This window comes from Salmo salar, chromosome ssa10, assembly GCF_905237065.1.
Source record: "Salmo salar chromosome ssa10, Ssal_v3.1, whole genome shotgun sequence".
NCBI lineage: Eukaryota > Metazoa > Chordata > Actinopteri > Salmoniformes > Salmonidae > Salmo > Salmo salar.
Genome location: NC_059451.1, coordinates 58,514,504 through 58,658,682, shown reverse-complemented (window position 1 = coordinate 58,658,682; position 144,179 = coordinate 58,514,504). Strand labels below are relative to the sequence as shown.

General features: G+C 43.9%; 2 protein-coding genes, 1 long non-coding RNA gene and 1 other non-coding gene across 6 annotated transcripts in view; 3 read left to right on the top strand and 1 right to left on the bottom strand.

The window, feature by feature from the left end:
* Positions 1-36,191: 36,191 nt before the first annotated feature.
* On the bottom strand, positions 36,192-87,392 carry LOC106560620 (sodium/potassium-transporting ATPase subunit beta-233). Its single transcript, XM_014123673.2, has 6 exons — positions 87,088-87,392; positions 78,960-79,088; positions 68,820-68,975; positions 55,694-55,884; positions 38,953-39,036; positions 36,192-38,662 (listed from the first exon to the last, which is right to left on the bottom strand). Exons 1-6 carry the CDS (start codon positions 87,179-87,181, stop codon positions 38,402-38,404), a joined length of 915 nt encoding a protein of 304 aa, XP_013979148.1. The 5' UTR covers positions 87,182-87,392; the 3' UTR covers positions 36,192-38,401.
* trnaa-cgc (transfer RNA alanine (anticodon CGC)) lies at positions 53,133-53,215 on the top strand. The gene has a single exon. It is a non-coding gene; the product is annotated as a tRNA-Ala (tRNA).
* LOC106560621 (uncharacterized) lies at positions 85,692-97,378 on the top strand. 2 transcript variants are annotated; one of them, XR_006756980.1, is made up of 4 exons: positions 85,692-86,072; positions 90,010-90,359; positions 95,575-95,617; positions 96,205-97,378. It is a non-coding gene; the product is annotated as an uncharacterized lncRNA (long non-coding RNA). The 2 variants fall into 2 exon arrangements; XR_001318635.2 differs by having other exon boundaries at positions 85,692-86,264.
* Positions 97,379-136,344: 38,966 nt separating this feature from the next.
* Positions 136,345-144,179, top strand: part of LOC106560622 (zinc finger and BTB domain-containing protein 11) — a 16,399-nt gene continuing 8,564 nt past the window's right edge. For both annotated transcript variants that reach the window (XM_045687989.1, XM_045687988.1), the window contains exons 1-4: positions 136,345-136,872; positions 137,454-137,719; positions 138,780-139,011; positions 141,268-142,364. In XM_045687989.1, coding sequence (XP_045543945.1) covers positions 136,563-136,872; positions 137,454-137,719; positions 138,780-139,011; positions 141,268-142,364 — 1,905 coding nt within the window. In that variant the 5' untranslated portion in view covers positions 136,345-136,562. The remainder of the gene's footprint in view (positions 136,873-137,453; positions 137,720-138,779; positions 139,012-141,267; positions 142,365-144,179) is intronic.

Below are 144,179 nucleotides of genomic sequence, written 5' to 3'. Positions count from 1 at the left end.
TAGACCTGTCTAACTGTTATAGTCCTGCCTAACTCCCTCTGTTATAGACTTGTCTAACTGTTATAGACCTGTCTAACTCCCTCTGTTATAGACCTGTCTAATTCCCTCTGTTATAGACCTGTCTAACTGTTATAGACCTGTCTAACGCCCTCTGTTATAGACCTGTCTAACTGTTATAGACCTGTCTAACTCCCTCTGTTATAAACCTGTCTAACTCCCTCTGTTATAGACCTGTCAAACTGTTATAGTCCTGTCTAACTCCCTCTGTTATAGAGCTGTCTAACTGTTATAGACCTGTCTAACTCTCTCTGTTATAGACCTGTCTAACTCTCTCTGTTATAGACCTGTCTAACTCCCTCTGTTATAGACCTGTCTAACTGTTATAGACCTGTCTAACTATTATAGACCTGTCTACCTCCCTCTGTTATAGACCTGTCTAACTCCCTCCCTCTGTTATAGACCTGTCTGACTCCCTCTGTTATAGACCTGTCTAACTCCCTCTGTTATAGACCTGTCTAACTCTTATAGACCTGTCTAACTCCCTCTGTTATAGACCTGTCTAACTGTTATAGACCTGTCTAACTCCCTCTGTTATAGACCTGTCTAACTCCCTCTGTTATAGACCTGTCTAACTCCCTCTGTTATAGACCTGTCTAACTCCCTGTTTTAGACCTGTCTAACTGTTATAGACCTGTCTAACTCCCTCTGTTATAGACCTGTCTAACTCCGTTATAGACCTGTCTAACTCCCTCTGTTATAGACCTGTCTAACTTCTGTTATAGACCTGTCTAACTCCCTCTGTTATAGACCTGTCTAACTCCCTCTGTTATAGACCTGTCTAACTGTTATAGACCTGTCTAACTCCCTCTGTTATAGACCTGTCTAACTGTTATAGACCTGTCTAACTCCCTCTGTTATAGACCTGTCTAACTCCCTCTGTTATAGACCTGTCTAACTCCCTCTGTTATAGACCTGTCTAACTTCTGTTATAGACCTGTCTAACTCCCTCTGTTATAGACCTGTCTAACTCCCTCTGTTATAGACCTGTCTAACTGTTATAGACCTGTCTAACTCCCTCTGTTATAGACCTGTCTAACTGTTATAGACCTGTCTAACTGTTATAGACCTGTCTGACTCCCTCTGTTATAGACCTGTCTAACTCCCTCTGTTATAGACCTGTCTAACTCCCTCTGTTATAGACCTGTCTAACTCCCTCTGTTATAGACCTGTCTAACTCCCTGTTATAGACCTGTCTAACTCCCTCTGTTATAGACCTGTCTAACTGTTTTAGACCTGTCTAACTCCCTCTGTTATAGTCCTGTCTAACTCCCTCTGTTATAGACCTGTCAAACTGTTATAGTCCTGTCTAACTCCCTCTGTTATAGACCTGTCTAACTGTTATAGACCTGTCTAACTCTCTCGTTATAGACCTGTCTAACTCCTCTGTTATAGACCTGTCTAACTCCCTCTGTTATAGACCTGTCTAACTGTTATAGACCTGTCTAACTCCCTCTGTTATAGACCTGTCTAACTCGTTATAGACCTGTCTAACTGTTATAGACCTGTCTACCTCCCTCTGTTATAGACCTGTCTAACTCCCTCCCTCTGTTATAGACCTGTCTAACTCCCTCTGTTATAGACCTGTCTAACTCCCTCTGTTATAGACCTGTCTAACTCTTATAGACCTGTCTAACTCCCTCTGTTATAGACCTGTCTAACTGTTATAGACCTGTCTAACTCCCTCTGTTATAGACCTGTCTAACTCCCTCTGTTATAGACCTGTCTAACTGTTATAGACCTGTCTAACTCCCTCCTCTGTTATAGACCTGTCTAACTCCCTCTGTTATAGACCTGTCTAACTCCCTCTGTTATAGACCTGTCTAACTCCTCTGTTATAGACCTGTCTAACTCCCTCTGTTATAGACCTGTCTAACTGTTATAGACCTGTCTAACTCCCTCTGTTATAGACCTGTCTAACTCCCTGTTATAGACCTGTCTAACTGTTATAGACCTGTCTACCTCCCTCTGTTATAGACCTGTCTAACTCCCTCCCCTGTTATAGACCTGTCTAACTCCCCTCTGTTATAGACCTGTCTAACTCCCTCTGTTATAGACCTGTCTAACTCTTATAGACCTGTCTAACTCCCTCTGTTATAGACCTGTCTAACTGTTATAGACCTGTCTAACTCCCTCTGTTATAGACCTGTCTAACTCCCTCTGTTATAGACCTGTCTAACTGTTATAGACCTGTCTAACTCTCTCTGTTATAGACCTGTCTAACTGTTATAGACCTGTCTAACTCTCTCTGTTATAGACCTGTCTAACTCCCTCTGTTATAGACCTGTCTAACTCCCTCTGTTATAGACCTGTCTAACTGTTATAGACCTGTCTAACTCTCTCTGTTATAGACCTGTCTAACTCCCTCTGTTATAGACCTATCTAACTGTTTTAGACCCGTCTAACTGTTATAGTCCTGCCTAACTCCCTCTGTTATAGACCTGTCTAACTCTCTGTTATAGACCTGTCTAACTCCCTCTGTTATAGACCTGTCTAACTCTTATAGACCTGTCTAACTCCCTCTGTTATAGACCTGTCTAACTGTTATAGACCTGTCTAACTCCCTCTGTTATAGACCTGTCTAACTCCCTCTGTTATAGACCTGTCTAACTGTTATAGACCTGTCTAACTCCCTCTGTTATAGACCTGTCTAACTGTTATAGACCTGTCTAACTCTCTCTGTTATAGACCCTGTCTAACTCCCTCTGTTATAGACCTGTCTAACTCCCTCTGTTATAGACCTGTCTAACTGTTATAGACCTGTCTAACTCCCTCTGTTATAGACCTGTCTAACTGTTATAGACCTGTCTAACTCTCCTCTGTTATAGACCTGTCTAACTCCCTCTGTTATAGACCTGTCTAACTCCCTCTGTTATAGACCTGTCTAACTCCCGTTATAGACCTGTCTAACTCCCTCTGTTATAGACCTGTCTAACTCCCTCTGTTATAGACCTGTCTAACTCCCTCTGTTATAGACCTGTCTAACTGTTATAGACCTGTCTAACTCCCTCTGTTATAGACCTGTCTAACTCCCTCTGTTATAGACCTGTCTAACTCCGTTATAGACCTGTCTAACTCCCTCTGTTATAGACCTGTCTAACTCCCCTGTTATAGACCTGTCTAACCTTGTTATAGACCTGTCTAACTCCCTCTGTTATAGACCTGTCTAACTCCCTCTGTTATAGACCTGTCTAACTCCCTCTGTTATAGACCTGTCTAACTCCCTCTGTTATAGACCTGTCTAACTGTTATAGACCTGTCTAACTCCCTCTGTTATAGACCTGTCTAACTCCCTCTGTTATAGACCTGTCTAACTCCCTCTGTTATAGACCTGTCTAACTGTTATAGACCTGTCTAACTCTCTCTGTTATAGACCTGTCTAACTGTTATAGACCTGTCTAACTCTCTCTGTTATAGACCTGTCTAACTCCCTCTGTTATAGACCTGTCTAACTCCCTCTGTTATAGACCTGTCTAACTGTTATAGACCTGTCTAACTCTCTCTGTTATAGACCTGTCTAACTCCCTCTGTTATAGACCTATCTAACTGTTTTAGACCTGTCTAACTGTTATAGTCCTGCCTAACTCCCTCTGTTATAGACTTGTCTAACTGTTATAGACCTGTCTAACTCCCTCTGTTATAGACCTGTCTAACTGTTATAGACCTGTCTAACTCCCTCTGTTATAGACCTGTCTAACTGTTATAGACCTGTCTAACGCCCTCTGTTATAGACCTGTCTAACTGTTATAGACCTGTCTAACTCCCTCTGTTATAAACCTGTCTAACTCCCTCTGTTATAGACCTGTCAAACTGTTATAGTCCTGTCTAACTCCCTCTGTTATAGAGCTGTCTAACTGTTATAGACCTGTCTAACTCTCTCTGTATAGACCTGTCTAACTCTCTCTGTTATAGACCTGTCTAACTCCCTCTGTTATAGACCTGTCTAACTGTTATAGACCTGTCTAACTCCCTCTGTTATAGACCTGTCTAACTGTTATAGACCTGTCTAACTGTTATAGACCTGTCTACCTCCCTCTGTTATAGACCTGTCTAACTCCCTCCCTCTGTTATAGACCTGTCTGACTCCCTCTGTTATAGACCTGTCTAACTCCCTCTGTTATAGACCTGTCTAACTCTTATAGACCTGTCTAACTCCCTCTGTTATAGACCTGTCTAACTGTTATAGACCTGTCTAACTCCCTCTGTTATAGACCTGTCTAACTCCCTCTGTTATAGACCTGTCTAACTCCTTCTGTTATAGACCTATCTAACTCGTTTTAGACCTGTCTAACTGTTATAGTCCTGTCTAACTCCCTCTGTTATAGACCTGTCTAACTGTTATAGACCTGTCTAACTCCCTCTGTTATAGACCTGTCTAACTGTTATAGACCTGTCTAACTCCCTCTGTTATAGACCTGTCTAACTCCCTCTGTTATAGACCTGTCTAACTGTTATAGACCTGTCTAACTCCCTCTGTTATAGACCTGTCTAACTCCCTCTGTTATAGACCTGTCTAACTGTTATAGACCTGTCTAACTCCCTCTGTTATAGACCTGTCTAACTGTTATAGACCTGTCTAACTGTTATAGACCTGTCTGACTCCCTCTGTTATAGACCTGCCTAACTCCCTCTGTTATAGACCTGTCTAACTCCCTCTGTTATAGACCTGTCTAACTGTTATAGACCTGTCTAACTCTCTCTGTTATAGACCTGTCTAACTCCCTCTGTTATAGACCTGTCTAACTCCGTTATAGACCTGTCTAACTCCCTCTGTTATAGACCTGTCTAACTGTTATAGACCTGTCTAACTCGTTATAGACCTGTCTAACTCCCTCTGTTATAGACCTGTCTAACTCCCTCTGTTATAGACCTGTCTAACTCTCGTTATAGACCTGTCTAACTCCCTCTGTTATAGACCTGTCTAACTCGTTATAGACCTGTCTAACTGTTATAGACCTGTCTAACTCCCTCTGTTATAGACCTGTCTAACTCCCTCTGTTATAGACCTGTCTAACTCCCTCTGTTATAGACCTGTCTAACTCCCTCTGTTATAGACCTGTCTAACTCCCTCTGTTATAGACCTGTCTAACGCCCTCTGTTATAGACCTGTCTAACTGTTTTAGACCTGTCTAACTCCCTCTGTTATAGACCTGTCTAATTCCCTCTGTTATAGACCTGTCAAACTGTTATAGTCCTGTCTAACTCCCTCTGTTATAGAGCTGTCTAACTGTTATAGACCTGTCTAACTCTCTCTGTATAGACCTGTCTAACTCTCTCTGTTATAGACCTGTCTAACTCCCTCTGTTATAGACCTGTCTAACTCTTATAGACCTGTCTAACTCCCTCTGTTATAGACCTGTCTAACTGTTATAGACCTGTCTAACTATTATAGACCTGTCTACCTCCCTCTGTTATAGACCTGTCTAACTCCCTCCCTCTGTTATAGACCTGTCTGACTCCCTCTGTTATAGACCTGTCTAACTCCCTCTGTTATAGACCTGTCTAACTCTTATAGACCTGTCTAACTCCCTCTGTTATAGACCTGTCTAACTGTTATAGACCTGTCTAACTCCCTCTGTTATAGACCTGTCTAACTCCCTCTGTTATAGACCTGTCTAACTGTTATAGACCTGTCTAACTCCCTCCCTCTGTTATAGACCTGTCTAACTCCCTCTGTTATAGACCTGTCTAACTCCCTCTGTTATAGACCTGTCTAACTCTGTTATAGACCTGTCTAACTCCCTCTGTTATAGACCTGTCTAACCGTTATAGACCTGTCTAACTCCCTCTGTTATAGACCTGTCTAACTCCTGTTATAGACCTGTCTAACTCTGTTATAGACCTGTCTAACTCCCTCTGTTATAGACCTGTCTAACTCCCTCTGTTATAGACCTGTCTAACTCCCTCTGTTATAGACCTGTCTAACTCCCTCTGTTATAGACCTGTCTAACTCCCTCGTTATAGACCTGTCTAACTCCCTCTGTTATAGACCTGTCTAACTCCCTCTGTTATAGACCTGTCTAACTCCCTCTGTTATAGACCTGTCTAACTCCCTCTGTTATAGACCTGTCTAACTGTTATAGACCTGTCTAACTCCCTCTGTTATAGACCTGTCTAACTGTTATAGACCTGTCTAACTCCCTCTGTTATAGACCTGTCTAACTCCCTCTGTTATAGACCTGTCTAACTCCTCTGTTATAGACCTGTCTAACTCCCTCCTCTGTTATAGACCTGTCTAACTCCCTCTGTTATAGACCTGTCTAACTCCCTCTGTTATAGACCTGTCTAACTCTCTCGTTATAGACCTGTCTAACTCCCTCTGTTATAGACCTGTCTAACTGTTATAGACCTGTCTAACTCCCTCTGTTATAGACCTGTCTAACTGTTATAGACCTGTCTAACTATTATAGACCTGTCTACCTCCCTCTGTTATAGACCTGTCTAACTCCCTCCCTCTGTTATAGACCTGTCTAACTCCCTCTGTTATAGACCTGTCTAACTCCCTCTGTTATAGACCTGTCTAACTCTTATAGACCTGTCTAACTCCCTCTGTTATAGACCTGTCTAACTGTTATAGACCTGTCTAACTCCCTCTGTTATAGACCTGTCTAACTCCCTCTGTTATAGACCTGTCTAACTGTTATAGACCTGTCTAACTCTCTCTGTTATAGACCTGTCTAACTGTTATAGACCTGTCTAACTCTCTCTGTTATAGACCTGTCTAACTCCCTCTGTTATAGACCTGTCTAACTCCCTCTGTTATAGACCTGTCTAACTGTTATAGACCTGTCTAACTCTCTCTGTTATAGACCTGTCTAACTCCCTCTGTTATAGACCTATCTAACTGTTTTAGACCTGTCTAACTGTTATAGTCCTGCCTAACTCCCTCTGTTATAGACTTGTCTAACTGTTATAGACCTGTCTAACTCCCTCTGTTATAGACCTGTCTAACTCCCTCTGTTATAGACCTGTCTAACTGTTATAGACCTGTCTAACGCCCTCTGTTATAGACCTGTCTAACTGTTATAGACCTGTCTAACTCCCTCTGTTATAAACCTGTCTAACTCCCTCTGTTATAGACCTGTCAAACTGTTATAGTCCTGTCTAACTCCCTCTGTTATAGAGCTGTCTAACTGTTATAGACCTGTCTAACTCTCTCTGTATAGACCTGTCTAACTCTCTCTGTTATAGACCTGTCTAACTCCCTCTGTTATAGACCTGTCTAACTGTTATAGACCTGTCTAACTCCCTCTGTTATAGACCTGTCTAACTGTTATAGACCTGTCTACTGCCCACCTCCCTCTGTTATAGACCTGTCTAACTCCCTCCCTCTGTTATAGACCTGTCTAACTCCCTCTGTTATAGACCTGTCTAACTCCCTCTGTTATAGACCTGTCTAACTCTTATAGACCTGTCTAACTCCCTCTGTTATAGACCTGTCTAACTGTTATAGACCTGTCTAACTCCCTCTGTTATAGACCTGTCTAACTCCCTCTGTTATAGACCTGTCTAACTGTTATAGACCTGTCTAACTCTCTCTGTTATAGACCTGTCTAACTGTTATAGACCTGTCTAACTCTCTCTGTTATAGACCCGTCTAACTCCCTCTGTTATAGACCTGTCTAACTCCCTCTTTTATAGACCTGTCTAACTGTTATAGACCTGTCTAACTCTCTCTGTTATAGACCTGTCTAACTCCCTCTGTTATAGACCTATCTAACTGTTTTAGACCTGTCTAACTGTTATAGTCCTGCCTAACTCCCTCTGTTATAGACCTGTCTAACTGTTATAGACCTGTCTAACTCCCTCTGTTATAGACCTGTCTAACTCCCCTCTGTTATAGACCTGTCTAACTGTTATAGACCTGTCTAACGCCCTCTGTTATAGACCTGTCTAACTGTTATAGACCTGTCTAACTCCCTCTGTTATAAACCTGTCTAACTCCCTCTGTTATAGACCGTCAAACTGTTATAGTCCTGTCTAACTCCCTCTGTTATAGAGCTGTCTAACTGTTATAGACCTGTCTAACTCTCTCTGTATAGACCTGTCTAACTCTCTCTGTTATAGACCTGTCTAACTCCCTCTGTTATAGACCTGTCTAACTGTTATAGACCTGTCTAACTCCCTCTGTTATAGACCTGTCTAACTGTTATAGACCTGTCTAACTATTATAGACCTGTCTACCTCCCTCTGTTATAGACCTGTCTAACTCCCTCCCTCTGTTATAGACCTGTCTGACTCCCTCTGTTATAGACCTGTCTAACTCCCTCTGTTATAGACCTGTCTAACTCTTATAGACCTGTCTAACTCCCTCTGTTATAGACCTGTCTAACTGTTATAGACCTGTCTAACTCCCTCTGTTATAGACCTGTCTAACTCCCTCTGTTATAGACCTGTCTAACTGTTATAGACCTGTCTAACTCTCTCTGTTATAGACCTGTCTAACTGTTATAGACCTGTCTAACTCTCTCTGTTATAGACCCTGTCTAACTCCCTCTGTTATAGACCTGTCTAACTCCCTCTGTTATAGACCTGTCTAACTGTTATAGACCTGTCTAACTCTCTCTGTTATAGACCCGTCTAACTCCCTCTGTTATAGACCTATCTAACTGTTTTAGACCCTGTCTAACTGTTATAGTCCTGCCTAACTCCCTCTGTTATAGACTTGTCTAACTCGTTATAGACCTGTCTAACTCCCTCTGTTATAGACCTGTCTAACTCCCTCTGTTATAGACCTGTCTAACTGTTATAGACCTGTCTAACGCCCTCTGTTATAGACCTGTCTAACTGTTATAGACCTGTCTAACTCCCTCTGTTATAAACCTGTCTAACTCCCTCTGTTATAGACCTGTCAAACTGTTATAGTCCTGTCTAACTCCCTCTGTTATAGAGCTGTCTAACTGTTATAGACCTGTCTAACTCTCTCTGTTATAGACCTGTCTAACTCCCTCTGTTATAGACCTGTCTAACTCCTGTTATAGACCTGTCTAACTCCCTCTGTTATAGACCTGTCTAACTGTTATAGACCTGTCTAACTCCCTCTGTTATAGACCTGTCTAACTCCCCTCTGTTATAGACCTGTCTAACTCCCTCTGTTATAGACCTGTCTAACTCCCTCTGTTATAGACCTGTCTAACTCCCTCTGTTATAGACCTGTCTAACTCCTCGTTATAGACCTGTCTAACTCCCTCTGTTATAGACCTGTCTAACTCCCCTGTTATAGACCTGTCTAACTCCGTTATAGACCTGTCTAACTCCCTCTGTTATAGACCTGTCTAACTCCCCGTTATAGACCTGTCTAACTCCCTCTGTTATAGACCTGTCTAACTCCCCTGTTATAGACCTGTCTAACTCCCTCTGTTATAGACCCTGTCTAACTCCCTCTGTTATAGACCTGTCTAACTCCCTCTGTTATAGACCTGTCTAACTCCCTCTGTTATAGACCCTGTCTAACTCCCTCTGTTATAGACCTGTCTAACTGTTATAGACCTGTCTAACTCCCTCTGTTATAGACCTGTCTAACTCCCTCTGTTATAGACCTGTCTAACTCCCTCTGTTATAGACCTGTCTAACTCCCTCTGTTATAGACCTGTCTAACTCCCTCTGTTATAGACCTGTCTAACTCCCTCTGTTATAGACCTGTCTAACTCCTCTGTTATAGACCTGTCTAACTCCCTCTGTTATAGACCTGTCTAACTGTTATAGACCTGTCTAACTCCCTCTGTTATAGACCTGTCTAACTCCCTCTGTTATAGACCTGTCTAACTCTCTGTTATAGACCTGTCTAACTCCCTCTGTTATAGACCTGTCTAACTCCCTCTGTTATAGACCTGTCTAACTCCCTCTGTTATAGACCTGTCTAACTCCCTCTGTTATAGACCTGTCTAACTCCCTCTGTTATAGACCTGTCTAACTGTTATAGACCTGTCTAACTCCCTCTGTTATAGACCTGTCTAACTCCCTCTGTTATAGACCTGTCCAACTGTTATAGACCTGTCTAACTCCCTCTGTTATAGACCTGTCTAACTCCCTCGTTATAGACCTGTCTAACTCCCTCTGTTATAGACCTGTCTAACTCCCTCTGTTATAGACCTGTCTAACTCCCTCGTTATAGACCTGTCTAACTCCCTCTGTTATAGACCTGTCTAACTGTTATAGACCTGTCTAACTCCCTCTGTTATAGACCCTGTCTAACTCCCTCTGTTATAGACCTGTCTAACTCCCTCTGTTATAGACCTGTCTAACTCCCTCTGTTATAGACCTGTCTAACTGTTATAGACCTGTCTAACTCCCTCTGTTATAGACCTGTCTAACTCCCTCTGTTATAGACCTGTCTAACTCCCTCTGTTATAGACCTGTCTAACTGTTATAGACCTGTCTAACTCCCTCTGTTATAGACCTGTCTAACTCCCTCTGTTATAGACCTGTCTAACTCTTTTAGACCCGTCTAACTCCGTTATAGACCTGTCTAACTCCCTCTGTTATAGACCTGTCTAACTCCTCTGTTATAGACCTGTCTAACTCCCTCTGTTATAGACCTGTCTAACTCCCTCTGTTATAGACCTGTCTAACTGTTATAGACCTGTCTAACTCCCTCTGTTATAGACCTGTCTAACTCGTTATAGACCTGTCTAACTGTTATAGACCTGTCTAACTCCCTCTGTTATAGACCTGTCTAACTCCCTCTGTTATAGACCTGTCTAACTCCCTCTGTTATAGACCTGTCTAACTCCCTCTGTTATAGACCTGTCTAACTCTTATAGACCCTGTCTAACTCCCTCTGTTATAGACCTGTCTAACTGTTATAGACCTGTCTAACTCCCTCTGTTATAGTCCTGTCTAACTCCCTCTGTTATAGACCTGTCTAACTGTTATAGACCTGTCTAACTCTCTCTGTTATAGACCTGTCTAACTGTTATAGACCCTGTCTAACTCTCTCTGTTATAGACCCTGTCTAACTCCCTCTGTTATAGACCCTGTCTAACTCCCTCTGTTATAGACCTGTCTAACTGTTATAGACCTGTCTAACTCTCTCTGTTATAGACCTGTCTAACTCCCTCTGTTATAGACCTATCTAACTGTTTTAGACCTGTCTAACTGTTATAGTCCTGCCTAACTCCCTCTGTTATAGACTTGTCTAACTGTTATAGACCTGTCTAACTCCCTCTGTTATAGACCCTGTCTAACTCCCTCTGTTATAGACCTGTCTAACTGTTATAGACCTGTCTAACGCCCTCTGTTATAGACCTGTCTAACTGTTATAGACCTGTCTAACTCCCTCTGTTATAAACCCGTCTAACTCCCTCTGTTATAGACCTGTCAAACTGTTATAGTCCTGTCTAACTCCCTCTGTTATAGAGCTGTCTAACTGTTATAGACCTGTCTAACTCTCTCTGTATAGACCTGTCTAACTCTCTCTGTTATAGACCTGTCTAACTCCCTCTGTTATAGACCTGTCTAACTGTTATAGACCTGTCTAACTCCCTCTGTTATAGACCTGTCTAACTGTTATAGACCTGTCTAACTATTATAGACCTGTCTACCTCCCTCTGTTATAGACCTGTCTAACTCCCTCCCTCTGTTATAGACCTGTCTGACTCCCTCTGTTATAGACCTGTCTAACTCCCTCTGTTATAGACCTGTCTAACTCTTATAGACCTGTCTAACTCCCTCTGTTATAGACCTGTCTAACTGTTATAGACCTGTCTAACTCCCTCTGTTATAGACCTGTCTAACTCCCTCTGTTATAGACCTGTCTAACTCGTTATAGACCTGTCTAACTCTCTCTGTTATAGACCTGTCTAACTGTTATAGACCTGTCTAACTCCCTCTGTTATAGACCTGTCTAACTCCCTCTGTTATAGACCTGTCTAACTCCCTCTGTTATAGACCTGTCTAACTGTTATAGACCTGTCTAACTCCCTCTGTTATAGACCTGTCTAACTCCCTCTGTTATAGACCTGTCTAACTCGTTATAGACCTGTCTAACTCCCTCTGTTATAGACCTGTCTCAACTCCCTCTGTTATAGACCTGTCTAACTCCCTCTGTTATAGACCTGTCTAACTCCTCTGTTATAGACCTGTCTAACTCCCTCTGTTATAGACCTGTCTAACTGTTATAGACCTGTCTAACTCCCTCTGTTATAGACCTGTCTAACTCCCTCTGTTATAGACCTGTCTAACTCCCTCGTTATAGACCTGTCTAACTCCCTCTGTTATAGACCTGTCTAACTCCTCTGTTATAGACCTGTCTAACTCTCTCTGTTATAGACCTGTCTAACTCCCTCTGTTATAGACCTGTCTAACTCCCTCTGTTATAGACCTGTCTAACTCGTTATAGACCTGTCTAACTCCCTCTGTTATAGACCTGTCTAACTCCCTCTGTTATAGACCTGTCTAACTCCCTCTGTTATAGACCTGTCTAACTCCTGTTATAGACCTGTCTAACTCCCTCTGTTATAGACCTGTCTAACTCCCTCTGTTATAGACCTGTCTAACTCCCTCTGTTATAGACCTGTCTAACTCCCTCTGTTATAGACCTGTCTCAACTCCCTCTGTTATAGACCTGTCTAACTCCTGTTATAGACCTGTCTAACTCCCTCTGTTATAGACCTGTCTAACTCGTTATAGACCTGTCTAACTCCCTCTGTTATAGACCTGTCTAACTCCCTCTGTTATAGACCTGTCTAACTCCTCTGTTATAGACCTGTCTAACTCCCTCTGTTATAGACCTGTCTAACTCGTTATAGACCTGTCTAACTCTCTCTGTTATAGACCTGTCTCAACTCCCTCTGTTATAGACCTGTCTAACTCCCTCGTTATAGACCTGTCTAACTCCCTCTGTTATAGACCTGTCTAACTGTTATAGACCTGTCTAACTCCCTCTGTTATAGACCTGTCTAACTCCCTCTGTTATAGACCTGTCTAACTCCCCGTTATAGACCTGTCTAACTCCCTCTGTTATAGACCTGTCTAACTCCCTCTGTTATAGACCTGTCTAACTCCCTCTGTTATAGACCTGTCTAACTCCCTCTGTTATAGACCTGTCTAACTGTTATAGACCTGTCTAACTCCCTCTGTTATAGACCTGTCTAACTCCCTCTGTTATAGACCCGTCTAACTCCCTCTGTTATAGACCTGTCTAACTCCCTCTGTTATAGACCTGTCTAACTGTTATAGACCTGTCTAACTCCCTCTGTTATAGACCTGTCTAACTCCCTCTGTTATAGTCCTGTCTAACTCCCTCTGTTATAGTCCTGTCTAACTCCCTCTGTTATAGACCTGTCTAACTCTTATAGACCCTGTCTAACTCCCTCTGTTATAGACCTGTCTAACTCCCTCTGTTATAGACCTGTCTAACTGTTATAGACCTGTCTAACTCCCTCTGTTATAGACCTGTCTAACCTCTGTTATAGACCTGTCTAACTCGTTATAGACCTGTCTAACTCCCTCTGTTATAGACCTGTCTAACTCCCTCTGTTATAGACCTGTCTAACTCTGTTATAGACCTGTCTAACTCCCTCTGTTATAGACCTGTCTAACTCTCTGTTATAGACCTGTCTAACTCTCTGTTATAGACCTGTCTCAACTCCCTCTGTTATAGACCTGTCTAACTCTCTGTTATAGACCTGTCTCAACTCCCTCTGTTATAGACCTGTCTAACTCCCTCTGTTATAGACCCGTCTAACTCCTTCTGTTATAGACCTGTCTAACTCCCTCTGTTATAGACCTGTCTAACTGTTATAGACCTGTCTAACTCCCTCTGTTATAGACCTGTCTAACTCCCTCTGTTATAGACCTGTCTAACTCTGTTATAGACCTGTCTAACTCCCTCTGTTATAGACCTGTCTAACTGTTATAGACCTGTCTAACTCCTCTGTTATAGACCTGTCTAACTCCCTCTGTTATAGACCTGTCTAACTCCCTCTGTTATAGACCTGTCTAACTGTTATAGACCTGTCTAACTCCCTCTGTTATAGACCTGTCTCAACTCCCTCTGTTATAGACCTGTCTAACTGTTATAGACCTGTCTAACTCCCTCTGTTATAGACCTGTCTAACTCGTTATAGACCCGTCTCAACTCCCTCTGTTATAGACCTGTCTAACTCCCTCTGTTATAGACCTGTCTAACTCCCTCTGTTATAGACCTGTCTAACTCCTCTGTTATAGACCTGTCTAACTCCTCTGTTATAGACCTGTCTAACTCCCTCTGTTATAGACCTGTCTAACTCCCTCTGTTATAGACCTGTCTAACTGTTATAGACCTGTCTAACTCCCTCTGTTATAGACCTGTCTAACTCCCTCTGTTATAGACCTGTCTAACTTGTTATAGACCTGTCTAACTCCCTCTGTTATAGACCCTGTCTAACTGTTATAGACCCTGTCTAACTCCCTCTGTTATAGACCTGTCTAACTCCCTCTGTTATAGACCTGTCTAACTCCGTTATAGACCTGTCTAACTCCCTCTGTTATAGACCTGTCTAACTCCGTTATAGACCTGTCTAACTCCCTCTGTTATAGACCTGTCTAACTCCCTCTGTTATAGACCTGTCTAACTGTTATAGACCTGTCTAACTCCCTCTGTTATAGACCTGTCTAACTCCCCTGTTATAGACCTGTCTAACTCCCTCTGTTATAGACCTGTCTAACTCCCTCTGTTATAGACCTGTCTAACTCCCTCTGTTATAGACCTGTCTAACTCCCTCTGTTATAGACCTGTCTAACTCCCTCTGTTATAGACCTGTCTAACTCCCTCTGTTATAGACCTGTCTAACTCTGTTATAGACCTGTCTAACTCCCTCTGTTATAGACCTGTCTAACTGTTATAGACCTGTCTAACTCCCTCTGTTATAGACCTGTCTAACTCCCTCTGTTATAGACCTGTCTAACTCCCTCTGTTATAGACCTGTCTAACTCCCTCTGTTATAGACCTGTCTAACTCCCTCTGTTATAGACCTGTCTAACTCCTGTTATAGACCTGTCTAACTCCCTCTGTTATAGACCTGTCTAACTCCCTCTGTTATAGACCTGTCTAACTCTCTGTTATAGACCTGTCTAACTCCCTCTGTTATAGACCTGTCTAACTCCCCTGTTATAGACCCTGTCTAACTCCCTCTGTTATAGACCTGTCTAACTCGTTATAGACCTGTCTAACTCCCTCTGTTATAGACCTGTCTAACTCCCTCTGTTATAGACCTGTCTAACTCGTTATAGACCTGTCTAACTCCCTCTGTTATAGACCTGTCTAACTCCCGTTATAGACCTGTCTAACTCCTCTGTTATAGACCTGTCTAACTCCCTCTGTTATAGACCTGTCTAACTCCCTCGTTATAGACCTGTCTAACTCTGTTATAGACCTGTCTAACTCCCTCTGTTATAGACCTGTCTAACTGTTATAGACCTGTCTAACTGTTATAGACCTGTCTAACTCCCTCTGTTATAGACTTGTCTAACTCCCTGTTATAGACCTGTCTAACTCCCTCTGTTATAGACCTGTCTAACTCCCTCTGTTATAGACCTGTCTAACTCCGTTATAGACCTGTCTAACGCCCTCTGTTATAGACCTGTCTAACTGTTATAGACCTGTCTAACTCCCTCTGTTATAGACCTGTCTAACTCCCTCTGTTATAGACCTGTCTAACTGTTATAGTCCTGTCTAACTCCCTCTGTTATAGAGCTGTCTAACTGTTATAGACCTGTCTAACTCTCTCTGTTATAGACCTGTCTAACTCTCTCTGTTATAGACCTGTCTAACTCCCTCTGTTATAGACCTGTCTAACTGTTATAGACCTGTCTAACTCCCTCTGTTATAGACCTGTCTAACTGTTATAGACCTGTCTAACTATTATAGACCTGTCTACCTCCCTCTGTTTTAGACCTGTCTAACTCCCTCCCTCTGTTATAGACCTGTCTAACTCCCTCTGTTATAGACCTGTCTAACTCCCTCTGTTATAGACCTGTCTAACTCTTATAGACCTGTCTAACTCCCTCTGTTATAGACCTGTCTAACTGTTATAGACCTGTCTAACTCCCTCTGTTATAGACCTGTCTAACTCCCTCTGTTATAGACCTGTCTAACTCGTTATAGACCTGTCTAACTCTCTCTGTTATAGACCTGTCTAACTGTTATAGACCTGTCTAACTCTCTCTGTTATAGACCTGTCTAACTCCCTCTGTTATAGACCTGTCTAACTCCCTCTGTTATAGACCTGTCTAACTGTTATAGACCTGTCTAACTCCCTCTGTTATAGTCCTGTCTAACTCCCTCTGTTATAGACCTGTCTAACTCCCGTTATAGACCCTGTCTAACTCCCTCTGTTATAGACCTGTCTAACTCGTTATAGACCTGTCTAACTCCCTCTGTTATAGACCTGTCTAACTCCCTCTGTTATAGACCTGTCTAACTGTTATAGACCTGTCTAACTCCCTCTGTTATAGACCTGTCTAACTGTTATAGACCTGTCTAACTCCCTCTGTTATAGACCTGTCTAACTCCCTCTGTTATAGACCTGTCTAACTCTGTTATAGACCTGTCTAACTCCCTCTGTTATAGACCTGTCTAACTCCCTGTTATAGACCTGTCTAACTCCCTCTGTTATAGACCTGTCTAACTCCCTCTGTTATAGACCTGTCTAACTCGTTATAGACCTGTCTAACTCCTCTGTTATAGACCTGTCTAACTCCCTCTGTTATAGACCTGTCTAACTCCCTGTTATAGACCTGTCTAACTCTGTTATAGACCTGTCTAACTCCCTCTGTTATAGACCTGTCTAACTCCTGTTATAGACCTGTCTAACTCCCTCTGTTATAGACCTGTCTAACTCCCTCTGTTATAGACCTGTCTAACTCTTATAGACCTGTCTAACTCCCTCTGTTATAGACCTGTCTAACTGTTATAGACCTGTCTAACTCCCTCTGTTATAGACCTGTCTAACTCCCTCTGTTATAGACCTGTCTAACTCCTTGTTATAGACCCGTCTAACTCCCTCTGTTATAGACCTGTCTAACTGTTATAGACCTGTCTAACTCCCTCTGTTATAGACCTGTCTAACTCCCTCTGTTATAGACCTGTCTAACTCCCTCGTTATAGACCTGTCTAACTCCCCGTTATAGACCTGTCTAACTCCCTCTGTTATAGACCTGTCTAACTCCCTCTGTTATAGACCTGTCTAACTCCCGTTATAGACCTGTCTAACTCCTGTTATAGACCTGTCTAACTCCCTCTGTTATAGACCTGTCTAACTGTTATAGACCTGTCTAACTCCCTCTGTTATAGACCTGTCTAACTCCCTCTGTTATAGACCTGTCTAACTCCCTCTGTTATAGACCTGTCTAACTCCCTCTGTTATAGACCTGTCTAACTCCCTCTGTTATAGACCTGTCTAACTCCCTCTGTTATAGACCTGTCTAACTGTTATAGACCTGTCTAACTCCCTCTGTTATAGACCTGTCTAACTCCCTCTGTTATAGACCTGTCTAACTTGTTATAGACCTGTCTAACTCCCTCTGTTATAGACCTGTCTAACTCGTTATAGACCTGTCTAACTCCCTCTGTTATAGACCTGTCTAACTCCCTCTGTTATAGACCTGTCTAACTCCTCGTTATAGACCTGTCTAACTCCCTCTGTTATAGACCTGTCTAACTGTTATAGACCCTGTCTAACTCCTCTGTTATAGACCTGTCTAACTCCCTCTGTTATAGACCTGTCTAACTCCCTCGTTATAGACCTGTCTAACTCCCTCTGTTATAGACCTGTCTAACTCCCTCTGTTATAGACCTGTCTAACTCGTTATAGACCTGTCTAACTCCCTCTGTTATAGACCTGTCTAACTCCCTCTGTTATAGACCTGTCTAACTCCCTCTGTTATAGACCTGTCTAACTCCTCTGTTATAGACCTGTCTAACTCCCTCTGTTATAGACCTGTCTAACTGTTATAGACCTGTCTAACTCCCTCTGTTATAGACCTGTCTAACTCCCTCTGTTATAGACCTGTCTAACTGTTATAGACCTGTCTAACTCCCTCTGTTATAGACCTGTCTAACTCCCTCTGTTATAGACCCGTCCAACTCCCTCTGTTATAGACCTGTCTAACTCCCTCTGTTATAGACCTGTCTAACTCCCTCTGTTATAGACCTGTCTCAACTGTTATAGACCTGTCTAACTCCCTCTGTTATAGACCTGTCTAACTCCCTCTGTTATAGACCTGTCTAACTCCTGTTTTAGACCTGTCTAACTCCTCTGTTATAGACCTGCCTAACTCCCTCTGTTATAGACCTGTCTAACTGTTATAGACCTGTCTAACTCCCTCTGTTATAGACCTGTCTAACTCCCTCTGTTATAGACCTGTCTCAACTGTTATAGACCTGTCTAACTCCCCTCTGTTATAGACCTGTCTAACTGTTATAGACCTGTCTAACTCTCTCTGTTATAGACCTGTCTAACTCCCTCTGTTATAGACCTGTCTAACTCCCTCTGTTATAGACCTGTCTAACTCCTGTTATAGACCTGTCTAACTCTCTGTTATAGACCTGTCTAACTCCCTCTGTTATAGACCTGTCTAACTCCTCTGTTATAGACCTGTCTAACTCCCTCTGTTATAGACCTGTCTAACTGTTATAGACCTGTCTAACTCCCTCTGTTATAGACCTGTCTAACTCCCTCTGTTATAGACCTGTCTAACTGTTATAGACCTGTCTAACTCTCCTCTGTTATAGACCTGTCTAACTCCCTCTGTTATAGACCTGTCTAACTCCCTCTGTTATAGACCTGTCTAACTCCCTCTGTTATAGACCTGTCTAACTCGTTATAGACCTGTCTAACTCCCTCTGTTATAGACCTGTCTAACTGTTATAGACCTGTCTAACTCCCTCTGTTATAGACCTGTCTAACTCCCCTGTTATAGACCTGTCTAACTCCCTCGTTATAGACCTGTCTAACTGTTATAGACCTGTCTAACTCCCTCTGTTATAGACCTGTCTAACTCCCTCTGTTATAGACCTGTCTAACTCTGTTATAGACCTGTCTAACTCTCCTCTGTTATAGACCTGTCTAACTCCCTCTGTTATAGACCTGTCTCTGTTATAGACCTGTCTAACTCCCTCTGTTATAGACCTGTCTAACTCCCTCTGTTATAGACCTGTCTAACTGTTATAGACCTGTCTAACTCCCCTCTGTTATAGACCTGTCTAACTGTTATAGACCTGTCCCTAACTCCCTCTGTTATAGACCTGTCTAACTCCCTCTGTTATAGACCTGTCTAACTCCCTCTGTTATAGACCTGTCTAACTCCCTCTGTTATAGACCTGTCTAACTCTCGTTATAGACCTGTCTAACTCCCTCTGTTATAGACCTGTCTAACTGTTATAGACCTGTCTAACTCCCTCTGTTATAGACCTGTCTAACTCCCTCTGTTATAGACCTGTCTAACTCCCTCTGTTATAGACCTGTCTAACTCCCTCTGTTATAGACCTGTCTAACTCCTGTTATAGACCTGTCTAACTCCCTCTGTTATAGACCTGTCTAACTGTTATAGACCTGTCTAACTCCCTCTGTTATAGACCTGTCTAACTCCCTCTGTTATAGACCTGTCTAACTCCCTCTGTTATAGACCTGTCTAACTCCCTCTGTTATAGACCTGTCTAACTGTTATAGACCTGTCTAACTCCCTCTGTTATAGACCTGTCTAACTCCCTCTGTTATAGACCTGTCTAACTCCCTCGTTATAGACCGTCTAACTCCCTCTGTTATAGACCTGTCTAACTCCCTCTGTTATAGACCTGTCTAACTCCCTCTGTTATAGACCTGTCTAACTCCGTTATAGACCTGTCTAACTCCCTCTGTTATAGACCTGTCTAACTCCGTTATAGACCTGTCTAACTCCCTCTGTTATAGACCTGTCTAACTCCCTCTGTTATAGACCTGTCTAACTGTTATAGACCTGTCTAACTCCCTCTGTTATAGACCTGTCTAACTGTTATAGACCTGTCTAACTCTCTCTGTTATAGACCTGTCTAACTCCTCTGTTATAGACCTGTCTAACTCCCTCTGTTATAGACCTGTCTAACTCCCTCTGTTATAGACCTGTCTAACTGTTATAGACCTGTCTAACTCTCTCTGTTATAGACCTGTCTAACTCCCTCTGTTATAGACCTATCTAACTGTTTTAGACCTGTCTAACTCGTTATAGTCCTGCCTAACTCCCTCTGTTATAGACCTGTCTAACTGTTATAGACCTGTCTAACTCCCTCTGTTATAGACCTGTCTAACTCCCTCTGTTATAGACCTGTCTAACTGTTATAGACCTGTCTAACTCCCTCTGTTATAGACCTGTCTAACTGTTATAGACCTGTCTAACTCCCTCTGTTATAGACCTGTCTAACTCCCTCTGTTATAGACCTGTCAAACTCCCTCTGTTATAGACCTGTCTAACTCCCTCTGTTATAGAGCTGTCTAACTGTTATAGACCTGTCTAACTCTCTCTGTTATAGACCTGTCTAACTCTCTCTGTTATAGACCTGTCTAACTCCCTCTGTTATAGACCTGTCTAACTCTTATAGACCCTGTTATAGACCTGTCTAACTGTTATAGACCTGTCTACATCCCTCTGTTATAGACCTGTCTAACTCCCTCTCCGTTATAGACCTGTCTAACTCCCTCTGTTATAGACCTGTCTAACTCCCTCTGTTATAGACCTGTCTAACTCTTATAGACCTGTCTAACTCCCTCTGTTATAGACCTGTCTAACTGTTATAGACCTGTCTAACTCCCTCTGTTATAGACCTGTCTAACTCCCTCTGTTATAGACCTGTCTAACTCCCTCTGTTATAGACCACTGTCTAACTCTCGTTATAGACCTGTCTAACTCCCTCTGTTATAGACCTGTCTAACTGTTATAGACCTGTCTAACTCCCTCTGTTATAGACCTGTCTAACTGTTATAGACCTGTCTAACTCCCTCTGTTATAGACCTGTCTAACTCCCTCTGTTATAGACCTGTCTAACTGTTATAGACCTGTCTAACTCCCTCTGTTATAGACCTGTCTAACTCCCTCTGTTATAGACCTGTCTAACTGTTATAGACCTGTCTAACTCCCTCTGTTATAGACCTGTCTAACTGTTATAGACCTGTCCAACTCCCTCTGTTATAGACCTGTCTAACTCCCTCTGTTATAGACCTGTCTAACTCCCTCTGTTATAGACCTGTCTAACTCGTTATAGACCTGTCTAACTCCCTCTGTTATAGACCTGTCTAACTCCCTCTGTTATAGACCTGTCTAACTCCTCTGTTATAGACCTGTCTAACTCCTGTTATAGACCTGTCTAACTCCCTGTTATAGACCTGTCTACCTGTTATAGACCTGTCTAACTCCCTCTGTTATAGACCTGTCTAACTCCCTCTGTTATAGACCTGTCTAACTGTTATAGACCTGTCTAACTCCTCTGTTATAGACCTGTCTAACCCTGTTATAGACCTGTCTAACTGTTATAGACCTGTCTAACTCTCTCTGTTATAGACCTGTCTAACTCCCTCTGTTATAGACCTGTCTAACTCCCTCTGTTATAGACCTGTCTAACTCCTCGTTATAGACCTGTCTAACTCTCTCTGTTATAGACCTGTCTAACTCCCTCTGTTATAGACCTATCTAACTGTTTTAGACCCTGTCTAACTGTTATAGACCTGCCTAACTCCCTCTGTTATAGACCTGTCTAACTGTTATAGACCTGTCTAACTCCCTCTGTTATAGACCTGTCTAACTCCCTCTGTTATAGACCTGTCCAACTGTTATAGACCTGTCTAACGCCCTCTGTTATAGACCTGTCTAACTGTTATAGACCTGTCTAACTCCCTCTGTTATAGACCTGTCTAACTCCCCTCTGTTATAGACCTGTCAAACTGTTATAGTCCTGTCTAACTCCCTCTGTTATAGAGCTGTCTAACTGTTATAGACCTGTCTAACTCTCTCTGTATAGACCTGTCTAACTCTCTCTGTTATAGACCTGTCTAACTCCCTCTGTTATAGACCTGTCTAACTCTGTTATAGACCTGTCTAACTCCCTCTGTTATAGACCTGTCTAACTGTTATAGACCTGTCTAACTATTATAGACCTGTCTACCTTCCTCTGTTATAGACCTGTCTAACTCCCTCCCTCTGTTATAGACCTGTCTGACTCCCTCTGTTATAGACCTGTCTAACTCCCTCTGTTATAGACCTGTCTAACTCTTATAGACCTGTCTAACTCCCTCTGTTATAGACCTGTCTAACTGTTATAGACCTGTCTAACTCCCTCTGTTATAGACCTGTCTAACTCCCTCTGTTATAGACCTGTCTAACTCCCTCTGTTATAGACCTGTCTAACTCCCTCTGTTATAGACCTGTCTAACTCTGTTATAGACCTGTCTAACTCCCTCTGTTATAGACCTGTCTAACTCCTGTTATAGACCTGTCTAACTCCCTCTGTTATAGACCTGTCTAACTCCTCGTTATAGACCTGTCTAACTCCCTCTGTTATAGACCTGTCTAACTCCCTCTGTTATAGACCTATCTAACTCCCGTTTTAGACCTGTCTAACTCCCTGTTATAGACCTGTCTAACTCCCTCTGTTATAGACCTGTCTAACTGTTATAGACCTGTCTAACTCCCTCTGTTATAGACCTGTCTAACTCCTGTTATAGACCTGTCTAACTCCCTCTGTTATAGACCTGTCTAACTCCCTCTGTTATAGACCTGTCTAACTCGTTATAGACCTGTCTAACTCTCTCTGTTATAGACCTGTCTAACTCCCTCTGTTATAGACCTGTCTAACTCCCTCTGTTATAGACCTGTCTAACTGTTATAGACCTGTCTAACTCTCTCTGTTATAGACCTGTCTACCTCCCTCTGTTATAGACCTATCTAACTGTTTTAGACCTGTCTAACTCGTTATAGTCCTGCCTAACTCCCTCTGTTATAGACCTGTCTAACTGTTATAGACCTGTCTAACTCCCTCTGTTATAGACCTGTCTAACTCCCTCTGTTATAGACCTGTCTAACTGTTATAGACCTGTCTAACTCCCTCTGTTATAGACCTGTCTAACTGTTATAGACCTGTCTAACTCCCTCTGTTATAGACCTGTCTAACTCCCTCTGTTATAGACCTGTCAAACTGTTATAGTCCTGTCTAACTCCCTCTGTTATAGAGCTGTCTAACTGTTATAGACCTGTCTAACTCTCTCTGTTATAGACCTGTCTAACTCTCTCTGTTATAGACCTGTCTAACTCCCTCTGTTATAGACCTGTCTAACTCCCTTGTTATAGACCTGTCTAACTCCCTCTGTTATAGACCTGTCTAACTGTTATAGACCTGTCTAACTGTTATAGACCTGTCTACCTCCCTCTGTTATAGACCTGTCTAACTTCCTCCCTCTGTTATAGACCTGTCTGACTCCCTCTGTTATAGACCTGTCTAACTCCCTCTGTTATAGACCTGTCTAACTCTTATAGACCTGTCTAACTCCCTCTGTTATAGACCTGTCTAACTGTTATAGACCTGTCTAACTCCCTCTGTTATAGACCTGTCTAACTCCCTCTGTTATAGACCTGTCTAACTCCTTCTGTTATAGACCTATCTAACAGTTTTAGACCTGTCTAACTGTTATAGTCCTGTCTAACTCCTTCTGTTATAGACCTGTCTAACTGTTATAGACCTGTCTAACTCCCTCTGTTATAGACCTGTCTAACTGTTATAGACCTGTCTAACTCCCTCTGTTATAGACCTGTCTAACTCCCTCTGTTATAGACCTGTCTAACTCTGTTATAGACCTGTCTAACTCCCTCTGTTATAGACCTGTCTAACTCCCTCTGTTATAGACCTGTCTAACTGTTATAGACCTGTCTAACTCCCTCTGTTATAGACCTGTCTAACTGTTATAGACCTGTCTAACTGTTATAGACCTGTCTGACTCCCCTCTGTTATAGACCTGCCTAACTCCCTCTGTTATAGACCTGTCTAACTCCCTTGTTATAGACCTGTCTAACTCCTCTGTTATAGACCTGTCTAACTCCCTCTGTTATAGACCTGTCTAACTCCCTCTGTTATAGACCTGTCTAACTGTTTAGACCCTGTCTACTGTTATAGACCTGTCTAACTCCCTCTGTTATAGACCTGTCTAACTCCGTTATAGACCTGTCTAACTCCCTCTGTTATAGACCTGTCTAACTCCTTGTTATAGACCTGTCTAACTCCCTCTGTTATAGACCTGTCTAACTCCCTCTGTTATAGACCTGTCTAACTCGTTATAGACCTGTCTAACTCCCTCTGTTATAGACCTGTCTAACTCCCTCTGTTATAGACCTGTCTAACTTGTTATAGACCTGTCTGACTCCCTCTGTTATAGACCTGTCTAACTCCCTCTGTTATAGACCTGTCTAACTCCCTCTGTTATAGACCTGTCTAACTCCCTCTGTTATAGACCTGTCTAACTCCCTCTGTTATAGACCTGTCTAACTCCCTCTGTTATAGACCTATCTAACTCGTTATAGACCTGTCTAACTGTTATAGTCCTGTCTATCTCCCTCTGTTATAGACCTGTCTAACTGTTATAGACCTGTCTAACTCCCTCTGTTATAGACCTGTCTAACTCCCTCTGTTATAGACCTGTCTAACTCCTCGTTATAGACCTGTCTAACTATTATAGACCTGTCTACCTCCCTCTGTTATATACCTGTCTAACTCCCTCTGTTATAGACCTGTCTAACTCCCTCTGTTATAGACCTATCTAACTCCCCTCTGTTATAGACCTGTCTAACTGTTATAGACCTGTCTAACTGTTATAGACCTGTCTACCTCTCTCTGTTATAGACCTGTCTAACTCCCTCTGTTATAGACCTGTCTAACTCCCTCTGTTATAGACTTGTCTGACTCCCTCTGTTATAGACCTGTCTAACTTGTTATAGACCTGTCTAACTCCCTCTGTTATAGACCTGTCTAAATCCCTCTGTTATAGACCTGTCTAACTGTTATAGACCTGTCTAACTCTCTCTGTTATAGACCTGCCTAACTCCCTCCCTCTGTTAAATACCTGTCGAACTCCCTCTGTTATAGACCTGTCTAACTCCCTCTGTTATAGACCTGTCTAACTGTTATAGACCTGTCTACCTCCCTCTGTTATAGACCTGTCTACCTCCCTCTGTTATAGACCTGTCTGACTCCCTCTGTTATAGACCTGTCTAACTCCCTCTGTTATAGACCTGTCTAACTGTTATAGACCTGTCTAACTCTCTCTGTTATAGACCTGCCTAACTCCCTCCCTCTGTTATAGACCTGTCTGACTCCCTCTGTTATAGACCTGTCTAACTCCCTCTGTTATAGACCTGTCTAACTCTTATAGACCTGTCTAACTCCCTCTGTTATAGACCTGTCTAACTCCCTCTGTTATAGACCTGTCTAACTCCCTCTGTTATAGACCTGTCTAACTCCCTCTGTTATAGACCTGTCTAACTGTTATAGACCTGTCTAACTCTCTCTGTTATAGACCTGTCTAACTGTTATAGACCTGTCTAACTCTCTCTGTTATAGACCTGTCTAACTCCCTCTGTTATAGACCTGTCTAACTCCCTCTGTTATAGACCTGTCTAACTGTTATAGACCTGTCTAACTCTCTCTGTTATAGACCTGTCTAACTCCCTCTGTTATAGACCTATCTAACTGTTTTAGACCTGTCTAACTGTTATAGTCCTGCCTACCTCCCTCTGTTATAGACTTGTCTAACTGTTATAGACCTGTCTAACTCCCTCTGTTATAGACCTGTCTAACTCCCTCTGTTATAGACCTGTCTAACTGTTATAGACCTGTCTAACGCCCTCTGTTATAGACCTGTCTAACTCCGTTATAGACCTGTCTAACTCCCTCTGTTATAGACCTGTCTAACTCCCTCTGTTATAGACCTGTCTAACTGTTATAGACCTGTCTAACTCCCTCTGTTATAGAGCTGTCTAACTGTTATAGACCTGTCTAACTCTCTCTGTATAGACCTGTCTAACTCTCTCTGTTATAGACCTGTCTAACTCCCCTCTGTTATAGACCTGTCTAACTGTTATAGACCTGTCTAACTCCCTCTGTTATAGACCTGTCTAACTGTTATAGACCTGTCTAACTATTATAGACCTGTCTACCTCCCTCTGTTATAGACCTGTCTAACTCCCTCCCTCTGTTATAGACCTGTCTGACTCCCTCTGTTATAGACCTGTCTAACTCCCTCTGTTATAGACCTGTCTAACTCCGTTATAGACCTGTCTAACTCTTATAGACCTGTCTAACTCCCTCTGTTATAGACCTGTCTAACTCCTGTTATAGACCTGTCTAACTCCCTCTGTTATAGACCTGTCTAACTCCCTCTGTTATAGACCTGTCTAACTGTTATAGACCTGTCTAACTCCCTCTGTTATAGACCTGTCTAACTCCTCCCTCTGTTATAGACCTGTCTAACTCTCTCTGTTATAGACCTGTCTAACTGATACCGCTCTCCTGTTATAGACCTGTCTAACTCCCTCTGTTATAGACCTGTCTAACTGTTATAGACCTGTCTAACTCCCTCTGTTATAGACCTGTCTAACTCCCTCTGTTATAGACCTGTCTAACTGTTTTAGACCTGTCTAACTCGTTATAGACCTGTCTAACTGTTATAGACCTGCCTAACTCCCTCTGTTATAGACCTGTCTAACTCCCTCTGTTATAGACCTGTCTAACTCCTGTTATAGACCTGTCTAACTCCCTCTGTTATAGACCTGTCTAACTCCTGTTATAGACCTGTCTAACTCCCTCTGTTATAAACCTGTCTAACTCCCTCTGTTATAGACCTGTCAAACTGTTATAGACCTGTCTAACTCCCTCTGTTATAGAGCTGTCTAACTGTTATAGACCTGTCTAACTCTCTCTGTATAGACCTGTCTAACTCTCTCTGTTATAGACCTGTCTAACTCCCTCTGTTATAGACCTGTCTAACTGTTATAGACCTGTCTAACTCCCTCTGTTATAGACCTGTCTAACTGTTATAGACCTGTCTAACTATTATAGACCTGTCTACCTCCCTCTGTTATAGACCTGTCTAACTCACTCCCTCTGTTATAGACCTGTCTGACTCCCTCTGTTATAGACCTGTCTAACTCCCTCTGTTATAGACCTGTCTAACTCTTATAGACCTGTCTAACTCCCTCTGTTATAGACCTGTCTAACTGTTATAGACCTGTCTAACTCCCTCTGTTATAGACCTGTCTAACTCCCTCTGTTATAGACCTGTCTAACTCGTTATAGACCTGTCTAACTCTCTCTGTTATAGACCTGTCTAACTGTTATAGACCTGTCTAACTCTCTCTGTTATAGACCTGTCTAACTCCCTCTGTTATAGACCTGTCTAACTCCCTCTGTTATAGACCTGTCTAACTGTTATAGACCTGTCTAACTCTCTCTGTTATAGACCTGTCTAACTCCCTCTGTTATAGACCTATCTAACTGTTTTAGACCTGTCTAACTGTTATAGTCCTGCCTAACTCCCTCTGTTATAGACCTGTCTAACTTTATAGACCTGTCTAACTCCCTCTGTTATAGACCTGTCTAACTCCTCTGTTATAGACCTGTCTAACTCCTGTTATAGACCTGTCTAACTGTTATAGACCTGTCTAACTCCCTCTGTTATAGACCTGTCTAACTCCCTGTTATAGACCTTTCTAACTCCCTCTGTTATAGACCTGTCTAACTCCCTCTGTTATAGACCTGTCAAACTGTTATAGACCTGTCTAACTCCCTCTGTTATAGACCTGTCTAACTGTTATAGACCTGTCTAACTCTCTCTGTTATAGACCTGTCTAACTCTCTCTGTTATAGACCTGTCTAACTCCCTCTGTTATAGACCTGTCTAACTGTTATAGACCTGTCTAACTCCCTCTGTTATAGACCTGTCTAACTCGTTATAGACCTGTCTAACTATTATAGACCTGTCTACCTTCCTCTGTTATAGACCTGTCTAACTCCCTCTGTTATAGACGCTCTGTTATAGACCTGTCTAACTCCCTCTGTTATAGACCTGTCTAACTCCCTCTGTTATAGACCTGTCTAACTGTTATAGACCTGTCTACTGTTATAGACCTGTCTAACTCCCTCTGTTATAGACCTGTCTAACTCTGTTATAGACCTGTCTAACTCCCTCTGTTATAGACCTGTCTAACTCCCTCTGTTATAGACCTGTCTAACTCCCTCTGTTATAGACCTGTCTAACTGTTTTAGACCTGTCTAACTGTTATAGACCTGTCTAACTCCCTCTGTTATAGACCTGTCTAACTGTTATAGACCTGTCTAACTCCCTCTGTTATAGACCTGTCTAACTGTTATAGACCTGTCTAACTCCCTCTGTTATAGACCTGTCTAACTCCCTCTGTTATAGACCTGTCTAACTCGTCTTATAGACCTGTCTAACTCCCTCTGTTATAGACCTGTCTAACTCCCTCTGTTATAGACCTGTCTAACTGTTATAGACCTGTCTAACTCCCTCTGTTATAGACCTGTCTAACTGTTATAGACCTGTCTAACTCCCTCTGTTATAGACCTGTCTAACTCCCTCTTGTTATAGACCTGTCTAACTCCCTCTGTTATAGACCTGTCTAACTCCTCTGTTATAGACCTGTCTAACTCTCTGTTATAGACCTGTCTAACTCCCCTCTGTTATAGACCTGTCTAACTCGTTATAGACCTGTCTAACTCCGTTATAGACCTGTCTAACTTTAAGACCTCTGTTATAGACCTGTCTGACTCCCTCTGTTATAGACCTGTCTAACTCCCTCTGTTATAGACCTGTCTAACTGGTTATAGACCTGTCTAACTCCCTCTGTTATAGACCTGTCTAACTGTTATAGACCTGTCTAACTGTTATAGACCTGTCTGACTCCCTCTGTTATAGACCTGTCTAACTCCCTCTGTTATAGACCTGTCTAACTCCCTCTGTTATAGACCTGTCTAACTCCCTCTGTTATAGACCTGTCTAACTCCCTCTGTTATAGACCTGTCTGACTCCCTCTGTTATAGACCTATCTAACTGTTTTAGACCTGTCTAACTGTTATAGTCCTGTCTATTTCCCTTTGTTATAGACCTGTCTAACTGTTATAGACCTGTCTAACTCCCTCTGTTATAGACCTGTCTAACTCCCTCTGTTATAGACCTATCTAACTGTTTTAGACCTGTCTAACTATTATAGACCTGTCTACCTCCCTCTGTTATATACCTGTCTAACTCCCTCTGTTATAGACCTGTCTAACTCCCTCTGTTATAGACCTATCTAACTCCCTCTGTTATAGACCTGTCTAACTGTTATAGACCTGTCTAACTGTTATAGACCTGTCTACCTCTATCTGTTATAGACCTGTCTAACTCCCTCTGTTATAGACCTGTCTAACTCCCTCTGTTATAGACTTGTCTGACTCCCTCTGTTATAGACCTGTCTAACTGTTATAGACCTGTCTAACTCCCTCTGTTATAGACCTGTCTAAATCCCTCTGTTATAGACCTGTCTAACTCTTATAGACCTGTCTGACTCTCTCTGTTATAGACCTGCCTAACTCCCTCCCTCTGTTATAGACCTGTCGAACTCCCTCTGTTATAGACCTGTCTAACTCCCTCTGTTATAGACCTGTCTAACTGTTATAGACCTGTCTACCTCCCTCTGTTATAGACCTGTCTACCTCCCTCTGTTATAGACCTGTCTGACTCCCTCTGTTATAGACCTGTCTAACTCCCTCTGTTATAGACCTGTCTAACTGTTATAGACCTGTCTAACTCTCTCTGTTATAGACCTGCCTAACTTCCTCCCTCTGTTATAGACGTGTCTAACTCCCTCTGTTATAGACCTGTCTAACTGTTATAGACCTGTCTAACTGTTATAGACCTGTCTAACTCCCTCTGTTATAGACCTGTCTAACTCCCTCTGTAATATACCTGTCTAACTCCCTCTGTTATAGACCTGTCTAACTGTTATAGACCTGTCTAACTGTTATAGACCTGTCTATCTGTTATAGACCTGTCTACCTCTATCTGTTATAGACCTGTCTAACTCCCTCTGTTATAGACCTGTCTAACTCCCTCTGTTATAGACCTGTCTGACTCCCTCTGTTATAGACCTGTTTATCTCCCTCTGTTATAGACCTGTCTAACTCCCTCTGTTATAGACCTGTCTAACTCCCTCTGTTATAGACCTGTCTAACTGTTATAGACCTGTCTAACTATTATAGACCTGTCTACCTCCCTCTGTTATATACCTGTCTAACTCCCTCTGTTATAGACCTGTCTAACTCCCTCTGTTATAGACCTATCTAACTCCCTCTGTTATAGACCTGTCTAACTGTTATAGACCTGTCTAACTGTTATAGACCTGTCTAACTCTATCTGTTATAGACCTGTCTAACTCCCTCTGTTATAGACCTGTCTAACTCCCTCTGTTATAGACTTGTCTGACTCCCTCTGTTATAGACCTGTCTAACTGTTATAGACCTGTCTAACTCCCTCTGTTATAGACCTGTCTAAATCCCTCTGTTATAGACCTGTCTAACTGTTATAGACCTGTCTAACTCTCTCTGTTATCGACCTGCCTAACTCCCTCCCTCTGTTATAGACCTGTCGAACTCCCTCTGTTATAGACCTGTCTAACTCCCTCTGTTATAGACCTGTCTAACTGTTATAGACCTGTCTACCTCCCTCTGTTATAGACCTGTCTACCTCCCTCTGTTATAGACCTGTCTGACTCCCTCTGTTATAGACCTGTCTAACTCCCTATGTTATAGACCTGTCTAACTGTTATAGACCTGTCTAACTCTCTCTGTTATAGACCTGCCTAACTTCCTCCCTCTGTTATAGACGTGTCTAACTCCCTCTGTTATAGACCTGTCTAACTGTTATAGACCTGTCTAACTGTTATAGACCTGTCTAACTCCCTCTGTTATAGACCTGTCTAACTCCCTCTGTAATATACCTGTCTAACTCCCTCTGTTATAGACCTGCCTAACTTCCTCCCTCTGTTATAGACGTGTCTAACTCCCTCTGTTATAGACCTGTCTAACTGTTATAGACCTGTCTAACTGTTATAGACCTGTCTAACTCCCTCTGTTATAGACCTGTCTAACTCCCTCTGTAATATACCTGTCTAACTCCCTCTGTTATAGACCTGCCTAACTTCCTCCCTCTGTTATAGACCTGTCTAACTCCCTCTGTAATATACCTGTCTAACTCTCTCTGTTATAGACCTGCCTAACTTCCTCCCTCTGTTATAGACCTGTCTAACTCCCTCTGTTATAGACCTGTCTAACTGTTATAGACCTGTCTAACTGTTATAGACCTGTCTAACTCCCTCTGTTATAGACCTGTCTAACTCCCTCTGTAATATACCTGTCTAACTACCTCTGTTATAGACCTGTCTAACTGTTATAGACCTGTCTAACTGTTATAGACCTGTCTATCTGTTATAGACCTGTCTACCTCTATCTGTTATAGACCTGTCTAACTCCCTCTGTTATAGACCTGTCTAACTCCCTCTGTTATAGACCTGTCTAACTCCCTCTGTTATAGACCTGTCTAACTCCCTCTGTTATAGACCTGTCTAACTGTTATAGACCTGTCTAACTCTCTCTGTTATAGACCTGTCTAACTCCCTCTGTTATAGACCTATCTAACTGTTTTAGACCTGTCTAACTGTTATAGTCCTGCCTAACTCCCTCTGTTATAGACTTGTCTAACTGTTATAGACCTGTCTAACTCCCTCTGTTATAGACCTGTCTAACTCCCTCTGTTATAGACCTGTCTAACTGTTATAGACCTGTCTAACGCCCTCTGTTATAGACCTGTCTAACTGTTATAGACCTGTCTAACTCCCTCTGTTATAAACCTGTCTAACTCCCTCTGTTATAGACCTGTCAAACTGTTATAGTCCTGTCTAACTCCCTCTGTTATAGAGCTGTCTAACTGTTATAGACCTGTCTAACTCTCTCTGTATAGACCTGTCTAACTCTCTCTGTTATAGACCTGTCTAACTCCCTCTGTTATAGGAATGTCTAACTGTTATAGACCTGTCTAACTCACTCTGTTATAGACCTGTCTAACTGTTATAGACCTGTCTAACTATTATAGACCTGTCTACCTTCCTCTGTTATAGACCTGTCTAACTCCCTCCCTCTGTTATAGACCTGTCTGACTCCCTCTGTTATAGACCTGTCTAACTCCCTCTGTTATAGACCTGTCTAACTCTTATAGACCTGTCTAACTCCCTCTGTTATAGACCTGTCTAACTGTTATAGACCTGTCTAACTCCCTCTGTTATAGAACTGTCTAACTCCCTCTGTTATAGACCTGTCTAACTGTTATAGACCTGTCTAACTCTCTCTGTTATAGACCTGTCTAACTGTTATAGACCTGTCTAACTCTCTCTGTTATAGACCTGTCTAACTCCCTCTGTTATAGACCTGTCTAACTCCCTCTGTTATAGACCTGTCTAACTGTTATAGACCTGTCTAACTCTCTCTGTTATAGACCTGTCTAACTCCCTCTGTTATAGACCTATCTAACTGTTTTAGACCTGTCTAACTGTTATAGTCCTGCCTAACTCCCTCTGTTATAGACTTGTCTAACTGTTATAGACCTGTCTAACTCCCTCTGTTATAGACCTGTCTAACTCCCTCTGTTATAGACCTGTCTAACTGTTATAGACCTGTCTAACGCCCTCTGTTATAGACCTGTCTAACTGTTATAGACCTGTCTAACTCCCTCTGTTATAAACCTGTCTAACTCCCTCTGTTATAGACCTGTCAAACTGTTATAGTCCTGTCTAACTCCCTCTGTTATAGAGGTGTCTAACTGTTATAGACCTGTCTAACTCTCTCTGTATAGACCTGTCTAACTCTCTCTGTTATAGACCTGTCTAACTCCCTCTGTTATAGACCTGTCTAACTGTTATAGACCTGTCTAACTATTATAGACCTGTCTACCTCCCTCTGTTATAGACCTGACTAACTCCCTCCCTGTTATAGACCTGTCTGACTCCCTCTGTTATAGACCTGTCTAACTCCCTCTGTTATAGACCTGTCTAACTCTTATAGACCTGTCTAACTCCCTCTGTTATAGACCTGTCTAACTGTTATAGACCTGTCTAACTCCCTCTGTTATAGACCTGTCTAACTCCCTCTGTTATAGACCTGTCTAACTGTTATAGACCTGTCTAACTCTCTCTGTTATAGACCTGTCTAACTGTTATAGACCTGTCTAACTCTCTCTGTTATAGTCCTGTCTAACTCCCTCTGTTATAGACCTGTCTAACTCCCTCTGTTATAGACCTGTCTAACTGTTATAGACCTGTCTAACTCTGTCTGTTATAGACCTGTCTAACTCCCTCTGTTATAGACCTATCTAACTGTTTTAGACCTGTCTAACTGTTATAGTCCTGCCTAACTCCCTCTGTTATAGACCTGTATAATTCCCTCTGTTATAGACCTGTCTAACTGTTATAGACCTGTCTAACGCCCTCTGTTATAGACCTGTCTAACTGTTATAGACCAGTCTAACTCCCTCTGTTATAAACCTGTCTAACTCCCTCTGTTATAGACCTGTCAAACTGTTATAGTCCTGTCTAACTCCCTCTGTTATAGAGCTGTCTAACTGTTATAGACCTGTCTAACTCTCTCTGTATAGACCTGTCTAACTCTCGCTGTTATAGACCTGTCTAACTCCCTCTGTTATAGACCTGTCTAACTGTTATAGACCTGTCTAACTCCCTCTGTTATAGACCTGTCTAACTGTTATAGACCTGTCTAACTATTATAGACCTGTCTACCTCCCTCTGTTATAGACCTGTCTAACTCCCTCCCTCTGTTATAGACCTGTCTGACTCCCTCTGTTATAGACGTGTCTAACTCCCTCTGTTATAGACCTGTCTAACTCTTATAGACCTGTCTAACTCCCTCTGTTATAGACCTGTCTAACTGTTATAGACCTGTCTAACTCCCTCTGTTATAGACCTGTCTAACTCCCTCTGTTATAGACCTGTCTAACTGTTATAGACCTGTCTAACTCTCTCTGTTATAGACCTGTCTAACTGTTATAGACCTGTCTAACTCTCTCTGTTATAGACCTGTCTAACTCCCTCTGTTATAGACCTGTCTAACTCCCTCTGTTATAGACCTGTCTAACTGTTATAGACCTGTCTAACTCTCTCTGTTATAGACCTGTCTAACTCCCTCTGTTATAGACCTATCTAACTGTTTTAGACCTGTCTAACTGTTATAGTCCTGCCTAACTCCCTCTGTTATAGACTTGTCTAACTGTTATAGACCTGTCTAACTCCCTCTGTTATAGACCTGTCTAACTCCCTCTGTTATAGACCTGTCTAACTGTTATAGTCCTGCCTAACTCCCTCTGTTATAGACCTGTCTAACTGTTATAGACCTGTCTAACTCCCTCTGTTATAAACCTGTCTAACTCCCTCTGTTATAGACCTGTCTAACTGTTATAGACCTGTCTAACTGTTATAGACCTGTCTAACTCCCTCTGTTATAAACCTGTCTAACTCCCTCTGTTATAGACCTGTCAAACTGTTATAGTCCTGTCTAACTCCCTCTGTTATAGAGCTGTCTAACTGTTATAGACCTGTCTAACTCTCTCTGTATAGACCTGTCTAACTCTCTCTGTTATAGACCTGTCTAACTCCCTCTGTTATAGACCTGTCTAACTGTTATAGACCTGTCTAACTATTATAGACCTGTCTACCTCCCTCTGTTATAGACCTGTCTAACTGTTATAGACCTGTCTAACTCCCTCTGTTATAGACCTGTCTAACTCCCTTTGTTATAGACCTGTCTAACTGTTATAGACCTGTCTAACTGTTATAGACCTGTCTGACTCCCTCTGTTATAGACCTGCCTAACTCCCTCTGTTATAGACCTGTCTAACTCCCTCTGTTATAGACCTGTCTAACTGTTATAGACCTGTCTAACTCTCTCTGTTATAGACCTGTCTAACTCCCTCTGTTATAGACCTGTCTAACTGTTATAGACCTGTCTAACTCCCTCTGTTATAGACCTGTCTAACTGTTATAGACCTGTCTAACTGTTATAGACCTGTCTGACTCCCTCTGTTATAGACCTGTCTAACTCCCTCTTTTATAGACCTGTCTAACTGTTATAGACCTGTCTAACTCCCTCTGTTATAGACCTGTCTAACTGTTATAGACCTGTCTAACTGTTATAGACCTGTCTGACTCCCTCTGTTATAGACCTGTCTAACTCCCTCTGTTATAGACCTGTCTAACTCCCTCTGTTATAGACCTGTCTAACTCCCTCTGTTATAGACCTGTCTAACTGTTATAGACCTGTCTAACTGTTATAGACCTGTCTGACTCCCTCTGTTATAGACCTGTCTAACTCCCTCTGTTATAGACCTGTCTAACTCCCTCTGTTATAGACCTGTCTAACTCCCTCTGTTATAGACCTATCTAACTCCCTCTGTTATAGACCTGTCTAACTGTTATAGACCTGTCTACCTCTATCTGTTATAGACCTGTCTAACTCCCTCTGTTATAGACCTGTCTAACTCCCTCTGTTATAGACCTGTCTGACTCCCTCTGTTATAGACCTGTTTAACTCCCTCTGTTATAGACCTGTCTAACTGTTATAGACCTGTCTAACTGTTAAAGACTTGTCTAACTGTTATAGACCTGTCTAACTCCCTCTGTTATAGACCTGTCTGACTCCCTCTGTTATAGACCTGTCTGACTCCCTCTGTTATAGACCTGTCTAACTCTCTCTGTTATAGAGCTGTCTCTCTGTTATAGACCTGTCTAACTCTCTATGTTATAGACCTGTCTAACTCTCTCTGTTATAGACCTGTCTAACTCCTATTTATCTATCAATGTAATATTTTAGCTACATTAAATATAAACTAGAATTTCAGAAGCATTTTTCATAGATTGTTAATAGTTAATTCTATGTTCATTTTACCTTTCAAAACGTCCAATATTTCTTCCAGATTTTGGATGGATAAACAATTTTTTTGTTTGTTTTACACCACAAATACAAATATGCACATTCCATTTCTATGAGTATGTATTTAAATAAAAGACACTTGACTGCAGGATACATTTCTCAATTTATTTGTCTGGTCTTACCCAGATTCAATTAAATGACAAGACCAGATGGACTCCTGACGAGTGTCCGGATGTTCAACATTAATCACTTTTACACCAACAAAACATCCTATTACACAGGGTACTGCATTGTTTCTGATATTCTAACTTTTTGACCAGCGACTTTGGTATCGGATTCATACATTTAGACTTTTTCCTGCAAAAAAAAAAAAATAAGTACAACCGCATAAATATATAATTCTTCCACCATGAAAATGGTTAAAACATTAATTAGAAAGTTACACCACGTCATGTGATGTCTCCGGTTTGTTTTAAAAGCACTGAGTTGCTGTCAGTGTTTCCATGAAGGAGGAAGGAAGCTAGTCTTCCTTGCTGGACACGCATAACACAGCTAGTTGTAGACTACAGAGAGAAGAGGAGGAAGAGGAGGTGGTGGTGAAAGGAGAAGCATCAAACAGAGAGAAGAAGAGGTGGTGGTGAAAGGAGAAGCATCAAACAGAGAGAAGAAGAGGTGGTGGTGAATGGAGAAGCATCAAACAGAAATTATTCTCCCAATCAACTGAAAAATAAATGAAGGGAAAGCATTCCAGGGTGTGCAGCTATTTACTGACAGACCTAGAGAGAGCTCACACAGACCTAGCTAGAGATCACACAGACCTAGAGAGAGATCACACAGACTTAGAGATCACTCAGACCTAGAGAGAGATCACTCAGACCTAGAGAGAGATCACACAGACCTAGAGAGAGATCACACAGACCTAGAGAGAGATCACACAGACCTAGAGAGAGATCACACAGACCTAGAGAGAGATCACTCAGACCTAGAGAGAGATCACACAGACCTAGAGAGAGATCACACAGACCTAGAGAGATCACACAGACCTAGAGAGAGATCACACAGACCTAGAGAGATCACACAGACCTAGAGAGAGATCACACAGACCTAGAGAGAGATCACACAGACCTAGAGAGATCACACAGACCTAGAGAGATCACACAGACCTAGAGAGAGATCACACAGACCTAGAGAGAGATCACACAGACCTAGAGAGAGATCACACAGACCTAGAGAGATCACACAGACCTAGAGAGATCACACAGACCTAGAGAGATCAGTCACACACAGACCTAGAGAGAGATCACACAGACCTAGAGAGAGATCACACAGACCTAGAGAGATCACACAGACCTAGAGAGAGATCACACAGACCTAGAGAGAGATCACTCAGACCTAGAGAGAGATCACTCAAACCTAGAGAGAGATCACACAGACCTAGAGAGATCAGAGCGTACCATGCCAGTAATTTCATTTAGTAAGAGTACATTAACACACATCCACACACTCACATTAAAAAAACTAACACACTTAACACATAAACACAAACACTTAAGACACACACACCTTGGACCACTAAAGCTTACTGACAATAGACAAGAGAAATTACAACATGGCTTGGAAATGACCACTGTATGCCACTACTGTACTGGATACTCCAAACATATATAGAAAGCACATTAGGCAGAATACTTAGGGGACAGACAGAAACACTGCTCGCTACATATCAGTAGTGGAATTGTTATTTACAGTAAAAGATGAATGTCCCATGGCTCAAGGACTTCTCATTTACAGTAGAATAAATATGTTGCTATTGTTACTCTTCCTGTAATTTACATTCCAACTATAGACATTATGCAGAAAAGCCGGTGTAATGTACATTCTAACCCTAGACATTACGCAGAAAAGCCGGTGTAATGTACATTCTAACCCTAGACATTACGCAGAAAAGCCGGTGTAATGTACATTCTAACCCTAGACATTATGCAGAAAAGCCGGTGTAATGTACATTCTAACCCTAGACATTATGCAGAAAAGCCGGTGTAATGTACATTCTAACCTTAGACATTATGCAGAAAAGCCGGTGTAATGTACATTCTAACCCTAGACATTATGCAGAAAAGCCGGTGTAATGTACATTCTAACCTTAGACATTATGCAGAAAAGCCGGTGTAATGTACATTCTAACCCTAGACATTATGCAGAAAAGCCAGTTTAAAGCACACAGATTAACTGTAGGTCCCGTATATTATGAAAGTTTGTTCCAAGACTAGTCGTGTTTAAATTGAACTATTTTTCTTTATTGCTCTAAATCAATTTGTTTTGAAATAGGGGCAGAGAAAAGTGCTATTTTCATAGCTGAGGTCATGAATTGGCGATAGTGAACTTAACGTCAAAGCGTCCTTGGTAACGATCTTTCTCGCTGTAGTTAATGTTCGCTCCATACACTTTGCACTCAAGACGCAGCTCCTCGTTGAAGGTGAGGTTGGTAAACTGGATGGCCACCAGAGGTTGCAGGTAGTTGGGATGCAGCAGCTTTCCGTAGTAAGGGTAGTACTGGAGGGGGAACCCCATACCCATGCCATAGTACTTGATCTCACCAATCTTGTTGGCATCCTCCTCTCTCTGTAGAGAATGACAGGAAGGGCATCACAGTTAGTGGGCTTTCCCCAAGGTAAAAAAAAAAACACATACAGAGACCTAGCATAGTATTTATCCCTGACAGCTTGCCAGATAACTACAGCTTCATGGAATGGTTGCATCAGAAATGGCGCCCTATATAGTGCACTACTTTTCACCAGAGCCCTATTGACCCTGGTCAAAAGTAATGTACTCTATAGGGAATAGGGTGCAATTTTGGATGCAAATTACTTTTTATGTTCATGATATGCTTCACAGTGCCATGTGTGGCGTACCTTCTTCTGACAGTGGATGGGCATGACGTTGGTCTGGACTCTGATGTGGCCGGCTTCAGGGACGGAGGCATTGTTGGTTGGAGGCTGAAACAAAACCCAGACAAATCAGCATTACCATATTAACCTAACCCAGACAGACCAATCAGCATAACCATATTAACCTAACCCAGACAGATCAATAAGCATTATCTTGTTGTTGTCATTATCACTTTTTCGTCCCGAAACTGTTTCTGTGAAGTGGTAACATCTATCGCCACACTCAAAACTACAGGTAGAATCCCAGAGAAACGGCTCCTTCACTGTAATATATTCACACTACCTCTCAGGTCTGGAGGGCGGTGAATACAGGCTATGTTTCAGGTCTGGAGGGCGGTGAATACAGGCTATGTTTCAGGTCTGGAGGGCGGTGAATACAGGCTATGTTTCAGGTCTGGAGGGCGGTGAATACAGGCTATGTTTCAGGTCTGGAGGGCGGTGAATACAGGCTATGTTTCAGGTCTGGAGGGCGGTGAATACAGGCTATGTTTCAGGTCTGGAGGGCGGTGAATACAGGCTATGTTTCAGGTCTGAAGGGAGGTGAATACAGGCTATGTTTCAGGTCTGGAGGGCGGTGAATACAGGCTATGTTTCAGGTCTGGAGGGCGGTGAATACAGGCTATGTTTCAGGTCTGGAGGGCAGTGGCGAAACGTAGGTATGGGCGACATGGGCCGCCTAACTTTGTACAGTACTAATGCAATTAGTAAAATCAGTCACACTACGAAATGCTACCAAATGAACCACAATTCATTCATAATACTGTGAATATATACAGTTGAAGTCAGAAAGTTATATATACCTTACCCAATTACATTTGAACTCCGTTTTTCACAATTCTTGACATTTAATCCTTGTAAAAAAACCTGTCTTAGGTCAGTTAGGATCACCACTTTATTTTAAGAATGTGAAATGTCAGCATAATAGTAGAGAGAATTACTGATTTCAGCTTTTATTTATTTTATCACATTCCCAGTGGGTTAGAAGTTTACATACACTCAATTAGTATTTGGTGGCATTGCCTTTAAATTGTTTAACTTGGGTCAAACGTTTCGGGTAGCCTTCCACAAGCTTCCCACAATAAGTTGGGTGAATTTTGTCCCATTCCTCCTGACAGAGCTGGTGTAACTGAGTCAGGTTTGTAGGCCTCCTTGCTCGCACACACTTTTTCAGTTCTGCCCACAAATTTTCTATAGGATTGAGGTCAGGGCTTTGTGATGGCCACTCCAATACCTTGACTTTGTTGTCCGTAAGCCATTTTGCCACAACTTTGGAAGTATGCTTTGGGTCATTGTCCATTTGGAAGACCCATTTGCGACCAAGCTTTAACTTCCTGACTGATGTCTTGAGATGTTGCTTCAAAATATCCACATCATTTTCTTACCTCATGATGCCATCTATTTTGTGAAGTGCACCAGTCCCTCCTGCAGCAAAGTACCCCTACAACATGATGCTGCCACCCCTGTGCTTCACGGTTGGGATGGTGTTCTTCGGCTTGTAAGCCTCCCCCTTTTCCTCCAAACATAACGATGGTCATTATGGCCAAACAGTTCTATTTTTGTTTCAACAGACCAGAGGACATTTCTCCAAAACGTACAATCTTTGTCCACATGTGCAGTTGCAAACCGTAGTCTGGCTTTTTACTGGCGGTTTTGGAACAGTGGCTTCTTCCTTGCTGAGCGGCCTTTCAGGTTGTGTCGAAATATGACTCATTTTACTGTGGATATAAATACTTTTGTACCTGTTTCCTCCAGCATCTTCACAAGGTCCTTTGCTGTTGTTCTGGGATTGATTTGCACTTTTCACACCAAAGTACATTCATCTCTAGGAGACAGAACGCGTCTCCTTCCTGAGCGGTATGACGGCTACGTGGTCCCATGGTGTTTATACATGCGTACTATTGTTTGTACAGATGAATGTGGCATTCAGGCATTTTGAAATTGCTCCCAAGGATGAACCAGACTTGTGGAGGTCTACAATTCTTTTTCTGAGGTCTTGGCTGATTTATTTTGATTTTCCCATGATGTCAAGCAAAGAGGCACTGAGTTTGAAGGTAGGCCTTGAAATACATCCACAGATACAGCTCCAATTGACTCAAATGATGTCAATTAGCCTATCAGAAGCTTCTAAAGCCATTACATCATTTTCTGTAATTTTCCAAGCTGTTTAAAGGCACAGTCAACTTAGTGTATGTAAACATCTGACCCACTGGAATTGTGTTAAAGTGAATTATAAGTGAAATAATCTGTCTGTAAACAATTGTTGGAAAAATGACTTGTGTCATGCTCAAAGTAGATGTCCTAACCGACTTGCCAAAACTATAGTTTGTTAACAAGAAATGTGTGGAGTGGTTGAAAAACTAGTTGTAATGACTCCAACCTAAGTGTATGTAAACTTCCGACTTCAACTGTATTTTCGCAGCCATATTGTTGAATTTTTTTCTGGTTTGTTTGAAATCGTTCAGAATAATATAAAACCAGTCTGTACACCACCAAGGTGAACTGGTTTAGTCTTGACTCTTGGTTGACAGTGTTGGGGGATGGGTAATGTATTGATGCTTGAGTGCCAAATCAACACAAATGGATAAGAAAAGGTCTAAGCCATCAGGTGCCCAGTTTAGGAAGAAGAGGAACGAAGAAGAGGAGAAACGGGTAAAAGATAAAAGTATGCAGCTATGTCATCTCTTTATGAGTATAATATTATGCATGTAATGAAATAGGCTCGTATAACACTTATGTTTGTTAGCCTATGTTGCTTGCTATGCTATTACACATAGGGCGACAATATGCCGTTTTCTGTCCAACTAGCTTACATAACATTGGATATAATTTCACACTGTTTCCATCATGATAATGTGTGTAGCCTGCAGCAAAACAATTACAACCTAACTAGCACATTATTGATTTGGTTAACATCATAAAGGTTTTCTGTGATTGTATTGACTAGTTCCTGAGCTCAGGAAGGGGAATTTCCAATGCTGTAGGCTAACTTAAAAGAAATCTATATTATGCTGATATTTTGTATCTTTTGTGATACATTGAGTGTTTTGGGGTGTTTTATGCCTAGAATTAGCCAAGGAGGTTGTATGGTTCATTTGGTTCCTATTCTGACAGTTTAATACATTATCCATAATGACATGTATATTTAATTGTACAACAAATATATTTACATTTACATTACATTTTAGTCATTTAGCAGACGCTCTTATCCAGAGCGACTTACAGTAGTGAATGCATACATTTCATTTCATTTCATGCATCATATACTGCATCCTATACTGTATTTCAATGCACATTCAGGGGCAGTAATGAAATATTATGGAGCACCCTCTGGCACTGGCCAGGATGAGGAGCCCTCTACCCCCTCAGCCACACTGGCCAGGATGAGGAGCCCTCTACCCCCTCAGCCACACTGGCCAGGATGAGGAGCCCTCTACCCCCTCAGCCACACTGGCCAGGATGAGGAGCCCTTTACCTCCTCAGCCCCACTGGCCAGGATGAGGAGCCCTCTACCTCCTCAGCCCCACTGGCCCCTCAGCCACACTGGCCAGGATGAGGAGCCCTCTACCTCCTCAGCCCCACTGGCCAGGATGAGGAGCCCTCTACCTCCTGAGACACTGGCCAGGATGAGGAGCCTACCTCCTCAGCCCCACTGGCCAGGATGAGGAGCCCTCTACCTCCCTCAGACACTGACCAGGATGAGGAGCCCTCTACCTCCTCAGCCCCACTGGCCAGGATGAGGAGCCCTCTACCCCCTCAGCCACACTGGCCAGGATGAGGAGCCCTCTACCTCCTCAGCCCCACTGGCCAGGATGAGGAGCCCTCTACCCCCTCAGCCCCACTGGCCAGGATGAGGAGCCCTCTACCCACCACTGGCCAGGATGAGGAGCCCTCTACCCCCTCAGACACACTGGCCAGGATGAGGAGCCCTCTACCTCCTCAGACACTGGCCAGGATGAGGAGCCCTCTACCCCCTGAGACACTGGCCAGGATGAGGAGCCCTCTACCTCCTCAGACACTGGCCAGGATGAGGAGCCCTCTACTCCCTCAGACACTGGCCAGGATGAGGAGCCCTCTACCCCACTGACCAGGATGAGGAGCCCTCTACCCCCACTGGCCAGGATGAGGAGCCCTCTACCCCCTCAGACACTGGCCAGGATGAGGAGCCCTCTACCTCCTCAGACACTGGCCAGGATGAGGAGCCCTCTACCCCCTCAGACACTGACCAGGATGAGGAGCCCTCTACCCCCTCAGACACTGGCCAGGATGAGGAGCCCTCTACCCCCACTGGCCAGGATGAGGAGCCCTCTACCCCCTCTGGCACTGGCCAGGATGAGGAGCCCTCTACCCCCTCAGACACTGGCCAGGATGAGGAGCCCTCTACCCTCCTCAGACACTGGCCAGGATGAGGAGCCCTCTACCTCCTCAGACACTGGCCAGGATGAGGAGCTCTCTACCTCCTCAGACACCGGCCAGGATGAGGAGCCCTCTACCCTCCTCAGACACTGGTCAGGATGAGGAGCCCTCTACCCCCACTGGCCAGGATGAGGAGCCCTCTACCCTCCTCAGACACTTGTCAGGATGAGGAGCCCTCTACCCCCTCAGACACTGGCCAGGATGAGGAGCCCTCTACCTCCTCAGACACTGGCCAGGATGAGGAGCCCTCTACCTCCTCAGACACCGGCCAGGATGAGGAGCCCTCTACCCTCCTCAGACACTGGTCAGGATGAGGAGCCCTCTACCCCCACTGGCCAGGATGAGGAGCCCTCTACCCTCCTCAGACACTGGTCAGGATGAGGAGCCCTCTACCCCCTCAGACACTGGCCAGGATGAGGAGCCCTCTACCCCCTCAGACACTGGCCAGGATGAGGAGCTCTCTACCCCCTCAGACACTGGCCAGGATGAGGAGCCCTCTACCTCCTCAGACACTGGCCAGGATGAGGAGCCCTCTAACCTCCTCAGACACTGGCCAGGATGAGGAGCACTCTACCTTCTCAGCCACTGGCCAGGATGAGGAGCCCTCTAACCTCCTCAGACACTGGCCAGGATGAGGAGCCCTCTACCTCCTCAGCCACTGGCCAGGATGAGGAGCCCTCTAACCTCCTCAGACACTGGCCAGGATGAGGAGCCCTCTAACCTCCTCAGACACTGGCCAGGATGAGGAGCCCTCTACCCCCTCAGCCAGACTTGCCAGGATGAGGAGCCCTCAACCCCCACTGGCCAGGATGAGGAGCCCTCTACCCCCACTGGCCAGGATGAGGAGCCCTCTACCCCCTCAGACACTGGCCAGGATGAGGAGCCCTCTACCCCCTCAGACACTGGCCAGGATGAGGAGCCCTCTACCCCTTCAGACACTGGCCAGGATGAGGAGCCCTCTACCCCCTCAGACACTGGCCAGGATGAGGAGCCCTCTACCCCCTCAGACACTGGCCAGGATGAGGAGCCCTCTACCCCCTCAGACACTGGACAGGATGAGGAGCCCTCTACCCCCTCAGACACTGGCCAGGATGAGGAGCCCTCTAACCTCCTCAGACACTGGCCAGGATGAGGAGCCCTCTAACCTCCTCAGACACTGGCCAGGATGAGGAGCCCTCTACCCCCTCAGCCAGACTTGCCAGGATGAGGAGCCCTCAACCCCCACTGGCCAGGATGAGGAGCCCTCTACCCCCACTGGCCAGGATGAGGAGCCCTCTACCCTCCTCAGACAATGGTCAGGATGAGGAGCCCTCTACCCCCTCAGACACTGGCCAGGATGAGGAGCCCTCTACCCCCTCAGACACTGGCCAGGATGAGGAGCCCTCTACCCCCTCAGACACTGGCCAGGATGAGGAGCCCTCTACCTCCTAAGACACTGGCCAGGATGAGGAGCCCTCTACCCCCTCAGCCACACTGGCCAGGATGAGGAGCCCTCTACCCCCACTGGCCAGGATGAGGAGCCCTCTACCCCCACTGGCCAGGATGAGGAGCCCTCTACCCCCTCAGACACTGACCAGGATGAGGAGCCCTCTACCCCCTCAGACACTGGCCAGGATGAGGAGCCCTCTACCCCCACTGGCCAGGATGGGGAGCCCTCTACCCCCTCACACACTGGCCAGGATGAGGAGCCCTCTACCTCCTCAGACACTGGTCAGGATGAGGAGCCCTCAACCCCCACTGGCCAGGATGAGGAGCCCTCTACCCCCACTGGCCAGGATGAGGAGCCCTCTACCCTCCTCAGACACTGGCCAGGATGAGGAGCCCACTACCCCCTCAGACACTGGCCAGGATGAGGAGCCCTCTACCCCCTCAGACACTGGCCAGGATGAGGAGCCCTCTACCCCCTCAGACACTGGCCAGGATGAGGAGCCCTCTACCCCCTAAGACACTGGCCAGGATGAGGAGCCCTCTACCTCCTCAGACACTGGCCAGGATGAGGAGCCCTCTACCCCCTCAGCCACACTGGCCAGGATGAGGAGCCCTCTACCCCCACTGGCCAGGATGAGGAGCCCTCTACCCCCTCAGACACTGACCAGGATGAGGAGCCCTCTACCCCCTCAGACACTGGCCAGGATGAGGAGCCCTCTACCCCCTCAGACACTGGCCAGGATGAGGAGCCCTCTACCCCTAAGACACTGGCCAGGATGAGGAGCCCTCTACCTCCTCAGACACTGGCCAGGATGAGGAGCCCTCTACCCCTCAGACACTGGCCAGGATGAGGAGCCCTCTAACCTCCTCACACTGGCCAGGATGAGGAGCCCTCTACCCCCTCAGACACTGGCCAGGATGAGGAGCCCTCTACCCCTTCAGACACTGGCCAGGATGAGGAGCCCTCTACCCCCTCAGACACTGGCCAGGATGAGGAGCCCTCTACCCCTACTGGCCACACAGGTGTCTTCACAAATGTTGTCTGAGGATGAAGACCCATTTGCTTCCACTTCTCCTCAGCAGGATTCTTCAGGTGTGTATATGCGCACGCGCATATGTTTATGTGTGTGTGTGTGTGGGTACACGCGCATGTGTTTATGTGTGTGTGTGTGTGTGTGTGGGTACACGCACATGTGTTTATGTGTGTGTGTGTTATGTGTGTCTGTGTGGGGACACGCGCATGTGTTTATGTGTGTGTGTGTGTGTGGGTACACGCACATGTGTTTATGTGTGTGTGTGTGTGTGGGTACACGCGCATGTGTTTATGTGTGTGTGTGTGGGTACACGCACATGTGTTTATGTGTGTGTGTGGGTACACGCACATATGTTTATGTGTGTCTGTGTGGGTACACGCGCATGTGTTTATGTGTGTGTGGGTACACGCACATGTGTTTATGTGTGTGTGTGTGTGTGGGTACACGCGCATGTGTTTATGTGTGTGTGTGTGGGTACACACGCATGTGTTTATGTGTGTGTGTGTCGGTACACGCGCATGTATTTATGTGTGCATCCCTGCATAACATAAACAAAATAAATCATTTCCCTTTTGCAAAGTTTTAAGTTTGCATATTGTCGGTAACAATGATGATTGTATTATTACTGTGTATGTATGTGGGATGTTCCACCACTATAAATGCTGTGAATAACGTGTGTAAACAAAGGCCCATGTGCTCTCCATTAGAAACACCTGTAGCCGCATCCCCACCAAATCCTGCTGCTGAGGAGCCCTCTACCTCCTCAGACACTGGCCAGGATGAGGAGCCCTCTACCCCCTCAGACACTGACCAGGATGAGGAGCCCTCTACCACCTCAGACACTGGCCAGGATGAGGAGCCCTCTACCCTCCTCAGACACTGGTCAGGATGAGGAGCCCTCTACCCCCTCAGACACTGGCCAGGATGAGGAGCCCTCTACCCCCTCAGACACTGGCCAGGATGAGGAGCCCTCTACCCCCTCAGACACTGGCCAGGATGAGGAGCCCTCTACCCCCTCAGACACTGGCCAGGATGAGGAGCCCTCTACCTCCTCAGACACTGGCCAGGATGAGGAGCCCTCTACCCCCTCAGCCACACTGGCCAGGATGAGGAGCCCTCTACCCCCACTGGCCAAGATGAGGAGCCCTCTACCCCCTCAGACACTGACCAGGATGAGGAGCCCTCTACCCCCTCAGACACTGGCCAGGATGAGGAGCCCTCTACCCCCTCAGACACTGACCAGGGTGAGGAGCCCTCTACCCCCTCAGACACTGGCCAGGATGAGGAGCCCTCTACCCCCTCAGACACTGGCCAGGATGAGGAGCCCTCTACCCCCACTGGCCACACAGGTGTCTTCACAAATGTTGTCTGAGGATGAAGACCCATTTGCTTCCACTTCTCCTCAGCAGGATTCTTCAGGTGTGTATATGCGCACGCGCATGTGTTTATGTGTGTGTGTGGGTACACGCACATATGTTTATGTGTGTGTGTGTGTGGGTACACGCGCATGTGTTTATGTGTGTGTGTGTGTGTGTGTGTGTGGGTACACGCACATGTGTTTATGTGTGTGTGTGTGTGTGTGTGTGGGTACACGCACATGTGTTTATGTGTGTGTGTGTGGGTACACGCGCATGTGTTTATGTGTGCATCCCTGCATAACATAAACAAAATAAATAATTTCCCTTTTGCAAAGTTTTACGTTTGCATATTGTCGGTAACAATGATGATTGTATTATTACTGTGTATGTATGTGGGATGTTCCACCACTATAAATGCTGTGAATAACGTGTGTAAACTAAGGCCCATGTGCTCTCCATTAGAAATACCTGTAGCCGCATCCCCACCAAATCCTGCTGCTGAGGAGCCCTCTACCTCCTCAGACACTGGCCAGGATGAGGAGCCCTCTACCCCCTCAGACACTGACCAGGATGAGGAGCCCTCTACCCCCTCAGACACTGACCAGGATGAGGAGCCCTCTACCCCCACTGGCCAGGATGAGGAGCCCTCTACCCCCACTGGCCAGGATGAGGAGCCCTCTACCCCCTCAGACACTGGCCAGGATGAGGAGCCCTCTACCCCTTCAGACACTGGCCAGGATGAGGAGCCCTCTACCCCCTCAGACACTGACCAGGATGAGGAGCCCTCTACCCCCTCAGACACTGGCCAGGATGAGGAGCCCTCTACCCCCTCAGACACTGGACAGGATGAGGAGCCCTCTACCTCCTCAGACACTGGCCAGGATGAGGAGCCCTCTACCTCCTCAGACACTGGCCAGGATGAGGAGCCCTCTACCCCTTCAGACACTGGCCAGGATGAGGAGCCCTCTACCCCCTCAGACACTGACCAGGATGAGGAGCCCTCTACCCCCTCAGACACTGGCCAGGATGAGGAGCCCTCTACCCCCTCAGACACTGGACAGGATGAGGAGCCCTCTACCCCCTCAGACACTGGCCAGGATGAGGAGCCCTCTACCCCCTCAGACACTGGCCAGGATGAGGAGCCCTCTACCCCCTCAGACACTGACCAGGATGAGGAGCCCTCTACCCCCTCAGACACTGACCAGGATGAGGAGCCCTCTACCCCCACTGGCCAGGATGAGGAGCCCTCTACCCTCCTCAGACACTGGTCAGGATGAGGAGCCCTCTACCCCCTCAGACACTGGCCAGGATGAGGAGCCCTCTACCCCCTCAGACACTGGCCAGGATGAGGAGCCCTCTACCCCCTCAGACACTGGCCAGGATGAGGAGCCCTCTACCCCCTCAGACACTGACCAGGATGAGGAGCCCTCTACCCCCTCAGACACTGGCCAGGATGAGGAGCCCTCTACCTCCTCAGACACTGGCCAGGATGAGGAGCCCTCTAACCTCCTCAGACACTGGCCAGGATGAGGAGCCCTCTACCCCCTCAGCCACACTGGCCAGGATGAGGAGCCTTCTACCTCCTCAGACACTGGCCAGGATGAGGAGCCCTCTACCCCCACTGGCCAGGATGAGGAGCCCTCTACCCCCTCAGACACTGACCAGGATGAGGAGCCCTCTACCCCCTCAGACACTGACCAGGATGAGGAGCCCTCTACCCTCTCAGACACTGGCCAGGATGAGGAGCCCTCTACCCCCACAGGTGTCTTCACAAATGTGTCTGAGGATTCTTGCTTCCACTTCTCCTCAGCAGGATTCTTCAGGTGTGTTTATGCGCACGCGCATGTGTTTATGTGTGTGTGTGTGTGTCTGTGTGTGTGGGTACACGCACATGTGTTTATGTGTGTGTGTGTGTGTGTGTGGGTACACGCGCATGTGTTTATGTGTGTGTGTGTGTGTCTGTGTGTGTGGGTACACGCACATGTGTTTATGTGTGTGTGTGTGTGTGTGGGTACACGCGCATGTGTTTATGTGTGTGTGTGTGAGTACACGCACATGTGTTTATGTGTGTGTGTGTGTGTGTGGGGGTACACGCACATGTGTTTATGTGTGTGTGTTTGTGTGTGTGTGGGTACACGCACATGTGTTTATGTGTGTGTGTGTGGGTACACGCGCATGTGTTTATGTGTGTGTGTGTGTGGGTACACGCACATGTGTTTATGTGTGTGTGTGTGTGTGTGGGTACACGCGCATGTGTTTATGTGTGCATCCCTGCATAACATAAACAAAATAAATAATTTCCCTTTTGCAAAGTTTTAAGTTTGCATATTGTCGGTAACAATGATGATTGTATTATTACTGTGTATGTATGTGGGATGTTCCACCACTATAAATGCTGTGAATAACGTGTGTAAACTAAGGCCCATGTGCTCTCCATTAGAAATACCTGTAGCCGCATCCCCACCAAATCCTGCTGCTGAGGAGCCCTCTACCTCCTCAGACACTGGCCAGGATGAGGAGCCCTCTACCCCCTCAGACACTGGCCAGGATGAGGAGCCCTCTACCCCCTCAGACACTGACCAGGATGAGGAGCCCTCTACCCCCTCAGACACTGACCAGGATGAGGAGCCCTCTACCCCCACTGGCCAGGATGAGGAGCCCTCTACCCTCCTCAGACACTGGTCAGGATGAGGAGCCCTCTACCCCCTCAGACACTGGCCAGGATGAGGAGCCCTCTACCCCCTCAGACACTGGCCAGGATGAGGAGCCCTCTACCCCCTCAGACACTGGCCAGGATGAGGAGCCCTCTACCCCCTCAGACACTGACCAGGATGAGGAGCCCTCTACCCCTCAGACACTGGCCAGGATGAGGAGCCCTCTACCTCCTCAGACACTGGCCAGGATGAGGAGCCCTCTAACCTCCTCAGACACTGGCCAGGATGAGGAGCCCTCTACCCCCTCAGCCACACTGGCCCGGATGAGGAGCCTTCTACCTCCTCAGACACTGGCCAGGATGAGGAGCCCTCTACCCCCACTGGCCAGGATGAGGAGCCCTCTACCCCTCAGACACTGACCAGGATGAGGAGCCCTCTACCCCCTCAGACACTGACCAGGATGAGGAGCCCTCTACCCTCTCAGACACTGGCCAGGATGAGGAGCCCTCTACCCCCACAGGTGTCTTCACAAATGTGTCTGAGGATTCTTGCTTCCACTTCTCCTCAGCAGGATTCTTCAGGTGTGTTTATGCGCACGCGCATGTGTTTATGTGTGTGTGTGTGTGTCTGTGTGTGTGGGTACACGCACATGTGTTTATGTGTGTGTGTGTGTGTGTGTGGGTACACGCGCATGTGTTTATGTGTGTGTGTGTGTGTCTGTGTGTGTGGGTACACGCACATGTGTTTATGTGTGTGTGTGTGTGTGTGGGTACACGCGCATGTGTTTATGTGTGTGTGTGTGAGTACACGCACATGTGTTTATGTGTGTGTGTGTGTGTGTGGGGGTACACGCACATGTGTTTATGTGTGTGTGTTTGTGTGTGTGTGGGTACACACACATGTGTTTATGTGTGTGTGTGTGGGTACACGCGCATGTGTTTATGTGTGTGTGTGTGTGGGTACACGCACATGTGTTTATGTGTGTGTGTGTGTGTGTGGGTACACGCGCATGTGTTTATGTGTGCATCCCTGCATAACATAAACAAAATAAATAATTTCCCTTTTGCAAAGTTTTAAGTTTGCATATTGTCGGTAACAATGATGATTGTATTATTACTGTGTATGTATGTGGGATGTTCCACCACTATAAATGCTGTGAATAACGTGTGTAAACTAAGGCCCATGTGCTCTCCATTAGAAATACCTGTAGCCGCATCCCCACCAAATCCTGCTGCTGAGGATGAACCACTGTCTACAGACCCTGTCTACAGACCCTGTCTACAGACCCTGTCTACAGACCCTGTCTACAGACCCTGTCTACAGACCCTGTCTACAGACCCTGTCTACAGATCCTGTCTACAGATCCTGTCTACAGACCCTGCTGACTGGCCTTCAGTTCTGACTGACAGAATTCGGACACAACTAGTTTTGCAGAGGACCAAGTGAGGTACCACCTGACTTTGTTTTCCCCAAGGAATGAGAGTGATGAAAGAAGATGTCACCGCCAGTATTTCAGGAAGAACTTGGTGTGTGGTGAAAATAATCCCTGGAGGTGTATTCTGAAAGAAACACCAGCCTCTTCTGCTTCTACTGCAAACTCTTTTCTAAGAAGAAATCAAATTTAGCAAACATCAAGACTGACAGACTTGTAAACATGCAAGTTCTTTGCTGACTTCACACAACAGCAGTCCAGAACACCAGAACTACATGAAAACATGGAAAGAACTGGCAATGAGGATAAAAAAAGGGGAAACAATTGATAAGCATGAGATTGCACTTATGGAGGCTGAGAGGACAAGATGGAGAGAGGTGTTGATACTGTACGTCTGGCTGCTATTGTGTAGTCTCTGGCTATTAGAAATCTGGCACTAAGGGGACACACGGGAACACTGTCCTCTCCATCAAATGGACATTTCCTCTGAGAGGTTGAAACTGATGGCACAATTTGATCCAGTCATGAAAGAGCACCTTAACCGTGTCCAAAAAAGGGACCTCGAGTCAAACCATCAGCTAACTTGGCCACCAAATACAGAATGAACTCATTGATTTGTTGAGCAGCAAGGTCCTTTCAATAACGGTGAGTGACATCGAGCTGGTAAAATTCTTCTCTATCGTTCTAGATTGCACCTCAGATGTCAGCCACACTGAACAGTTGTCAGTTGTGAAACAGAATTGTTTCACTGAAGGAGGAGCCGTACATAAAGGAATATTTTATGGGGTTTTTGGAGGCAGAGGAGTCCACGGGCAAACATTTGGCATCCCTGATTCTCAAAAGATTAGAGGAGCTAGAAATTCCTTTTGAGGACTGCAGAGGACAGTGTTATGATAATGGGGCCAACATGAGAGGGAAAAACAAAGATGTCCAAGCCAGACTCCTGGAAATGAATCCAAGAGCTCTATTGGTGCCATGTTGGGATCACACATTGAACCTGGTTGTGGCTGATGCTGCTAAAAGTTCTGTCGACGCCACAGGTTACTTTGGCATCTTACAACAAACTGTACACCTTGTTCTCAGCCTCCACACAGCGATGGGACATCCTGAAAAAAAAACATGTGGACATCACTTTGAAGATGTGGACTGAGACAAGGTGGGAGAGTAAAGTTAAGAGTGTTGAGACACTGAGGTATCAGGCAGCAGCGGTGAGAGAGGCACTGATTGAGGTGAGGGATCAAACCAAAGACCCTGTGATATAGACTGAGGCCCAGTCCTTGTCAGAGGAGGTGGGATCATACCGCTTCAGCATCTGTACAGTGGTGTGGAATGACATCTGGAGCCAGATCCAACATGTGAGCAAGCTGATGCCGTCTCCCAGTATGCATGTAGATGTTGCAGTCAGTCTTTTCAGAAAGACAGAGAGAGGTCTCAGCAACTACAGGGCAACAGGCTTTATGACTGCACAAACGTCAGCCAAGGATATTTGCGAGGGTATGAATGTAGAGGCTGTTCTATAACAAAAAAGGCTGAGGTCCATAAAGCGGCACTTTTCATACAAATCATTTTTATGAGCCTTTGAGTGATGCCCTGAAGAAGCTGGAGGTGAACATTTGTCAATGTTGTTGTTGACGCTGCAACCTCAGCCCTTCAGGAAAGATTTTCCACATTGGAAAAGGCGGGAGAGAAGTTTGGAGTGCTGTCAACCTTCCAAAGTCTCTCAAATGAGGAGCTGACAGAACAATGTGAGGCCCTTACTATGATACTGCACTATAAAGAACACTCAGACTTGGATGGCAGAGAGCTTGCACAGGAACTGAAGAACTCCCGTGTGGCTCAGTTGGTAGAGCATGGTGTTCGCAACGCCAGGGTTGTGGGTTCGATTCCCACGGGGGACCAGTACGGAAGAAAAAAAATGTATGAAATGTATGCATTCACTACTGTAAGTCGCTCTGGATAAGAGCGTCTGCTAAATGACTAAAATGTAAATGTAAACTTCCCTGACTTGCCATCGAGGACCATGACCCTGCTGATATTAAGACATGAAAGGGAGCTCTCAGAAATGTATCCAAATTTGTAGACTGCCCACAGAATTTGTGTTACTCTTCCAGTGACCTGTAGCTAAAGCAGAGAGGAACTTATCAAATCCTACCTGAGGTCCACCATGTCACAGGAACACCTTAGTGGCCTTGCTGTCATTAGTATTAACCATGCAATTGCTGGGCAGATTTCTTATGAAGATGTAATTGATGACTAGGCATCAAGGAAGGTAAGAAAGGTCAGGGTTTAGATGGCAGTTGTGTCATTTAGTTTGTGTGTTTCTTATTTGAAAGTGCAATAGTGTAATAATCAGGTTTTCTTCTTTATAAGTGTGTTATTCTATTTGTGTATTTGTGTGATTTAGGATTTGTGCAATTTTGTTTTATTTGTGTGTTTTTTGTTATAATAGTGTAATAATTATATTCACTTTTTTATTTGTATTTATATACTACAATTTGTTTCTATTTGTCTTTGTTACTTCTTTTTGATATTTATGAGTCTTATTTTTGTATATATTTTTATATTTGCCCTACTGGTCAAAAGTTTTAGAACATCTACACATTCAAGGGTTTTTCTTAATTTTTTTTCTATTTTCTAAATTGTAGAATAATAGTGAAGACATCCAAACTATGAAATAACACACATGGAATCATGTTGTAACCAAAAAAGTCTTAAACAAATCAAAATATATTTTATATTCGAGATCCTTCAAATAGCCACCCTTTGCCTTGATGACACCTTCTCTCAACTAGCTTCACCTGGAATACTTTTCCAACAGTCTTGAAGGAGTTCCCACATATGCTGAGCCCTTGTTGGCTGCTTTTCCTTCACTCTGCGGTCTGACTCATCCCAAACCATCTCAATTTGGTTGAGGTTGGGGGATTGTGGAGGCCAGGTCATCTGATGCAGCACTCCATCACTCTCCTTCTTGGTAAAATATCCCTTACACAGCCTGGAGGTGTGTTGGGTCATTGTCCTATGGAAAACAAATGATAGTCCCACTAAGCCCAAACCAGATGGGATGGCATATCGCTGCAGAATGCTGTGGTAGCCATGCTGGTTAAGTGTGCCTTGAATTCTTAATAAATCACAGACAGTGTCACCAGCAAAGCACCCCCACACAATAACACCTCCTCCTCCATGCTTTACGGTGGGAACTACACATGCGGAGATCATCCGTTCACCCACACCGTGTCTCACAAAGACACGGCGGTTGGAACCAAAAATCGCTAATTTGGACTCAACAGACCAAAGGACAAATTTCCACTGGTTTAATGTCCATTTCTCGTGTTTCTTGGCCCAAGCAAGTCTCTTCTTCTTATTGGTGTCCTTTAGTAGTGGTTTCTTTGCAGCAATTCGACCATGAAGGCCTGATTCACGCAGTCTCCTCTGAACAGTTGATGTTGAGATGTGTCTGTTACTTGAACTCTGTGAAGCATTTATTTGGGCTGGTAACTCTGGTAACTCTAATGAACTTATCCTCTGCAGCAGAGGGAACTCTGGGTGTTCCTTTCCTGTGGCGGCCCTCATGAGAGCCAGTTTCATCATAGCGCTTGATAGTAATTGCGACTGCACTTGAAGAAACTGATGGACTGTCGTTTCTCTTTGCTTATTTGAGCTGTTCTTGCCATAATATGGACTTGGTCTTTTACCAAATAGGGCTATCTTCTGTATACCACCCCTACCTTGTCACAACACAACTGATTGGCTCAAACGCATTAAGAAGGAAATAAATTCCACAAATGAACTTTTAACAAGGCATACCTGTTAATTGAAATGCATTCCAGGTGACTACCTTATAAAGCTGGTTGAGAGAATACCAAGAGTGTGCAAAGCAGTCATCAAGGCAAAGGGTGGCTACTTTGAAGAATCTCAAATATAAAATATATTTTGATTCGTCTAACACCTTTTTGATTACTAAATGATTCCATATGTGTTATTTCGTAGTTGTAATGTCTTCATTATTATTCTACAATGTAGAAAATAGTAAAAAAAATATAAGAAAAACCCTGGAATGAGTAGTTGTTCTAAAACGGTTGACCGGTAGTGTATCTAGTTTTAAATGTTATGATTATTTATTTGTGTTGTTCCAAATGTCTGAATATAAATGACAGTTAGTGCAGAATAGTGCTTTTCTTTTTTTTGTCAGGGAGCCGTACAAGCTAGAACCCCCACTGCTGAACGGTCTTGAAAACAGACTATGTTCTGGCACATAAGACACCTTAAGATCACAGGATAGTTGGGTATACATTGCAACAAAAACCTGAATTGTAGTTTAAGAAACCTAAAATAAATAAATCAATTTAGAGAGTTAGCTAATCAATGCTATAAAACTAGATGACATACCCTTGGTCTGAAGTTGATGATCCTGTTGAGCTTGGCGATCAGGCAGGGTTTCCCATCCTTGAAGCCGAAGTTTTCATCATGACCATCCAGACCAGAACAGGGTCCCAGCCAGGTACGCTTGAACCTGCAGGCCTTCCTCGCTCCAGCGTCACTCTCCAGCTCACCACGGTCCTTGTACGATGCAGGTAATTCTACAAGCACAAAGAGACACCTATTAGAGCAGACAATATAGACCAGACACAGCATAACTAAACCCTAACAGGGTACATTAATACATAACTAAACCCTAACAGGGTACATTAATACATAACTAAACTCTAACAGGGTACATTAATACATAACTAATCCCTAACAGGGTATATTAATACACCACACACAGCATAACTAAACCCTAACAGGGTACATTAATACACCACACACAGCATAACTAAACCCTAACAGGGTACCTAAAAATGTTTAAGCCAGCGTGTGTGTTCTGTAAAAGCCTACAGAAGTAGTTTGTGTCTTCATAAAGTAACCTACACGACAACAACACCAGTTTAAAATAACCCCACGTCAATGTACCAGACGTTAAACAATCATGTTTAACAATATTAAACACCCAACATAAATTCAATCAATCAGCCAATGATCAATCTGACATTATATTGCATATTGATTAAGCCATGCATATTCATTCACTACTATTCCAGACCTGCATCCCAGATGGGAACCTATTCCCTATTTAGTGCCCTGGTCAAAAAGGCTCTAGAGTGGCTCAGCAATCTAAGTCACCGCATCTCAGTGCTAGATGTGTCACTACAGACCCTGGTTCGATCCCGTGCTGTATCACTGCCGGCCGTGATCGGGAGTCCCATAGGGCGGTGCATAATTGGCCCAGCGCCGTCCGGGTTAGGGGACGGTTTGGCCGGGGTAGGCCGTCATAGTAAAACAATAATTTGTTCTTAACTGACTTGCTTAGTTAAATAAAGGTTACATAAATAAAAGTAGTGCACTATAAAGGGAATATAGTGCCATTTGGGACTAGATATGGATAGTGTCTACTAGTCTGTACTAGTGTCTACTATTTTCTATTAGTCTGTACTATTTTCTACTAGTCTGTACTAGTGTCTACAGGTCTGTACTAGTGTATACTAGTGTCTACTAGTCTGTACTAGTGTCTACAGGTCTGTACTAGTGTCTACTAGTCTGTACTAGTGTCTACTAGTTTTTACTGGTCTGTACTAGTGTCTACTAGTCTGTATTAGAGTCTACTAGTGTCTACTAGTCTGTACTAGTGTCTACTAGTCTGTACTAGTGTCCACTAGTGTCTACTAGTCTGTACTAGTGTCTACTAGTCTGTACTAGTGTCAAAAGGTCTGTACTAGTGTCTACTAGTCTGTACTAGTGTCTACAGGTCTGTACTAGTGTCTACTAGTCTGTACCAGTGTCTACTAGTGCCTACTAGTCTGTAATAGTGTCTACTAGTCTGTACTAGTGTCTACTAGTGTCTACAGGTCTGTACTAGTGTCTACTAGTCTGTACTAGTGTCTACTAGTATCTACTAGTCTGTACTAGTGTCTACTAGTCTGTACTAGTGTCTACTAGTGTCTACAGGTCTGTACTAGTGTCTACTAGGCTGTACTAGTGTCTACTAGTCTGTACCAGTGTATACTAGTGACTACTAGTCTGTACTAGTGTCTACTAGTGTCTACTAGTCTGTACTAGTGACTACTAGTCTGTACAGGTCTGTACTAGTGTCTACTAGTGTCTACTAGTCTGTTCCAGTGTCTACTAGTGTCTACTAGTCTGTACTAGTGTCTACTAGTGTCTACTAGTCTGTACTAGTGTCTACTAGTGTCGACTAGTCTGTACTAGTGTCAACTGGTGTCTACTAGCCTGTACTAGTGTCTACTAGTGTCTACTAGTGTTCTACTAGTCTGTACCAGTGTCTACTAGTGTCTACTAGTCTGTACCAGTGTCTATTAGTGTCTACAGGTCTGTACTAGTGTCTACTAGTCTGTACTAGTGTCTACTAGTGTCTACAGGTCTGTACTAGTGTCTACTAGTCTGTACCAGTGTCTACTAGTGCCTACTAGTCTGTAATAGTGTCTACTAGTCTGTACTAGTGTCTACTAGTGTCTACTAATGTCTACAGGTCTGTACTAGTGTCTACTAGTCTGTACTAGTGTCTACTAGTATCTACTAGTCTGTACTAGTGTCTACTAGTCTGTACTAGTGTCTACAGGTCTGTACTAGTGTCTACTAGGCTGTATTAGTGTCTACCAGTCTGTACCAGTGTCTACTAGTGACTACTAGTCTGTACTAGTGTCTACTAGTCTGTACTAGTGTCTACTAATCTGTACTAGTGTCTACAGGTCTGTACTAGTGTCTACTAGTCTGTACTAGTGTCTACTAGTGTCTACTAGTGTTCTACTAGTCTGTACCAGCGTCTACTAGTGTCTACTAGTCTGAACCAGTGTCTACTAGTGTCTACAGGTCTGTACTAGTGTCTACTAGTCTGTACTAGTGTCTACTAGTCTGTACTAGTGTCTACTAGTCTGTACTAGTGTCTACTAGTCTGTACTAGTTTCGACTAGTCTGTACTAGTGTCTAATAGTGTCTACTAGTCTGTACTAGTGTCTACTAGTCTGTACTAGTGTCTACAGGTCTGTACTAGTGTCTACATGTCTGTACTAGTGTCTACAGGTCTGTACTAGTGTCTACAGGTCTGTACTAGTGTCTACAGGTCTGTACTAGTGTCTACTAGTCTGTACTAGTTTCTACTAGTCTGTACTAGTGTCTACTAGTGTCTACTAGTCTGTACTAGTGTCTACTAGTCTGTACCAGTGTCTACTAGTGACTACTAGTCTGTACTAGTGTCTACTAGTGTCTACTAGTCTGTACTAGTGACTACTAGTCTGTACAGGTCTGTACTAGTGTCTACCTAGTGTCTACTGTGTCTACTAGCCTGTACTAGTGTCTACTAGTGTCTACTAGTGTTCTACTAGTCTGTACCAGTGTCTACTAGTGTCTACTAGTCTGTACCAGTGTCTATTAGTGTCTACTAGTCTGTACTAGTGTCTACTAGTGTCTACAGGTCTGTACTAGTGTCTACTAGTCTGTACCAGTGTCTACTAGTGCCTACTAGTCTGTAATAGTGTCTACTAGTCTGTACTAGTGTCTACTAGTGTCTACTAGTGTCTACAGGTCTGTACTAGTGTCTACTAGTCTGTACTAGTGTCTACTAATATCTACTAGTCTGTAATAGTGTCTACTAGTCTGCACTAGTGTCTACTAGTGTCTACAGGTCTGTACTAGTGTCTACTAGGCTGTACTAGTGTCTACTAGTCTGTACCAGTGTCTACTAGTGACTACTAGTCTGTACTAGTGTCTACTAGTGTCTACAAGTCTGTACTAGTGACTACTAGTCTGTACAGGTCTGTACTAGTGTCTACTAGTGTCTACTAGTCTGTTCCAGTGTCTACTAGTCTGTACTAGTGTCTACTAGTGTCGACTAGTCTGTACTAGTGTCAACTAGTGTCTACTAGCCTGTACTAGTGTCTACTAGTGTCTACTAGTGTTCTACTAGTCTGTACCAGTGTCTACTAGTGTCTACTAGTCTGTACCAGTGTCTATTAGTGTCTACAGGTCTGTACTAGTGTCTACTAGTCTGTACTAGTGTCTACTGGTCTGTACTAGTGTCTACAGGTCTGTACTAGTGTCTACAGGTCTGTACTAGTGTCTACTATTCTGTACTAGTGTCTACTAGTCTGTACAGTGTCTACTAGTGTCTACTAGTCTGTACCAGTGTCTATTAGTGTCTACAGGTCTGTACTAGTGTCTACTAGTCTGTACTAGTGTCTACTGGTCTGTACTAGTGTCTACAGGTCTGTACTAGTGTCTACAGGTCTGTACTAGTGTCTACAGGTCTGTACTAGTGTCTACTAGTCTGTACTAGTGTCTACTAGTCTGTACTAGTGTCTACTAGTCTGTACTAGTGCAGGTCTGTACTAGTGTCTACTAGTCTGTACTAGTGTCTACATCTGTCTAGTGTCTACTAGTCTGTACTAGTGTCTACTAGTGCCTACTAGTCTGTACTAGTGTCTACTAGTCTGTACTAGTGTCTACTAGTGTCTACTAGTGTCTACAGGTCTGTACTAGTGTCTACTAGTCTGTACTAGTGTCTACTAGTATCTACTAGTCTGTACTAGTGTCTACTAGTCTGTACTAGTGTCTACTAGTGTCTACAGGTCTGTACTAGTGTCTACTAGGCTGTACTAGTGTCTACTAGTCTGTACCAGTGTCTATTAGTGTCTACAGGTCTGTACTAGTGTCTACTAGTCTGTACTAGTGTCTACTAGTGTCTACAGGTCTGTACTAGTGTCTACTAGTCTGTACCAGTGTCTACTAGTGCCTACTAGTCTGTAATAGTGTCTACTAGTCTGTACTAGTGTCTACTAGTGTCTACAGGTCTGTACTAGTGTCTACTAGTCTGTACTAGTGTCTACTAATATCTACTAGTCTGTAATAGTGTCTACTAGTCTGCACTAGTGTCTACAGGTCTGTACTAGTGTCTACTAGGCTGTACTAGTGTCTACTAGTCTGTACCAGTGTCTACTAGTGACTACTAGTCTGTACTAGTGTCTACTAGTGTCTACAAGTCTGTACTAGTGACTACTAGTCTGTACAGGTCTGTACTAGTGTCTACTAGTGTCTACTAGTCTGTTCCAGTGTCTACTAGTCTGTACTAGTGTCTACTAGTGTCGACTAGTCTGTACTAGTGTCAACTAGTGTCTACTAGCCTGTACTAGTGTCTACTAGTGTCTACTAGTGTTCTACTAGTCTGTACCAGTGTCTACTAGTGTCTACTAGTCTGTACCAGTGTCTATTAGTGTCTACAGGTCTGTACTAGTGTCTACTAGTCTGTACTAGTGTCTACTGGTCTGTACTAGTGTCTACAGGTCTGTACTAGTGTCTACAGGTCTGTACTAGTGTCTACTATTCTGTACTAGTGTCTACTAGTCTGTACAGTGTCTACTAGTGTCTACTAGTCTGTACCAGTGTCTATTAGTGTCTACAGGTCTGTACTAGTGTCTACTAGTCTGTACTAGTGTCTACTGGTCTGTACTAGTGTCTACAGGTCTGTACTAGTGTCTACAGGTCTGTACTAGTGTCTACTAGTCTGTACTAGTGTCTACTAGTCTGTACTAGTGTCAACAGGTCTGTACTAGTGTCTACTAGTCTGTACTAGTGTCTACAGGTCTGTACTAGTGTCTACTAGTCTGTACCAGTGTCTACTAGTGCCTACTAGTCTGTAATAGTGTCTACTAGTCTGTACTAGTGTCTACTAGTGTCTACTAGTGTCTACAGGTCTGTACTAGTGTCTACTAGTCTGTACTAGTGTCTACTAGTATCTACTAGTCTGTACTAGTGTCTACTAGTCTGTACTAGTGTCTACTAGTGTCTACAGGTCTGTACTAGTGTCTACTAGGCTGTACTAGTGTCTACTAGTCTGTACCAGTGTCTACTAGTGACTACTAGTCTGTACTAGTGTCTACTAGTGTCTACTAGTCTGTACTACTGACTACTAGTCTGTACAGGTCTGTACTAGTGTCTACTAGTCTGTTCCAGTGTCTACTAGTGTCTACTAGTCTGTACTAGTGTCTACTAGTGTCGACTAGTCTGTACTAGTGTCAACTGGTGTCTACTAGCCTTTACTAGTGTCTACTAGTGTCTACTAGTGTTCTACTAGTCTGTACCAGTGTCTACTAGTGTCTACTAGTCTGTACCAGTGTCTATTAGTGTCTACAGGTCTGTACTAGTGTCTACTAGTCTGTACTAGTGTCTACTAGTGTCTACAGGTCTGTACTAGTGTCTACTAGTCTGTACCAGTGTCTACTAGTGCCTACTAGTTTGTAATAGTGTCTACGAATCTGTACTAGTGTCTACTAGTGTCTACTAGTGTCTACAGGTCTGTACTAGTGTCTACTAGTCTGTACTAGTGTCTACTAATATCTACTAGTCTGTACTAGTGTCTACTAGTCTGTACTAGTGTCTACTACTCTGTACTAGTGTCTACTAGTGTCTACAGGTCTGTACTAGTGTCTACTAGGCTGTACTAGTGTCTACTAGTCTGTACCAGTGTCTACTAGTGACTACTAGTCTGTACTAGTCTGTACTAGTGTCTACTAGTCTGTACTAGTGTCTACTAGTCTGTACTAGTGTCAACAGGTCTGTACTAGTGTCTACTAGTCTGTACTAGTGTCTACAGGTCTGTACTAGTGTCTACTAGTCTGTACCAGTGTCTACTAGTGCCTACTAGTCTGTAATAGTGTCTACTAGTCTGTACTAGTGTCTACTAGTGTCTACAGGTCTGTACTAGTGTCTACTAGTGTCTACAGGTCTGTACTAGTGTCCACTAGGCTGTACTAGTGTCTACTAGTCTGTACCAGTGTCTACTAGTGACTACTAGTCTGTACTAGTGTCTACTAGTGTCTACTAGTCTGTACTAGTGACTACTAGTCTGTACAGGTCTGTACTAGTGTCTACTAGTGTCTACTAGTCTGTTCCAGTGTCTACTAGTGTCTACTAGTCTGTTCTAGTGTCAACTGGTGTCTACTAGCCTGTACTAGTGTCTACTAGTGTCTACTAGTGTTCTACTAGTCTGTACCAGTGTCTACTAGTATCTACTAGTCTGTACCAGTGTCTATTAGTGTCTACAGGTCTGTACTAGTGTCTACTAGTCTGTACTAGTGTCTACTAGTGTCTACAGGTCTGTACTAGTGTCTACTAATCTGTACTAGTGTCTACTAGTGTCTACTAGTGTCTACAGGTCTGTACTAGTGTCTACTAGTCTGTACTAGTGTCTACTAATATCTACTAGTCTGTACTAGTGTCTACTAGTCTGTACTAGTGTCTACTAGTGTCTACAGGTCTGTACTAGTGTCTACTAGGCTGTACTAGTGTCTACTAGTCTGTACCAGTGTCTACTAGTGACTACTAGTCTGTACTAGTGTCTACTAGTGTCTACAAGTCTGTACTAGTGACTACTAGTCTGTACAGGTCTGTACTAGTGTCTACTAGTCTGTACTAGTGTCTACTAGTGTCGACTAGTCTGTACTAGTGTCAACTAGTGTCTACTAGCCTGTACTAGTGTCTACTAGTGTCTACTAGTGTTCTACTAGTCTGTACCAGTGTCTACTAGTGTCTACTAGTCTGTACCAGTGTCTATTAGTGTCTACAGGTCTGTACTAGTGTCTACTAGTCTGTACTAGTGTCTACTAGTCTGTACTAGTGTCTACAGGTCTGTACTAGTGTCTACAGGTCTGTACTAGTGTCTACTAGTCTGTACTAGTGTCTACTAGTATGTACTAGTGTCTACAGGTCTGTACTAGTGTCTACAGGTCTGTACTAGTGTCTACTAGTCTGTACTAGTGTCTACTAGTCTGTACCAGTGTCTACTAGTGTCTACAAGTCTGTACTAGTGTCTACTAGTCTGTACTAGTGTCTACTAGTGCCTACTAGTCTGTACTAGTGTCTACTAGTGTCTACTAGTCTGTACTAGTGTCTACTAGTCTGTACTAGTGTCTACTAGTGTCTACAGGTCTGTACTCGTGTCTACTAGTCTGTACTAGTGTCTACTACTATCTACTAGTCTGTACTAGTGTCTACTAGTCTGTACTAGTGTCTACTAGTCTGTACTAGTGTCTACTAGTGTCTACTAGTCTGTACCAGTGTCTACTAGTGTCTACTAGTCTGTACTAGTGTCTACTAGTGTCTACTAGTCTGTACCAGTGTCTACTAGTGTCTACTAGTCTGTATTAGTGTCTACTAGTGTCTACTAGTCTGTACCAGTGTCTACTAGTGTCTACTAGTCTGTACTAGTGTCTACAGGTCTGTACTAGTGTCTACTAGTCTGTACTAGTGTCTACTAATATCTACTAGTCTGTAATAGTGTCTACTAGTCTGCACTAGTGTCTACTAGTGTCTACAGGTCTGTACTAGTGTCTACTAGGCTGTACTAGTGTCTACTAGTCTGTACCAGTGTCTACTAGTGACTACTAGTCTGTACTAGTGTCTACTAGTGTCTACAAGTCTGTACTAGTGTCTACTAGTCTGTACAGGTCTGTACTAGTGTCTACTAGTGTCTACTAGTCTGTTCCAGTGTCTACTAGTCTGTACTAGTGTCTACTAGTGTCGACTAGTCTGTACTAGTGTCAACTAGTGTCTACTAGCCTGTACTAGTGTCTACTAGTGTTCTACTAGTCTGTACCAGTGTCTACTAGTGTCTACTAGTCTGTACCAGTGTCTATTAGTGTCTACAGGTCTGTACTAGTGTCTACTAGTCTGTACTAGTGTCTACTGGTCTGTACTAGTGTCTACAGGTCTGTACTAGTGTCTACTAGTCTGTACTAGTGTCTACTAGTCTGTACAGTGTCTACTAGTGTCTACTAGTCTGTACCAGTGTCTATTAGTGTCTACAGGTCTGTACTAGTGTCTACTAGTCTGTACTAGTGTCTACTGGTCTGTACTAGTGTCTACAGGTCTGTACTAGTGTCTACAGGTCTGTACTAGTGTCTACTAGTCTGTACTAGTGTCTACTAGTCTGTACTAGTGTCTACAGGTCTGTACTAGTGTCTACTAGTCTGTACTAGTGTCTACAGGTCTGTACTAGTGTCTACTAGTCTGTACCAGTGTCTACTAGTGCCTACTAGTCTGTAATAGTGTCTACTAGTCTGTACTAGTGTCTACTAGTGTCTACAGGTCTGTACTAGTGTCTACTAGTCTGTACTAGTGTCTACTAGTATCTACTAGTCTGTACTAGTGTCTACTAGTCTGTACTAGTGTCTACTAGTGTCTACAGGTCTGTACTAGTGTCTACTAGTCTGTACTAGTGTCTACTAGTCTGTACCAGTGTCTACTAGTGTCTACTAGTCTGTACTAGTGTCTACTAGTGTCTACTAGTCTGTACTAGTGTCTACTAGTCTGTACAGGTCTGTACTAGTGTCTACTAGTGTCTACTAGTCTGTTCCAGTGTCTACTAGTGTCTACTAGTCTGTACTAGTGTCTACTAGTGTTCTACTAGTCTGTACCAGTGTCTACTAGTGTCTACTAGTCTGTACCAGTGTCTATTAGTGTCTACAGGTCTGTACTAGTGTCTACTAGTCTGTACTAGTGTCTACTAGTGTCTACAGGTCTGTACTAGTGTCTACTAGTCTGTACCAGTGTCTACTAGTGCCTACTAGTCTGTAATAGTGTCTACTAGTCTGTACTAGTGTCTACTAGTGTCTACTAGTGTCTACAGGTCTGTACTAGTGTCTACTAGTCTGTACTAGTGTCTACTAATCTGTCTGTACTAGTGTCTACTACTCTGTACTAGTGTCTACTAGTGTCTACAGGTCTGTACTAGTGTCTACTAGGCTGTACTAGTGTCTACTAGTCTGTACCAGTGTCTACTAGTGTCTACTAGTCTGTACTAGTCTGTACTAGTGTCTACTAGTCTGTACTAGTGTCTACTAGTCTGTACTAGTGTCTACTAGTCTGTACTAGTGTCTACAGGTCTGTACTAGTGTCTACTGGTCTGTACTAGTGTCTACAGGTCTGTACTAGTGTCTACTAGTCTGTACTAGTTTCTACTAGTCTGTACTAGTGTCTACTAGTGTCTACTAGTCTGTACTAGTGTCTACTAGTCTGTACTAGTGTCTACTAGGTCTGTACTAGTGTCTACAGGTCTGTACTAGTGTCTACTAGGTCTGTACTAGTGTCTACTAGACTGTACTAGTTTCTACTAGTGTGTCTGTACTAGTGTCTACTAGTGTCTACTAGTCTGTACTAGTGTCTACTAGTGTCTACTAGTGTCTACTAGTGTCTACTAGTCTGTTCCAGTGTCTACTAGTCTGTACTAGTGTCTACTAGTCTGTACTAGTGTCTACTAGTGTCGACTAGTCTGTACTAGTGTCAACTGGTGTCTACTAGCCTGTACTAGTGTCTACTAGTGTCTACTAGTGTTCTACTAGTCTGTACCAGTGTCTACTAGTGTCTACTAGTCTGTACCAGTGTCTATTAGTGTCTACAGGTCTGTACTAGTGTCTACTAGTCTGTACTAGTGTCTACTGGTGTACTAGTGTCTACAGGTCTGTACTAGTGTCTACAGGTCTGTACTAGTGTCTACTAATGTCTACTAGTCTGTACTAGTGTCTACTAGTCTCTACTAGTCTGTACTAGTGTCTACTAGTGTCTACAGGTCTGTACTAGTGTCTACTAGTCTGTACTAGTGTCTACTGTACTGTCTACAAGTCTGTACTAGTGTCTACTAGTCTGTACTAGTGTCTACTAATGTCTACTAGTCTGTACTAGTGCCTACTAGTCTGTACTAGTGTCTACTAGTCTGTACTAGTGTCTACTAGTGTCTACAGGTCTGTACTAGTGTCTACTAGTCTGTACTAGTGTCTACTACTATCTACTAGTCTGTACTAGTGTCTACTAGTCTGTACCAGTGTCTACTAGTGTCTACTACTCTGTACTAGTGTCTACTAGTGTCTACTAGTCTGTACCAGTGTCTACTAGTGTCTACTAGTCTGTATTAGTGTCTACTAGTGTCTACTAGTGTCTACTAGTCTGTACCAGTGTCTACTAGTGTCTACTAGTGTCTAATAGTCTGTACTAGTGTCTACTAGTCTGTACTAGTCTCTACTAGTCTGTACCAGTGTCTACTAGTGTCTACAGGTCTGTACTAGTGTCTACTAGTCTGTACCAGTGTCTACTAGTGCCTACTAGTCTGTACTAGTGTCTACTAGTCTGTACTAGTGTCTACTAGTGACTACTAGTGTCTACTAGTCTGTATTAGTGACTACTAGTCTGTACAGGTCTGTACTAGTGTCTACTAGTCTGTACCAGTGTCTACTAGTGTCTACTAGTCTGTACTAGTGTCTACTAGTCTGTACCAGTGTCTACAAGTCTGTACTAGTGTCTACTAGTCTGTACCAGTGTCTACAGTGTCTACTAGTCTGTACTAGTTTCTACTAGTGTCTACTAGTCTGTACTAGTGTCTACTAGTGTCTACTAGTCTGTACCAGTGTCTACTAGTCTGTACCAGTGTCTACTAGTGTCTACTAGTCTGTACTAGTGTCTACTAGTCTGTACCAGTGTCTACTAGTCTGTACTAGTGTCTACTAGTCTGTACTAGTGTCTACTAGTCTGTACTAGTGTCTACTAATCTGTACTAGTGTCTACAGGTCTGTACTAGTGTCTACTAGTCTGTACTAGTGTCTACTAGTGTCTACTAGTGTTCTACTAGTCTGTACCAGTGTCTACTAGTGTCTACTAGTCTGAACCAGTGTCTACTAGTGTCTACAGGTCTGTACTAGTGTCTACTAGTCTGTACTAGTGTCTACTAGTCTGTACTAGTGTCTACTGTACTAGTGTCTACTAGTGTCTACTAGTGTTCTACTAGTCTGTACCAGTGTCTACTAGTGTCTACTAGTCTGAACCAGTGTCTACTAGTGTCTACAGGTCTGTACTAGTGTCTACTAGTCTGTACTAGTGTCTACTAGTCTGTACTAGTGTCTACTGGTCTGTACTAGTGTCTACAGGTCTGTACTAGTGTCTACTAGTCTGTACTAGTTTTGACTAGTCTGTACTAGTGTCTAATAGTGTCTACTAGTCTGTACTAGTGTCTACAGGTCTGTACTAGTGTCTACAGGTCTGTACTAGTGTCTACAGGTCTGTACTAGTGTCTACAGGTCTGTACTAGTGTCTACTAGTCTGTACTAGTTTCTACTAGTCTGTACTAGTGTCTACTAGTGTCTACTAGTCTGTACTAGTGTCTACTAGTCTGTACCAGTGTCTACTAGTGTCTACTAGTCTGTACTAGTGTCTACTAGTCTGTACTAGTCTCTACTAGTCTGTACCAGTGTCTACAGGTCTGTACCTGTGTCTACTAGTCTGTACCAGTGTCTACTAGTGCCTACTAGTCTGTACTAGTGTCTACTAGTGTCTACTAGTCTGTACTAGTGTCTACTAGTGACTACTAGTGTCTACTAGTCTGTATTAGTGACTACTAGTCTGTACAGGTCTGTATTAGTGACTACTAGTCTGTACAGGTCTGTACTAGTGTCTACTAGTCTGTACTAGTTTCTACTAGTGTCTACTAGTCTGTACTAGTGTCTACTAGTGTCTACTAGTCTGTACTAGTGTCTACTAGTCTGTACTAGTGTCTACTAGTCTGTACCAGTGTCTACTAGTCTGTACTAGTGTCTACTAGTCTGTAACAGTGTCTACTAGTCTGTACCAGTGTCTACTAGTGCCTACTAGTCTGTACTAGTGTCTACTAGTGTCTACTAGTCTGTACTAGTGTCTACTAGTGACTACTAGTGTCTACTAGTCTGTATTAGTGACTACTAGTCTGTACAGGTCTGTATTAGTGACTACTAGTCTGTACAGGTCTGTACTAGTGTCTACTAGTCTGTACTAGTTTCTACTAGTGTCTACTAGTCTGTACTAGTGTCTACTAGTGTCTACTAGTCTGTACTAGTGTCTACTAGTCTGTACTAGTGTCTACTAGTCTGTACCAGTGTCTACTAGTCTGTACTAGTGTCTACTAGTCTGTAACAGTGTCTACTAGTCTGTACCAGTGTCTACTAGTGTCTACTAGTCTGTACTAGTGTCTACTAGTGTCTACTAGTCTGTACCAGTGTCTACTAGTCTGTACTAGTGTCTACTAGTCTGTACTAGTGTCTACTAGTCTGTACTAGTAGCTACAGGTCTGTACTAGTGTCTACTAGTCTGTACTAGTGTCTACTAGTGTCTACTAGTGTTCTACTAGTCTGTACCAGTGTCTACTAGTGTCTACTAGTCTGTACCAGTGTCTACCATTGTCTACTGGTCTGTACTAGTGTCTACAGGTCTGTACTAGTGTCTACTAGTCTGTACTAGTGTCTACAGGTCTGTACTAGTGTCTACAGATATGTACTAGTGTCTACAGGTCTGTACTAGTGTCTACAGGTCTGTACTAGTGTCTACTAGTCTGTACTAGTGTCTACTAGTCTGTACTAGTGTCTACTAGTCTGTACTAGTGTCTACAGGTCTGTACTAGTGTCTACTAGTCTGTACTAGTGTCTACTAGTGTCTACAGGTCTATACTTGCCTCCACAGTCTTCGTACTTGCTCAGGTCGGTCTGCCTCTCCTCATCGTACATCTCCAGGAACTCCTTGATGCTCGTGGTGTACTTCAGATACGTCTCCACATCGTTGATATTGTAAGAGATCTCAAACTTTTCAGAGCGTGGGGTGTGGGATAGACCTGTAGGTAGACAACACACTGGGTTAGTATGGATGATAGACCTGTAGGTAGACAACACACTGGGTTAGTATGGATGATAGACCTGTAGGTAGACAACACACTGGGTTAGTATGGATGATAGACCTGTAGGTAGACAACACACTGGGTTAGTATGGATGATAGACCTGTAGGTAGACAACACACTGGGTTAGTATGGATGATAGACCTGTAGGTAGACAACACACTGGGTTAGTATGGATGTTGTAGGTAGACAACACACTGGGTTAGTATGGATGATAGACCTGTAGGTAGACAACACACTGGGTTAGTATGGATGATAGACCTGTAGGTAGACAACACACTGGGTTAGTATGGATGGTAGACAACACACTGGGTTAGTATGGATGGTAGACAACACACTGGGTTAGTATGGATGATAGACAACACACTGGGTTAGTATGGAAGTACTGCCAGGTGGAGAGGGTATTAAATAGGGCTATAGAGGAAGTACTGCCAGGTGGAGAGGGTATTAAATAGGGCTATAGAGGAAGTACTGCCAGGTAAAGAGGGTATTAAATAGGGCTATAGAGGAAGTACTGCCAGCTGGAGAGGGTATTAAATAGGGCTATAGAGGAAGTACTGCCAGGTGGAGAGGGTATTAAATAGGGCTATAGAGGAAGTACTGCCAGGTGGAGAGGGTATTAAATAGGGCTATAGAGGAAGTACTGCCAGGTGGAGAGGGCATAAATTGGGTCATACTATGTATTTATTTGGACAGTGACGCTAAAACTTTTCAATTTGGCTCTATACTCCAGCATTTTGGATTTGAGATAAAATATATATATATATACACTGCTCCAAAAAATAAAGGGAACACTTAAACAACACAATGTAACTCCAAGTCAATCACACTTCTGTGAAATCAAACTGTCCACTTAGGAAGCAACACTGATTGAGAATAAATTTCACATGCTGTTGTGCAAATGGAATAGACAACAGGTGGAAATTATAGGCAATTACCAAGACACCCCCAATAAAGGAGTGGTTCTGCAGGTGGGGACCACAGACCACTTCTCAGTTCCTATGCTTCCTGGCTGATGTTTTGGTCACATTTGAATGCTGGCGGTGCTTTCACTCTAGTGGTAGCATGAGACGGAGTCTACAACCCACACAAGTGGCTCAGGTAGTGCAGCTCATCCAGGATGGCACATCAATGCGAGCTGTGGCAAGAAGGTTTGCTGTGTCTGTCAGCGTACTGTCCAGAGCATGGAGGCGCTACCAGGAGACAGGCCAGTACATCAGGAGACGTGGAGGAGGCCGTAGGAGGGCAACAACCCAGCAGCAGGACCGCTTACTCCGCCTTTGTGCAAGGAGGAGCAGGAGAAGCACTGCCATAGCCCTGCAAAATGACCTCCAGCAGGCCACAAATGTGCATGTGTCTGCTCAAACGGTCAGAAACAGACTCCATGAGGGTGGTATGAGGGCCCGACGCCCACAGGTGGGGGTTGTGCTTACAGCCCAACACCATGCAGGACGTTTGGCATTTGCAAGAGAACACCAAGATTGGCAAATTCGCCACTGGCGCCCTGTGCTCTTCACAGATGAAAGCAGGTTCACACTGAGCACGTGACAGACGTGACAGAGTCTGGAGACGCCGTGGAGAACGTTCTGCTGCCTGCAACATCCTCCAGCATGACCGGTTTGGCGGTGGGTCAGTCATGGTGTGGGGTGGCATTTCTTAGTGGGGCCGCACAGCCCTCCATGTGCTCGCCAGAGGTAGCCTGACTGCCATTAGGTACCGAGATGAGATCCTCAGACCCCTTGTGAGACCATATGCTGGTGAGTTTGGCCCTGGGTTCCTCCTAATGCAAGACAGTGCTAGACCTCATGTGGCTGGAGTGTGTCAGCAGTTCCTGCAAGAGGAAGGAATTGATGCTATGGACTGGTCCGCCCGTTCCCCAGACCTGAATCCAATTGAGCACATCTGGGACATCATGTCTCGCTCCATCCACCAACGCCACGTTGCACCACAGACTGTCCAGGAGTTGGTGGATGCTTTAGTCCAGGTCTGGGAGGAGATCCCTCAGGAGACCATCCGCCACCTCATCAGGAGCATGCCCAGGCGTTGTAGGGAGGTCATACAGGCACGTGGAGGGCACACACACTACTGAGCCTCATTTTGACTTGTTTTAAGGACATTACATCAAAGTTGGATCAGCCTGTAGTGTGGTTTTCCACTTTAATTTTGACTGTGACTCCAAATCCAGACCTCCATGGGTTGATAAATTGGATTTCCATGGATTATTTTTGTGTGATTTTGTTGTCAGCACATTCAACTATGTAAAGAAAAAAGTATTTCATAAGATTATTTCTTTCATTCAGATCTAGGATGTGTTGTTTAAGTGTTCCCTTTATTTTTTTGAGCAGTATATATATCTGAAGCGACAGTACAAAATGTCATATTTTATTTTAGGGTATTTTTATACATACAGTTGGAAGTTTACATACACTTAGGTTGGAGTCAATAAAACTTGTTTTTCAACCACTCCACACATTTCTTGTTAACAAACTATAGTTTTGGCAAGTCGGTTAGGCCATCTACTTTGTGCATGACACGAGTCATTTTTCCAACAATTGTTTACAGACAGATTAGTTCACTTATAATTCACTGTATCACAATTCCAGTGGGTCAGATGTTTACATACACTAAGTTGACTGTGCCTTTAAACAGTTTGGAAATTTCCAGAAAATGATGTCATCGCTTTAGAAGCTTCTGATAGGCTAATTGACATCATTTGAGTCAATTGGAGGTGTACCTGTGGATGTATTTTAAGGCCTACCTTCAAACTCAGTGCCTCTTTGCTTGACATGGGAAAATCAAAAGAAATCAGCCAAGACCTCAGAAAAAAGATGGTGGACCTCCACAAGTCTGGTTCATCCTTGGGAGCAATTTCCAAATGCCTGAAGGTACCACGTTCATCTGTACAAACAATAGTACGCAAGTATAAACACCATGGGACCACACAGCCGTCATACCGCTCAGGAAGGAGACACGTTCTGTCTCCTAGAGATGAACGTACTTTGGAGCAAAAAGTGCAACTCAATCCCAGAACAACAGCAAGTGACCTTGTGAAGATGCTGGAGGAAACAGGCACAAAAGTATCTATATCCACAGTAAAACGAGTCCTATATCGACATAACCTGAAAGGCCGCTCAGCAAGGAAGAAGCCACTGCTCCAAAACCGCCATAAAAAAGCCAGACTACGGTTTGCAACTGCATATGGGGACAAAGATTGTACTTTTGGAGAAATGTCCTCTGGTCTGATGAAACAAAAATAGAACTGATTGGCCATAATGACCATCGTTATGTTTGGAGGAAAAAGGCTGAGGCTTGCAAGCCGAAGAACACCATCCCAACCATGAAGCACGGGGGTGGCAGCATCATGTTGTGGGGGTGCTTTGCTGCAGGAGGGACTGGTGCACTTCACAAAATAGATGGCATCATGAGGGAGGAAAATTATGTGGATATTTTGAAGCAACATCTCAAGACATCAGTCAGGAAGTTAAAGCTTGGTCGCAAATGGGTCTTCCAAATGAACAATGACCCAAAGCATACTTCCAAAGTTGTGGCAAAATGGCTTAAGGACAACAAAGTCAAGGTATTGGAGTGGCCATCACAAAGCCCTGACCTCAATCCCATAGAACATTTGTGGGCAGAACTGAAAAAGCATGTGCGAGCAAGGAGGAATACAAACCTGACTCAGTTACACCAGCTCTGTCAGGAGGAATGGGCCAAATTCACCCAACTTATTGTGGGAAGCTTGTGGAAGGCTACCTGAAACGTTTGACCCAAGTTAAACAATTTAAAGGCAATGCCACCAAATACTAATTGAGTGGATGTAAACTTCTGACCCACTGGGAATGTGATGAAAGAAATAAAAGCTGACAAATAATTCTCTACTATTATTCTGACATTTCACATTCTTAAAATAAAGTGGTGATCCTAACTGACCTAAGACAGGGAATTTTTACTAGGCTTAAATGTCAAGAATTGTGAAAAACGGACTTTAAATGTATTTGGCTAAGGTGTATGTAAACTTCCAACTTCAAATATATCTGTTTTACTGTTTAGAAATGAAAGCACTTTGTCACAATTTTTTGTTTGTGATATATAGCGAATGTGCCCACTTTGGTAATGGCACATGAGCTCTAGGCAACAGCTGGCAGATACAGTGTTGGCAAAGCCTACATAATGACATTATAATGGACAAAAGAGCGAGGTTATTTTAATTTGCCAAACGGCAGCCCAGCATCGATCATCGTGTCACCAGAATAAGACCCTGGATATTTATTGAAAAGGAGCATCAAGCTCACAGTGCACTTTCACCACCCTGTGCAGTTCATCATAACTTATTTTATCTGTAGCCTCAAAATAATCCGAAACACAGCCAAAACAAACAGCAATTGCATCCAACAAGTTTGTAGAGTCAAATCAAATTCAATTTTATTTGTCAAATGCGCCGAAATAACTGGTTAGACTTTACTGTGAAATGCTTGCTTACAAGCCCTTCCCAACAATGCAGAGTAAAAACAGTACAGAATAAAATAAAATACACAAGAATGGAGTTAAATACAGGAAGTACCAGATCAATGTGGAGCAATATACAGGAAGTACCAGATCAATGTGGAGCTATATACAGGAAGTACCAGATCAATGTGGAGCTATATACAGGAAGTACCAGATCAATGTGGAGCTTTATACAGGAAGTACCAGATCAATGTGGAGCTATATACAGGAAGTACCAGATCAATGTGGAGCTATATACAGGGAGTACCAGATCAATGTGGAGCTATATACAGGGAGTACCAGATCAATGTGGAGCTATATACAGGAAGTACCAGATCAATGTGGAGCTATATACAGGGAGTACCAGATCAATGTGGAGCTTTATACAGGAAGTACCAGATCAATGTGGAGCTTTATACAGGAAGTACCAGATCAATGTGGAGCTATATACAGGGAGTACCAGATCAATGTGGAGCTATATACAGGGAGTACCAGATCAATGTGGAGCTATATACAGGGAGTACCAGATCAATGTGGAGCTATATTCAGGAAGTACCAGTACCAGGTCAATGTGGAGCTATATACAGGAAGTACCAGATCAATGTGGAGCTATATACAGGAAGTACCAGTACCAGATCAATGTGGAGCTACATACAGGGAGTACCAGTACCAGATCAATGTGGAGCTATATACAGGAGGTACCAGTACCAGATCAATGTGGAGCTATATACAGGGAGTACCAGATCAATGTGGAGCTATATACAGGAAGTACCAGATCAATGTGGAGCTATATACAGGAAGTACTAGATCAATGTGGAGCTATTTACAGGGAGTACCAGATCAATGTGGAGCTATATACAGGGAGTACCAGTACCAGATCAATGTGGAGCTATATACAGGGAGTACCAGTACCAGGTCAATGTGGAGCTATATACAGGGAGTACCAGTACCAGGTCAATGTGGAGCTATATACAGGGAGTACCAGATCAATGTGGAGCTATATACAGGGAGTACCAGTACCAGATCAATGTGGAGCTATATACAGGGAGTACCAGTACCAGATCAATGTGGAGCTATATACAGGGAGTACCAGTACTCCCTGTATATAGCTTAATCGACATCATCAGCATCTGGAGAGCAGTTGTTGTTTGGGGTTAACTGCCAGTTCAGGGATTTCAACCAGCGATCCTTCGGTTAATGATGCACTACTCTTAACCACTAGGCTACCTTCCTGGGGGGGACTATCCTGGTGGGACTATCCTGGTGGGACTAACCTGGTGGGGACTAACCTGGGGGGACCTATCCTGGTGGGACTATCCTGGGGGGACTATCCTGGGGGAGGACTATCCTGGTGGGACTATCCTGGTGGGACTATCCTGGGGGGACTATCCTGGTGGGACTATCCTGGTGGGGACTATCCTGGTGGGACTATCCTGGGGGGACTATCCTGGGGGGACTATCCTGGGGGACTATCCTGGGGGGACTATCCTGGGGGGGACTATCCTGGTGGGGGACTATCCTGGTGGGACTATCCTGGTGGGGACTATCCTGGGGGGACTATCCTGAGGGGGGACTATCCTGGTGGGACTATCCTGGGGGAGGGGACTATCCTGGTGGGGGACTATCCTGGTGGGACTATCCTGGTGGGGACTATCCTGGGGGGACTATCCTGGTGGGACTATCCTGGTGGGGACTATCCTGGGGGGACTATCCTGGTGGGGGACTAGATACATACATTTCTTTAATTTCTAAATGATAAAACAGATATGTAACTTCATATAAAACATTTGATCTCGAATCCAAAATGCTGGAGTATAGAGCCAAATTAAAAGTTTTTTAGCGTCACTGTCCAAATACATGAATGGGGGGGAGTGTATGTGGACCAATCACAAATCAACTGGAAAAATAAAGTCTGTTCTTTTTATTTTTTTCAAAATATCTACCAACACTCAATAATATCTGTATCCATACCAGGGCAATAGGCATATATAATCCTGAATTCAATGATTTTCAAAATATCTACCAACACTCAATAATATCTGTATCCATACCAGGGCAATAGGCATATATAATCCTGAATTCAATGATTTTCAAAATATCTACCAACACTCAATAATATCTGTATCCATACCAGGGCAATAGGCATATATAATCCAGAATTCAATGATTTTCAAAATATCTACCAACACTCAATAATATCTGTATCCATACCAGGGCAATAGGCATATATAATCCAGAATTCAATGATTTTCAAAATATCTACCAACACTCAATAATATCTGTATCCATACCAGGGCAATAGACATATATAATCCAGAATTCAATGATTTATAGCTATAAATGAAGGTTACCTATTAATACATTGTTAGGGTTAGGGTTTATAAAACAGTAAAAAAAAACCTGGGTGTCTAATAGCTCTCTTCAGATGGGCTCTGTTTAAACAGTGGCAGTAATTTTCCACAGACAGACAGACCTGGTAAACACACACACAGGGTCACAGCTAGGCGTGGCAACGTTCAAGTTTTAACGTCACGAGCACAAGTACAGTGAAATGCCTTTCTTACGCACTCTAAACCCAACAATGTCAACGTAATACTAAAAATAACTTAAGGTAGAACAGAAACAGAGTCAGAGAGAGAGAGAGAGAGAGAGAGAGAGAGAGAGAACCATCATTGTTTCTGTAACCACACTCTTTCCTCAACATCCAAAGTACGAATCCTTATCCAGTGTCTATTGCATAAGATCTCAATGAAAACCAACCCTGTTCACGTCTTAAAGCTTAATGTTACTCAAAATATTTGTCCTAGCACGTGTTATGTGGAGTCAAATGTTCAATATAGCTGTTTTACTTCCTTCCCACACACACACACACACACACACACCCAACTGCCAGCCTCACGTGCTCCTCACTCACAATGGAAACTTTTATCCTCAGAATGAGAGGCGGGATTTTCTCCTTCCTTTATGTGGCCACCAATGGAAACTTTTAGCATTAGAATGAGAGGCGGGACTTGCTCCTTCCTTTGTGGCCACCAATGGAAACTTTTAGCATTAGAATGAGAGGCGGGACTTTCTCCTTCCTTCATGTGGCCACCATTGGAAACTTTTAACTTTAGAATGAGACGCGGGACTTTCTCCTTCCTTTGTGGCCACCAATGGAAACTCACTTCAGCTCATGACACTCCACAACTAAATGGCCAACAGGCAAACAGACCCATGTGATGGTGCCAGTATTTAAAATGGCTGCTAAAAATACCACCTGGGCAATAGTGTGTGCTGTGCAAACGGGCCTTGGCACGGGAGGCAGGGCTGAGACAGAGAGAGATATTGAAAATGTACTCCCTGTCATATTAAGGAAGTAACAGCAGCTGTAACTTATCACACAACAAGCTGCACTGTTGAGGCTCTTTAAACTTGCCTTTAAAAGATTACAGAAAGAATTTCTGACTCCAACTTATGGAGGAAAAACAGAAAAAAAACAGGCTCATATGAGCTGCCTTCCACACACAAGGTGTTCAACTTCATTCCCAAAGATGTGTTCGTGAACACACAGGCAAATCGAGTCCCAGTAAAAAGTTGTGTAGTGTTGTGTTTCCCAGAGATGAAGAATGCGGAGGGAAGTTGACAGGGAGGAGGAAGGACAAAATGGCTGAAGCTGTCTGAGGTCAGAGGAACCTTCAGTGGAGAGGAGCAGCGTTTGACAGAAACCTTGGAAATAGACAGTCAACCACATAACAGCAGTATAAAGGAGACCAGTAGCCACAATCCTACACCGACCGGACCTCAATAACAACATGTTAGAAGTCCTCAATTGAAGCCCAAAGCATTATGGTTGATTCTGATAAAAAGCCTATTCAAAATATACTCTTCACTGTTATGAGGTTATTGAGGACTTGAAGATAATTATTATACACTTACTAATCATCATTCTACTTCCATTTATGTACACTCGGAGAAACATTCTCTGTAAAACCCATTAACTACACAGCTAAAATCCTTTAATTATAATTGCTTTAAATGTGTTCCACTGAGCCAACTCAATATAGTAAACAGTGTTATGACTAAAGATTTAAAGACCTCTTCCAGCGATTTCTTTAAAAAAAATTACATGTACTGTTGAAAAGGGATATCCCAAGTATAAATACAGTAAAGTACACACACTAAAGGGTAAAAAAAATATATATATAGATATATGTTTTCAGACAACTACAAACTTCAAGGAGTAGGTCTGATGGGAACCTGTGATGTCATTGGCCTCCCCCACTGCTTGAGGAGCAATAGAGGACAAACGAGGAAATCTGGAGTCTGGAGTGACACGCCTATTTAATCCCTCAATCACTACCATCTTCAGAGCGTATCTCATACCTTGACACTTCATTTAGCTTCTGATGGAAATCCCACTTAACAAAATGACAAAAGGATATTGCCTGAAGCAGCATAAAGAAGTATAAAGCAGTATGGAGCAGTATAAATCAGTATAAATCAGTATAAAGCATTATAAATCAGTATAAATCAGTATAAGCAGTATAAATCAGTATAAATCAGTATAAAGCAGTATAAATCAGTATGGAGCAGTATAAATCAGTATATGCAGTATAAATCAGTATAAATCAGTATAAAGCATTATAAAGCAGTATAAATCAGTATAAGCAGTATAAAGCAGTATAAAGCAGTATAAAGCCGTATTAAGCAGTATAAAGCAGTATAAAGCAGTATAAATCAGTATGGAGCAGTATAAATCAGTATAAATCAGTATGGAGCAGTATAAGCCAGTATAAATCAGTATAAGCAGTATAAAGCCGTATAAATCAGTATGGAGCAGTATAAAGCAGCATAATGCAGTATAAATCAGTATGGCGCAGTATAAAGCAGTATAAATCAGTATGGAGCAGTATAAAGCAGCATAAAGCAGTATAAAGCAGTATGGAGCAGTATAAATCAGTATAAATCAGTATAAATCATTATAAAGCAGTATAAATCAGTATAAATCAGTATAAGCAGTATAAATCAGTATAAATCAGTATAAAGCAGTATAAATCAGTATGGAGCAGTATAAATCAGTATATGCAGTATAAATCAGTATAAAGCAGTATAAATCAGTATAAGCAGTATAAAGCAGTATAAAGCAGTATAAAGCAGTATTAAGCAGTATAAAGCAGTATAAAGCAGTATAAATCAGTATGGAGCAGTATAAATCAGTATAAATCAGTATGGAGCAGTATAAGCCAGTATAAATCAGTATAAAGCCGTATAAATCAGTATGGAGCAGTATAAAGCAGCATAAAGCAGTATAAATCAGTATGGCGCAGTATAAAGCAGTATAAATCAGTATGGAGCAGCAGCATAAAGCAGTATAAATCAGAATAAAGCAGTATAAATCAGCATGGGGCAGTATAAAGCAGCATAAAGCAGTATATGGTGAGTAGAGCAGTCTTTACCTGGTGGGGCGACTCTGTCCTGGTAGGTGGGTTTGTAGTTACTAAGGGTTAGCAGCAGGGCCTGGATGGTCCCAATGAAAATCCCAGCCAAGCATCCATAGAAGATCAGGTAGAACAACAAGATTTTAACTGTGGAGAGAAAGACAAGGGGTTAATTACAAATGGACATATACTGTACATTAGTAGTAGATTATGTACTGATGTAGTTTATTAGCAGATCACCATGAATGGGTGAATGGGTGAAGGAGATCTTGAGGTGACTTGACAGTAATACTCCATCTTTCCCCAACATCCTGATATAGATCAAATCAAATCAAATGTATTTATATAGCCCTTCTTACATCAGCTGATGTCTCAAAGTGCTGTACAGAAACCCAGCCTAAAACCCCAAACAGCAAGCAATGCAGGTGTAGAAGCACGGTGCCTAGGAAAAACTCCCTAGAAAGGCCAGAACCTAGGAAGAAACCTAGAGAGGAACCAGGGGTGGCCAGTCCTAGATTCATCCTACCAGGTCCCCTTTAAACATTCTGTCTAAATTGATTCTAACTGGATATTCCATTCTTAGAATACGGTGTTGGTGCTTTCAGGAAAGCTTCCCTACCAGGGAGAAACTCTACAGGAAAACCACCATTAGACGTTTGACTGACAGGCTGCTGAATGGAACACGTCTGGGTTTTACAGGCTGCTGAATGGAACACGTCTGGGTAACATCTCACAGCAAGAACTGGCAAATCTGGTGCAGTCCATGAGGAGGAGATGAACTGCTGTACTTAATGCAGCTGGTGGCCACACCAGATACTGACTGTTACTTTTGATTTTGACACATTATTCCATTTCTGTTAGTCACATGTCTGTGGAACTTGTTCAGTTTATGTCTCAGTTGTTGAATCTTGTTATGTTCATACAAAAAACACTTCTCTACTGTAACTCTACAATGCTCTACTCTAAAGCTACACTTCTCTACTCTAACTCTACATTTCTCTACTCTACCCTTCTCTACTCTCCCTCTACACTTCTCTACTCTACCTCTACACTTCTCTACTCTACACTTTTCTACTCTCCCTCTACACTTCTCTACACGTCTCTACTCTAAAGCTACACTTCTCTACTCTAACTCTACACTTCTCTACTCTAACTCTACAATGCTCTACTCTAAAGCTACACTTCTCTACTCTAAAGCTACACTTCTCTACTCTAACTCTACACTTCTCTACTCTAACTCTACAATGCTCTACTCTAAAGCTACACTTCTCTACTCTAACTCTACATACGCTTTGTGTTGAACTGAATCTCATTGACCTCTCATGATGCAGTAATAACGTAGGGCAACAACACTATCAGTCACTCTGGGTCTTTGTCAACGGTTACCAGTCCCTCTCCTCTGTCAGCCTCATTTACAAACATCCCTAAACTCACACCTCACCTCACCTCACCTCCCCTCCCCCACCACCAACCCAGCCGGCAGGCAGGCAGAGACAGGTGTGGCTAGACAAGCAGGCAGGCAGAGACAGGTGTCGGCCCTGGGGCTAGGCAGACAGGCAAGCAGAGACAGGTGTGGCCAGAGAAGTTCATTTCTTTCCCTGCTTGTGAAGGTGACCACCTGGCATGTAGTAAATCAACCCATGTTTTCAGTAGTTAATAACTGTTTAACCATGTAGAGGTGTAGATAACTACTGAAACTACTTTTTTTTAGGCAACAGATTTACCTAATTTTCACTTGTAAACATCTTTTTTTTGTGTTTAATAGGATAAATGACGCATTCTGTCAACATCTGACTACAGAGTGATCTGTTCTTGCAATTTGTATTCTATGACATTTCAGATTTAGATATGATCATTGTTCACAAAGTAGTTTGAAGTAACTTTAGTTACAAAATATTATTTACTTAAGGGTAGCTTCTTCCAGTGTGAAGTAATTGGTAGCTTGGTAAACTATACTTTCAGAGTAGCTTCCCCAACACTGATTACAACACAACCAGTGACTAAACAATCTACAGGAAAAAACATTTCATATTGCATTGTGTGTGTGTGTGTGTGAAAGAGCTGCAAACAAATCACATTTAAGGTGACTATAGGCCAATTCTGTTTTTAACATGTATCTTTACTTAACTAGGCTTGTCAGTTAAGAACAAATTCCCCAGACAAACCTGGGCCAATTGTGATACAGCCTGGAATCGAACCAGTGTCTGTAGTGATGCCTCTAGCACTTCCCGAAGTTTATTCATTTATTAGTCTCTCAACTCCATGCTTTTCTTCCACACCCACGACCAGGCTAAACTGCTCACGGTGACTTACTCAATTCAGACCATTATCTCTGTCTCTCTTGTACAAGGTGAGCATTATCAAGTGTTAAACATCTACATTTTCTTCATAAACCTTACTAGTTTAATTGGCCAATAGGAGACTTGTTGAATTCTAATTTTCTCTCTCTCTCTCTCTCTCTCTCTCTCCCCTCCCTCCCTCCCTCCCCCAGAGCAGCGGTCGGGGAAGACAGACATGGCTTCCTGTTGTGAATGGACAACTCCGACATTTCTCAAGGCAGGCAGCACAGAGATTGATGAGATGATCTGTATTGTACGTTTAAGGAGTATTATTTATATTTTAACTTTGAACTTTCTTCAAATAACAAATCTACCATTCCAGTGTTTTACTTGCTATATTGTATTTACTTTGCCACCATGGCCTATTTATTGCCTTTACCTCCCGTATCTCACCTCATTTGCTCACATTGTATATAGACTTATTTTTCTACTGTATTATTGACTGTATGTTTGTTTTATTCCATGTGTAACTCTGTGTTGTTGTATGTTGTCGAACTGCTTTGCTTTATCTTGGCCAGGTCGCAATTGTAAATGAGAACTTGTTCTCAACTTGCCTACCTGGTTAAATAAAGGTGAAATAAAAATAAATAAAATAAATTGTACGTTTAAGGAGTATTGATAAAAGGGGGTATTGTACGTTTAAGGAGTAATGGTAAAAGGGGGTATTGTACGTTTAAGGAGTATTGTACATTTAAGGAGTAATGGTAAAGGGGGGTATTGTACGTTTAAGGAGTAATGGTAAAAGGGGGTATTGTACGTTTAAGGAGTAATGGTAAAAGGGGGTATTGTACGTTTAAGGAGTAATGGTAAAAGGGGGTATTGTACGTTTAAGGAGTAATGGTGTATTGTACATTTAAGGAGTAATGGTAAAAGGGGGGTATTGTACGTTTAAGGAGTAATGGTAAAAGGGGGTATTGTACGTTTAAGGAGTAATGGTAAAAGGGGGTATTGTACGTTTAAGGAGTAATGGTAAAAGGGGGTATTGTGCGTTTAAGGAGTAATGGTAAAAGGGGGTATTGTGCGTTTAAGGAGTAATGGTAAAAGGGGGTATTGTACGTTTAAGGAGTATTGTACGTTTAAGGAGTAATGGTAAAAGGGAGTATTGTGCGTTTAAGGAGTAATGGTAAAAGGGGGTATTGTACGTTTAAGGAGTATTGTACGTTTAAGGAGTATAAGGTAAAAGGGAGTATTGTACGTTTAAGGAGTATAAGGTAAAAGGGGGTATTACACTGTCATTGGTTACAAGTGTCACCAAAATACAGAACCGTTTCTTTGACGATGATCAATTGTGATTTGATGAAAAAATTAGATGGTGCCATTCAGCCAGCCCAGTCATATATACTATATATATATGGCTCTGAGGCAGACTAGCCGAAGGTTTATCCACGCATCATAACCACAAAATTTGAGCTTTTACTTCTAAAAATGCACCTTTCCAGAAACAAGTCTCTCACTGTTGCCGCCTGCTATAGACCTCCCTCTGCCCCAGCTGTGCCCTCGATACCATATGTGAATTGATTGCCCCCCCATCTATCTTCTGAGCTCGTGCTACTAGGTGACCTAAACTGGGACATGCTTAACACCCCGGCCATCCTACAATCTAAGCTTGATGCCCTCAATCTCACACAAATTATCAATGAACCTACCAGGTACAACCCCAAATCCGTAAACACGGGCACCCTCATAGATATCATCCTAACTAACTCGTCCTCCAAATACACCTCTGCTGTTTTCAATCAAGATCTCAGCGATCACTGCCTCATTGCCTGCATCCGTAATGGGTCTGCGACCAAACGACCTCCACTCATCACTGTCAAACGCTCCCTAAAACACTTCTGCGAGCAGGCCTTTCTAATCGACCTGGCCGGGGTATCCTGGAATGACATTGACGTCATCCCGTCAGTAAATTATGCCTGGCTATTCTTTAAAAGTGCCTTCCACACCATCTTAAATAAGCATGCCCCATTCAAAAAAAAATTGAACTAGGAATAGATATAGCCCTTGGTTCTCTCCAGACCTGACTGCCCTTGACCAGCACAAAAACATCCTGTGGCGTTCTGCATTAGCATCGAATAGCCCCCATGATATGCAACTTTTCAGGGAAGTTAGGAACAAATATACACAGGCAGTTAGGAAAGCTAAGGCTAGCTTTTTCAAACAGAAATTTGCATCCTGTAGTACTAACTCAAAAAAGTTCTGGGACACTGTAAAGTCCATGGAGAATAAGAGCACCTCCTCCCAGCTGCCCACTGCACTGAGGCTAGGAAACACTGTTACCACCGATAAATCCACTATAATTGAGAATTTCAATAAGCATTTCTCTACGGCTGGCCATGCTTTCCACCTGGCTACCCCTACCCCGGTCAACAGCCAGGCACCCCCCACAGCTACTCGCCCAAGCCTTCCCCATTTCTCCTTCTCCCAAATCCAGTCAGCTGATGTTCTGAAAGAGCTGTAAAATCTGGACCCCTACAAATCAGCCGGGCTAGATAATCTGGAAACTTTCTTTCTAAAATGATCTGCCGAAATTGTTGCAACCCCTATTACTAGCCTGTTCAACCTCTCTTTCGTATCGTCTGAGATTCCCAAAGATTGGAAAGCTGCCGCGGTCATCCCCCTCTTCAAAGGGGGTGACACTCTAGACCCAAATTGCTACAGACCTATATCCATTCTACCCTGCCTTTCTAAGGTCTTCGAAAGCCAAGTTAACAAACAGATTACCGACCATTTCGAATCCCACCGTACCTTCTCCGCTATGCAATCTGGTTTCAGAGCTGGTCATGGGTGCACCTCAGCCACGCTCAAGGTCCTAAACGACATCATAACCGCCATCGATAAGAGCACCATCGATAAGAGACATTACTGTGCAGGCGTATTCATCGACCTGGCCAAGGCTTTCGACTCTGTCAATCACCACATTCTTATTGGCAGACTTGACAGCCTTGGTTTCTCAAATGATTGCCTCGCCTGGTTCACCAACTACTTCTCTGATAGAGTTCAGTGTGTCAAATCGGAGGGCCTGTTGTCTGGACCTCTGGTTGTCTCTATGGGTGTGCCACAGGGTTCAATTCTCAGGCCAACTCTCTTCTCTGTATATATCAATGATGTCGCTCTTGCTGCTGGTGATTCTCTGATCCTCTACGCAGACGACACCATTCTGTATACTTCTGGCCCCTCTTTGGACACTGTGTTAACAACCCTCCAGACGAGCTTCAATGCCATACAACTCACCTTCCGTGGCCTCCAACTGCTCTTAAACGCAAGTAAAACTAAATGCATGCTAGTCAGTCAATCACTGCCCGCACCTGCTCGCAGCAGCATCACTACTCTGGACGGTTCTGACTTAGAATATGTGGACAACTACAAATACCTAGGGGTCTGGTTAGACTGTAAGCTCTCCTTCCAGACTCACATTAAGCATCTCCAATCCAAAATTAAATCTAGAATCGGCTTCCTATATCGCAACAAAGCATCCTTCACTCATGCTGCCAAACATACCCTCATAAAACTGACCATCCTACCGATCCTCAACTTTGGCGATTTCATTTACAAAATAGCCTCCAACCCTCTACTCAGCAAATTGGATGCAGTCTATCACAGTGCCATCCGTTTTGTCACCAAAGCCCAAAACACTACCCACCATTGTGACCTGTACGCTCTCGTTGGTTGGCCCTCGCTTCATACTCGTCGCCAAACCCACAGGCTCCAGGTCATCTACAAGACCATGCTAGGTTAAGTCCCCCCTTATCTCAGCTCACTGGGCACCATAGCAGCACCCACCTGTAGCACGCGCTCCAGCAGGTATATCTCTCTGGTCACCCCCAAAGCCAATTCTTCCTTTGGTCGTCTTTCCTTCCAGTTCTCCGCTGCCAATGACTGGAACGAACTGCAAAAATCACTGAAGCTGGAGACTCATATCTCCCTCACTAGCTTTAAGCACCAGCTGTCAGAGCAGCTCACAGATTACTGCACCTGTACATAGCCCATCTGTAAACAGCCCATCTATCTACCTACCTCATCCCCATATTGTTATTTATTTATTTAACTTGCTCCTTTTCACCCCAGTATCTCTACTTACGCATTCATCTTCTGCACATCTACCATTCCAGTGTCTAATTGCTATATTGTAAATACTTCGCCACCATGGCCTATTTATTGCCTTATCTCACCTCATTTGCTCACATTGTATATAGACTTATTTTTCTACTGTATTATTGACTGTATGTTTATTCCATGTGTAACTCTGTGTTGTTGTATGTGTTGAACTGCTTTGCTTTATGTTGGCCAGGTCACAATTGTAAATGAGAACTTGTTCTCAACTTGCCTACCTGGTTAAATAAAGGTGAAATAAATAAATAAAATAAATACAAAATGTGGTCATACTGGCGCTTGATAATACAGAGGGGGGTAGTGTACAGAGTACACGCCAGAAAACCTTTGGCTTTCAAAACGTAGATCATTTAATTGCGCTTCTGAATTCAATAAAACCATTCCGTGATGAGCAACAGTTTTGAGAAATAAACCTAAAACTTTTCAGTAACAAGCACTATTTGCGGTGGCAGGATTCAGGAAACTGACAATCGTTGTTCCTGTCACCCACTAGAGCTCGTCGTCTAAATCTGTATTTTTCTCCTTATTGTGAAATCCTACGGTAATAATCGTCCTTGTGGCAGCCTAGAAAACAAACGGTAGGCTTTGTGGAGTGGAGGGAGACAACGAGCTAAACAGCAGATTGGTAGCAGTAGCTGTCTGCTAAGAGAAACTTTTCTTTGGGGCCCTGGAGAGAAACCATGTGAGTCGTCAGCTTCCTCTTCCTATGTAGAAAAAGCGCCGAGATAAAACCAAATGTTGATAATAAAAAAAACACACCTACCGAAACAAGTCTCCCGCTCGATTACCGAGCGAAACGGTAAAAATCTAACGTCGATGCCACCGTGTTACAACGTTACAAGCTCACGGGGAGAGCAGGAAAAGTCGCTTATTGGTAAATCAATACTCATTGTTTCCCACATTTACATGAGATTATCTCTAGTCCAGAACAACGACAGCAGTCTCAGGCTTAACGGACTGATCACCTTGACTAACCTTCAACTATGATGCCTATGAAACATCAAGTATTAGGATAAAAACACCTAATTACCGACGTTATGGTACCCCTGTCATTGTGGAACATTATTTTGTTCAAAGAAACTAGTTGATATTCGTCAACTTGATCGTTTATATGTAGACTAACTATGTGACAAACAAGCATGCCATTTTGGCACCACGGTCCCCATGTTAGTTGCAATCCAACCCTCCGGAATCCCACCACAGAATGTCAGTTATCTAGATATGTCCTTCACAATGACCTCTTCCTTTCACTAACGGATACATGATCGATCCCGAACAGGGACATAAATAACGTTCTCTGGACCTACAAGTATATATGAAAACGACGTTTTAGACGGTCCGGATTTTAATCGTTACGTTTAATTGTAATCTTATCCCATCAATAGGTTAGTATGGTTATTTTACACATTAGTTCATAGTCTATTTCACAGTTAATTCATTGAATGTGTTTTTTTTTCGTGTACTTTTCCATTGAAAGTGAAAGTCACGATGCTACAAGTCAAATCTAACTGGGTCTGTATTTTGTCAATCAAGAAATGGGAGAAAGAGTCTGGAAACCTCCGTGCCGTTACAATATTCAGAGGAATACACGGACACCTTCTGGAAACAGAGCTCGGACACTTACCATTCTTTATCCCCGAGTTAATATCCCCTTCTCCCCCTCCAAAAAGTAGCTTATTACGGATGTATGTACTTACACCAACTGCCACCCGTGCGTCCTAGAAATTCCTTCCTTTCCGAGTTCCACAGAAAGCTCTTCCATCCACCGTCTCCATCTTTATTTGCCGACATATTATTTTTTCTCTTTTTAATATCGCTTTTCAATTAAGGTGCTCTAATGGCCTTAGGTACCAGATTCCCAAACTGTCCCCTTGTACAGAATAGTAAAAGGACAGCGTCGTACCCGGCTCTCCCTATTGTACCGCACACTATTTCTTCTCTTACGGTAACCGACTCCGCCCGCGAACTCTTGTAATAAGTTACCTACAAAGAGAAGGCGGGGAGGGCTAAACTCTCTGGCAAATCACAAACAGTCATCGTTTTGCGTAAGAATCGTATGCAGGGGGGTGGGGGGGACTGCCCCATGAAAAGCGGGTCGCAAGCGGGTCTAAACCACATCCTGAGAACACACATTTATAGAATTCTAAAACTACAATAGAAATTCAAATTCTATTGTGACGTCATAAAGCAGCGCGACATTCTAGGATCATTCTTGGAGTTCTATTTTCACATCACGTGTTAAAAGTGCTTTCTTTTTTCTTCTTCTTCAGGAGTTTGGCATTTCTTTGACGGGGCTGGCACATTGGGGTCTATAAAGACCTGATTTTACAAGGGAGAGCTCTGACTTAACATGGCTTTAGAAATCCTGGGAAATGGGCTGACATAGTGCTTTCAGAAAGTTTTCATATCCTATCCTATCCATATCATATATATATATATTTGTTCCACTGGATATCATAAGGTGAATGCACCATTTTGTAAGTCGCTCTGGATAAGAGCGTCTGCTAAATGACTTAAATGTAATGTAAATGTAAATATCCCTTGACTTATTCAAAATGTTGTTGTGTTACCGCCTGAATTCAAAAAAGGATTAAATATGTTTTTTAAACATCACCCATCTATACACAATAGCCCATAATGACAAAGTGAAAACATGTTTTTGGAATTGTTTGCAAATTTATTGAAAATTAAATACAGAAATATCTCATTTACATAAGTATTCACACCCCTCAGTAAATACATGTTAGAATTACCTTTGGCAGCGATTACAGCTGTGAGTCTTTCTGTGTACTTCTCTAAGAGCTTTGCTCAACTGGATTGTACAATATTTGCACATTATTCTTTAAAACGTTCTTCAAGCTCTGTTAAGTTGGTTTTCGTACATTGCTAGACAGCCATTTTCAAGTCTTGCCATATATTTTCAAACCGATTTAAATCAAAAGTGTAACTACTCCACTCAGGAACAGTCAATGTCATCTTGGTAACCAACTCGAGTGTATATCTGCCTTGTGCTTTGGATTGTTGTCCTGCTGAAAGGTGAATTAGTCTCCCAGTGTGTGTAGGTGGTGATCTTAGGCTTGTGTGCGGCTGCTCTGCCATGGAAACCCATTTCATGAAGCTCCCGACAAACACTTCTTGTGCTGACGTTGTTTCCAGAGGCAGTTTGGAACTCGGTAGTGAGTGATGCAACCGAGGACAAATGATTTTTACACGCTACGTGCTTCAGCACTCGGCGGTCCAGTTCTGTGAGCATGTGTGGCTTACCACTTCGCAGCTGAGCCGTTGTTGCTCCTAGACGTTTCCACTTAATTCTAACAGCACTTACAGTTGACCGGGGCAGCTCTAGCAGGGAAGAATTTTGACGAACTGACTTGTTGGCATCCCATTGACGGTGCCACGTTGAAAGTCACTGAGCTCTTCAGTAAGGCCATTCAATCAATCATATGTATTTATAAAGCCCGTTTTACATCAGCATATATTTTTGGGGGGGACTATCTGTTTTTCCATGTATGAATCTGTTAATCAATGTGTTTCTTTGGGCTAATAGCAGTAAGGCCAAATTCAATGTTTCATCAAATCATTTAAAATATATATTTTTGATATCTACAGCGGTTCTAAAATTCTAAATCAAATAGCTAAATGATCCTTGGTATGACCATCTAAAAACAATTCCATATGACCATCTTAAAACAATTCCATATGACCATCTTAAAACAATTCCATATGTTAGCTTAGTAAAATCATCCAGCCCCGGGCACTCAGACTCTAGGGAGATATTATTAAGAAGGCGCTTAGCAACGTTTTAGACATAATGGGTAAAGGGGTTTTCACTTGTGGCCTATGCTAAACACTACATATAACCAATAAATTGTCCTTCAGCCTGTACAATATGGCTTAAAATATCACCCCATTCGAATAGGGCATTACAACTACCATGGCTATTATGAAAAATCATTTCTGATGACCGATCAACTGGCATGAAAATAGTAGGTTACCCAGTACATTAGAACTCCTATAGTAGGTTATCCCAGTACATTAGAACCACATCCTATAGTAGGTTACCCAGTACATTAGAACCACATCTTATAGGCCTGTAGCTGTAGGCCTGTAGCTTATACACAGCTGTCTATTTACCACCACAGACCGATGCTGGCGCTAAGATCGCACTCAACGAGCTGTATAAGGCCATAAGCAAACAAGAAATGCTCATCCAGATGCGGCGCTCCTTATGGCCGGGGATTTTAATGCAGGGAAACTGAAATCCGTCTTACCTCATTTCTACCAGCATGTCCATTCCACTGTTTTACTTGCTATATTGTATTTATTTTGCCACCATGGCCTTTTTTGCCTTTACCTCCCTTATCTCACCTCATTTGCTCACATTGTATATAGACTTATTTTTCTACTGTATTATTGACTGTATGTTTGTTTTACTCCATGTGTAACTCTGTGTTGTTGTATGTTGTCGAACTGCTTTGCTTTATCTTGGCCAGGTCGCAATTGTAAATGAGAACTTGTTCTCAACTTGCTTACCTGGTTAAATAAAGGTGAAATAAATACAAATGTCACCTGTGCAATTAGAGGCGAAAAACTCTAGATCTCCTCTACTCTACCCACAGAGACCGGGAGTCTATGGATTCGGAAGACGAGCTGGGCCGTCTCCTTGGCTGACGGTAATTTGGGGAGAGGGATGAAATGGGCGGCTTTAGAGAACCTGTCCACCACCGTAAGGATGGATGTGTGCCATCTAACAGAGGGAGCCCAGTGACAAAATTCAGGGAAATATGGGACCTGGGGCGATGAGGAACAGGGAGTGGCATGAAGGAGGCCAGACGAAGCTTGCCGCGGAGTCTTATTTTGAGCACAAACCGTGCATACGGGGACGAAAGCCGAGACGTCCGGAACCATAGTGGGCCACCAGAATCGTTGTCGGAGGAAGGCAAGAGTTCGCCGGGAGACAGGATGACAAGTAAGCCTGGAGAAATGAGCCCATTCCAGGACCAGGACCAGGACCTGAGACCGGACCTGTCCTGCGCCTGACTCCTATACACCAGCTACACATAGACCTTCTGACAACTATACACAAACACATGTAACAGCTTCCGTTTTTAATGACAAATCCAGCACCCTAAACTAGAATATATACAGTACCAGTCAAAAGTTTGGACACACCTACTCATTCAAGGTTTTTTTTTTTTTTGACTATTTTCTACATTGTAGAATAATAGTGAAGACATCAAAACTATGAAATAACACATATGGAGTCATGTAGTAACCAAAAAAGTATTAAACAAATCAAAATATATTTAATTTTTGAGATTTTTCAAAGTAGCAACCCTTTGCCATGATGACAGCTTTGCACACGCTTGGCATTCTCTCAACCAGCTTCATGTGGAATGCTTTTCCAACAGTCTTGAAGGAGTTCCCACGTATCACAAAGACACAGAGGTCTGGAACCAAAAATCTCAAAATTTTGACTCATCAGACCAAAGGACAGATTTTCCACCTGTCTAAAGTCCGTGCCTCTGAGGCTGTTAACTCTAATGAACTTATCCTCTGCAGCAGAGGTAACTCTGGGTCTTCCTTTCCTGTGGCGGCCCTCATGAGAGCCAGTTCCATCATAGCGCTTGATGGTTTTTGCGACTGCCCTTTCAAAGTTCTTGACATTTTCCGTATTGAAAATCTAAAATATATTTTGATTTGTTTAACGCTTTTTTGGGTTACTACGTGATTCCGTATGTGTTATTTAATAGTTTTGATCTCTTCACTATTATTCTACAATTTAGAAAATAGTAAAATGAACGAAAAACCCTTGAATGAGTAGGTGTGTCTGAACTTTTGACCGATAGTGTGTGTATATATATATATATATATATATATTATAATTTATATAAAAAAAATATATATATATAAAAAAATATAAATCTACTACATGACTATCTTCCTTAACATTCCTCTTCAACTTTGAGCGACAAGAGATGTTTGAGAAAGACATTTACATTTACGTCATTTAGCAGACTTACAAATTGGTGCATTCACCTTATGATATCCAGTGGAACAACCACTTTACAATAGTACATCTATCTCTTTTTTTGGGGGGGGGGTAGGGAAAGAGTTGATTAGCATGATTTGACTATTTTGTATATTAACAATGAATAATAATTGAGTTACTAATGTCCAATTGAGGTGGATTTACTGTAGATCACAGAGGTCTTTTTAACAGAGGTGGTAGTAGTAGTACTGATAGAGCTGTCATTTAGAGGAAACCAGTGGTGAGAAGTCAGAACTTCCTGCAGTGGCTTGTGGGGGGAATAAGGGTGACCTTCGACTCTTTGTCTTTCCTCGAAACAGAAGACCAGTGGCCTTTTGGTAGTATACAGCTCACACTGTTCACACTCTTTCTCTCTCTCTCTCTCTCTCACACACACACACACACACACACACACACACACACACACACACACACACACACACACACACACACACACACACACACACCTGATAAAGATCTCTGAGGTCTCTTATACAACCTCTGTTCTCTACTGCACAGTCAGGGAACAAAGTGTGACTTCCGTCAGTAATATTCAATCCACACACTACTGGTCACCTAATTGATGTGTTGAAACACTCATTGCCGACAAACCGCTGTGTACCAGCTCCTCCAATAACTAGCTGACGTTTCAGGTTGCTATGCCGGTACAAAGTTTGCTGAGTTTTTTCATCCAATCATTAATAAGTTTCAGTTAATGTTTGAATGTAAAGACCGATAGGTTAAAGGGAGCGGCTGTTCCTAAAAAAAAAAGCAACTTCTCATTTTGAAAACGGCCTAAGTGGCATTGATATGAGTCAGAAATATTTATTCTAGGGTCAAAACTGTAAACAGAATAATTTAATCATAAAGTCAGTCTCGTCCTAATCTGAGTTTTGCGAGATGATAGGAAAGAAATGTATGCTGAGGAATGAGGAGTAACAATTTTCCTTGGTTTGATTCAAACCTGCCCAAATAGCTGGCAGCACCCAAGTAATCATCAATTCAGAGCACAGCTCCACGTGACCAGATCGTAATGCCAATTTGGTTTGACATTCAATATCGCTATGGGGCTCGTTATGGACCATCAGTAAATTACACAACGTACACGGGACAATATTTTAAAATGTCAATAGCTACAAATTTCAATGACTTTAAAAACCTCAAAACAACTTTAAATTGTAGAAATTCATATAAAAAATATTAAAAGCATTTAATGAGAAAACTAAAAGATGTGTAACAAAAATATTATCCCATTTACATTGGGTAATTTATTGACGGTCCCTAACTAGCCCCAGAGCTAGGCTATCCAAAGTCAAACCAATTTTGCCACGGTCGGGATGAAGCTAATTGGCGAAATAAGTTGGCTAAAGCCCTTTTTACATCAGTAGATGTCACAAAGTGCTATACAGAAACCCAGCCTAAAACCCCATATAGCAAGCAATACACAAGACCTGGTAAGATTTGAGTGAAGGTGAGTGACTGTAATTGTGTACTGTTTTGGCAGAGTGAAAGTACAAACGCTTGCCACGTGCAAACACACAAGAGACACCCACATTAAACTCTCGTTTGCCTTCAGACATGGCCGCTGCAGTCAAGTTCTCTATCTCTCACTGTCTCTTCCTCTCTCTATTTTACTCTCTCTCTCCCTCTGTCTCTGTAACTCTCTCTATCTCTCTCCCTCTCTCTCTCTCCCACTGTCTGTCTCTGTAACTCTCTGTCTCTGTCTCTGTAACTCTCTCTCTCTCTCTCTCTCTCTCTCTCTCTCTCTCTCTCTCTGTCTGTCTCTGTAACTCTCTCTTTCTGTCTCTCTCTCTCTCCCTCTCTCTCTGTCCCTGTAATTCTCTCTCGCTCTCGCTCTTTCTGTCTCTGTCTCTGAAACTCTCTTTCTTTCTCTCTCTCTCTCTCTCTCTCTCTCTCTCTCTCTCTCTCTCTCTCTCTCTCTCTCTCAATTTAAATGGATTTATTGGCATGGGAAACACATGTTTACATTGCCAAAGCAAGTGAACTAGATGACAAACAAAAGTGAAATTAACCAAAAAATGAACAGTAGACATTACACAGGAATAGACATTTAAAATGTCATATGATGGCTGTGTAATCTGTTTTGTAATGATGTACAAATAGTTAAAGTACAAAAGGGAAAATAAAAATACATAAATATGGGTTGTATTTACAATGGTGTTTGTTCTTCACTGGTTGACCTTTTCTTGTGGCAACAGGTCATAAATCTTGTTGCTGTGATGTCACACTGTGGTATTTCACCCAGTAGATATGGGAGTTTATCAAAATTGGATTTGTTTTCAAATTCTTTGTGGATCTGTGTAATCTGAGGGAAATATGTGTCTCTAATATGGTCATACATTTGGCAGAAGGTTAGGAAGTGCAGCTCAGTTTCCACCTCATTTTGTGGGCAGTGTGCACATAGCCTGTCTTCTCTTGAGAGTCAGGTCTGCCTACGGTGGCCTCTCTCAATAGCAAGGCTATGCTCATTGAGTCTGTACATAGTCAAAGCTTTCCTTAATTTGGGGTCAGTCACAGTGGTCAGGTATTCTGCCACTATGTACTTTCTGTTTAGGGCCAAATGGCATTCTAGTTTGCTCTGTTTTTTGGTAAATTCTTTCCAATGTGTCAAGTAATTATCTTTTTTGTTTTCTCATGATTTGGTTGGATCTAATTGTGCTGCTGTCCTGGGGCTCTGTGGCGTCTGTTTGTGTTTGTAAACAGAGCCCCAGGACCAGCTTGCTTAGAGGACTCTTATCCAGGTTCATCTCTCTGTAGGTGATGGCTTTGTGATGGAAGGTTTGGGAATCACTTCCTTTTAGGTGGTTGTAGAATTTAACGTCTCTTTTCTGGATTTTGATAATTAGCGGGTATCGGCCTAATTCTGCTCTGTATGCATTATTTGGTGTTCTACGTTGTACCCAGGGATATTTTTGCAGAATTTTGCATGCGGAGTCTCAATTTCGTGTGTGCCCCATTTTGTAAATTCTTGGTTAGAGTATGCTGTTAATGATAATGCAGAGGATTTCCCCAAGTTTGCCATTGACGCATATCCCACGGTAGTTATTGGGGCCAAATTTGTCTCCACTTTTGTGGATTGGGGTGATCAGTCCTTGGTTCCACATATTGGGGAAGATGCCAGAGCTGAGGATGTTGTTAAAGAGTTTTAGTATAGCCAATTGGAATTTGTGGTCTGTATATTTTATCTTTTCATTGAGGATACCATCAACACTACAGGTGTCACGGATGTCCTCTGAACGAGACCAAGGCGCAGCGTGTGTATCGTTCCACATATTTATTTATCTGTGAAACTATGCAAGACATACAATAAACTACAAACAAAGACACAACAAACTGTGACGAAGAGGTGCAACATACACTATCTCAAAATAATCTCCCACAAACACTAGTGGGAAAAATAACAACTTAAATATGATCCCCAATTAGAGACAACGATGACCAGCTGCCTCTAATTGGGAATCAAACGAAAACCCCAACATAGAAAAAAGAACCTAGAACACAACATAGAAAATTTTAACTAGACAAAAACCAACATAGAAAAAAGAAACTAGAACCAAACATAGAAATAAATCAACTAGACAAAACCCCCCAGTCACGCCCTGACCTACTCTACCATAGAAAAATACAAGCTCTCTATGGTCAGGACGTAACAACAGGCCTTATTGGGTTGGAGGGTTTGTATTTTGTCCTGCAGTTCATTCAATGTAATTGGAGGATCCAGTGGGTTCTGGTTGTCTTTAATAGCTGATTCTAAGATTTGTAATTGATCGTGTATATGTTTTTGCTGTTTGTTCTTTGTTATAGAGCCAAAAAGATTGAAGAACTGGTTTATCCATACATCTCAGTTTAGGATAGATAATTCTTCGTGTTGTTGTTTGTTTAGTTTTTTCCAATTTTCCCAGAAGTGGTTAGAGTCTATGGATTCTTCAATTACATTGAGCTGATTTCTGACGTGCTGTTCCTTATTTGTCTGTAGTGTATTTCTGTATTGTTTTAGTGATTCACCATAGTGAAGGCATAGACTCAGGTTTTCTGGGTCTCTATGTTTTTGATTGGATAGGTTTCTCAATTTCTTTCTTAGGTTTTTGCATTCTTCATCAAACCATTATGTAATTGTTTTTCATTTTCTTAGGTTGTCTGCTTGAAATTGTTTGATTTGATGGGGAAGCTGAAAGGTAAATATACTGTTTAGGCTTTCTACTCTCTCTCTCTCTCTCTACTCTCTCTCTCTCTCGCGCTCTCTTTCTACCCTCTCTCTCTCTTTCTACCCTCTCTCTCTCTTTCTACCCTCTCTCTCTTTCTACCCTCTCTCTCTCTTTTCTACCCTCTCTCTCTATTTTCTACACCTCTCTCTCTCTCTTTCTACCCTCTCTCTCTCTCTTTTCTACCCTCTCTCTCTCTTTTCTACCCTCTCTCTCTCTCTACCCTCTCTTACGAGATCATTCTGTTTTTACAGAGAGGGGAGGGCTGATGAAATGTGTTTGTTTTGCACTCATCCTTTGTTACCAGGGTATCAGATCCATAGCTTCTCATTAACTCTGCTTGAAGATTGCCCCCTAGGTGAATTAGACTATAGTTCATCCCGGATCACACTGTCTGTCATAAATTGAGCATATGTCACATAAACAGATGTTTATAAAGCCTCTAATGCCCTCTCTTTGTGTACTGTAAACAGTATAGAATGCTTGGATATTTCATAAATGAAAAATAAATGTCCTAACACCTTGCGTGTTTGTTATTGCTCTGTTTCCATTGGCTACAGAACGGAATAAAAACTTCAAAACACACCGGGGGACTCTCCAATCCAAATACTTTTAGAAAAGTTTGAACGAAACCCCCCCCAAAATACTGTGCTGTTACTGTGAGCTCTGACCCTTCTAGCCACTGTGTCAGTATCGACCGCTCTGTCCCCTGGATCCACACTTTCCACCAGGGGTTCAACATCCATGTCCCCATGGAGAGGTGCTGGTGGCCCTGCAGAGAGGAGGGGTCCGACCGCCTCTGGACCTTTGTGTCGTCCCACCACACAGTGCTGGTGGGACGACATCAACCGTGCCGGGACGGAGTGGTAAGTCCCTGTTGCCATCTCTGGCCCTATGTGTCTCTCTTTGACCTTTGTCCCTCTTTGACCCCTGTGACTTCTGGGCATTGACCTCTGTGACCTTTGGGCTTTCTGTGCCCTGATCCAAGTCTAGAATGTTGAATGTTTATGGCATCTGAGGGCTCTGTCCGTCTGAGGGCTCTGTCCGTCTGAGGGCTCTGTCCGTCTGAGGGCTCTGTCCGTCTGAAGGCTCTGTCCATCTGAAGGCTCTGTCCGTCTGAGGGCTCTGTCCGTCTGAAGGCTCTGTCCGTCTGAGGGCTCTGTCCGTCTGAAGGCTCTGTCCGTCTGAAGGCTCTGTCCGTCTGAGGGCTCTGTCCATCTGAAGGCTCTGTCCGTCTGAAGGCTCTGTCCGTCTGAGGGCTCTGTCCGTCTGAAGGCTCTGTCCGTCTGAGGGCTCTGTCCGTCTGAAGGCTCTGTCCGTTTGCATCTCCAGTTGTCTGTAATCTCTATAGATGTGGAGGTTTCCTGGGTTGTGTATCTCTCATTTCTCTAGATGTGTGGTACTGTTTGCTGGAGGCAAGGCAGGGTTCGCTCTCTATACCCTCTGTAGTTGTTGCTTTGTGAGGTTGTTGTTGCTCTGAGGTTGTTGTTGCTCTGAGGTTGTTGTTGCTCTGAGGTTGCTGGTGACTCTACTGCTGGTGACTCTACTGCTGGTGACTCTACTGCTGGTGGCTCTACCGCTGGTGGCTCTACCGCTGGTGGTTCTACCGCTGGTGACTCTACTGCTGGTGACTCTACTGCTGGTGACTCTACTGCTGGTGGCTCTACTGCTGGTGGCTCTACTGCTGGTGACTCTACTGCTGGTGACTCTACTGCTGGTGACTCTACTGGTTCTACTGCTGGTGACTCTACTGCTGGTGACTCTACTGCTGGTGACTCTACTGCTGGTGGCTCTACTGCTGGTGACTCTACTGCTGGTGGCTCTACTGCTGGTGACTCTACTGGTTCTACTGCTGGTGACTCTACTGCTGGTGACTCTACTGCTGGTGGCTCTACTGCTGGTGACTCTACTGCTGGTGGCTCTACTGCTGGTGGCTCTGCTGCTGGTGACTCTACTGCTGGTGGCTCTACTGCTGGTGGCTCTACTGCTGGTGGCTCTACTGTGGGCTTACTGCTGGTGGCTCTACTGCTGGTGGCTCTACTGCTGGTGACTCTGCTGGTGACTCTACTGCTGGTGGCTCTACTGCTGGTGGCTCTACTGCTGGTGGCTCTACTGCTGGTGACTCTACTGGTTCTACTGCTGGTGACTCTACTGCTGGTGGCTCTACTGCTGGTGACTCTACTGGTTCTACTGCTGGTGACTCTACTGCTGGTGGCTCTACTGCTGGTGGCTCTACTGCTGGTGACTCTACTGGTTCTACTGCTGGTGACTCTACTGCTGGTGACTCTACTGCTGGTGACTCTACTGCTGGTGGCTCTAATGCTGGTGACTCTACTGCTGGTGACTCTACTGCTGGTGGCTCTACTGCTGGTGACTCTACTGCTGGTGGCTCTACTGCTGGTGGCTCTACTGCTGGTGACTCTACTGGTTCTACTGCTGGTGGCTCTACTGCTGGTGGCTCTACTGCTGGTGGCTCTACTGGTGGTGGCTCTACTGCTGGTGGCTCTACTGCTGGTGGCTCTACTGCTGGTGACTCTGCTGGTGACTCTACTGCTGGTGGCTCTACTGCTGGTGGCTCTACTGCTGGTGGCTCTACTGCTGGTGACTCTACTGGTTCTACTGCTGGTGACTCTACTGCTGGTGGCTCTACTGCTGGTGACTCTACTGGTTCTACTGCTGGTGACTCTACTGCTGGTGACTCTACTGCTGGTGGCTCTAATGCTGGTGACTCTACTGCTGGTGGCTCTACTGCTGGTGGCTCTACTGCTGGTGACTCTACTGCTGGTGGGCCTCCTGTGTGGACCTCCTGTGTGGGGCCTCCTGTGTGTGAACTCTCAATCGTATAATTAGGTATATAATCCCTATGAATTCCATAGGATCTCTGTGGGCGTAGTCGTAGTCACAGTTCCCCCCCGTTATTTATTACCGGACTGTACCGCTTTCATATCAGCCGTTTTTTTTTTTAAGTGAAAGCTGATCTTGAACCTAGGTTATTCAAAGGAAATGTGGTGTGAATATGGGTTTATTTATAACAAATCTTAAGATTTGACAGATACAGACATTGTTTATTCAGACACCATTAGTGACAGGTGAAACAGAGGACAAACAGGGGATGTGTAGGCCTAGTCATTCTGAGTGGGGGAGTGGAGTACGTGCATCGTTATTGGCTCTCAGCCAAGTATCGCCAACATGGAACAATATAAACTCTGTTTATTATTTCACACAATAAAATCTTTGCGATATTATTCCCATGCCTTGTTTCTTTCTCTAGCAGCCATTGATATGGGCTTGTTGTACGCTCATAAACAATGGGGTGTCTTTTCCCAGATCAAAATCTGGAGGTGTCGCAAATGGTACCCTGCTTCCTGTTTAGTGCTGTCACGTCCTGACCATAGAAAGATGTTATTTTCTATGGTAGAGTAGGTCAGGGCGTGACAGGGTTTTTTTCTCTCTGTTTTCTATTTCTATGTTTAGGTTCTAGTTTTGTTTTTCTATGTTGGGGTTTTGTTTGGGATGATCTCCAATTAGAGGCAGCTGGTCCTCGTTGTCTCTAATTGGAGATCATACTTAAGTAGGGGTTTTTCCACCTGGGTTTTGTGGGTGATTCATTTTGAGTTGTGTATGTGTTCATCTCTGCGTCACGTTTTTTTTTTTTTCTTCATTCAGTGTATTTATGTATTGCATAGTTTCACAGTATAAATAAAATGTGGAACGACACACACACTGCACTTTGGTCCTCTTCTCCTTTTGACAGCAGTGACAAGTGCATTATATAGGGCTTTTATAGTGTACTATATAGGGCTTTTATAGTTCACTATATAGGGCTTTTATAATTCACTATACAGAGCTTTTATAGTGCACTAAATAGGGCTTTTATAGTCACTAAATAGGGCTTTTATAGTGCACTAAATAGGGCTTTTATAGTGCACTATATAGGGCTTTTATAGTACACTATACAGAGCTTTTATAGTGTACTAAATAGGGCTTTTATAGTGCACTATATAGGGCTTTTATAGTGCACTATATAGGGCTTTTATAGTGCACTATACAGAGCTTTTATAGTGCACTATATAGGGCTTTTATAGTGCACTAAATAGGGCTTTCATAGTGCACTATATAGGGCTTTTATGGTGCACTATATATAGGGAATAGGGTGCCATTTGGGACACAATCCAAGTCCTCTCAGGGAAAAGTAAAGGTCTCCATAAACAATACGGTAATAATATGGTAATAATATGGTAATAATATGGTAATCAACGGTGCTTTGAGTAAACTCTTTATTTGAAAAGATCTAAAAGATGCACAGTATTCTCTACAACATCAACGTCATGTGGCCAGACCAAAACACTAATAATGTCATCTGATCACCAAGACCAGACCAAAACACTAATAATGTCATGTGACCAGACCAAAACACTAATAATGTCATGTGACCAGACCAAAACACTAATAATGTCATCTGATTACCAAGACCAGACCAAAACACTAATAATGTCATCTGATTACCAAGACCAGACCAAAACACTAATAATGTCATGTGACCAGACCAAAACACTAATAATGTCATGTGACCAGACCAAAACACTAATAATGTCATCTGATTACCAAGACCAGACCAAAACACTAATAATGTCATCTGATTACCAAGACCAGACCAAAACACTAATAATGTCATGTGACCAGACCAAAACAGTAATAATGTCATCTGATCACCAAGACCAGACCAAAACACAAATAATGTCATGTGACCAGACCAAAACACTAATAATGTCATCTGACCAGACCAAAACACTAATAATGTCATGTGACCAGACCAAGACCAGACCAAAAAAGTGAATAGAAAAACCTGTTTTCTCCACAAGGCTTGATTGATCTCCAAAAATGGGATGTGTTAGTTTAGTGTAATATGTTAGTTTAGTATGATATGTTAGTTTAGTGTGATATGTTAGTTTAGTATGATATGTTGTTTAGTGGGATATGTTAGTTTAGTATAATATGTTAGTTTAGTGTGAAATGTAGTTAAGTGGGATGTGTTAGTTTAGTATGATATGTTAGTTTAGTGGGATATGTTAGTTTAGTATGATATGTTAGTTTAGTGGGATATGCTAGTTTAGTATGATATGTTAGTTTAGTGGGACATGATAGTTTAGTATGATATGTTAGTTTAGTGGGATATGTTAGTTTAGTATGATATGTTAGTTTAGTGGGATATGTTAGTTTAGTATGAAATGTAGTTTACTGGGATATGTTAGTTTAGTATGATATGTTATTTTAGTGGGATATGTTAGTTTAGTATGATATGTTAGTTTAGTGGGATATGTTAGTTTAGTATGAAAATGTAGTTTAGCGGGATATGTTACTTTAGTATGATATGTTAGTTCAGTATGATATGTTAGTTTAGTGTGAAATGTAGTTTAGTGGGATGTGTTAGTTTAGTGTGATATGTTAGTTTAGTGTGATATGTTATTTTAGTGTGATATGTTAGTTTAGTGGGACATGTTAGTTTAGTATGATATGTTAGTTTAGTGGGACATGTTAGTTTAGTATGTTAGTTTAGTGGGATATGTTAGTTTAGTATGATATTCATTTTTTTTTTTTTTTTTAGTCATTTAGCAGACGCTCTTATCCAGAGCGACTTACAGTAGTGAATGCATACATTTCATACATTTTTTTATTTTTTTTTTCTGTGCTGGCCCCCCGTGGGAATCGAACCCACAACCCTGGTGTTGCAAACACCATGCTCTACCAACTGAGCTACAGGGAAGGCTATGATATGATATGTTCGTGGGATATGTTAGTTTAGTGGGATATGTTAGTTTAGTACGATATGTTAGTTTAGTGTGATATGTTAGTTTAGTATGATATGTTAGTTTAGTGGGACATGATAGTTTAGAATGATATGTTAGTTTAGTGGGACATGTTAGTTTAGTGTGAAATGTAGTTTAGTGGGATGTGTTAGTTTAGTATGATATGTTAGTTTAGTGGGATATGTTAGTTTAGTATGATATGTTTTTTTAGTGGGATATGTTAGTTTAGTGTGAAATGTAGTTTAGTGGGATGTGTTAGTTTAGTATGATATGTTAGTTTAGTGGGATATGTTAGTTTAGTGGGATATGTTAGTTTAGTGTGATATGTTATTTTAGTGTGATATGTTAGTTTAGTGGGACATGTTAGTTTAGTATGATATGTTAGTTTAGTGGGACATGTTAGTTTAGTATGATATGTTAGTTTAGTATGATATGTTAGTTTAGTGGGATATGTTAGTTTAGTATGATATGTTAGTTTAGTGGGATATGTTAGTTTAGTATGATATGTTAGTTTAGTTGGAGATGTTAGTTTAGTATGAAATGTAGTTTAGTGGGATATGTTAGTTTAGTATGATATGTTAGTTTAGTATGATATGTTAGTTTAGTGGGATTTGTTAGTTTAGTGTGAAATGTATTTTAGTGGGATGTGTTAGTTTAGTATGATATGTTAGTTTAGTGGGATATGTTAGTTTAGTGTGAAATGTAGTTTAGTGGGATGTGTTAGTTTAGTGTGATATGTTAGTTTAGTGTGATATGTTATTTTAGTGTGATATGTTAGTTTAGTGGGACATGTTAGTTTAGTATGATATGTTAGTTTAGTGGGACATGTTAGTTTAGTATGATATGTTAGTTTAGTATGATATGTTAGTTTAGTGGGATATGTTAGTTTAGTATGATATGTTTGTTTAGTGGGATATGTTAGTTTAGTATGATATGTTAGTTTAGTTGGAGATGTTAGTTTAGTATGAAATGTAGTTTAGTGGGATATGTTAGTTTAGTATGATATGTTAGTTTAGTATGATATGTTAGTTTAGTGGGATTTGTTAGTTTAGTGTGAAATGTATTTTAGTGGGATGTGTTAGTTTAGTATGATATGTTAGCTTAGTGGGATATGTTAGTTTAGTATGATATGTTAGTTTAGTGGGATATGTTAGTTTAGTATGATATGTAGTTTAGTGGGATATGTTAGTTTAGTATTATATGTTAGTTTAGTGGGATATGTTAGTTTAGTATGATATGTTAGTTTAGTGGGATATGTTAGTTTAGTATGATATGTTAGTTTAGTGGTATATGTTAGTTTAGTATGAAATGTAGTTTAGTGGGATATGTTAGTTTAGTATGATATGTTAGTTTAGTATGATATGTTAGTTTAGTGTGAAATGTAGTTTAGTGGGAAGTGTTAGTTTAGTGTGATATGTTAGTTTAGTGTGATATGTTAGTTTAGTGTGATATGTTAGTTTAGTATGATATGTTAGTTTAGTGGGACATGATAGTTTAGAATGATATGTTAGTTTAGTGGGACATGTTAGTTTAGTGTGAAATGTAGTTTAGTGGGATGTGTTAGTTTAGTATGATATGTTAGTTTAGTGGGATATGTTAGTTTAGTGGGATATGTTAGTTTAGTGGGATATGTTAGTTTAGTGGGATATGTTAGTTTTGTATTATTCGTTAGTTTAATGGGATATGTTCGTTTAGTGGGATATGTTAGTTTAGTATGATATGTTAGTTTAGTGTGATATGTTAGTTTAGTGTGATATGTAGTTAATCATGATATGTTAGTTTAGTATGATATGTTAGTTTAGTGGGATATGTTAGTTTAGTGTGATATGTAGTTTTGTGGGATATGTTAGTTTAGTATGATATGTTAGTTTGGTATGATATGTTAGTTTAGTGGGATATGTAGTTTATCATGATATGTTAGTTTAGTATGATATGTTAGTTTAGTGTGATATGTCGTTTTGTGGGATATGTTAGTTTAGTATGATATGTAGTTTGGTATGATATGTTAGTTTAGTGGGATATGTAGTTTATTGTGATATGTTAGTTTAGTGGGATATGTTCGTTTAGTATGATATGTCGTTTAGTGTGTTATGTTAGTTTAGTATGATATGTTAGTTTAGTGGGATATGTTAGTTTAGTATGATATGTTAGTTTAGTATGATATGTAGTTTAGTGGGATATGTTAGTTTAGTGGGATATGTAGTTTAGTGTGATATGTTAGTTTAGTATGATATGTAGTTTAGTGGGATATGTTAGTTTAGTGGGATATGATAGTTTAGTATGATATGTTAGTTTAGTGTGATATGTTATTTTAGTGTGATATGTTATTTTAGTGTGATATGTTAGTTTAGTATGATATGTTAGTTTAGTGGGATGTGTTATTTTAGTGTGATATGTTAGTTTAGTGTGCTCATTTGACATTTTCAGGAGACTCATTTCTTTATGTTTTTCATCTCTTAGTGATTTGTATCAGTCTTTATCCAACTGGCAGTCTCTTGTCCATGCTCTGGCATTTCCTTTGCTTATTTTAAGTTTCGGGAACTATTTCCTGTGGTTTTAGAAATGTTTTGATGTTTGGCACGGCTTTCCTAGCTGAGCTCAGTACACTTCTTCAAGAACCTGGACAAATGGTATAATGACAAGTTTAGTCCTCCGTAACGACGTCAGCTACCCCAAGAAACATTCACATGACTAAATGTAAATTACGTGATCAGCACACGACTGCGGTTTCAAAAGGTAATTCATATATCAATGTGTTACACCCTATCCAGTTTGTCTCAGCTGCAGTACAGTAAGGTTAGGTTACCATCAGGTCTGGGAACTGAGGCAGACATGCACTGTCCCAGGGGCTGAGGCACACACTGCAGCAATGAGGCGCCAAGGCAGACATGCACTCTCCCAGGGGCTGAAGCCTGCATAGAGGCAGACGTGCACTGTCCCAGGGGCCTCCTAGGCAGAGCCTCCTCAGCTCACACAGGGCTTTCCGTCAGGTTAATTGGGCTCAGCATGGATCCCTTTGATCCACTGTGAGATCCTCCTGTATTGGCCCCAGAGTTCCTTTGTGCCAGTTCCCTCCTGTACACTTGACTGGTCGCCAAATCAAATAAGCAACAGTAGGGTGAGAAGTCTGAAGTTAAAACCTTACAGTTTATTTCTGTTCTTTTTAGCTATTTGAATCCAGTCTCATTGACATTATCGCAATCTCTGTTGTTTAAGAAAGAGAAAAAACTGTTGGTTGTTTGTAGTTAGACTGTGAGATGGACCAGTCCCTAAAGAGACAGACTGTGAGATGGACCAGTCCCTATAGAGACAGACGGTGAGATGGACCAGTCCCCATAGAGACAGACTGTGAGATGGACCAGTCCCCATAGAGACAGACTGTGAGATGGACCAGTCCCCATAGAGACAGACTGTGAGGTGGACCAGTCCCCATCGAGACAGACTGTGAGATGGACCAGTCCCCATAGAGACAGACTGTGAGATGGACCAGTCCCCATAGAGACAGACTGTGAGATGGACCAGTCCCCATAGACACAGACTGTGAGATGGACCAGTCCCCATAGACACAGACTGTGAGATGGACCAGTCCCCATAGAGACAGACTGTGAGATGGACCAGTCCCCATGAAGACAGACGGTGAGATGGACCAGTCCCTATAGAGACAGACTGTGAGATGGGCCAGTCCCCATAGAGACAGACTGTGAGATGGACCGTGTGATGGACCAGTCCCTATAGAGACAGACTGTGAGATGGACCAGTCCCTATAGAGACAGACAGTGAGATGGACCAGTCCCCATAGAGACAGACTACTCAGTGAAAGTTTGATCTGTTGTGTTGATGTTTCATAGTAAACCTTTCTTTAGTCTTTTGGTTCCACACAACACCATTGGCATACTAATACTTGTCTCCTTTGTTTCACACTAGTTGCTGTCTGTAAGCATGAATGCTCTCCTCTACGCCCCACCCTGTGGATCAATGGCAAACACACTGAGGGCTCTTCAGTCACAAGTGCCTCCCATGACCATAGCCATCACTGTAAATTACACCCTGACTGAGGATGATTCCCAAATGGCACCCTATTCCCTATATAGTGCACTACTTTTGACCAGAGCCCTATTCGCTTTAATATAGTGCACTACTGTGAGATCTGGTCAAAAACAGTGGAATGTAGGGAATAGGGAACGATTTGGGAAGCAGGCCTCAGCCTCTGCTCCTCTGGGAAAGACCTAACCTATCCTAACCTCATTAGTTCCATGGCTGCCATGACGACGGGCTACAGATCACTGTGCTCTCAGGGTTCTGGGTTCATGTTGGTGGAACTGTTCTGGTGGCATGTCTTGTGGGGTATGAATGGGTGTCTGAGCTGTGTGCCAGTAGTTTAAACAGACAGTTCTGGTGGCATGTCTTGTGGGGTATGAATGGGTGTCTGAGCTGTGCGCCAGTAGTTTAAACAGACAGTTCTGGTGGCATGTCTTGTGGGGTATGAATGGGTGTCTGAGCTGTGCGCCAGTAGTTTAAACAGACAGCTCTGGTGGCATGTCTTGTGGGGCATGCCTTGTGGGTGTCTGAGCTGTGTGCCAGTAGTTTAAACAGACAGCTCTGGTGGCATGTCTTGTGGGGCATGCCTTGTGGGTGTCTGAGCTGTGTGTCAGTAGTTTAAACAGACAGCTCTGGTGGCATGTCTTGTGGGGCATGCCTTGTGGGTGTCTGAGCTGTGCGCAGTAGTTTAAACAGACAGCTCTGGTGGCATGTCTTGTGGGGTATTCATGGGTGTCTGAGCTGTGTGCCAGTAGTTTAAACAGACAGCTTGGTACATTCAGCATGTCAATACTTCTTACAAAAACAAGTAGTGATGAAGTCAATCTCTCCTCTACTTTGAGCCAGGAGAGATTGACATGTCCTGTATATTATTAATGTTAGCTCTCTGTGTACATCCAAGGGCCAGCCATGCTACCCTGTCTGAGCCAACTGTAATTCTCCTACGTCCCTCTTTGTGGAACCTGACCACACGACTGAACAGTAGTCCAGGTGCGACAAAACTAGGGCCTGTAGGACCTGCCTTGTTGATAGTGTTGTTAAGAAGGTAGAAACTAGGGCCTGTAGGACCTGCCTTGTTGATAGTGTTGTTAAGAAGGTAGAAACTAGGGCCTGTAGGACCTGCCTTGTTGATAGTGTTAAGATGGTAGAAACTAGGGCCTGTAGGACCTGCCTTGTTGATAGTGCTGTTAAGAGGGCAGAGCAGCGCTGTATTATGGACAGACTTCTTCCCATCTTAGCTACTGTTGCATCAGCATGTTTGGACCATGACAGTTTACAATCCAGGGTTACTCCAAGCAGTTTAGTCACCTCAACTTGCTCAATTTCCACATTATTCATTACAAGATTTAGTTGAAGTTTAGGTTTCAGTGAATGACTTGTCTCAAATACAATGCTTTAGTTTTTAAAATATTTCTTGCCACCCATTGTGAAACTGACTGCAGCTATTTGTTAAGTATTGCAGTGATTTCACTCGCTGTAGTAGCTGACGTGTATAGTGTTGAGTCACCGGTATACATAGATACACTACTCTAAGCCAGTGGCATGTCATTAGTAAAGATTGAAAAAGGTAAGGGGCCTAGACAGATGCCCTGGGGAATGCCTGATTCTTCCTGGATTATGTTGGAGAGGCTTCCATTAAAGAACACCCTCTGTGTTCTGTTAGACAGGTAACTCTTTATCCACAATATAGCAAGGGGTGTAAATCCATAATACATACGTTTTTTCCAGCAGCAGACTATGATCGATAATGTCAAAAGCCGCACTAAAGTCTAACAAAACAGCACCCACAATATTTTATTATAAATTTCTCTCAGCCAATCACCAGTCATTTGTGCTAGTGCCATGCATGTTGAATGTCCTTCCCTATAAGCGTGCTGAAAGTCTGTTGTCAAATAGTTTACTCTAAAATGTCATTGTATCTGTTCAAACACAATTTTTTTCCCACAAAAGATTACTAAGGGTTGGTAACAGGCTGATTGGTCGGCTATTTGAGCAGTAAAGGGGGCTTTACTATTCTTGAGTAGGGGAATTACTTTTTGCTTCCCTCCAGGCCTGAGGGCACACACTTTCTAATAGGCTTACATTGAAGATGCGTTAAATAGGAGTGGCAATATCGTCCGCTATTATTCTCAGTAATTTTCCATCCAAGTTGTCAGACCTAGGTGACTTCTCAATGTTAATAGACAGCAGTAATTGTTTCACCTCTTCCACACTCACTTTTCATAATTCAAAATTACAATGCTTGTCTTTCATAATTTGGTCAGTTATACTTGGATGTGTAATGTGGAGAGGGGGTCTGTAAGAGGGCGGCAGGTAGCCTAGTGGTTAGAGGGGGGAGGCCGGTAGCCTAGTGGTTAGAGGGTTTGACTAGTAACCGAAAGGTTGCAAGATTGAATCCCCGAGCTGACAAGGTAAAAATCTGTCGTTCTGCTCCTGAACAAGGCAGTTAACCCACTGTTCCTAGGCCGTCATTGAAAATAAGAATTTGTTCTTAAATGACTTGCCTAGTTAAATAAAAAAATAAAAAAAAATGTTGCCATTTGTTGCTAATCTTGCCAATGAAAAACATAATTAAAATAGTTGGCAATATCAGTGGGATTTGTGATGAATGAAATGAGCCATCTGATTCAATGAGTGATGGAGCAGAGTTTGCCTTTTTGCCCAAAATGTCATTTAAGCTGCTCCAAAGCTTTTTACGATGATTCTTTATATCATTTATCTTTGTTTTATAGTATAGTTTTTTCTTCTTTTTGTTCAGTTTAGTCACATTATTTCTCAATTTGCAGTATGTTTGCCAATCGGTCGTGTAGCCAGACTTATTTGCCATTCCTTTTGCCTCATTCCTCACAACCATACAACCATACAACTCCCTCCACACTGTCTTGGACAGAGACAGTCTGGGGTGTGGTTCAGCTGGGTTGGGGCCAGTAGCTTTCAGCAGTATTTGTTTATGGCAACTGCTGTCTCGAGGCACCTAGCCAAAACATCACAGAGTCACACAGAGCAGCAGCAGCACTACTGTCCCCAGATCCTTCCCTAAAACCATCTGTCTGTCTGCCTGATGACAGGCCACACACTCTAACAGAGCCCCTTTCCACTAACAGACCCCCCTCTCCACTAACTGACCCCCTCTCCACTAACAGACACCCCTATCCACTAACAGACCCCCACTCCACTAACAGACCCCCTTTCCACTAACAGAGCCCCTTTCCACTAACAGACCCCCCTCTCCTCTAACAGAGCCCCTTTCCTCTAACAGACCCCCCATCCACTAACAGACCCCCCTCTCCTCTAACAGAGCCCCTTTCCACTAACAGACCCCCCTCTCCTCTAACAGACCCCCCTCTCCACTAACTGACCCCCCCTCTCCTCCAACAGACCCCCCTCTCCTCTAACAGACCCCCTTTCCACTAACAGAGCCCCTTTCCACTAACTGACCCCCTCTCCACTAACTGACCCCCCTCTCCACTAACAGACCCCCCTCTCCACTAACTGACCCCCCCTCTCCACTAACTGACCCCCCCTCTCCACTAACAGACCCCCCTTTCCACTAACTGACCCCCCTTTCCACTAACTGACCCCCTCTCCACTAACTGACCCCCCTCTCCACTAACAGATCCCCCTCTCCACTAACAGACCCCCCCTCTCCACTAACTGACCCCCCCTCTCCACTAACATACCCCCCTCTCCTCTAACAGACCCCCCTTTCCACTAACAGAGCCCCTTTCCACTAACAGACCCCCCTCTCCACTAACTGACCCCCCTCTCCACTAACAGACCCCCCTCTCCTCTTACAGACCCCCTTCTCCTCTAACTGACCCCCCCTCTCCACTAACTGACCCCCCCTCTCCACTAACAGACCCCCTCTCCTCTAACAGACCCCCTTCTCCTCTAACAGACCCCCCTCTCCACTAACTGACCCCCCTCTCCTCTAACAGACCCCTCTCTGCACTAACAGACCCCCCTCTCCTCTAACAGACACCCATTTCTCTAACAGACCCCCCTATCCACTAACTGACCCCCCTTCTCCTCTAACAGACCCCCCTCTCCTCCAACTGACCCCCCTCTCCTCTAACAGACCCCATTCTACAGACCCCCTTCCACTACTGACCCCCTTCTCTCTCAGACCCCGCCCCCTCTCCTCTAACAGAGCCCCTTTCCACTAACTGACCCCCCCTCTCCTCTAGCAAACCCCCATTTCTCTAACAGACCCCCCTCTCCTATAACATACCCCCCTCTCCACCAACAGACCCCCCCTCTCCTCTAGCAGACCCCCCCTCTCCTCTAGCAGACCCCCCTCTCCTCTAACAGACCCCCCTCTCCTCTAGCAGACCCCCCCTCTCCTCTAGCAGACCCCCCTCTCCACTAACTGACCCCCACTCTCCTTTAGCAGACCCCCCTCTCCTCTAGCAGACCCCCCCTCTTCACTAGCAGACCCCCCTCTCCACCAACAGACCCCCCTCTCCTCTAACAGACACCCATTTCTCTAACATACCCCCCTCCCCTTTAACATACCCCCCCTCTCCTCTAGCAGACCCCCTCTCCTCTAGCAGACCCCCCTTTCCTCTAGCAGACCCCCCCTCTCCTCTAGCAGACCCCCCTCTCCTCTAACAGACCCCCTCTCCTCTAACAGACCCCCCCTCTCCTCTAGCAGACCCCCCCTCTCCTCTAGCAGACCCCCCTCTCCTCTAGCAGACCCCCCTCTCCTCCAACAGACCCCCCTCCCCTTTAACAGACCCCCCCTCCCCTTTAACATACCCCCCTCTCAACCAACAGACCACCCTCTCCTCTAGCAGACCCCCCTCTCCTCTAGCAGACCCCCTCTCCTCTAACAGACCCCCCTCTCCTCCAACAGACCCCCCTCCCCTTTAACAGACCCCCCTCCCCTTTAACATACCCCCCCTCTCAACCAACAGACCACCCTCTCCTCTAGCAGACCCCCTCTCTCCTCTAACAGACCCCCTCTCCACCAACAGACCCCCCTCTCCACCAACAGACCCCCCTCTCTTCTAGCAGACCCCCCTCTCCTCTAGCAGACCCCCCTCTACTCTAACAGACCCCCCTCTCCTCTAGCAGACCCCCTTTGGTGTGAGACTCTATTCACAGCAGGACTCCCCAAAAATATAAAGTGCCATCCTTTTGACCAGGGCCCATAGGTTCATAAGAAGTAGTGGTCAGAAGTAGTGGTCAAAAGTAGTGGTCAAAAGTAGTGCACTACAGGGAATAAGATTCCATTTGGGACAAAGTTTCTGTTCACAGCAGGAACAGATGGGGCCTGAGTTTAGAAGACTGTTCACAACAGGAACGGATGGGGCCTGAGTTTAGAAGACTGTTCACAGCAGGAACAGATGGGGCCTGAGTTTAGAAGACTGTTCACAACAGGAACGGATGGGGCCTGAGTTTAGAAGACTGTTCACAGCAGGAATGGATGGGGCCTGAGTTTAGAAGACTGTTCACAGCAGGAACGGATGGGGCCTGAGTTTAGAAGACTGTTCACAGCAGGAACGGATGGGGCCTGAGTTTAGAAGACTGTTCACAGCAGGAACGAATGGGGCCTGAGTTTAGAAGACTCGGTTTTAATAGTCAGGGCTTGGCTTTTCTCCCTAATGGTTTTAATGGTGAGGGCTTTTCTCCCTAATGGTTTTAATGGTGAGGGCTTTTCTCCCTAATGGTTTTAATGGTGAGGGCTTTTCTCCCTAATGGTTTTAATGGTGAGGGCTTTTCTCCCTAATGGTTTTAATGCTGTCCAGATTGGAACGGCCACAATTAGATTTAATTACAGAGACCTCAGTTGTAAAGCGGTCTAAATAAAATCACATTTGTAAATTGGAGTCACCTGACTTATAATTATGGGATGGATATGACTACGGAGTTAAGCGGAACTAGAAACTTCTCATCTTCTGATATAAAGAAACAACCACGAGAATGAAAGAGAAATGTCCAACACAATGTGATGTACCAGGTTATATCAATCATCAGGATATTGGCTTCCTCTGACATGCTGCATAGCGCCAGGTGAAACACTCGATCAATCCACTTCAAACAATTCACCATTGTTGATACGCTGAGAAGAAACAGGCGTTATGGTGGTACAGTATACTACACGCAGTGTAATGATTGATGAGGTCATGTCAGAAGAAACATTACATGAGGTTGGTTGGTAAAAAACGAACCAGCACTGATGTCACGAACTTCAAAATGAGCGGACCAAAGGCGCAGTGTGCGTTGAGTTCCACATCTTTTTAATACAAAGTGAAACTAGAAAATAACCCCCCCCCCCAAAAAAAAAAACGTGCCGACGTGATGCCCCAAACACCGTAACACAATATCCCACAAAGCAGGTGGGAGATAGGGCTTCCTAAATATGATCCCCAATTAGAGGCAACGATTACCAGCTGCCTCTAATTGGGAACCATACAAAATCACCAACATAGAAATACACATTCTAGAACACCCTGACCTAAACCACTATAGAGAATCCAAGGGCTCTCTATGGTCAGGGCGTGACAACTGCACTATATAGAGATTAGGGTGCCATTTGATATAGGAATAGGGTGCCATTTGAAATAGGGAATAGGGTGCCATTTGATATAGGGAATAGGGTGCCATTTGATATAGGGAATAGGGTGCCATTTGATATAGGGAATAGGGTGCCATTTGATATAGGGAATAGGGTGCCATTTGATACAGGGAATAGGGTGCCATTTGATATAGGGAATAGGGTGCCATTTGATACAGGGAATAGGGTGCCATTTGTTATAGGGAATAGGGTGCCATTTGATATAGGGAATAGGGTGCCATTTTATATAGGGAATAGGGTGCCATTTGATATAGGGAATAATCTGCCATTTGATACAGGGAATAGGGTGCCATTTGATATAGGGAATAGGGTGCCATTTGATATAGGGAATAGGGTGCCATTTGATACAGGGAATAGGGTGCCATTTGATATAGGGAATAGGGTGCCATTTGATACAGGGAATAGGGTGCCATTTGATATAGGGAATAGGGTGCCATTTGATATAGGGAATAGGGTGCCATTTGATACAGGGAATAGGGTGCCATTTGATACAGGGAATAGGGTGCCATTTGATATAGGGTGCCATTTGATATAGGGTGCCATTTGATACAGGGAATAGGGTGCCATTTGATACAGGGAATAGGGTGCCATTTGATATAGGGAATACGGTGCCATTTGATACAGGGAATAGGGTGTCATTTGATATAGGGAATAGGCTGCCATTTGGGACACACACCAAAATGGAAGAGGCTATACGGACACACCTGGTGCCCAAATTGATGACGTATGTCACACAGTGAGAATAGAGTGGAGACTCGTGTTTCCTTTCAAATGGTATCAAGAATATGCAAATCCTTGCTTCAGGGCCTTAGCTACAGGCAGTTAGATTTGGGTACGTCATTTGAGGTGAAAATATTCTACCCCCAAGCCGTAAGACTGTTGAACAAATAATCAAATGGCCACTCGGACTATTTACATTGACACCCTTCCCCATTTGTTTTTACACTGATGGTACTCGCTGTTTATTATCTATGCATAGTCACTTTACCCCTACCTAAATGTACAAACTACCTCGACTAACCTGTACCCCCACACATTGACTTGGTACCGGTACTGCCTGTATATAGCCTCGTTATTGTTATTTTATTGTGTTACTTTATATTATTTCTTATTATTTTTTACTTTAGATTATTTGGTAATTATTTTCTTAACTCTTTCTTGAACTGCATTGTGGGTTAAGGCGTTGTAAGTTAGCATTTCACGATAACGTCTACAGCTGTTGTATTCGGCGCATGTGACAAATAAAGTTTAATTTGATTTGACAGAGTAGGGAAAGCCCCAGTGAACAGCCTCCATGGTGGGTGACCCTGACCCAACATCGCAGAGCCACGGACTGCTTATTTAGGGAGCCACAGACCAACAGACCTCACTGGTCTCCCTGGGGGATAAGGACAGCTGCACAGAGAATGTACGCATGTGTGTGTGTGTGTGTGTGTGTGTGTGTGTGTGTGTGTGTGTGTGTGTGTGTGTGTGTGTGTGTATTAAATCTTATTTTGAGGAAAAGCAGGGTTAACAGAAGCCCCACACTAATGATATGATCCTGTAACGTCACAGTTAAGAGGGTCTGGTTCATGTGACTGCACTTCTCTGCACTGCAATATGTAATAGTTTGAATCAGACACTAATGTGGCCATCAAATTAATTTCACAATTTTTAAAAGTCTGACTGTAGGTTACCATGCTCTTTAAGTTCCAGGTAGTTGATTAGTTCATGTACTGACACACTGTAAACAAATCCTGCACTTTCTACAGTAACTTACTGGCAGCCAGTTTACAGTAATTTTCCGTTAAACCAAAGTGTCTTTAGAATTTACGGTAACATATTGTACTTTTTTTTAACAGTAACTTACAGGTAACTGCCTGCCAGTAAGTTAGTGTGAAAACAACAGTATTTGATTTTTACAGGTCATTATATTCAAACCTAAGAATCAATAGAAACAAAGCCCTGTGAATGTGTTGAGAATATCTTCCTAAACTAATAGGACTCTATTCTCTACTGCATTTAGAACTGGGACAACAAAATAGCCTCATCTCACACTATAAACAACACCAGCCTAATCTCATCCGGCCTCCATCTGCAGCAAACAGGTCTACATGTATATGAAATGGACCACCTTAAGGTTGTTGGGGGGCAGTAACAGCTGTTTGGGGGCAGTAATGGTTGTTGGGGGTAGTAACGGTTGTTTGGGTCAGTAACGGTTGTTGGGGGGCAGTAACGGTTGTTGGGGGCAGTAATGGTTGTTGGGGGCAGTAATGGTTGTTTGGGGGCAGTAACAGTTGTTTGGGGGTAGTAACGGTTGATTGGGGGGTAGTAATGGTTGTTTGGAGGCAGTAATGGTTGTTTGGGAGCAGTAACGGTTGTTGGGGGGTAGTAACGGTTGTTGGAGGGTAGTAACGGTTGTTTGGGGCAGGAACGGTTGTTGGGGGGCAGTAACGGTTGTTGGGGGGTAGTAACGGTTGTTGGGGGCAGTAACGGTTGTTGGGGGGCAGTAATGGTTGTTGGGGGTATTAACGATTGTTCGAGGGTAGTAACGGTTGTTTGGGGGCAGAATTGGTTGTTGGGGGGTAGCAATGGTTGTTGGGGGGTAGTAACGGTTGTTTGGGGGGTAGTAACGGTTGTTTGGGGGGTAGTAACGGTTGTTGGGGGGCAGAACCGGTTGTTGGGGGGCAGTAATGGTTGTTTGGGGGTAGTAACGGTTGTTTGGGGGTAGTAACGGTTGTTGGGGGGCAGTAACGATTGTTTGGGGGCAGTAACGGTTGTTTGGGGGGTAGTAACGGTTGTTGGGGGTAGTAACGGTTGTTGAGGGGCAGTAACGGTTGTTTGGGGGTAGTAACGGTTGTTGGGGGCAGTAATGGTTGTTTGGGGGTAGTAATGGTTGTTTTGGGGGTAGTAATGGTTGTTTGGGGGGTAGTAACGGTTGTTTGGGGGTAGTAACGGTTGTTGGGGGTAGTAATGGTTGTTGGGGGGTAGTAACGGTTGTTTGGGGGCAGTAAGGGTTGTTTGGGGGCAGTAACGGTTGTTTGGGGGCAGTAATGGTTGTTTGGGGGTAGTAACGGTTGTTTGGGGGCAGTAAGGGTTGTTTGGGGGCAGTACGGGTTGTTTGGGGGCAGTAAGGGTTGTTTGGGGGCAGTAAGGGTTGTTTGGGGGCAGTTACGGGGCAGTCAAGGGGAATGATCTTCTAGGAGCACATCTTCCGGTTAATGTGAGGTGGATTCACTCCTGTGGTCTACTGTTAGAGGGTCAGATTATACTAGCCTTACCCACCTCTTGTCCAACTTCAACTACTAAAGACATTGCAAGTCATATTATGTATATATACAGTGTTGTAATGATGTGTATAAAGTTAAAGTACAAAAGGGAAAATAAATAAGCATAAATATGGGTTGTATTTACAATGGTGTTTGTTCTTCACTGGTTGACCTTTTCTTGTGGCAACAGGTCACAAATCTTGCTGTTGGGATGGCACACTGGTATTTCACCCAGTAGATATGGGAATTTATCAAAATCGGGTTTGTTCTCAAATTCTTTGTGGATCTGTGTAATCTGAGGGAAATATGTGTCTCTAGTATGGTCCTACATTTGGCAGGAGGTTAGGAAGTGCAGCTCAGTTTCCACCTCATTTTGTGGGCAGTGTGCACATAGCCTGTCTTCTCTTGAGAGTCAGGTCTGCCATCGGCGGCTTTCTCAATAGCAAAGCTATGCTCACTGAGTCTGTACATAGTCAAAGCTTTTCTTAAGTTTGGATCAGTCACAGTGGTCAGGTATTCTGCCACTGTGTACTTTCTGTTTAGGGCCAAATAGCATTCTAGTTTGCTCTGGTTTTTTTTGTTAATTCTTTCCAATGTGTCAAGTAATAATCTTTTTGTTTTCTCATGATTTGGTTGGGTCTAATTGTGTTGCTGACCTGGGGCTCTGTGGGGTGTCTTTGTGTTTGTGAACAGAGCCCCAGGACCAGCTTGCTTAGGGGACTCTTCTCCAGGTTCATCTCTCTGTAGGTGATGGCTTTGTGATGGAAGGTTTGGGAATCACTTCCTTTAAGGTGGTTGTAGAATTTAACGTCTCTTTTCTGGATTTTGATAATTAGCGGGTGTCGGCCTAATTCTGCTTTGCATGCATTATTTGGTGTTCTACGTTGTACCCAGGGATATTTTTGCAGAATTCTGCATGCAGAGTCTCAATTTGGTGTTTGTCCCATTTTGTGAATTCTTGGTTGGTGAGCGGACCCCAGACCTCACAACCATAAAGGGCAATGGGTTCTATAACTGATTCAAGTATTTTCAGCCAGATCCTAATTGGTATGTCGAATTTGATGTTCCTTTTGATGGCATAGAAGGCCCTTCTTGCCTTGTCTCTCAGATCGTTCACAGCTTTGTGGAAGTTACCTGTGACGCTGATGTTTAGGCCAAGGTATGTATAGTTTTTTGTGTGCTCTAGGGCAACTGTGTCTAGATGGAATTTATATTTGTGATCCTGGCGACTGGACCTTTTTTGGAACATCATTATTTTGGTCTTACTGAGATTTACTGTCAGGGCCCAGGTCTGACAGAATCTGTGCAGAAGATCTAGGTGCTGCTGTAGGCCCTCCTTGGTTGGGGACAGAAGCACCAGATCATCAGCAAACAGTAGACATTTTACTTCAGATTCTAGTAGGGTGAGGCCGGTTGCTGCAGACTGTTCTAGTGCCCTCGCCAATTCGTTGATATATATGTTGAAGAGGGTGGGGCTTATGCTGCATCCCTGTCTCACCCCACGGCCCTGTGGGAAGAAATGTATGTTTAATGCCTATTTTAACCGCACACTTGTTGTTTGTGTACATGGATTTTATAATGTTGTATGTTTTTCCCCTAACATCACTTTCCATCAGTTTATATAGCAGACCCTCAATGCCAAATTGAGTCTCTCTCCTTCTCTCCCTCCTTCCCTATTAGCAGAGACCATCGACAATTGCATCATTATCACTGCTGGTGTAACGCCCTGGACATAGAGGGTTTTTTGTTCTCTATTTTTGGTTAGGCCAGGGTGTGACATGGGTGGGCGTTCTATGTTCCGTTTTCTATGTTGGTGTATTACTTTGTTTCGGCCGTGTATGGCTCTCAATCAGGAACAGCTGTAGATTGTTGTTGCTGATTGAGAGTGATACATAGGCAGCCTGTTTTTCCTTTGAGGTTTGTGGGTGAATGTTTTCTGTTTAGTTTTACAACCTGACAGAACTGTTGCTTGTCGTTTTTGGTTTATTTTGTAAGTGTTCATTTAGTCCATTAAAGTCTTTCAAGATGAACACATCCTCTGCTGCACCTTGGTCTCATTTTGACGACGGCCGTTACAGATTCACCCACCATAAACGGACCAAGCAGCGTGAGAGGAAGGAGCAGAGGGTTCAGGATTCCTGGACGTGGGAGGAATTACTGGACGGAAAGGGACCATGGAGTCAAGCTGGGGAATATCGTTGCCCGAAAGAGGAGCTGGAGGCAGCGAAAGCTGAGAGGCGGTGGTATGAGGCAAGGGAGCGCAACAGGCACGAGAGGCAGCCCCCCCAAAAATGGGGGGGGGGGCACACGGGAAGTGTGGCAGAGCCAGGATGGAATTCTGGGCCAACTTCCCGTGCTTACAGGAGGCAGCGTAGTACTGGTCAGGCACCGTGTTATGCGGTAAAGTGCACGGTGTCCCCAGTACGTGTTGATAGCCCGGAGCGCTACATACCAGCCCCCCGCAAGTGCCATGCGAGAGTGGGGATCGAGCCAGGACGGATTGTGCCAGCTCAGCGCGTCTGGTCTCCAGTGCGCCGTTTCAGTCCAGGCTATCCTGCGCCGGCTCTGCGCACTGTGTCTCCAGGGCGCTGGGAGGGCTCAGTTCATCCTATGCCTGCGCTCCGCCCGTGCCGGGCTAGAGTGGCCATTCAGCCTGGAGTAGAGGTGTCAAGCCTACGCACCAGAACTCCAGTGCTCCCCCACAGCCCGGTCTATCCTGTGCCTCCTCCACGGACCAAGTCTCCAGTGGGTCTCCCCATCCTGGTCTATCCTGTGCCTCCTCCTCGGACCAGGCCTCCAGTGGGTCTCCCCAGTCCGGAGCAGCCTGAGCCGCCCGCCAGTCCGGAGCCGCCAGAGCCGCCCGCCTGTCCGGAGCCGCCAGAGCCGCCCGCCTGTCCGGAGCCGCCAGAGCCGCCCGCCTGTCCGGAGCCGCCAGAGCCGCCCGCCAGTCCGGAGCCGCCAGAGCCGCCCGCCAGTCCGGAGCCGCCAGAGCCGCCCGCCTGTCCGGAGCCGCCAGAGTCGCCTGCCAGCCGGGCGCAGCCAGATTCGCCAGTCCGTGGTCGGTGGCAGGAGATCACGCTCTAGGGGAGCCAGTGAAGTGGGGTGAGCCAGTGGTGGAGCGGGGTCTGCGTCCCGCACCAGAGCCTCCACCGCGGAGAAATGCCCACCCAGACCCTCCCCTATAGGTTCAGGTTTTGCGGCCGGAGTCCGCACCTTTGGGGGGGGGTACTGCCACGCCCTGACCTGAGAGAGCCTTTTTATGTCTCTATTTAGGTTTGGTCAGGGTGTGATTTGGGTGGGCATTCTATGTCTGTATTTCTATGTTGGGGATTGCTTTGTTTCGGCCGGTACGTTGTTGCTGATTGGGAGTCATACTTAAGCAGCATGTTTTTCCTTTGGGTTTTGTGGGTAGATGTTTTCTGTTTAGTGTTTGGTTATACCTGACAGAACTGTTTGTGCTGTCATTTTCTTGTGTTTGTTCAAAGTGTCTCGAGTACGATTAAAGATGAGCACTCAACATGCTGCGCCTTGGTCTACTTCTTCAGACAGCCGTTACAGCTGGCTTCTTCATTGGTGGGTTCCCGGGTATTGTAGTGTTTATTGCCTGTGATGTAAAGCGCTGAATGGAGTGGTACATGTCATTGTTTTGTTCACATTACTTGCATCCCAAATGGTACCATATTTCCTGTGTAGGGCACTACTTTTGACAAGGGTCCATAGTGCACTACATAGGGAATAGTGTGACATTTGAGACGTAACCACACTCTTCACTGGAAGAGTCTGGAACTTACCAGAACCGTTTAATGGCTTATCTTCTGTTGGCACTTAGTTCCTGCTGTTTCCGCCCTGATACTTTTTTTTTCACTTTATAATGGAAATATTGTTAGCCTGGTCACTGATCTGTGTGTGCTGTCTTGAAGTTGGCAAGACAATACAAACAGATCTGTGACCAGGCTTCATTAGAAATATGTAAATGTTAGGGTAATGACTGTATTCATCTTCAACACCCAGAACCAAACCTGAATCTTGTTCCTCAAGGTGGGGGGGTCATGAAAGGTGTAATAAATGGTGGAAGAGTGTTTCTGGCAAGCAGCCCAGAGAGAGGGAGCGGAGAAGATGGAGGAGTGTGTTGATCCTGTATGTTTCCTGCCAGCAGCCCAGAGAGAGGGAGCGGAGAGGAGCAGGAGAAGTGGGACCCGCTTCAGCATAGAGTTACACAAAACAGGCCCTGCCCTTCTCCTTTCTCACACCACCCAACGCGTGTTGCTCTGCTTTGTTCTCAGAGAGGCAGTGGTGAGGAGCAACGCCTACTGTTACTACTACTACTACTACTACTACTGTTACTGCTACTACTGTTACTACTATTGTTACTACTACTACTACTACTACTGCTACTACTATTACTACTGCTACTAATGTTACTATTACTACTACCACTACTGCTGCTGCTACTATTACTACTACTACTAATGTTACTATTACTACTACAACTACTGCTGCTGCTACTATTACTACTACTACTAATGTTACTATTACTACTCCTATTACTACTATTACTACTACTATTGCTACCACTATCGCTGCTGCTGCTACTATTACTACTACTACTAATGTTACTATTACTACTCCTACTACTACTATTACTACTACTATTGCTACCACTACCGCTGCTGCTGTTACTATTACTACTACTACTACTACTACTACTATTACTACTACTACTACTACTCCTACTACTACTGCTACTATCACAACGACTAATACTACTACTATTACTACTACTACTGCTAATACTACTACTACTGCTAATACTGCTACTACTACTACTACTACTACTGCTACCACTACCGCTGCTGCTGTTACTATTACTACTACTACTACTACTACTACTACTACTACTACCACTACTACTACTACTACTAATACTACTACTATTACTACTACTACTGCTAATACTACTACTACTGCTAATACTGCTACTACTACTACTACTGCTACTATTACAACTACTAATACTACTACTACTACTGCTAATACTACTACTACTGCTAATACTGCTACTACTACTACCACTACCAGTACTACTGCTACTACTACTACGACTTTTACTAATACTACTACTACTACTGCTACTACTGCTAATACTGATACTACTACTACTACTACTACCACTACTACTACTACTACTACCACTACTACTGCTACTACCAATACTACTACTACTACTACTACTACTACTACTACTACCACTACTATTACTAACACTACTACTACTACTACTACTACTATTACTACCAGTACTGCTACTACTACTACTACTACTACTATTACTACCACTACTAGGATCCCAGATGGAGTAGGACACACCACTCTAACAGAGTAGGATCCCAGATGGAGTAGGACCCACCACTCTGACAGAGTAGGATCCCAGATTGTGTAGGACCCACCACTCTGACAGAGTAGGATCCCAGATGGAGTAGGATCCCAGATGGAGTAGGATCCCAGACGGAGTAGCATCCCAGATGGTGTAGGACCCACCACTCTGACAGAGTAGGATCCCAGATGGTGTAGGACCCACCACTCTGACTGAGTAGGATCCCAGATGGAGTAGGATCCCAGATGGAGTAGGATCCCAGACGGAGTATCATCCCAGATGGTGTAGGACCCACCACTCTGACAGAGTAGGATCCCAGATGGTGTAGGACCCACCACTTTGACGGAGTAGGACCCCAGATGGAGTAGGATCCCAGACGGAGTAGGATCCCAGACGGAGTATGATCCCAGACGGTGTAGGACCCCAGATGGAGTAGGATCCCTGATGGAGTAGGATCCCTGATGGAGTAGGATCCCTGATGGAGTAGGATCCCTGATGAAGTAGGATCCCTGATGGAGTAGGATCCCAGACGGAGTAGGATACCATAGACTAAAGCTGACTTCCAAATGGACACCCTGTTCCAACCAATTACAATCTCCTTCATCCTAATTTGTTCCTATCGGAGTCACAGACACATCAATTATACTGTTACTCCGTGTTATTTTAGTGTTGTTCGGTTTAATGTTGGAACCCTTGCTTTCTTGACTGCCTGAGTAGAGCTGCATACATGTATAAATCTAAAATTACAACTTATTCCCTGTATAGTGCACTACTTTTGACGTGAGTAGTACACTATACAGGGAATAAGAGTGCCATTTTGGACACACATAAGTCACACAGGACAGGGTGCTTGTAATGTAATGGGTCTCTGAGATAAAGAGAAATGGAATGGTGAATAAATGTGAGTAGAATCATGAGGTCTTCCTGTGGAGATCCCTCCAGCTTCCTGCTACTGTGCTGGTAGCCTGTCACGCCCTGACCTGAGAGAGAGGGTTTTTTTTCTCTAGGTTGTTAGGTCAGGGTGTGGGGTGGAGATTCTATGTTTTATATTTCTTTGTTTTGAGCCGAGTATGGTTCCTAATCAGAGGCAGCTGTCTATCGTTGTCTCTGATTGGGGATCATACTTAGGCAGCCCTTTTTTTCCACCTTTAGTTGTGGGATCTTGTTTTTTGTGTAGTTGCCTGTGAGCAGCCCAGAACGTCACATTTCGTTTTCTTCTGTATTGTTTTTGGTGAGTTTCATATTTATTAAACATGTGGAACTCTAAGTACGCTGCGCCTTGGTCTACTCTTTTAGACGATCGTGACATAGCCAGGCACAAAACTAACTAACACTGACATGTACTCCCTGTTCACACATGACTGCATGGCCAAGCACGACTCCAACACCATCGATAAGTTTGCCCGACGATACAACAGTGCTTGGCCTGATCACCGACAACGCAGGAGCCTATATGGAGGAGGTCAGAGACCTGGCCGTGTGGTGCAAGGATAACAACCTCTCCCTCAACGTGATCAAGACAAAGGAGATGATTGTGGACTACAGGAAAAGGAGGACCGAGTACGCCCCCATTCTCATCGACGGGGCTGCAGTGGAACAGGTTGAGAGCTTCAAGTTCCTTGGTCTCCACATCACCAACAAACTAACATGGTCCAAGCACACCAAGACAGTCGTGAACAGGGCACGACAAAGCCTATTCCCCCTCAGGAGACTGAAGAGATTTGGCATGGGTCCTCAGATCCTCAAAAAGTTATACAGCTGCACCATCGAGAGCATCCTGACTGGTTGCATCACCGCTTGGTATGGCAACTGCATGGCCTACGACCACAAGGCACTACAGAGGGTAGTGCGTACGGCCCAGTACATCACTAGGGCCAAGCTTCCTGCCATCCAGGACCTCTATACCAGACGGTGTCAGAGGAAGGCCCAAAAAATTGCCAAAGACTCCAGCCACCTTAGTCATAGACTGTTCTCTCTTTTTTCTTTTTGTTTCTTCTTTTTTTTACCTTAATTAACTAGGCAAGTCAGTTAAGAACAAATTCTTATTTACAATGACGGCCTACCAAAAGGCAAAAGGCCTATTGCGGGGACGAGGTCTGGGAATAAAAATTACAAATAAATAAAATATAAATGGACAAAACACACATCATGACATGAGAGACAACACAACACTAGATAAAGAGAGACCTAAGACACAACACAACATGGTAGCAACACAACATGACAACACAGCATGGTAGCAACACAACATGGTAGAAACACAACATGACAACAACATGGTAGCAACACAACATGGTAGCAGAACAAAACATGGTACAAACATTATTGGGCACAGACAACAGCACAAAGGGCAAGAAGGTAGAGACAACAATACATCATGCAAAGCAGCCACAACTGTCAGTAAGAGTGTCCATGATTGAGTCTTTGAATGAAGAGATGGAGATAAAACTTTGCTACTTCTATCCCCAAGCCATAAAACTCCTGAACAGCTAATCAAATGGCTACCCGGATTATTTGCATTTTTTGGGACATAATCTTCAGCATGGTGTGTCACCTCTCAAATGTAGTGTCCCACTGTCTTCCTCCGAGTGGATGACATCAATGGCTTAGTAGTGAAGTGGCCTAGCGACAGGTAGCCTAGCGGTTGAGAGCGTTCAGCCAGACACCGAAAGGTCACTGGTTCGAATCCCTGAGCCGTCTAGCTGAAAAATCTGTCTATGTGCAATTGAGCAAGGCACTTAAACCCTAATTGCTCCTGTATGTTGCTCTGGATGTGAGCTAAATTATTGACTTCTCAGGGGTACTGCAAAAGTTACTGTAGGAAATAAGCCTAATACTTATAGGGAAACTGAACTACCATTGATTTCATGATTCCTACTACCCTATTGGAGATAACTGTTTCTGTGTTGATCTGAGGGTTAACTCAATGGAGGCCCAAAGACATGAGCCAAATACAAAGCTAATGATGATGACTGTTCCCAATGTTGTGACAGATATATTAATGAGCTGACAGAGAAACCTGTACCTCAAGGTTAAAGGACTTTCCTCCATTGAAGACTGTATTGAGGATGACATTTTATGCCCTTAGTAGGACACAATGTTATTTACTGTGTAAAAGATAAAGGCTCCTAGAGATGTCATGAGTACAGTAAACACAGTCATGATTGTCTCAACAGACATACTGATGGACTGTAAGTAGACACCTGGTATCAACGTACTCCCAATAGAAATGCCACAGGACCAATAGGAACCATAGGACCCAAGATGGCGTAGCAATGCAGACGTGGTTTGTCGTCCTCTTGTTTACTTTTTGTATTTTTGTATATATTCCAATTTATTTTTTTATCTCTTTTTCCATTTTTAAATTAAATATACCTTCCGGTAACCCGCCTTACTCAATGTGACACAGATCCGCAATTTGTTTTAGACCTTACAGCCAAAACTTTAATGAGAAGCTAGCCAGCTAATTGGCTGAGTTACTAGCTATTTAGTCATTGTTAGCGACTGCTAGCGGCCTTTACCCTCTGCTCAGGCACCAGACGTTTTTTTAGCCTGGATAATACCTGCCAGCCTCGGACTGTTTTTCTCCACTACAACGCCGGATTCCTGCCGTAAACCCTGGACCATTGATCATCACAGCTAGCTAGCTGCCACTGAGTGAGCCAGCCCCGAAGCTAGCCCTGAGCCAGTCGCATCTCCCGGCTAGCAAACGAAATCGCCACAACTACAACACCTCTTTTGCCATCTGGCCCTGTCCCTTCGTCGACACGGTGCCCCGCCGTACCACCGCGACTGGTCCGCAGACGTAATTCCATCAGCTGTGCCTTCAACCGGACTTTGCCGGACGTCGGAGCAGACGCTTCTACTTACCCCGGACTGCTAACTTTAAACGTCGTGTCTTCCACGTGCTTGCGTAGCAACGACTACCTAGCGGCTTCCCTGTTCTATCTATTGCTGTACACTGGACCCTATGATCACTTGGCTACATAGCTGATGCCTGCTGGACTGTTAATTTATCACGGTACTCCACTTTGTTTATCTTTGTTTATCTGTCGGCCCTAGCCCCGAACTCAGGCCCTGTGTGTAGTTAACTGACCCTCTCTGCCCATTCATCGCCATTTTACCTGTTGTTGTTGACTTAGCTGATTAGCTGTTGTTGTCTTACCCTTTGTTGTCTTAGCTAGCTCTCCCAATCAACACCTGTGATTGCTTTATGCCTCGCTTTATGTCTCTCTCAAATGTCAATATGCTTTGTATACTGTTGTTTAGAATAGTTATCATTGTTTTAGTTTACTGCGGAGCCCCTAGTCCCACTGTAGATGCCTTAGATACCTCCTTTGTCCCACCTCCCACACATGCGGTGGCCTCACCCAGTATAACCAGCGTGTTCAGAGATGCAACCACTCTTGTCATCAAAAGTAATTTCCTCACCATCTTAAATAAGCATGCCCCTTTCAAAAAATGTAGAACTAAGAACAGATATAGCCCTTGGTTCACTCCAGACCTGACTGCCCTCGACCAGCACAAAAACATCCTGTGGCGGACTGCAATAGCATCGAATAGTCCCCGCGATACACAACTGTTCAGGGAAGTCAGGAACCAATACACACAGTCAGTCAGGAAAGCAAAGGCTAGCTTTTTCAAACAGAAATTTCCATCCTGTAGCTCTAACTCCAAAAAGTTTTGGGACACTGTAAAGTCCATGGAGAACAAGAGCACCTCCTCCCAGCTGCCCACTGCACTGAGGCTAGGAAACACGGTCACCACCGATAAATCCATGATAATCGAAAATTTCAATAAGCATTTCTCTACGGCTGTCCATGCTTTCCTCCTGGCTACCCCAACCCCGGCCAACAGCTCAGTACCCCCCCGCAGCTACTTGCCCGAGCCTCCCCAGCTTCTCCTTCACCCAAATCCAGATCGCAGATGTTCTGAAAGAGCTGCAAAACCTGGACCCGTACAAATCAGCTGGGCTAGACAATCTGGACCCTCTCTTTCTAAAATTATCTGTCGCCATTGTTGCAACCCCTATTACCAGTCTGTTCAACCTCTCCTTCGTATCGTCCGAGATCCCTAAAGATTGGAAAGCTGCCGCGGTCATCCCCCTCTTCAAAGGGGGTGACACTCTAGACCCAAACTGTTACAGACCTATATCCATCCTGCCCTGCCTTTCTGAAGTCTTTGAAAGCCAAGTCAATTAACAAATCACCGACCATTTTGAATCCCACCGTACCTTCTCTGCTGTGCATTCCGGTTTCCGAGCTGGTCATGGGTGCACCTCAGCCACGCTCAAGGTACTAAACAACATCATAACCGCCATCGATAAAAGACAGTACTGTGCAGCCGTCTTCATCGACCTGGCCAAGGCTTTCGACCCTGTCAATCACCGTATTCTTATCTGTAACGGTTGTCGTCGGGAATGGAGGACCAAAACGCAGCAGGAATGTGGATGCTCATCTTGTATTTTATTTTAAATAACAAGAACATCAAAAACAACAAAACAAAACGCACGAACAACAAAACAGTCTTGTCAGGCTCAAACAGGCAAAACAAGAAACAATCTCCCACAAACACTAAACCAAACAATTACCCATATATAGGACTCTCAATCAGAGGCAACGAGAAAGCATCTGCCTCCAATTGAGAGTCCAACCCCCCATTAACCTACACATAGAAATACACCAACCCAGAAAGAAGATAGAAGTACACAACATAGAGCATAAACCAAAACCCGGAAATAATAAATGAAATGCCCTACTAAATAAACCACCACCCCGAACCACATAAAACAAATACCCTCTGCCACGTCCTGACCAAACTACAATAACAAATAACCCTTCTACTGGTCAGGACGTGACAGTACCCCCCCCTAAAGGTGCAGACCCCGGATGCACCTCATAAAAAAAACAAAAAAACAACAACAAAAAAATCCCCCTAAACTAAAGGGAGGGAAGGGAGGGTGGCTGCCGTCACCGATGGCACTTGTGCTACACCCCCCCCTTCCCAACCCACCTATACAGGAGGTGGTTCTGGCTCCGGCCTACTGTCCTCCAGAATGCAGACAGACTTGATTAGTTTCGGGCCGTAGACAGACTCCCCTTGTTCCGGATCGTAGGCAGACCTCTTCCTTTCCACACTGTAGGCAGACTCATTAAATACATAGTTAATCATTTTTAGTTCCGGATCGTCAACTGACTTACTTAGTTCCGGGTTGCTGATAGACTCCTTTGGTTCCGGGTCATAGGCAGACTCACCCGGTTCTGGGTCGCTGATGGACTCCCTTGGTTCCGGGTCACAGGCAGACCCCTTCGGTTCCGGGTCACAGGCAGACCCCTTCGGTTCTGGGTCACAGGTAGATTCCCTCGGTCCCGGGTCGCAGGCCAACCCCCTCGGTTCCGGGTCACAGGCAGACCCCTTTGGTTCGGGGTCACAGGCAGACCCCCTCGGTTCCGGGTCACAGGCAGACCCCTTCGGTTCCGGGTCACAGGCAGACCCCTTCGGTTCCGGGTCACAGGCAGACACCTTCGGTTCTGGGTCACAGGTAGATTCCCTCGGTCCCGGGTCGCAGGCCAACCCCCTCGCTTCCGGGTCACAGGCAGACCCCTTTAGTTCGGGGTCACAGGCAGACCCCCTCGGTTCCGGGTCACAGGCAGATCCCTTTGGTTTCGGGTCGCAGGCAGACCCCCTCGGTTCCGGGTCGCAGGCAGACTCCCTCGGTTCCGGGTCGCAGGCAGACTCCCTCGGTTCCGGACTAGACACTGTTGCCGGATACTCTGGACTGCACACTGTTGCCGGATACTCTGGACTGCACACCGTTGCCGGCTACTCTGGACTGCACACTGTTGCCGGATACTCTGGACTGCACACTGTTGCCGAATACTCTGGACTGCACACTGTTGCCGGATACTCTGGACTGCACACTGTTGCCGGACTCTCGAGGCTGGGCTGACGCACTGGAAGCCTGATGCGTGGTACTGGATGTGCCAGTCTGGGGACACGCACCTCAGGGCTAGTGCGGGGAGCGGGAACAGGCCGAGTCGGACTGGGTTGACGCACTGGAAGCCTGATGCGTGGTGCTGGTACTGGAGGTATCAGCCTGGGAACACGCACCTCAGGGCTAGTGCGGGGAGCGGGAACAGGCCGAGTCAGACTGGGCTGACGCACTGGAAGCCTGATGCGTGGTGCTGGTACTGGAGGTATCAGCCTGGGAACACGCACCTCAGAGCTAGTGCGGGGAGCGGGAACAGGCTGTACTGGACTGGACTGACTCATTGGAATCTTGATGCGTGGTGCTGGTACTGGACATGCCAGACTGGGGTTTCGCACTTCCGGGTCAGAACGAGAGACAGGAACTGGAAACACCGGGCCATGGAGGCGCACAGGCGGTCTTGATCGCACCTTCTGCACAACCCGTCCTGGCTGGATGGAACTAGTAGCCCTGCACGAGCGGGGTGCTAGTACAGGGCGAACTGGGCTGTGCAGGGGCCTGATGGTTGCCGTGCGTAGAGCAGGCGTAGGGTAGCCTGGTCCTAGGAGGCGCACCGGTGACCAGACGCGCTGCGCAGGCATCCTCCTACCAGGCTGGATGCCCACTCTAGCACGGCATGTGCGAGGGGCTGGAATAACTCGCACTGGACTGTGCGTGCGTATGGGCGAGATCGTGCGCACTTCTTCAAAACTCGGCGCCCTCCACCATACGGTCCTCCATATAAACACAGGTAGCTGGCTTATGGCTCATCCTTGGCCCAGCCAAACTACCCGTGTGCCCCCCCCAAAAAAATTATTGGGGGTGCCTCTCGTGCTTCTCCCTCAGCGCGTACAAGGCCTCGTACCTCCGCCTCTTCGCCTTGGCTGCCTCGATTTCCTCCCGTGGGCGACGGTATTCCCCAGCCTGGTGCCAAGGTCCAGCCCCGTCCAGAATTTCCTCCCAGGTCCATTTCTCCCGCCAGTCCATATCGAATTCCCCTTGCTCCTTACTCCGCTGCTTGGTCCTTTTATGGTGGGAGATTCTGTAACGGTTGTCGTCGGGAATGGGGGACCAAAACGCAGCAGGGATGTGGATGCTCATCTTGTATTTTATTTTAAATAACAAGAACACCAAAAACAACAAAACGAAACGCACGAACAACAAAACAGTCTTGTCAGGCTCACACAGGCAAAACAAGAAACAATCTCCCACAAACACTAAACCAAACAATTACCCATATATAGGACTCTCAATCAGAGGCAACGAGAAAGCACCTGCCTCCAATTGAGAGTCCAACCCCCCATTAACCTACACATAGAAATACACCAACCCAGAAAGAACATAGAAGTACACAGCATAGAACATAAACCAAAACCCGGAAATAATAAATCAAACGCCCTACTAAATAAACCACCACCCCGAACCACATAAAACAAATACCCTCTGCCACGTCCTGACCAAACTACAATAACAAATAACCCTTCTACTGGTCAGGACGTGACATTATCGGCAGACTCAATAGCCTTGGTTTCTCAAATGACTGCCTCGCCTGGTTCACCAACTACTTCGCAGACAGAGTTCAGTGTGTCAGATCGGAGGGCCTGTTGTCCAGACCTCTGGCAGTCCCTATGGGGGTACCACAGGGTTCAATTCTCGGGCCGACTCTTTTCTCTGTATATATCAACGATGTCGCTCTTACTGCGGGCGATTCCCTGATCCACCTCTACGCAGACGACACCATTCTGTATAGTTCTGTCCCTTCTTTGGACACTGTGTTAACTGACCTCCAAATGATCTTCAATGCCATACAACACTCCTTCCATGGCCTCCAACTGCTCTTTAATGCTAGTAAAACCAAATGCATGCTTTTCAACCGTTCGCTGCCCGCACCCGCCCGCCCGACTAGCATCACTACTCTGGACGGTTCTGACCTAGAATACGTGGACAACTACAAATACCTAGGTGTCTGGCTAGACTGTAAACTCTCCTTCCAGACTCATATCAAACATCTTCAATCCAAAATCAAATCGGGAATCAGCTTTCTATTTCGTAACAAAGCCTCCTTCACTCACGCCGCCAAACTTACCCTGGTAAAACGGACTATCCTACCGATCCTCGACTTTGGCGACGTCATCTACAAAATAGCTTCCAATACTCTACTCAGCAAATTGGATGTAGTCTATCACAGTGCCATCTGTTTTGTTACCAAAGCGCCTTATACCACCCACCACTGTGACCTGTATGCTCTAGTCGGCTGGCCCTCGCTACATATTCGTCGCCAGACCCACTGGCTCCAGGTCATCTATAAGTCTATGCTAGGTAGAGCTCCGCCTTATCTCAGCTCACTGGTCACGATAACAACACCCAACCATAGCACGTGCTCCAGCAGGTATATCTCACTGGTCATCCCCAAAGCCAACACCTCTTTGGCCGCCTTTCCTTCCAGTTCTCTGCTGCCAGTGACTGGAATGAATTGCAAAAATCGCTGAAGCTGGAGACTTACCTACCTCATCCCCATATTGTTTTTATTTACTTTGCTGCTCTTTTGCACACCAGTATTTCTACTTACACACCATCATCTGCTCATATATCACTCCAGTGTTAATCTGCTAAATTGTAATTACTTTGCTACTATGGCCTATTTATTGCCTTACCACCTCACACCATTTGCAAACACTGTATATAGACTTTCTTTTTTTTCTATTGTGTTATTGACTGTACGCTTGTTTATTCCATGTGTAACTCTGTGTTGTTGTTTCTGTCACACTGCTTTGCTTTATCTTGGCCAGGTCGTAGTTGTAAATGAGTTAAATAAAGGTAAAATATTTATTTTTTTAAATGACCAATAAGACCAATAGGACTGATAGGACCGATAGGACTGATAAGACCAATAGGACCAATAGGACCGATAAGACCGATAGGACTGATAGGACCGATAAGACCAATAGGACTGATAGGACCGATAAGACCGATAGGACTGATAGGACCGGCAGGACCGATAGGATGGATAGGACTGATAGGACCGGCAGGACCGATAGGACCGATAGGACAGATAGGACTGATAGGATCAATAGGACCGATAAGACCAATAGGACCGATAGGACCGATAAGACCAACAGGACTGATAAGAGCGATAAGACTGACAGGTACAATATGACCGATAAGACCGATAAGACCAATAGGTACGATAGGACCGATAAGACCGATAAGACCAATAGGTATAATAGGACCGATAGGATCGATAAGACCAATAGGTATGATAGGACCAATAAGACCAATAGGTACGATAGGACCGATAAGACCAATAGGACCGATAGGACCAATAAGACCGATAAGATCGATAAGACCGATAGGACCAATAAGACCGATAGGACCAATAGGTACGATAGGACCGATAGGACCGATAAGACCAATATGTACGATAGGACCGATAAGACCAATAGGTACGATAGGACCGATAAGACCGATAAGACCAATATGTACGATAGGACCGATAAGACCAATAGGTACGATAGGACCGATAAGACCGATAAGACCAATAGGTATGATAGGACCGTTAAGACCAATAGGACCGATAGGACCGATAAGACTAATAGGTACGATAGGACCGATAAGACCAATAGGTACGATAGGACTGATAAGACCAATAGGTGTGATAGGACCAATAAGACCGATAAGACCAATAGGTACGATAAGACCGATAGGACCAATGTGTGTGAACGAGTGAGTATGCAGCAAATCTATCTGACAGCACCAGAGTGTGTAGACCACATAGAGAATATGATAGTCAGAGATACGTGGACAAAACCCGTTGTGTTGTCAGGTTCCAGAATGCTGAGGAACAGTTCATCATAAAACATTGATATGATGAGTCATCCAGGACAGTTGCCCAGCAACCCCTTTCAGAGGTGCAGGCTGTTCAATTATCTCTTCCAGGCAGCATATAGACTGCTCCCCAGACAGAGGAGAGGAGGAGAAGAGAGGAGAAAAAAATTAAATTGTAAGTGCCTATTAAGTGCTGAATAAAGTAACAGGGTTGACCGTAACAAGCCATAAATTCCCTTGTGACAGGGGGGAATGGAAGCTTGTCGTGTACGACAGAAAGTGGCAAGCTGCACTCCTTTTCTAATTTCTAGGCTGTCTATTTTTACAGGGCTCACATGTTCTGCTCAACCCGCCCTGTTTTCCACCACAAAACACAGTAGAACCAGCTCACCTGCTTTTACATAAAGAGTAGAAACAGAACATCTGCTTTTACATAAAGTGTAGAACCAGAACACCTGATTTTACATAAAGAGTAGAACCAGCTCACCCGCTTTTACATAAAGAGTAGAACCAGAACACCTACTTTTACATAAAGAGTAGAACCAGCTCCCCTGCTTTTACATAAAGAGTAGAACCAGCTCACCTGCTTTTACATAAAGAGTAGAACCAGAACACCTGCTTTTACATTAAGAGTAGAACCAGCTCACCTGCTTTTACATAAAGAGTAGAACCAGCTCACCTGCTTTTACATAAAGTGTAGAACCAGCTCACCTGCTTTTACATAAAGAGTAGAACCAGAACACCTGCTTTTACATAAAGAGTAGAACCAGAACATCTGCTTTTACATAAAGAGTAGAACCAGAACACCTGCTTTAACATAAAGAGTAGAACCAGCTCCCCTGCTTTTACATAAAGAGTAGAACCAGCTCCCCTGCTTTTACATAAAGAGTAGAACCAGCTCACCTGCTTTTACATAAAGAGTAGAATCAGCTCACCTGCTTTTACATAAACGAGTAGAACCAGCTCACCTGCTTTAACGTGAAGAGTAGAACCAGCTCACCTGCTTTTACATAAAGAGTAGAACCAGCTCACCTGCTTTTACATAAAGAGTAGAACAAAAACATCTGTTTTTACATAAAGAGTAGAACCAGAACACCTGCTTTTACATAAAGAGTAGAACCAGCTCCCCTGCTTTTACATAAAGAGTAGAACCAGTTCACCTGCTTTTACATAGAGAGTAGAACCAGCTCCCCTGTTTTTACATAAAGAGTAGAACCAGAACACCTGCTTTTACATAAAGAGTAGAACCAGCTCACCTGCTTTTACATAAAGAGTAGAACCAGAACACCTGCTTTTACATAAAGAGTAGAACCAGAACACCTGCTTTTACATAAAGAGTAGAACCAGCTCACCCGCTTTTACATAAAGAGTAGAACCAGAACACCTGCTTTAACATAAAGAGTAGAACCAGCTCACCCGCTTTTACATAAAGAGTAGAATCAGCTCCCCTGCTTTTACATAAAGAGTAGAACCAGCTCACCTGCTTTTACATAAAGAGTAGAACCAGCTCCCCTGCTTTTACATAAAGAGTAGAACCAGAACACCTGCTTTTACATGAAGAGTAGAACCAGCTCACCTGCTTTTACATAGAGAGTAGAACCAGAACACCTACTTTTACATAAAGAGTAGAACCAGCTCACCTGCTTTAACATAAAGAGTAGAACCAGAACATCTGCTTTTACATAAAGAGTAGAACCAGAACACCTTCTTTTACATAAAGAGTAGAACCAGCTCCCCTGCTTTTACATAAAGAGTAGAACCAGCTCACCTGCTTTAACATAAAGAGTAGAACCAGAACATCTGCTTTTACATAAAGAGTAGAACCAGCTCACCTGCTTTTACATAGAGAGTAGAACCAGAACACCTACTTTTACATAAAGAGTAGAACCAGCTCACCTGCTTTAACATAAAGAGTAGAACCAGAACACCTGCTTTTACATAAAGAGTAGAACCAGAACACCTGCTTTTACATAAAGAGTAGAACCAGCTCACCTGCTTTTATATAAAGAGTAGAACCAGCTCCCCTGCTTTTACATAAAGAGTAGAACCAGCTCACCTGCTTTAACATAAAGAGTAGAACCAGAACACCTGCTTTAACATAAAGAGTAGAACCAGCTCCCCTGCTTTTACATAAAGAGTAGAACCAGCTCACCTGCTTTTACATAAAGAGTAGAACCAGCTCCCCTGCTTTTACATAAAGAGTAGAACCAGCTCACCTCCTTTAACATGAAGAGTAGAACCAGAACACCTGCTTTTACATAGAGAGTAGAACCAGAACACCTGCTTTTACATAAAGAGTAGAACCAGCTCCCCTGCTTTTACATAAAGAGTAGAACCAGAACATCTGCTTTTACATAAAGAGTAGAACCAGAACACCTGCTTTAACATAAAGAGTAGAACCAGCTCCCCTGCTTTTACATAAAGAGTAGAACCAGCTCACCTGCTTTTACATAAAGAGTAGAACCAGAACACCTGCTTTAACATAAAGAGTAGAACCAGCTCCCCTGCTTTTACATAAAGAGTAGAACCAGCTCCCCTGCTTTTACATAAAGAGTAGAACCAGAACACCTGCTTTTACATGAAGAGTAGAACCACCTCACCTGCTTTTACATAGAGAGTAGAACCAGAACACCTGCTTTTACATAAAGAGTAGAACCAGCTCACCTGCTTTTACATAAACAGTAGAACCAGCTCACCTGCTTTAACATAGAGAGTAGAACCAGAACACCTGCTTTTACATAAAGAGTAGAACCAGCTCACCTGCTTTTACATAAACAGTAGAACAAAAACATCTGTTTTTACATAAAGAGTAGAACCAGAACACCTGCTTTTACATAAAGAGTAGAACCAGCTCCCCTGCTTTTACATAAAGAGTAGAACCAGCTCACCTGCTTTTACATAAAGAGTAGAACCAGCTCACCTGCTTTTACATTAAGAGTAGAACCAGCTCCCCTGCTTTTACATAAAGAGTAGAACCAGAACACCTGCTTTTACATAAAGAGTAGAACCAGCTCCCCTGCTTTTACATAGAGAGTAGAACCAGCTCCCCTGCTTTTACATAAAGAGTAGAACCAGAACACCTGCTTTTACATAAAGAGTAGAACCAGCTCACCTGCTTTTACATAAAGATTAGAACCAGCTCACCTGCTTTTACATAAAGAGTAGAACCAGAACACCTGCTTTTACATAAAGAGTAGAACCAGCTCACCTGCTTTTAAATAAAGAGTAGAACCAGAACACCTGCTTTTACATAAAGAGTAGAACCAGAACACCTGCTTTTACATAAAGAGTAGAACCAGCTCACCTGCTGTTACATAAAGTGTAGAACCAGAACACCTGCTTTTACATAAAGAGTAGAACCAGAACACCTTCTTTTACATAAAGAGTAGAACCAGAACACCTTCTTTTACATAAACAGTAGAACCAGCTCACCTGCTTTTACATAAAGAGTAGAACCAGCTCACCTGCTTTTACATAAAGAGTAGAACCAGAACACCTGCTTTTAATCTATGATTTGACTATTAGATGTTCAACGTTTCTTTGGAAAAATATATATTTTAAAAGAAATGGTTTCACTGTATTGAAACGAAAGTTCAGGTCACGTAAGAGGGTTGACCTTAAAATGAGTGACAGATGGAAATGAATCACTAATCATATGAAATAAATAATGTACAGAAATGACTGTCAAAGCAACAAAGATAACTAGGGCATCACAATGACGATGAAACATGGAGAAATGTTGGGGTTAAGAGCCTTAAAATTTTCCTAGAAGTGACACGGGGTTTGCTGAATGCTGAATGGTGAGTCCCGTGTGGCTCAGTTGCTAGAGCATGGTGTTTGCAACGCCAGGGTTGTGTGTTCGATTCCCACAGGGGACCAGTACGGAGGAAAAATATAGGAAATGTATGCATTCACTACTTTAAGTCGCTCTGGATAAGAGTGTCTGCTAAATGACTAAAATGTTATTGAGTTCTCCATGTGGTCTATATTAAAGGGCACTTCATTTAATATAACAGAGTTTAATTCAATATTGGTGCAGAATTTCCACTTAAAATATCAAAGGGAAGCAAAAGCTACTCTTCGTGGAACGACCGATGGGCTAATAAATATTTTTTTTTGTGTTTGTGGTAAAGGGATAATGTTAATTAGTAATGTAATACAGTCAAATCTCCCAGAAAAATCCACCCTTACTCCTAAATGCCCCGCCTGCTCCTAACCGTACCGATAATGTCCTTCCTTGGAGGGAATCTGAAGGGCACGATGCATAGTGGCACTGGTAACTGTGGAGTTTGACACCACCACACACTGGCACCTGCCAGTCACCTGGGAACACCTACTGGATGAAAGGGCTATAAGAGGAAGGTCATTACATTGCTGTTACTGAATGAAAAAAAATCTAAACAGGATCCAATTGGGACGTCCCGACTCTGACGTCAACCCCATTGAAGTTTACATTTAAAATGGTTGAGATAAGGGTTAAGGTTAAGGTAAGGGTTAAGGTTAGGGTAAGGGTTAAGGTTAGGGTAAGGGTTAAGGTTTGGGGTAGAGTTTAGGGTAGGGAAATCCCAAGGATACCGGATCACTAACCGTTTTTGTACTTTATTCCAACAAGTAAAATATTCAAGGTTTTCTTATTACCATTACCCATTGAAATATGCAAACGAGAAAATAATAGAAAGATGCATAATAACAAAAATAATTACACTAGAAGAATTTTAGCTTTAAAGCGCATGGGAAAGAGATTATAGCCCAGTTTCTTGCGGTTTCTTGAAACATTGCGCCCTCTTGTGGTCGGAAAGGTAAGGTGTAACGTCATTTCTCTATCTTCCGCCATTTATTACGCAACATCCGGTTGTGCAGCAGCCATTTTGTCTGTTCATGCAAGTCCACCCCTCACGTTCAAGAACTGCGTTCCCACTTCGAAATTACCCGAAATATTGTATTTATATCGCTTTATTTATACTATGTGGTACTTTAAAACGGATTTAAAAAATCCGTTTAATATTAAAAGATCGAAGAGGACATTTTCTTCGAAATAAATATCGTAATTTGTGTTGTGCGCACGGATAATTAAAGGTTATGTCGTGCGAGGAAAGCTACTTAGCCATCAGACGTTATCTGTCCGACGAGCGGGAGCCGTACGCCCCAGGGACCCATGGAAATACTAAAAGAAAGATTCGTAAAGCAGCCGCTTGTTATGTCGTGCGGAATGGCACACTGTACTACCAGAGAAGGCAGAAAGGCCTGGATGAATTCACCGAGTTGGAAGTGGTGTTGCAGGCAGGACGGAGGAAAGAACTTATCGACGAGTCCCACATTGTCGCCGGAGGAGAGCACCTCAACCAGCATCACACTTGGGAATCCATTTCTCAGAAGTATTGGTGGAGAGGTAAAATAGCATACGACTGCTAAATTATCTGGCAACAAAAATGTTATTTTATCTAGGTCTGAGAAAATGCGTAAAACAAAACACCAGTTTACAGTCTTCCCTGACAGTTCATCTGTGGCTAACTAGATAGCGAACCATTTTTTACATTTTAGTCCTTTAGCAGACGCTCTTATCCAGAGCGACTTACAGTGTATGCATTCACAGTAGTGAATGCATACATTTCATTTCATGCATTTAAAATACAAATTTTGTACTGGCCCCCCGTGGGAATCGAACCCACAACCCTGGCGTTGCACACACCATGCTCTACCAACTGATTGGTCAATGCATGGTATACTTGTCAACACACGCCACTCATCAATATTCAGATGTAATGCCAACCTCTCCACATGTATGCCCAACATCTTTCAAAAACAGAAATTTGCCCTTAAATGAATTACATTTTTATTGATGTGATGAAAGTAGTACTAATGCAGCATAATAATGAATGTGGAATACGTCTTGCAACCGCAGCAAGTGTGTGTGCATACTGTTCATTGGTAATACATTATGCAATGTGATTTACCCTGTGTATCTATCAGGTATTCTGAAGCAGGTGAAGGACTACATGAGACAATGTAGCCAGTGCCAGAACAGACAGGACAGGAGGGGGCTACCGGAGGACGATACCGGACCCAGACTGGTTGGCCGACCGGGGAGACGCAGGAGGGTCACAACCCCAGCCAGCGAGGAGGAGGAGGAGGAGGAAGAGGAGGAGGAGGAGGGAGACAATGAGATGGACATTGTGACTTCCATCCATCACAAGACCCGGAGCCCCAAAACAGTAGCCAAACACGAACTGGTCTTTGTAAGTGTTTCTGAATTCCTTTGGGATGTATGTAGCCTTATCTCTTCAATGTAATATATTTTCTTTAGTCTATTGTCAATTAACAAGAAACATAACTGAACTGAGGCTAGTGCATGTTAACATAACTGAACTGAGGAGGCTAGTGCATGTTAACTGAGGCGGCTAGTGCATGTTAACTGAGGCGGCTAGTGCATGTTAACTGAGGCGGCTAGTGCATGTTAACTGAGGCGGCTAGTGCATGTTAACTGAGGCGGCTAGTGCACGTTAACTGAGGCGGCTAGTGCATGTTAACTGAGGCGGCTAGTGCATGTTAACTGAGGCGGCTAGTGCATGTTAACTGAGGCGGCTAGTGCATGTTAACTGAGGCGGCTAGTGCATGTTAACTGAGGCGGCTAGTGCATGTTAACTGAGGCGGCTAGTGCATGTTAAGGTAACTGAACTAAGTAGGACAGTGCATGTTGTATGTGATGTAGGCTACATGGACCTGCCTCATCTGTGTTTTTAGATGCTCATTCCTACTGTTTACTCTTGTTCACTCACACAAAGAAACAAAAAAGAAATGGTTTGGTTTACTAAATTATGGATGATGAATATTGAAATTAGCCCATGAATTGGTGTATTGTTGTTGTTGTTTTCCAGGTGGACAGCAAGATGAGACAGTTGTTGTTTTCCAGGTGGACAGCAAAATGAGACAGTTGTTGTGTTCCAGGTGGACAGTAAAATGAGACAGTTGTTGTGTTGCTGGTGGACAGTAAGATGAGACAGTTGTTGTGTTGCAGGTGGACAGCAAGATGAGACAGTTGTGTTGTGTTGCAGGTGGACAGCAAGATGAGACAGTTGTGTTGTGTTGCAGGTGGACAGCAAGATGAGACAGTTGTGTTGTGTTGCAGGTGGACAGCAAGATGAGACAGTTGTGTTGTGTTGCAGGTGGACAGCAAGATGAGACAGTTGTGTTGTGTTGCAGGTGGACAGTAAGATGAAACCATTGTGTTGCAGGTGGACAGTAAGATGAAACCATTGTGTTGCAGGTGGACAGTAAGATGAAACCATTGTGTTGCAGGTGGACAGTAAGGGCGTGGTGAAGCAGTACCTTCCCAGACACGGTCAGACGATGCTGGACAAGCTGAACCAGCAGCGCCTCAACAACCAGTTCTGTGACATCACGCTGCTGATCGAGGGCGAGGAGCACAGGGCTCACAAGGCTGTGCTGGCTGCCTGCAGCGACTACTTTAATGAGCTCTTTATAGAGAAGGGAGCCGTGTCCAGTCACGAAGCGGTGGTCGACCTCTCAGGTAAGACATGTATTTAAAGGTACACTATATGTATACAAGAGTATGTGGACACCCCTTCAAATTAGTGGATTGGGCTATTTCAGACGCATGTATAAAAATCGAGCGGACAGCCATGCCATCTCCATTGACAGTAGAATGGCCCGTACGGTAGAGCTCAGTGACTTTCAACGGTGGCACCGTCATAGGATGTCACCTTTCCAACAAGTCAGTTCGTCAAATTTCTCCACTGCTAGAGCTTCTCCGGTAAACTCGCCGCTATTGGACTCTTAAGCAGTGGAAACGGCGTTCTCTGAAGTGATGAATCACGCTTCACTATCTCTGCAGTCCGACGGGCGAATCTGGGTTTGGTGGATGCCAGGAGAACACTACCGGCCCCAATGTATAGTGCCAACTGTAAAGTTTGGTGGAGGAGGAATAATGGTCTGGGGCTGTTTTTCATGGTTCGGGACCCTTTAGTTCCAGTGAAGGGAAATCTTAAGGCTACAGCATACAATGACATTCTAGACGATTCTGTGCTTCCAACTTTGTGACAACAGTTTGGGGAAAGGCCCGTTCCTGTTTCAACATGACAATGCCACCGTGCACAAAGCGAGGTCCATACAGAAATGGTTCGTTGAGATTGATGTGGAAGAACTTGACTGGCTGCTCAGAGCCCTGACCTCAACTCCATCAAACACCTTTGGGGTGAATTGGAACACTGACTGTGAGCCAGGCCTAAATCACCCAACATCAGTGCACGACCTCACTAATGCTGTTGTGGCTGAATGGAAGCAAGTCCCTGCAGCAATCTACCAACATCTAGTGGAAAGCCTTCCCAGAAGAGTGGATGCTGTTATAGCAGAAAAGGGGGGGGCCAACTCCATATTAATGCCCATAATTTTGGAATGAGATGTTCGATGTGCAGGTGTCCACAGGCTTTTGGTCATGTAGTGTACTTATCGTGTATACGTTTTAGCATGTGATCCCTGTGGGTCTTGAACCCACAACTTTGGTGTTGATAGCACTATACTCTTACTGAACCACACAGGACCACATGGGGACAGACACCAGGAGGGCAGCAGTACTTCATTTAGCATGGGGGCAGATGGGGTCAGACACCAGGAGGACAGTATGGGGACAGATGGGGTCAGACACCAGGAGGGAAAACAGTACTTCATTTAGCATGGAGACAGATGGGGTCAGACACCAGGAGGGAAACAGTACTTCATTTAGCATGGAGACAGATGGGGACAGACACCAGGAGGGCAGCAGTACTTCATTTAGCATGGGGACAGATGGGGTCAGACACCAGGAGGGAAACAGTACTTCATTTAGCATGGGGACAGATGGGGTCAGACACCAGGAGGGCAGCATGGGGACAGATGGGGTCAGACACCATGAGGAGCAGCCTTCATTTAGCATGGGGACAGATGGGGTCAGACACCAGGAGGGAAACAGTACTTCATTTAGCATGGAGACAGATGGGGTCAGACACCAGGAGGGCAACAGTACTTCATTTAGCATGGGGACAGATGGGGTCAGACACCAGGAGGGCAGCATGGGGTCAGATGGGGGCAGACACCAGGAGGGCAGTATGGGGACAGATGGGGACAGACACCAGGAGGGCAGCAGTACTTCATTTAGCATGGAGACAGATGGGGTCAGACACCAGGAGGGAAACAGTACTTCATTTAGCATGGGGACAGATGGGGACAGACACCAGGAGGGAAACAGTACTTCATTTAGCATGGAGACAGATGGGGTCAGACACCAGGAGGGCAGCAGTACTTCATTTAGCATGGGGACAGATGGGGTCAGACACCAGGAGGGAAACAGTACTTCATTTAGCATGGAGACAGATGGGGTCAGACACCAGGAGGGCAGAATGGGGACAGATGGGGTCAGACACCAGGAGGACAGCATGGGGACAGATGGGGTCAGACACCAGGAGAGCAACAGTACTTCATTTAGTACCGTATTAGTCTGTTTCTGGAGTGGTAGTGACTAAATCTTAGTGTAATATAATGAAAATGCATGAATATTACCATCTTACTGAAGTGTTTTTTGTCAGAGGAACAACTAACATTTTACATTTTAGTCATTTAGCAGACGCTCTTATCCAGAGCCACTTACAGTAGTGAATACATACATTTCATATACATTTTTTTTTTCTTCCCGTACTGGTCCCCCGTGGGAATCGAACCCACAACCCTGGCGTTGCAAACACCATGCTCTACCAACTGAGCCACACTTGTCTCTCTCTCTCTCCCCTCTCAGGTTTCAGCAAGGTCAGTTTCCTCCCCCTGCTAGAGTTTGCATACACCTCTAACCTCTGCTTCAACTTCTGTGTGATGGCCGACGTCGCCACGCTGGCTCGACACCTTCTGATGGCAGAGGTCCTTCAGATCTGTGAGTCCGTCCACAAGAAGGTAGAGGAGCAGAAGCTCATGGTCTACCAGCAAGGAGACATCCACACGGTGGTGTCCAGCCAACCTGCACCCCAACAGGCCCTGAATGAAGACCCCGGGGCCTACATTATGACCATCGGGAGCGACGGCCATGCCGTGGTCACTCATACCGGGCTAGCTGGAACAGGGGACGACCTGGACTCCTTGGCTGTCATGACCCACACAGCAGAGGCCTTCAGAGGGGATCTGACGTCTGTAGTCACCCAGGCTCTGGGAAGTGAACCAGAGGAGACTATGACCGTGGTTGGGGAGGCTGGGTCAGAGACGGTGACTCTAGTCACCCACAGTAGCCAGGCCCGGGTAGGCGAGTCGGTCACCCTCATCTCCCCTACTGGAGAGGCAGAGACCATGACGGTGGTGACCCACAGGGGCCAGGCTGGAGCCACTGAGTCCCTGGCTGTGGTGTCAGCGTGTCTGGCCCTAGAGCAGCAGCCGCAAGACGGGGACGAGGGAGATGGGTCTCCCCTTTCCACGGAGCCAGGGGCCTTCCTCATCAGTGTGGACCCAGGGAAGGTGGCCCCTACAGACGTGGTCCATCTGGCTGTAGTGACACTAACACCACAGGAGAATGTGTCAACATCGTCATCATCAGCGTCCCAGAAGGCAGAGCCAGCGTCCCAGGCCTCCCCCAAGCCTCCCCCTGCTCCACAAATCCCCAAGAGGAAGAGAGGGCGTCCTGCCAAAGTCAAACAGGAAGTTGTGGAGGAGCCTCCTGTTGATGAGGTGGTGCCAGAGCCAGTCTCTACTCCTGCAGAGGAGATGCAGGAAGATATGCAGGGGACCCATGACCCTTACAAGAGACGCCTACGGCAGCGCTCTGTTGGGGAGGGGGGGTACGTTAGACTACACATGGGGCTGGAGAAGGACAGCGCCCCAGTATCCACACAGCGCCCCAACACCCCCAAGGTAGACTATAACACCAACATAATCAGAGTTACTGTCCGTGAAAAAACTATTTTCCTCCTTTCTGATTTTCTCTATTTTTTGCATATTTCTGACACTGAATGATACAGTTGAAGTCGGAGGTTTACATACACTTGGGTTGGAGTCATTAAAACTCGTTTTTCAACCACTCCACAAATTTCTTGTTTACAAACTATAGTTTTGGCAAGTCAGTTAGGACATCTACTTTGTGCATGACACAAGTCGTTTTTCCAACAATTGTTTACAGACAGATTATTTAACTTATAATTCACTGTATCACAATTGCAGTGGGTCAGAAGTTTACATACACTAAGTTGACTGTGCCTTTAAACAGTTTAAACAATTCCAGAAAATGATGTCATCGCTTTAGAAGCTTTTGATAGGCTAATTGACATCATTTCAGTCAATTGGAGGTGTACCTGTGGATGCATTTCAAGGCCTCACCTTCAAACTCAGTGCCTCTTTGCTTGACATCATGGGAAAATCAAAAGAAATCAGCCAAGACCTCAGAAAATAAATTTTGGACCTCGACCATTCTGGTTCATCCTTGGGAGCAATTTCCAAATGCCTGAAGGGACCACGTTCATCTGTACAAACAATAGTACGCAAGTATAAAGACCATGGGACCACACAGCCGACATTCCGCTCAGGAAGGAGACACCTTCTGTCTCCTAGAGATGAACGTACTTTGGTGCGAAAAGTGCAAATCAATCCCAGAACAACAGCAAAGGACCTTGTGAAGATGCTGGAGGAAACAGGTACAAAAGTATCTATAGCCACAGTAAAACGAGTCCTATATCGACATAACCTGAAAGGCCGCTCAGCAAGGAAGAAGCCACTGTTCCAAAACCGCCATAAATAAGCCAGACTGCAGTTTGCAACTGCACATGTGGACAAAGATCGTACTTTTTGGAGAAATGTCCTCTGGTCTGATGAAACAAAAATAGAATTGTTGGCCATAATGACCATCGTTATGTTTGGAGGAAAAAGGGGGAGGCTTGCAAGCCAAAGAACACCATCCCAACTGTGAAGCACGGGGGTGGCAGCATCATGTTGTGGGGGTGCTTTGCAGCAGGAGGGACTGGTGCACTTCACAAAATAGATGGCATCATGAGGAAGGAAAATTATGTGTATATATATATATATATATAGAAGCAACATCTCAAGACATCAGTCAGGAAGTTAAAACTTTGTCGGAAATGGGTCTTCCAAATGGACAATGACCCCAAGCATACTTCCAAAGTTGTGGCAAAATGGCTTAAGGACAACAAAGTCAAGGTATTAGCGTGGCCATCACAAAGCCCTGACCTCAATCCTATAGAAAATGTGTGGGCAGAACTGAAAAAGTGTGTGCGAGCAAGGAGGCCTACAAACCTGACTCAGTTACACCAGCTCTGTCAGGAGGAATGGGACAAAATTCACCCAACTTATTGTGGGAAGCTTGTGGAAGGCTACCCGAAACGTTTGACCCAAGTTAAACAATTTAAAGGCAATGCTACCAAATACTAATTGAGTGTATGTAAACTTCTGACCCACTGGGAATGTGATGAAAGAAATAAAAGCTGAAATAAATCATTCTCTCTACTATTCTTCTGACATTTCACATTCTTAAAATAAAGTGCTGATCCTAACTGACCTAAGACAGGGAATTGTACTAGGATTAAATGTCAGGAATTGTGAAAAACTGAGTTTAAATGTATTTGGCTAAGGTGTATGTTTTCACGACACTGTAGATGGAATTAGCAAGGATAATGCATTAGTCTTACAGAGCAGACTTTGAGGTGTGTGTGTGTGTGT

Coding starts and splice junctions, on each gene's coding strand:
- LOC106560620 (XM_014123673.2), bottom strand. CDS start 87,181: ATGTCGGCAAATAAAGATGGAGACGGTGGATGGAAGAGCTTTCTGTGG. Junction 68,976..78,959: donor GGACAGAGTCGCCCCACCAG/GTAAAGACTGCT, acceptor GTCTACCTACAG/GTCTATCCCACACCCCACGC. Junction 55,885..68,819: donor CAAGTACGAAGACTGTGGAG/GCAAGTATAGAC, acceptor TTGTGCTTGTAG/AATTACCTGCATCGTACAAG.